This window comes from Thermobia domestica, chromosome 14 (genome assembly GCF_964235325.1).
Source record: "Thermobia domestica chromosome 14, izTheDome1.hap1.1, whole genome shotgun sequence".
Classification (NCBI taxonomy): Eukaryota; Metazoa; Arthropoda; class Insecta; order Zygentoma; family Lepismatidae; genus Thermobia; species Thermobia domestica.
In genome coordinates, this window is record NC_137467.1 from 137,489,837 (window position 1) to 137,611,732 (window position 121,896).

General features: G+C 36.6%; 1 protein-coding gene across 1 annotated transcript; it reads left to right on the forward strand.

The window, feature by feature from the left end:
- Positions 1-21,696: 21,696 nt before the first annotated feature.
- LOC145670345 (uncharacterized) lies at positions 21,697-121,303 on the forward strand. Its single transcript, XM_081738900.1, has 5 exons — positions 21,697-21,811; positions 80,145-80,255; positions 102,753-103,319; positions 108,328-108,453; positions 120,858-121,303. Exons 1-5 carry the CDS (start codon positions 21,787-21,789, stop codon positions 120,956-120,958), a joined length of 930 nt encoding a protein of 309 aa, XP_081595026.1. The 5' UTR covers positions 21,697-21,786; the 3' UTR covers positions 120,959-121,303.
- Positions 121,304-121,896: the final 593 nt, after the last annotated feature.

Below are 121,896 nucleotides of genomic sequence, written 5' to 3' on the forward strand. Positions count from 1 at the left end.
TAAACCGATATGTGCTACGTAAACACTAAAATAGTAATATAATATTGTTGAAGCAAGCTACAAAATTTCCAGTGCATAATATACGCAGAACCAATTTTATTGTTCAAGTGCTTCCTTGCGTTTGGCAAAACTTTAAAGAGTCTAGAACAGGCCGGTAACCAGCTCAAAAATGTAGGGGCAGGGGGCTGAAGTTAGGGGGGCCCGATCCATCCATATTATAGTTCATCGCCATATTATAGTTCATTTGCAAGCCTACCGTGAAAATTTTAGGGGGCCAGCAAAAATTTAGGAGGACCCGTCCCCCTAGATCCCCTGGATACGGGCCTGGTTTATTGCCCTTCCTGAAAAGTTGTGGTTTTAACACATAGCGGTTCTTCGAGGCGTAGCTACAAAATATTTAACAATAGATCTGTGCTTATTTACTTCTCTCGGGATGACTTAAGAATTGAGAACCATACCAGACATAATTGTAATCTAATATAAATAAAATAAAGAGTTTGTTTGTGTGTTTGTTTGTTTGTCTGTCTGTCTGTGTGCGGCGTGGGGACCAGACGAGTGGACTGGGAGTTACCAAATTTTGGTCAGGGGTTCCTTGGCTCAGGCTCCAGATCAAGACGAAGCCCTTTTTTCAAATTTCGAACCAGGGGGGTCTCAGGGGGGACGTTTACCGGAACCGGTTTGGGAACCAGACAAATTGACCGAGAGTTATGAAATTTTAGTCGGAATACCTTGGTCTAGGCTCCAGACCAGAGTTTTTGTCAAAATTCGAACCAGGGGGGTCTCAGGGGGGTTTACCGGAACATGTAAAAGTAGTAGAAAATGACCGATATTAGTGTCGAATTCATAGTTTTCGCGGTCGCTGAAATCATTGGTGAAACTCCGATCGCATTAACTTCCAAATTCACGCTATTCGGCTCCGGGCCGGGGGTCACCGGTGGGGGGTTAGACACCGGGACGTTTAAAAGTAATCCAAAATGACCGATATTAGTGTCAAATCCATAGTTTTCGCGGTCGCTGAAATCAATGGTGACACTTCCATTAACGATGACTTGTAAATTTAGTTACAATTATATGCGGGCCGGGAGTCAGTGGGGGGAATACCGAAACATGTAAAAAAAATAGCCCAAAATGAGAGATATTAGTATCAAATCCATAGTTTTCGCGGTCGCTGAGATGAATGGTGCTACTCCCACAGGCGTTGACTTCCAAATACAGCCCCCGTGCGTAGCATGGGTATATTCAACCAGTAAATAAATAAAAATAAATGAAATAAAAAAGTACAACTTATAAAGCTAGGTTTCTAACCATTACGTAATTAGTTTTATTGCTTTTGATATTTTTGTAACTCCAAAGTCTATAATTTCCACTTGTACAGCACAACTACACTCGAGAAAACGTGAATTTCGTTAAATTTGAAAAATCAAATTCCACAAAAGTATCATCATTAGTATCATCACAAACACACACACACACAAAATACTTTTAGTTATGGCATACTGCGATCAAAAAATGAAGTTCAGGGCCATATTTACAGAGATAGAAAAAATTAAGTAACTTTTGGTCCCGCTAAAAAGCATTTTTTTTTAAATGAATGTCTTGCTATTTTTCCTGAAACTTTCGACTGCGATAGTTGCAAACATGTATTTTTCTTTCTTTTTTCTTGCTTTACATATTTATTTATTTCTAACCAATGTATGATATATATTCATTACTCAAGGAACAGAAGATTGAATTACGGGACTTTAACCGTCTCGGTGAACAACAAAATTCCTCCTGGACAAGACATAAAATTGCTGGTTAACCGGACTGTTGGAAACCCTATTGCATGATGAATAGTAGAATAATACTCTAGAAACCATTCACAACTTGTATATTTTCATCAGGACGATTGAGAGTTTTTCCATAAGCCAACTGTGTCCCCACGCCATATTAAACAGGTAATTGCATGTTCATGTTCCCACTATTTTGATAACTATCTATGCATATGTGGTAAATAATGTCATTCTAGACCTTGCTTCATCTTGTATAATGAGTAAATCTTCAAAACACATTTTTCATGTTTTAAAACTATAGATGCAGAAAAACACGATAAAATAGGTATCTATACGTTTGAAAGACTAAAATTACATCTTTGTAGTCCGTGACATCAATTTGCATGTTGGCAACAATCTGTACGTAACTCATCAGAGCCTTTCTACTAAAAATAGATGATAATCACTTCACAAGTTTTGCAGACGAAAGACGTAACATGTATTAGCATATGAGAACGTTTCGTTCTTTATTAGCCTTACTTAGTATTACGGCATTGAGGAAGAGATTCTCCTGTTATCCTCTAATCTGTTCCCAAGGACAATTGACATCTGATGTTCCAAAGGATATAAAAACTTCACAAGGTTTTTAATGCCAGAACAGGGTGTGTTTCAAATCAAATAATTTCATCGTAACTGTATTGTTATCAGTAAGGAAGTAAGTCATTTGATGTCATTGCTGGAAGTGGACTCAAGTAGCGTAGTCGATAACTCTTGCTTTGATGCGAGTGGTCCCGGGTTCGACTTCCGCTGGGGGCACTCGGTTGGAAAGGTGTAACAGCTTTTTCATGCCAGCCGTCTTGAGTGAGGTTTTCCTGGGTTTTTCTCATTCCCACCAGGCAAATAACGGGGTGGTACCTAACATATAGGTTCCAGGCCGCGTCATTCCTGTCCTTTCCTCGGATAGTGTGATCACCGAGGGACATCATCCCTCATGTATAACGGGCTAACATGACCATAGATGCTGAAAGCTCAGAAATCTAATGCCTAATCCGTATCCTAAGTCATGGCCAGGAACACTTGTAATATTTGTTAAAGTGGAAGGGGAAGCAAAAGATCAACGCACAAAAACAGTAAGGAATACACATAAATACCTTCAAGTGAAGCAACAATTATTTAGGCACATTGCCTAACTTTATTATTTATATAGTAAACTAATTTTCCACCCAGAGCCTTCGGTTCGCTGTACACTATAGGTTTCACATTTAACAGTTGGGGGGGGGGGGGGATTTACCCGTCAATTACCCCGAACTCTATACTATTAGAAATATAAATAATTGTAACTTTTCCAAAGAGTTAAGAACTAAATCTTAAGCCCATATTAAATTTTGTAAATGGAACGGAGCCTATAAATTGCAACTGTACCTACACATACATAACTGAGAAACCTCCTCGTTCACGAGACTACGTTCCTTAACACTGAGTCAGGCTTAACGTCCTTACAAAACCAAACATAAACCCACACATTACTACTGAGATATTTATTGCCTTATACTTCCAACTTCCACAATAGAGTTTCCGCTACCAATAGTGCTCCAAACAACGGAGTATGTTTAGTACAAGGGGTCCAGAAGCACGTAAAAAAACACAAAATTTACAGGAGAAATGAATGATGCAAGTACTTAAACGTAACATAACGTAACCAAATCTAACCTAACCTAACATAAACTAACCTAAGCCAACCTGAACTAACCTAAACTAACCTAATATTAGTAGAAATAAGCGAAATTCTATCATATTTTGGAAAATTATCAGGGACTCCTATAACCTAAACTAAACTAAACCGAACTAACCTACCCTAAACTAACTGAATGTAAACAGGAATTACCAAAATTGTAACATTTTTTAGAGAACTCCTTCTGCTAAACATAGCCCCAAACAACTTCCCGCATAACATATGAACCTAATTTAAGATAAAGATTCCAATCCATATGAGATTCCTAAATTACTTATCCATGTTGAACTGACTGCAATCTAACATAATTTTGTTGGAATTTATGACAGAATCTATTCTAACAATAATTATTCAATATAAATGCATGTGCAAGTATTTCGTTAACATTTTGTGTTTGTAGCCTTGTAGTCTCATTCCCAACACATAACACATACTATATTTATACAGTTATTTAAAGACTTTGTTATGCCGTATAGGCAAGCGATAGCAAAAATCTTGAAATGAAATCAAATCTACCAGTTTAACGTTCCACGATTATGTCTGTTAGGCTAAGGAAGAAGAACAATTACGGCAAATGACTGATGATAGAAGAATTGGTGGATTCATAATTGAGGGGGGAAACTGGAGTAACCCGAGAAAACACACAGACACGAAGTTGTCCATCACAAACAAACGAACCAGGTACTCCACGCACCAGAGGTAAACCCTCTTATTACTGAATCACCGTGATAGCGCCGGTTACGAAATCTATAAATGTCAGGCAGGGAAGTGACTGCACACTTGGCGTCCTCCATCAGCGTGACTTTTTATTATTAAATTAGTGAATGCACATACTGCCGAATATATATATATATATAGTGTTTGTGTGTGTGTGTGTGTGAGAGAGAGAGAGAGAGAGTAAGCAAATCTGATACGTTCTGATACAAGGGCGCCCATGTTGTGGTTTCCAAGGGGGGAAAGTATAAGCGACGTTTCAAATCTTGCTGTAACTAATGTAAAAATTCTATTGGGTTTTCGATATTCCCAAGTACAATTTCCTCTTGGGGGAGCAAACGCCCCACCTTGTCCCTCCTGTTGGGCGCCCTTGTTCTGATATATATTTCGAAAAACCAGCACCTTAACTTAGATTTTTTTCTGGGGGAGGGGAGAAAGCATTAATACGCGTATTTGCGCCCTCTAGAAAAAGTTGTTTTTGTAATTCTTGGGCCCCTTTTTTTCCATCTTTCTCTTACTCTTTATGCCCCCCGGAGCTTCTAAGCCCTCCCACATGGTCGTTAGTTACGCCCCTGGGCGCGTTCCATACATAAGAAATTAATTAAGGGAACAATATTGACAAATCTCAAAGCTATAAGAATAAAATTATTTCTAGGGCCCCTAATAGTAGACACTTTTGCTGAAATGCGCCCATGACTCATTTTTGTTTTATTTGCCTTTTGTGTGCTGTTTTGTTATGCAATGTAGTGAACCTGTTTGATGCTTCATTTATAATTTCATGTTCGTATCGTATATGGAGTAAGAAAATTTTTGTCTTAAAGTGGGCCCTCCTCGAACGGCAGGGAGCTTCCCTGGGGGGCAGTTGCATCCTGCCCCCACAAGTTACGGCCCTGCGATAAACTATACCCTTCCCCTCCAAAATCAAATAGTTGGCCAATACACATCTTTTCTCAAGTCATCTTCTATGTACGGTTAAGAGTATATGATTTTTCAAAGAAAAGTGGGTGGCCAGAAGTTTTTAAACAAGACATTATATGTAAATTTGTTGATTAAGGTTTACAGCTGTAATAAAAGTGTTTAATTCTGTTTATGTTTGGACATCGTGACAGTGTCTCCCTTGAAAAAGAAAGAAAAATCTGAGGGATGCACTGTTAGGCACGGAAGCCTTACAAGGATTAACCGTTAATGTTGTTTCTACAAGCGCTGACTCAGTTATCTTACACAGAAGATGGAAGTAAGGAGCGGGTATTGTATAAGGAGAACCCTCCAATATCATAATTCTTTCTCGATACTAAAACATTTAGAAATTATAGTTTCTGATTGGTGGATTAGTTCTTTTCCAAAAGAGTTATTATGATTTGGTTCACATTCGATAAATATTTCATCAACTACCCTACAATATGGCTAAGCTTTTTCTCTTGGAAAAAAAAAAATCAGAAAAGGTAGTTTACCCATGAGAATAAATCGTTAAGATTTTTTACCCATTTCACCTCAATAATAGCCATACAACGTAACAGCATTTATTTCTCCCCAAAAAATGCAGAATGAATAATTTATTGTTGGGTATTTAAATGTTAATTTATAACTATATAATATATAATGCATAGGGGATATTTATTTATTTATTTATTTATTTGTTTATTTCAATGAGCTTTCTATCTACTCAGTGTATGATTATATGAGAACAATTGAATTCGTCTAGGCTATTAGAGCATTCCCCTGTTCTTTTTATTTTAGAAATTGAGTTCAAAGTTTTTTGCTCAATTTTTTACGAAAACATTAATTATAATATTACCTAAAACTACTGTTAAAATACAAACCATGTTGAGCAGCTTTAAGCATATTTTAAAACTTAAAGTAACTCATTTTGTGGAAAAAAGTTTCTTATTGGTAGTATGGCCTTAATAAGATTAAAAAAAAAATAACTGGTTTAGAAACGAATATGACTAATTTATTCATAAAAACATGTTACCCATTACAAAAGCTGAAAAGAAAGATATTATGAGGTGAAAAACTATACCAAAAATGTTCATTCATTACATGACCATTGGAAAAGTAAATCCAGTGAAAAAGGCAATCAAAAAGAAATTGAAAGTTTCACAAAAAATAAAATAAAATAAAATAAAATATTTTACGAGATTTGCTGTGTACTGTCGATTTGTAAAACGTACAAACATAAACATCCACCCCAGTTGCTTTGTACCCATATTTCGCAGATGAGTCAATGTATTCACAGTTCATCGCGGTTATCTCCCGAACACTATCTTGCAGAATAAATTGCTTCACTGCCGGTATTTGAGCTCCTTCGTGGCTAAGCGGTTAGCGTATGCGCCTTTCGCGTGGGAGAGCCGGGTTCGATTCCCAGCGGGAGCTCATGTGGTTCGGATTCCACGTTAATCAGTAGGTCCACGTCTCATATAGCCTCGCTGCTGAAAGGGACGCTAAACTAAAATCAACTCACTGCCGGTATTTTCACCCGTTTTTGATGTTTCTAAGAAATATTTCTCAAAATCGATATCTGATTTACGTGATTGCTTATCTTAATCTTCAAGAAGATTCCTCTTTACTATCTGCTTTCTTTTAATTTGAGTTTTCTTAGTACACAGAGAAAAATCCCTTCTCCGGACAGCGGTATATTGTACAAATATACGGTATCCTCTTGTTTACTATAGAAATCAGTACGGAGCATACGTTATCCGTCTGCTACATAGGCACTGCCCTTAGATGTTACATCATGCCGTTGCAGGATGTCTGACATCTAACAGTTTCCCGTATATCAGATGCATATACTTATGTTACCTTCATCAGCTATATGTTATATACGTCCATTTGTATGTGAGATCCTGACCGCCTACATTGTTTCATACGGAAAGTACGTATAGATGGAACACTTATACAGAAAGTATTATAAAACATGCGTTTTCAGTTATACGTCTGCTGTACGTTAAGTCCAAAAACTACAGGAATTACGCATGTAACCTATCTTTTTAAGTACGCCACCTACAATTTTTTTTCTTAGTGTAAGCTGTTAACACATTTTTTCTTTTTATCTTTCAGTTTTTTCCCTTTAGCTGAGCTCGATCTCTTTCTTTTTTCCTTCAACAGCCAAATATTTGGGGACTCATCGGCATCAATGTTAACACGGGTACTAGGGGTCCTTCTTGAGGAAGCTTTTGATGCATCGAAACAATAGATAATATGTCTACTACACGGAAACGATTTGCCTTTAAGGTGTTTCTTTGAGAATTTTAATGGTACTATCAGTGGACCAATCATAAAACCATTACACAAGAAGTTAAGCAGGGATAAAGTGGAAAACTACAGCCAATTTCTCTTACGTCAGTGTTCTCTAAGATATTTGAAAACGTTTTCCTTTCTAGGCTACACCAACATTTAAAATGTAATAATATAATTTGCTCATCCCAAAATGATTTCTTAAAAGAGAAGTAAACTCAAACTGCTACCACGATTTCGTTATGTACATTATACACGCCATGGATACAAAATGCTATCCTATCGGTGTCTTCTGTGACCTAATGAAAGCATTTGACTGCATGGACCCTAAGATTTTATTAAATAAGTTGTATAGATATGGTATCAGGGGTATTCCATTATCGTGTCATTCTATCTCACGAACAGAATACAAATTGAAGTATCCCACTTAAACCAAGACTCGAAATATATGAGTAAGCACAAATAAAAACCTGAATACATCAATATAGGTGTTCCATAAAGATCAATTTTAGGACCTATACTGTTTCTTCTCTAATAAATGATGTGCCAGACCACCTTAGAGAGACTAAACTTATTTTATATGCAGACGATATAAACATCATTATAAAATCAGAACCACCCAAAATCCATAACAGTATGCCACAGATAGTTTCCTGGTTTGCAAATAACAAACTACTGTATTTCTAAACTCGGACAAAACATCCTGCTTGTACTTTCATTCTAACCACGTTAAATTGACATCATATCCAGTACTTCAAACAGTCGACAAAAATAACGAAGTAAGCCGAAATAGTCAAGTTTCTTGGTCTTCTGATAGATAATAATTTGTCGAAGTCTCAACATATTGCAAAATTATTTCATGAACTATCGTCTATAACTTTCATAATAAGGTCACTTGTTCGCATTTTAAGCAGAAAAGCAGTACTAACAGCTTACCATGCACTGTTCCACAGCAAAATCAGATATGGAATGGCCTTTTGGGGTTCATCCATTGAATTTAAGAAATATTTTATACTCCAAAAATGATAAGAATAATCATTAATACTTTATATTATACTTTTTGCAGAACACTATTCAAAGACATAAATATTCTTCCACTTCCTTCATTGTACAGGTATATATACGAAACTACTTTTGATAAACAAGAAACAAGAACTGTGCAAAAAGAACTCAGATAAACGTGGACATAATACGAGAACAAAGTCACATCTCCAAGATTTTCTTTATAATACCACTTTGTTTTCGAAAACAATTGCATACAAAGGTGTTCAACTGTCTCTTACCAAACATGGAAATTTCAAAAAGTCAGTGCGTACTCTGCTGCTAAATCACTGCTTTTACAGTGTGAAGGAATACTTGCAAACTGAATCGTCGTAAATGTAATTTTTGCGCATATTATATTTGTTCTATTTTCTTTAAAAAAAAAAAAAAAAAAAACTATCTTCTGTATAAGGGAACCACAATATTTTATCATGTTTTTCTTTCATCTAGGAAATATCGTAAAAGTAGTTATGTTTTTAGTATAATATGAATATATACTTGTATTATCACATCAGCCAAGTAAATAGTCATTGAACGCAATAAAATTCAATTAAATTCTTTTTTTTTTCTGGGCCAATTCAAAATTTCTGTAAAGATCTAGTGCCATCTACCTCAAGTTAAACTAAATGAACTCAGCATGGAACAAGGGCGCTTTAGTTTCGTAATCTTTCGGTTACAGGCACTGGCGCAAATCCCGGGGGAATGAGGGGGAATATCTCCTCCAATCTTAGAACTGAGGGGGACTGTCCCCCCAATAATCTGATTTGAAATGTGTTTTTGGGGAAAATATGATGATTTTTGTCCGATTGCCAGAAAGAACCTGAGATGAAATTGATGTCCCCAGAATAAGCCTCAAACCTGCTCGCCTTCCAACGTTGAAGACAACTCTGCTCCTCTGATCTTCCACAATATTGATTTTCAACTTCATAAATATTTTGGACATCCCAACAAAAAAAAATATATATATATATGGGAACGGTCTTACCCCCCCCCCCCCCTTCAATGTTGAAGACATATTTGCACCGCTGGTTACAGGTCATGCTATGTCACTAAGTCTGTTGGATCACGGATCTGACTGAACAGAGAAAAATCCATTCTCCGGACAGCGGTATATTGTATATACAAATATACAGTATCCTCTTGCTTACTATAGAAATCAGTACGGAACATACGTTATCCGTATGCTACATAGGCACTGCCCTTAGATGTTACATCATGCTAAAGAAAAGAAAAAGCTTTCAGAATTATGAAACAAGCAGTGGCTGCTCATGAAGGTTCAAGATCAACAACACATTATTAGCTACCTCCCCCCCCCCCCACGAGCCTGCGCGACAGGAGGAGGGCAGTCTCGTTATTTAATTGCCACACCTCGTAGTTCATGACCCGTACCATCACTATCTCTCTGCGAGGATACACTAGGCTATCTGCTTCGAAGTCTGAGATCTAGAACTGAACACAGGTGCTTAATAATTGAAGTCTGGGGATTGGATGAGCTAGGGAAGGTAATGTATTTCTTCGCAATGTGCATGAAATTACCACACCTTCAGCAGTGTTGGAAAATTAAGAATTGAACAGTAAGAACATCTAGACCATAGGATCCACGTGGTCACGTAAAACGTGCCAATGATCACTAGTACTAATGCGTTCTGTCATTGTAATCACACTACTCACGGAATTCCAGGAAATTAGGGCCTGAAACATCATAGACCCTCGGCCATGTTTCACGATAGGGAGGAAACAGTTTGGAGAATAAGCTTTCTTTGGGCGTCCGCCATACAAAAAACAGCCTATTGTTGGAAATAAGGTAAAAGAGCAATCAACGAACTATGTTATGAATTTTAATCATCAGCGGTTCACTTTGCATGTTTTTGCCAAAATTTTCTTCGCTCTAAGAAAATGTTACTAGTGATTAGCAATTTGAAGATTGCAACTCCACTGAGATGTCAAGTAATAAAGTCAGACTGTAAAATATTCTTACATACTTTTTACATTGGATATGAAAAAGCTTTTGATTAGGTGAAATTTGTTAGATGCACAACGTCATTAAAATTTGTCGGCATTCGAAAGGAAAAACATATAGGGCCTAAGCGCTTAATCATGTGTTGCGTATAGCCTCCCGAAACAAAATTCTAAATACGCCACTGGGTGAAGACCTTCGCAGTTTTTTTATTTACTCTTAAATCAAGTGGAATCGAAAAAGCTTAATACAAACTGTATAGATTACTAGCAGAATGCCCGTTCTTCGTACGGGGAGAATATGTTTCAATTGGACATAAAGGGCACCGAAACTGTCACCAATCTACTTACGGACCTCAAAAGCTACGAATTTTAACATAAATATCGATCATTTTCAATTATTTTTACATGTCACTATCCTCCCTTAGAAGCACTAGTGGGGTTGAATTTGGATTTAAATGGAATCGGAAGTGTCCCTATTCATCTCAGTGACCCCGAATAATATGAATTCGACATCAATGTCTGTCATTTTTGATCATTTTATATATATGTCCCCCTCCCCTAAATTGCATCGTCAAAGTGAAGTGACAAAAACTATCCCAGGCCCAAATCTCATCAATGTTAAAAATTTGATCGAGATCGGTCATTTGATTCAAGAGTTATTAAGTTACAAAGATAGTAATTTTCATTTTTATGGATATAGATATATATAAATAACTCGGTCCAAATTCAACTTTTTGAATGCAGAAAGACTGCCAGAATAGTAAAGGGTTATATACTATTTCTCTCAAGCTCTTTACAAACGTATTTGAGTGTCTGTTCCGATCTCTGAACTGGAAAATTAGAGGGGTACATGTGAATAGGAAACAGCTAACGCATCTTCATTTTGCTGATGAAATCTTTCTCTTCGCAAAGAACATCACAAACCTGCAAAATGTGATGGAAGGGCTTAATTTAAAGAACAAGGAAGTCTGGTTCGCAATGAATATGAATAAGACAAATGTGATGTTTAAGAACATCTCAGGGAAGTCAACGATTGACGTAAAAAATATGGAATTAGAAGAAGTGATTACCATACATGATTGCCATTACCATACATATTTATTAGTCACAGAAGATATTTATGTATGACATTACAGAAGAAAATAATAAATTTAGTAATCCAAGCAGAAGTGTATTCGGAAAATATGTGAATTTATAAAAGTCTAGTCAATGTAAGGGTATGGTTATAGCGAAATTTTTCTATTTTATTTTTCCCTTTTCAATTTTCCTATCTCGAATCATCCTTCATATTGAAAAGTTAAATGTCAAAGTCTGGTATATACAATTTTCACTGAAAGTGTTCTGCCTTTTTTGACATTGGATCGGGGACCTTGAAACAAACAAAATCAGACATTCACCGACTACAAAATACACAAGGAAGCATGAAAAGATGTATACTAGAAATCACCAACAAAGATAGAAAAACGAGTTGAGTAGAGTTAATTTTGAGTTTAGCGTCCCTTTCAGCACCGAAGCTATATGAGACTTGGACTTTCTGATTAACGTGGAATCCGAAACACATGAGCTCCCAAAGAAATCGAACCCAGGTCTCCCACGTAAAAGACGAGTACTCTAACCGATTATCCACGAAGTAGCTCAAAGATAGAAAAAAATCATATAGATGAGGCAGGTGATAGGATTGACGGATATTGTCATGAAAATAAAGACTGAAGTTTCAATAGGGTCGATATTGCAAGAAAATATTATGGTCAGTGACAAAAACAATATTGAATGGATAGTTCAAAGAATGACATTACAAACGTAAAAGGAATCTGCAACCCTATTTTATTAAATGTCACTAAGCAAGCAGAACTAATAAGTGTGTGTGTGTGTGTGTGTGTAAGAGAGAGAGAGAGAGAGCAGCCAATCAGCGCGCTGTCTACTTGATCGTTCATGTCGTTCGGATTCCACGTTAATCAGTAGGTCCACGTCTCATATAGCCTTGCTGCTGAACGGGACGTTAAACTCAAAATCAACTCAACTCCACTTGATCGTCCATTGGAAAAGACAAATACGTTTGTTTCTTGAAAAAGAGAGGAAATATGAAGCTTGATTCAGTATGCGGTATAACTGGGTTCCACTTAAAACAATGTGCTTGTTTTGCATTTTCCGTCCTCTTGAAGGAAGAATGAAAAAGGAAAATTTCGCTATAACCGCACCCTAAGATGAGAAGCACACAAACAAACCAAGGTTATATTCTTAGAATATTGCTTATTTTATTCAAAAACTCTTGATGTTTTAGTTGCAATGTCATCTTGAAGGATCCTACGTTCTATATTCCATTATTACATAATTCTCTTGTGCTTGTTCACAAAGCATGTTACATCCAGTAAAGTAGAACACAACTAATTATGTCGTATCACCAAAGATAATATAACAGTATTTGAAAGAAGAAAGAACAACATAAGTTCACTTTAAAAAACAGCAAATGCATTCCTGCATTTTTACTGACCAACGTTTCATAATTATCTTGTACAGTACAAAGCGGAACTGACTTCATAATCGCTGATTTCGTGCAAATAAATTTGTCATTGACTTTGCTTTAGACGTTTAGGCTTATAGACCCTTCGTATTGAAACCTAAATTATTAAATACATTTAATTTACAATAATTATTAAACATAAATATTTATTGAATAAATTGCTGTTATGTGCACCGGGACCAATATTATTGGTTAATAGATTTTGATACTGAAATAACTTGACCACTCTTGCGAAATCTGCTCTGTATTCTCTGTTGCCCTTAGGTATTAGAACTGCTGAGTAGCAGATTGTTATGTGTTAGGAGTCGCATCCTCTGGAATCACAGTTGACCAAAATGCTTCTGAAACGGATGTATTTTCCTCAGTAATTTTTTTACGCGTGTTCACGTTGACATTCTCGAAGTTACAAAAACCATTGCCTTTCAGGGGCGGATCCAGGATAGACTTCTGAGGGGAGCGGTGGGTTGTAATGCGGCTACTTAGAGCTACTTTAAGAGCTCCAAACTCTGTGATGGGTTTTATTTATATATAAAATAAGAAACTTTCTTCTTCTGGGGGGGGATCGCCCCCTGGATCCGCCCCTGTTGCCTTTAGTGTTTAAATGCTGTGTTTTCTTGTATGTATAGTGGCGGACAAAATTGCTTTACCAGTTAATGGCGACTGCTTTGAAACCAAATGCAGAGTATGAGAATTAAATCTGTCATATCCGTAGTTTGGTGTGGAGAAGAAACAAAATTGTGAACCAAAGGTTTACAAACAACTCAAGTTATTAATATAAACTATGTCAAAGATTATTGACTTAAAGTACCATAAAAGAAATACGAAAGAAGTTTTCAAACAAAGACAAATACGTAGAAATTTGTAAGTGGAGGCAAAGAAACCTAACCCAAACGCACTAAAGAGGAATCATTTAGTGCGTAGTGATCGTGATTCAGTGGTCAAGGCGCTCGATCAGTAATCTAGAGGTCCACGGATCGAAGTCAATAATCTTTGGCATAGTTTATAGGGCCTATTATTAATTTAAGTTGTTCTTAAACCTTTGGTTTAAAATTTTGTTTCTTCTCCATACCAAACTACAGATACGACAGATTTAATTCTTATACTCTGCATTTGGTTTCAAAGCAGTCACCATTAACTGGTAAAGCAATTTTGTCTACCATGATACATATAGTGTTCATATGTGAGAGATTCTTTCAGTAGGGGCGTTAGTCCTGGGGTGCATTAGAGAATAAATTCAACATCTTTTTTGTATTTTAGCATATGGATCAAGGTTCATTTGAAAATGAGCGAACACTTTCACTCATCTGTGTCAACCTCTGCTTTCTTGGATTCTAAACGAAAACTTAGTCAGCAGATGCAAATCTACAGAAGTTGTTTACATCAAACAGTTTGATGTCACTGATCTCTAGGTCTGGGAGCTTTGATCCGAATAGGAAGATGCTTGCTTCAATGATTTCCAAAGATGCTGATTATTTTAACACCAACCATCTGAAGCCACTCATATCTTGAAATTGGTTCTCTTTCCTGCAGATGACGCAATTGTAATAGAAGCTAATCATAATACGAGGGTTGGAACTTAAATAGTGGCAATACTGCTGTAGAGACACTATGCAATGAAATGTACTAGTGGCGCTGATAGCGCACGTTGTTGACATACCTACCTAACCTCCGAGCAAATAGACTCGCCCGTCGCACGTCACTGGCAGGCGCACAAGCGAGGGAAGCACAGTCACTTGTGAGCGAGCGGTCTAACGTAAAGGAACCCATCGTGATGCAATTTTGCGCATGCCCAGGCGTTCCTTCAGGATGCGAAGCACAGACGTATGTGCTAATCCGGTTTCGTGGGCGAGCTCACGAATCGTCAGGCGTCTATCACTGTCCACTAACGCGGCAACAGCTTGCACTTCTTCAGAGACGCTAGGACGGGTCTAGGTCAAAACCCCCACAGCCAAAACCCCCACACTCAAGAAATGTCAAAACGCCCACACGATCGGTCATAACCCCCACACAAATGGACAAATCCCCCAAACGCTCGAACGGTCAAAACCCCCACAGCCAAAACCCCCCCACTCAAGAAATGTCAAAACGCCCACACGATCGGTCATAACCCCCACACAAATGGACAAATCCCCCAAACGCACGAACGGTCAAAACCCCCACAGCCAAAACCCCCACACTCAAGAAATGTCAAAACGCCCACACGATCGGTCAAAACCCCTACACAAATGGACAAAACTCCCACACATAACAACGGTCACAATCTCCACATAAATGGACAAAACCCCCACACAAGTGGACAAAACCCCCACACAATCGGACAAATCCCCCACACTCTGAAAATACGGTGATTACAAGTCTTTGTTGCGGCTCTTTACGACGCCCACCTTAGTATTTCTGTCATTACAAAACAGTGCAAGAAGAATAGTTGCAACATCGGTTTAAGTGGAATAAAAAATGTTATTAAAAAGTACAAGGGCAAGACATACAACCAAGATCATTTCAGAGTGTTGGAGATTTGACCGATTGTGTGGGAGTTTTGTCCATTTGTGTGGGGGTTTTGTCCATTTATGTGGGGATTGTGACCGTTGCTACGTGTGGCTGTTTTGTCCATTTGTGTGGGGGTTTTGACCGATCGTGTGGGCGTTTTGACATTTCTTGAGTGTGGGGGTTTTGACCGTTCGTGCGTTTGGGGGATTTGTCCATTTGTGTGGGGGTTTTGACCGATCGTGTGGGCGTTTTGACATTTCTTGAGTGTGGGGGTTTTGGCTGTGGGGGTTTTGACCGTTCGTGCTTTTGGGGGATTTGTCCATTTGTGTGGGGGTTATGACCGATCGTGTGGGCGTTTTGACATTTCTTGAGTGTGGGGGTTTTGGCTGTGGGGGTTTTGACCGTTCGTGCGTTTGGGGGATTTGTCCATTTGTGTGGGGGTTATGACCGATCGTGTGGGCGTTTTGACATTTCTTGAGTGTGGGGGTTTTGGCTGTGGGGGTTTTGACCGGTTCCCGCTAGGACGACCTCCCCGATGCATGTCTGCCACAGTTTGCCGACTTTCGTTGAAAGCTTTTACCCACCATGCCACTGTTCTATACGGCAATGCCGATTCCCCATACGCCTCGTGAAGCCCTTGATGACACTGTCGTGCTGTACGACCTCTGGCACATTCAATCTTGATCCAACTCCGTTGTTCTTGTTTCGAAAACATAGTGACATCTTTACGTTAGACCGCTCGCTCACAAGTGACTATGCTTCCCTCACTTGTGCGCCTGCCGGTGACGTGCGACGGGCGAGTCTATTTGCTCGGAGTTTAGGTAGGTATGTCAACATCGTGCGCTATCAGCGCCACTAGTACATTTCATTGCATAGTGTCTCCACAGCAGTGTTGCCACTATTTAAGTTCCAACCCTCGTATTTATGACATCTGTCTCTTTTTTTTTACTAGATTCTCATATTCTAGATGGGCGATCCATATATTCACCTCATTAGGAAATGTATTTTTGCTTCTGTTTATACATCTCTACGTGAGAGTATCAATCACAGATGACACTTCCAATGCTGAAATACTTTGTTCCTCAACTTTCAACACAGTAGCATGGAAAATGGAAAATCATGTGGGAAAAGAAGAGCTACAGTTTAGTGCATGGATTTGTGAAGAAAACTTGCATTACTCCAGGGTACTTCTGTTGTTAAAAAAGAGAAATAAGTGTTCAAATCAGGGCTCTTTCTATTAGTGTGATAAATAAAAGCCATTTTGTTTCCTTGTATCCTAGAATGCGTTGGTACTCTACCATTGCAAAGTGGTGAACTTCCACCAGTTATTCAACACGAATAATGTATAAGTAAAACTAAGAATATATTTTTACCATAACTGTTTTAACATCAATAGACATGCAGTTAACTCCAGTTGCATTGCGTTATGGACACCATGGGCAAATCAAGATATTCCATGAAGCTTTTTCCCCAACAGAATATTTTAATTTCGAGAATATTATACACTGTTTTCTCCGCCCGCTCGTCCTGTCTGTCGGCAGTATTGGCGGCGATTGGACGTTAAAAGTGGGGGGGGGGGGGGCAAGACATGATCTGAATATTTGTATATCAATGTTAGCTTTCCTGGTTGTTTCTAACACTTTGTTTGACGAAAGGTTGTATAATTAATAGGATACTATCTTTTTCAGTTAAAATAGCGTACATCGTATATTTCATATTTTATTAGTAAATTGACAAGAGCAATGCAAGTAGGTACTAGCCCTACGAAAATGTAAGAAGAGATTTGATTCCTTGCTCAAGATCTTAAAATTTTGCTCGGAAAATTGTATGATCAGATTAATTATTAACAAATTTGTAAAACAGATAAATAGAAAGGATAATATTAATCATAGTAATGCATAATGAGATTTGTTTTGCAAAAGTTATATTGAACCTGGAGATTAATGAACAACTTACAATTTTAATTCCACACATGCCATTAAATGTACGTTATTACTCTTAAAAGGACAGTAAATACTACAAGCATATGCTACGACATTTAAATAAATATTTACTTTTACAGCTTCCCGAAACATTTTCGTTGTCATTAGGTACAGTTTTCACTTTCTTGGAACACATCAAAACACCACAATACTTAGAATCACTCCACACTCCAGTTATACAAAATAGTCCTAAAACCTAGAATTATGTTGAATTCACTAAATTTAATTGTACATACACTCGTACACCCATAAATACAGCACTTACTCGTATATTACACTGCAAAACAATGGAAAAGGTAGAAGTTGTCTCTTATTATCCTCTTTTTAATCAATATTCCTTATTATTGGAAAGCAGAAAAGATATTTTAGCAACTGTCGACTTCTGTGCAATTAAAAAATAACTTGTGAAAGCTTTTTTTTCTTTCTTTCGAAATGTTCTCTCAATTAGTTTCAAAGCGGTTGACTAATATATCGAGCCCTTGTAAGAAGAAATGAAAGTACGCTGAAATTGTTGCACTCCAATCGGTTAATTTTTGAGCAATTTTGCATGGCAATTAAAACCCAATTCTTGTAGCTTTCTTAACTCCACAGGAAGACAACCAAAAGGTGCTCACGCAAGGCAAATATTATATAGCACCATTTTTTCTATGAACCAGTTATAAGATACAAAAACTTGACGTTTCCAAATGAAACTATATACATTAATTGGTCACTTCGAAAAAGTGGGGGCAACTGCCCCCCGAATCGCCGCCCATGGTCGGCAGATATCAAAACAAAAACGGTAATATATATAGAGAACCTGTTCTTTTTGAAAACGATTCAGCGTCCCGAAGACGGTTCCATCTCCTCTGTCAACCTTCTATTCATACCGGAAGTGGAGAAATCAACCATTTTCGGTTTCAACATTGATTCCCATGGAACAAAAACGGTAACAGATAATGACAAGCTGTTTATTGCAATCAATTCAGCATCTCAAGAAAATATATAATCACCATTCGCAACACACTACTAACACCGAAAGTAGTTGAAATTTACTAGTGCTTTCGATTTGAAATTGATTTCCATGGAGCAAAAAATGTAAAATGTATAGAGAAGCGTTTCTCTGTAATCGTTTAAGCGTCCCAAGAATGGGTTTCGTCTTCTCCACTAATTCCCTATTAAAACCTGAGATCGTAGAAATCTACCATTTCCGGTTTCAACGTTTATCGGCATAGAACAAAAATAACAATATATAACGACAAACAGTTCTTTGCAATCGGCTCGGCGTCTCAATACAATATAGGCCCTACCATCACCATATATAACACTAGATCAAACCCAGAAATGGTCAGTTTTAATATTACGTTCGGTTTCAATATAGACATCCATTGACTAGAAATAGTAATAGATATTGAAAAAATATTTCCTTACAATCGATTCCGTGTCCCAAGAACAGGTTCTATTTCCGCCGCTAAACTTTTATTCAAACCAGAAGTAGTAGAAATAAACTTTTTCTGGTTTCAACGTTGATCGCCATAGAAAAGAAACGGTAATACATAGTTAAGAGTGTTTTATACAATCATTTCAACGGCTCAAGAAAACATATTATCATCACCCGCAATGCTCTACCAATATCATAAGTGGTTGAAATTTACTGGTACTTTCGGCTTCAATTCTTATTTCCACACAGCAAAAAAGAGATATCGAAAAGCGGTTTTCTGATTCAGATTCAAAGTCACGAGAAGAGTTTTATCTTGGTATTTATTTATCTGTTCAAACAAAAAGTGGTGAAAATATACGATTATCAGTTACAATACTGATCACTAAATGAGTAAAACGAAAAAAGATATCGATCGACAAGCAGTTTCTTGATATGGATTCAGCACTGCAAGAATGTGTTTCACCTCTTATTTCATTCGTCTATTATAACCAGAAGTGATATACATGAATTAGAACTTCTGGTTTCAATATTAATCTCTATAGAACAAAACCGATAAGAGGTAGTGAAGTGAATAATAGCAATTCAAACTTAACGGTACTGTAAATTGCCGCAAATGTGTCTACTGGGCTCCTGAAAACCCTCACGCTCATGGGGACAGGGCAATGAATTTACCGGGGTTGCTGTGTGGTATGATCCATCAGTGCGTGGTGTGATTCGTCCCTTCTTCGAGAGTATCGTAACTGGTAAGGAGTACTTTAATATGTTTCATACAAGAATTTTGCCTGCCATCCAAAACCTGTATGGTGAACGTTTTCTTACATGCAATAGGACGAATCCCCACCTCACTATCATCGAGATGTCAGGTTGTAGCTCGATAAAACTCTACCCGGACAGTATATTGGTCAAAGAGATTTTGTTGAGTGCTCACCTCGGTCTCTAGGGGACCGTCAAGAATGACGTGTATCGACAAAAACCAGCAACAATTGACGAGCTACGTGGAAAAATGGTAGAATCATGTGCTGTCATTATACCACATACACTAACAGCCGTTGTTCGGTGACATGGATATTGTATAAAAACTGCTGATGATCATTTTGAACACATACCATAACTCTCTCACTCAGTACCAAAAATTGTCACGTCAAGTCGAATTTATCACAAGTAGCAAACAGTGAGTTATGGTTTTGTAGCTCCGGGTGTAGACGAAATTCCGGCTGAGTTAATTTTAGCTGGAGCTCTAAAAATTGTGGAACAAGATACGCAAACTCATTCTCCTTATCTACAACAAGGAAAAGTTGTCACAAGAATGGAAAGAATCAATCATTGTTCCAATTTACAAGAAAGGCGACAAAACTGACTAATAATTATCGAGGCATTTCTCTTCTGTCAACATCCTATAAAATCCTTTCAAATATTCTTTAGCAAGATTGACCCCATACGCAGATGAAATTATTAGAGATTATCAGTGCGGATTTAGACGAAATCGATCAACCATCGACCATATATATACCATTCACCAAATACTCGAAAAAAAAATTGGGAATACGAAACCCCGGTACATCAACTATTTATTGATTTTAGAAAGGTTTACGACTCGGTTAGGAAAGAAACATTATACAACGTTCTTACTGGAATACCGGAGTACCGGAACTTGGAATACCGAGAAATCTAATTAGATTAATTGAGATATGTTTAAATAAATCCCAAAGTAAAGTCCGGGTAGGAAATTTTTTGTCCACGAGCTTTCACGTCGAAAATGTCCTGAAACAAGAGATGCGTTGTCGCCATTATTATTTAATTTTGTGCTGGAATACACTATAAGGAAAATCAAAGACAGCAACCAGGGCCTAGAGTTGAACGAAGAACAATAGAAAGAAATGCAGAGATCTTATTAAACGCTTGCAGGGACATGGGTTTAGAAGTAAATGCAGAGAAAACTAAATACATGGAAGTGCGTTGGGACCGTAATACGGCAAATTATGGATGCGTTAAAATATTAAATAATACTTTTGATAAAGTGGATACTTTCAAATATTTAAGATTAATATTAACAGACGAAAATTACATTCACGAAGAAATTAAATGTCGACTAAAAGCAGGGAATTCGTGTTACTATTCGGTTCAAAATCTCTTGTCGTCGCGAATTCTGTCGAGGAATTTGAAGCTTAAAATATACAAAACGATAATCATGCCTGTTGTTCTGTATGGTTGCGAAACATGATCGCTTAGTCTGAGGGAAGAACATAGACTAAAAGTATTTGAGAACAAGATCCTGAGACGAATATTCGGACCCAAGAGGAACGGGAATGAGGAATGGCTGAAACTTCATAACGAGGAACTACATAATTTATACGGTTTACCCAACATTGTTAGGGTCGTCAAGTCTAGGAGGCTTAGGTTTGCAAGTCATGTAGCTAGAATGCAAGAAAGTAGAAATACTTTCAAAGTCTTGACTGGAAGACTAATCGGAAAACGACCATTAGGAAGACCTAGGCGCAGATGGGAGGACAACATTAAGATGGATCTCGCAGAGATAGGAATACAAAGTAGAAACTGGATCCAATTGGCTAAGGATAGAAGTCAGTGGAGAGCTTTTGTGAACGCGGCATTGAACCTCCGGCTTCCATAGGCCATAGAGTTAGTTGGTGAGTTAGCAAACAGTGAGTACATTTTTGGACCCCTCTGAATTTTGACAATAGTATTGAAATTGACAAGGAATGCCACAATGAGATCTACACAGGAACCTACCCCCCAAAGTTTTGTACTGTGGCTTTAGAAAATGGATTCCTATTCAATATAACCCATTATTGAACTATGTATAAAAAATATGTATATTGGACATCCATGACAACATTGTTGAAGGTTTACGTGTACATGTTTTCTTGGGAAGATTTTGTGAATTCTTTATTTAATTAAATATTGATTGTTAAAAGTGTATAACAAGAATGAGAAGAGCTAGTCGACTCCCAGGTTAGTACTTTTCTCCATTTATGGAAAATACAGTAAAACATTTTAGCTTTCTCATTTTCTGTACCTTAATTACTTTCATATACTGATAGCATATTTGCGGAATCATGTAGTCACAATATTTTTGTTTCTTATATCACTCCATTAAAGTTGACAACTTATATAAGATTGCACGTTTTCTGTGGTACTAAGAGTGGTTAACTAAGATAGACGTCTACGTGCAGGTTGTACAAAAAGTCACTGTACTTACACCAATTATCAGTTCAATAGGTAGGTATGTTGTAGCTCACACACAAAACAAGAAACCTTCAATTCCTTCTTGATATTCTGATGTTAGAATGCGGGGAGTCACTTCTACAGCATTAAACAGTTGTTCGTGTAGCACCACAGCGTTTTTTAATAATTGCCTACAAACAGTTGTCGAATGAGAAATACATTACTGCCTTATTATCATATTTGTCTTAGGTACCGGTACACTTCAATATAGCAGAGTTTAACACATGGGCTGAAAAGTCCCGGGCATAACAAAGAAAACACCGTTTTTTTGGTTCAAAATTAGCTTTATTCATCAACGTAATCTCCATGAAGAGCAACGCAATCAGTCCAGCGCCGCTCTAACATTTCAATACCACTTTTGTAGAACGATTTATCTTTTGCCTCAAAATAGGCCTCAGTTGCAGCGATAACCTCTTCATTCGTGCGAAATTTCTTACCGGCGAGCATTTTTTTCAGGTCTGCGAACAGCCAGTAGTCGCTGGGAGCCAAATCTGGCGAATACGGTGGATGTGGGAGCAATTCGAAGTTCATGTAGTTTTGCCATTGTTTTGATTGACTTGTGACACGGTGCGTTGTCTTGATGATACAAAAGTTTTTTCTTTGCCATATGCGGTCGTTTCTTTGCAATTTCGGGCTTCAAACGCTCCAATAACGCTATATAATAGTCACTGTTAATGGTATGTCCTTTCTCAAGATAGTCGATGAATATTACACCACGCACATCCCAAAATACCGAGGCCATAACCTTGCCAGCCGATTGTTGTGCTTTCGGGCGCTTTGGACGAGGTTCACCAGTTGCTGTCCACTCAGATGCCGATCGTTTTGATTCCGGAGTGAAGTGATGGATCCATGTTTCATCCATGGTCACATATCGACGCAAAAAGTCCGGTTTGTTACGTTTAAACATGGCCAAACACTGCTCAGAAGCATCAACACGTTCTTGTTTTTGGTCAACAGTGAGCAAACGCGGCACCCACTTTGAACAGAGCTTTCTCATAGTCAAATGCTCATGCAATATAAAGCCAACACGTTCTTTTGATATCTTTACGATGTCAGCTAACTCACGCACCTTCACTTTTCGATCATTCAAAACAAGTTTGTGGATTTTTTTAATGTTTTCTGATGTTACTGCCTCATTTGGACGTCCACTGCGTTCTGCATCATCGGTGTCTCTACGACCACGTTTGAAGTCAGCAAACCAACGTTTTATTGTTGTTTCTGATGGAGCGGAGTCCCCATAACACTTTTCAAGCCATTGCTTCGCTTGAACGGTATTTTTTCCCATCAAGAAGCAGTGTAAAATTAAAACACGAAATTGTTTTTGATTCATTGTTTTGAAATTAACACAAGTAGGGTCACTCTTAGCACAATAACTCAGAGACGAATGAATAGAATATCATGAAATTCTCACAGCTGTCTTGTGAAGGTTAGTATTCACTGAAAACAAGGTGACTGCAATACAACTAGCGCCATCTATGTGTTAGGCCCGGGACTTTTCAGCCCATGTGTTATTTTTATAAGTGTTTACAGCTGATATTATGATTTTTTACATCTTAATTTACTATCTGAACACCCAGACCGATAATACGTACCTTTTTAATTTCATTTCACATCGTACTAACAAAAATGCCATTTTGTCCTGTTTTTAATATCGGCCAATACAAATGTTATTCATAAATCATAATCTATATTCGAGTATCAATAACATAAGTTCAGTTAATTTGTATAACCTAGAGTCGCTTTGTTCGGTAGTACGTTTCGTAATCTGTAGTGATTTATTCAGAAAAAGCTAAAAATATAGGGACAAAAGATGTTTGAAACCATTGTTTTCTGTTGCACATGGGAGTAGAAGTGACACTGTTCAACATTTACGTTGACAAAAGTAAAAGACATCGCAATGGGCATCAATCCGTAACAAGCTTCGCAAAATTTTAAGATTGCAACATAACACAAATAATACAACTGCTATGCCGACTATTACAAAGTAAAACGCAAATTTTACGTGGTATTGAGGCAAACCGCTACAAAATGGGACCCGAAGTCCTATTTTTGTCTCAAGAAAATATGAGGTGTGTCATTTCGAACTAGTATTCCCAAATATTGCGGACCGTAAAGCTACACAAAAGCTGGGCCCAGCAAATGTAACTGCTATACCGATTATTGCAAACTAAAACACAGATTTTTCGTTGCGTTGACGTAAACCGGTACGGATCACAACCCATAGCATGCCTAGGTATGCCAAACAGGCTGTTATCGTCCCAATTTGCTTACCAGATCTTCTAGTACTTCTCTTTAATACTTCTCTTCAATAATGTTTCGTGTTCTAGAATTTAAAGCATTGGCAAGCCTGTTGAATAAACGAAACTTAACTCTCACCCTAGCAGCCCACTTGATAAGCCCTATGTAACCTAATGGTCGGCATGATTAAGAATTGATATTTATACAAATTGTTGGTTTAACATTGACTAACCAACAATTTCCCGTCATTTATCCAACAGTTACGACCTCGCAGTTTACTTTTGCAAGGAATAGCTGGCAATTAAATTGGTTGGCAGCTAGTTGGCAAAAAGACCAATTAAAACATTGACAGGTGGCTAGTCTACTGTTTCCCACTATTTGGGCTATTATTCAGTACTCCTGGAAGAAGTACGAAGACTCAAAGGGCTTATAGCCAGCCAGTCGGAGATATATTTTTTCTTTCAAGTTAAAGAATGTGTGATGAATAACACGACCTTCCACTATTACTGAATTTCTTGATCAAAATCAGTAATACTATCACTGAATTGCTTGATCAAAACCGCTACTTCTTTCATTCACGTACAAGACGTATTCGTAAAGTAAGGCTACCAATTCTGTAGGCGGACAAGTAATAATTTTGTGCGTGAGTTAAGTATGGTGCCTTCTCCTGTTAATCTTCCGCTGGTCCTCACTGCTATGTGGTGAAGTCTAGTTCAACTAACACGTGTTTACAATAGCTGCACCGATTCAGAATCCGCCAAATGTGAGATACGGTCGGTCATTAAATTTCTCCAAGAACAATTTAAGCGCCCAGCTGATATTCATAAAGTAGGCCTATTACTTTTTGTTTATGGAAACATCTTGCTGGACAACACTTCCACAACGATGAAGAAATCAAGATCGAAGTTGAACTGTGGTTCCGGCAGAAGTGCTTCAATTATCTGACTATAGCAGAAGAAAAAAGTACCTAGAACAAGGCAGTGATTGAAATTGTAAGGTCTGTCAGGAAAGTAAACGTAAACCTGTTTTTTGAGTCTGGCATTCTTGCGCTCCATCCATGGAAAATATGAGAGTTAAATCAATCAAATGTTTACTGAGGGACAAGAAGAAAAGTCTAATCTGAATAAGACATTGCAGAGGGACACAAGCTGCGAATCCGAATAGTGCATAGCAGTGGTCGAAGTGAGACGGTATGCGGTGGCATGCCATACCACCTCTGGTTTTCCTGTAATCAGGACATACCGTCTCTGGTTTTTCAGTGATTAAGACAATATCTAAATAGCCGGTATGTTGAGTCAAAATCATAATAAAACATAACGCCTCTGCTTTCTCCCACTTTGAACACTGGTGCATAGTGTAAATAAAGGACGCCGCCGAATAAGAAAGCCAGAAATACCTGGTAAACGGAGAAAAAAGAGTAAAAAATTGTCGAAGTGGGAACATAAAACACAAATTCCAGAAAATACGCCGACAACTAAATGTTTACCAAGCAATGATCTTGGTGTAGTGGTTAAGGTGCTGGCTTACAAATGCAAAGGACGTCAGTTCGAATTCCCCACCACGAGATTTTTTTTAAAAAAAAAATTGTAAATAATGCATACAGCTCATGAGAGATGGTAAAAGAGGTCGTATTTAGTCTTTCGTAGCAATTATTATTGGTAATGTTTAGTAATGATAATACTTTTTGTCTTTGCGTATTGCTTTTATTCTTGTCTTCATTTCCAAAGAGAAGAATATCCGAACAAATGCCACAAAAATTCCTCTTATTTTTAATGTAAACGTCATTTGTAATTAGTAATGAATAAAAGTTTTACGTTCCGACGTAGCTGCAAAAAGTAAAAAAATGGAAGTGGAGGGGTTCGAACCCACACTCATGTTATTAAAAATTCAATCATTACACGCCTTAAACCTCTCGACTACGATTTCTACGTTGAGTACTCTGAGGCTTGTGTTTAGGTTAGGTTGGTTAATACGTTTTTCAAAAAAGAGGCCCAGTTAAGCTCTGACCCAGCACGGGCGCGAGAAGGGAGAAGGGTGCGAGGCACTTTTGCCGATCATCATCCTCTGAGTCAAAAATCACTTTCAGTTCGAAAGTTTCTTTCTCTCTCTCTCTCTCTCTCTCTCTCTCTCTCTCTCTCTCTCTCTCTCTCAGTGTGTGTGCTGTGCAGGCCCGTGCTGGCCCACCGGAACGTGTCCCGGTGCGCCCTCCGAAACATCACAGTATAAATAAAGATACAAGTTTTTAGTAATAAATTCTTACACTTTTATTCGTAAAGAACCTGTGAAAGGTACAGTGCACAAGGGCGCCCATGTGGTTTCCAAGGGTAGGCAAGTATAAGCGACATTTCAAATATAGTTTCAAATGTTGCTGTAACTGTTCTAAAAACTTTATTGGGTTTTCTATATTCTGAAGTACAATTTCTTCTAGGGGCGAGCACCTCACCTTGCCCTCCTGATGGGCGCCCTTGACAGTGCACCCTTTACACTAGGCGCCCTTGCGAAACCACATCAAAAATAAACTATTTTATTCACTCTTCTGAACACCACAGGTTTGTACGATAAATATATTCAGTTGCTGTTGGTAAAGAACCCGTGAAAGGTACAGTGCGCCCTTTACATAAGGCGCCCTACGAAACATCACATTATAGATAAGTGGTTTTAGTTATCCAGTGTACCAGGTTTGTTTAATAAATTCAAGTAGTGGCTGTTAATAAAGAACCTGTGAAAGATATCAGGCGCCCTTTACATAAGATGCCCTGAGAAATATCACATTATATATATTTTTTTTATTTTATTCTTCTGTATTTCAGTTTTATATTATAAATTCATACAGTTGCTATTGGCAGAGAACAGGTAAAGAGTATAATCACTTACAAAAATATTATGAAGTTATGTAGCTATGAAACGAAACAATGTGATACATCAAGATAGTTCGGATGCATTCATGAAATACCACATTGACACTAGTATCGATTTTCACGGCTTTCACAGTCTTAATATGCATATATATATCCAGCATATTGATTGTTGCTATGTGTTTTAAAGCAGTGTTCGGATAATCAGTACCTATTGTATATCTAAAATATAGCTATATTAATTTCTGGGAAATGTGGTCTTCCTGTAACCACGGCATGGCGCGCCCTCAGGTTGTGGATCGAGAAGAAGACCTCTAGATATAGAGTTTAGCTGCGAACATACTTGAATAAGCAGTCGCGGACAGACAACAAGGTGTGATCCTCCAGCTTGGGGATTTGGTGTGAGGGTAACAACCTCATCCTGTAAAAACAGGCTTGTTCAGATATATTCGCAGAATCCTCGAATCAGAACTGATAACTTGGCACGAACTCAAGGCACGAACACTAATTAACTCGAAGACAATAGTAAAAACCAAAACATTCGGGACATGTATAAATGCATCAACGAACTTGAGAAAGGCTATCATCGTCGTGCTTATACATTAAAGAAAGCCAACGGAACAGTTCTCACTGATCAGAATAGCATCTTAAATAGATGGAAAGATTTATTTGATGATTACTCTTACCGCATGCCGTGTCATATATGGCACATGCCTTTTTTTCCACTTTAGCTTTTTTGTAATTTATCAAAGACATCAAATGACTGTTTTGTCTGCTGTGTGAGATATTGACGTGTGGTGACGTTATAATAGATTTTGGTGTCATCTGGTATGTTCTTTGTGAGTTGTAAGTGTGTCATATATGGCACTTACTTATTTCTCGTAGGAATTAAGTGAAAATATAAAATTCAAGTTTTAATTCATTTTTCAAGTTCCCATATAAGGATTTCCAATACTGATTATTTTTTTGCTAAAAGAAACAAATCATACAGAAAGGGGTTAACACATAACCAAAAACTAATGTTCGTGGAGAAAGTGAAATGCATACTGCATAACCGAATATTCCAGAACCTAACCAGACAGAAACAGAAATCGCTATTTAAAAATTAAGGAAACACACACCTCCGGGTGTACACGAAATTCTGGCTGAGTTAATTTTAGCTAGAGGGGAAAAATTATAGAACAGGATACACAAACTCATTCTTCTTATCTGGAACAAGGAGGAATTACCACAAGAGTGAAAGGAATCAATCACGTCCCATTTCAGAAGAAAAGCAACAAAACTGATTATATAATTATTGAGACATTTCTCTTCTGTCAACATGCAATAAATCCTCTTAAACATTCTATTAGCAAGATTGACTCCATACACAGATGAATTATTGGAGATTATCTGAGCGGATTTAGATCAAATCGATCAACTATCGACCAGATATTTACCATTCGACTAATACTTGAAAAGAAATGGGAATACAATATCTTGGCATAGACTATGGTAGGAGGGAAACATTGTACATGCTTACAGAATTTGGAATACCGATAAAGGTAGATTATTTAAGATATGTTTAAATGAATCCCAAAGTAAAGTCCGGGTAGGAAAATTTATGTCTATGAGCTTTCACGTCAAGAATGGCCTGAAACAAGGAGATGCGTTGTCGCCATTATTATTTAACTTTGTTCTGGAGAACACTATAAGGAAAAGCAAAAACAGCAATCAGATCCTAGAGCTGAATTCAGAGGAGTCATTTCAGACTTCGCTTGAGGGGGGCAAGAGCACCACCGACATAGACTTTCACGTTTTGTATTAGTGTATTTGTAGACAATCTATTAAAATATATGTAATGCGCAAACTCTTGGGGGAGGGCAGTAGCCCCCTCCTGCCATCCCTAAATGACACCCCTAGCTGAATTGTATTTACCAGGGCGTACGCTGATGATGTAAATTTAATAGGAGATGATAGAACAATAGAAAGGAATGCAGAAATCTTAATTAACGCTTGCAGGGATATGGGGTTAGAAGTAAATGCAGAGAAAACTAAACACGTGGAAGTTTGACGGGATCGTAATACTGTATTTTATGCATGCGTTAAAATACCAAATAATATTTACTTTCGTCAAAGTGGATACCTTTACATATCTAGGATCATTATTAACAGACCAAAACTATAATCACTAAAAAATGATGTCAACTGAAAGCAGGGATTTCGTGTTATTATTCAGTTAAAAATCTTTTGTTGTCGCGAATTCTGTTGAGGAATTTGTAGCTTAAAATATAAAACGATAATCATGCCTGTTGTGCTGTATGGTTGCGAAAAATGATCTGCAGAAATGCAGACTGAATATATTTGAAAACAAGATTCTTAGACCAATATTCGGACTCCAAGAGGAACGGGAATGGGGGATGGCACAAACTTCATAACGAGGAACTGCATAATTTATACGTTTACCAAACATTTTAATGATCATCAAGTCTAGGAGGTTCAAATGGGCAGGTCATGTAGCCAGGGGAATGGCGAAAACTTCATAACTAGGAAGTGCATAATTTATACGTTTACCAAACATTGTTAGGGTCATCAAGTCTAGGAGGTTCAAATGGGCAGTCATTTAGCCAAAATGGAAGAAATTAGAAACGCTTTCTAAGTTCTAACTGGAAATCTAAATAGAAAAACGACAATTAGGAAGACCGAGGCGCAGATGGGGTGACAATATTAAAATGGTTCTCGCAGAGATTGGAATATAAAGTAGAAACTGGGTACAATTCGCTAAGGACATAAATCAATGGAGAGCTTTTGTAAACGCGGCACTGAATCTCCTGTGTCCATAGGCCATAGAGTTATATTAAGTTGTTGGTATATATAGCTTCTTTTTATTTGAAAGAAATGTTATTACAGGAACTAAAACGTTTTTCTCTAGTAAACAGGATTTTGATTCCAGGTTTCCACAAATTAGCTATTTACGTTAACACTAAAACAAATTCGGTGATGATTTTGATATAAAATGGCACCTATACTTTCTTTCATTCTCTCTCTCTCTCTCTCTCTCTCTCTCTCTCTCTCTCTATATATATATATATATATATATATATATATATATATATATATATATATATATATATATATTTGCGTTTGTATGGGCGCCCTTTCAGTAGGCTTGTCCACCGCCCTCGTTAGTATCCCAGCACGGGCCCGGTGCTGTGTGTATATCTATCGCATAAAGCGCATCTGTATATTTCTAAAACTCTTTTTGTGGATGCCATAATCACCGTGATTTTCAGCGGATTGAGACCAAATTTGGCAGAAACTAATTGTTGAAATATCTTGAATGAGTTCGTTAGCCAGAATAATCAGCTGAAAATGTTCAAATGGCAGCTCTTCAAACTTTTAAGAAGTTCCAAGGGAACCAATTTCGTCCATAAATGGGTATTCACAATGTTTGAGTGAGTTTTTCTCTTTTACTCAAATATTTGTGTGTAGGAACTTATCCTCTTTTATTGAAATATTGGACCCGATTAATCACCTAAAGAAAGTTCATGTCCTTTCGTTACTGTCAAGTTTTATTTTCTTTCAAGACAGATATTTTCCTATCGGAACAAGACAATTGTTACACATTGAAAATAAAGTAACTTGTGAAACGTGTTATTTGAAAAAATAATATAATAAATGTGCTTTCCCCTAACACAGAGAACTGTAAATCATGTATTTCGAGTTCGGGAGCGTGAATGGCGAGGAGTGTTATTTGATTTGCTTTTCAGTAACACATTGCATTGCAAATAGTTGTTGGTAACATTAGTGGTAAGTAAAATAATAATAATAATAATAATAATAATAATAATAATTATTATTATTATTATTATTATTATTATTATTATATATTACAAAAAGGTGTTGTTTGTGACAACGCTATATCTTCCTCGATTCTCCATCAAAAGTAATGATTGAAACGCCATATATCCCTTACTAGCAAAATAGCAATTTATATCGAGAGAACGGGGAATGATAGAGTGATGGGAGCAATGTTCGACAGTATGCACTCATAGTGCGCATAAAATAAAGCGATTTCAATGCAAAAAGAACGAAGCGGAATTTTTACTTTGCGGACTCCTGAAAGTAAAAACGGATAAATTCCAGACTTCGGAAAAAATCCGGTTTTGAAAAAATCTGGAATTCGGAAAAAATGCGGAATTTAGAAATTTCTAATTTTGTAAATACTCCGGAATTCGAAAAAATCCGGAATTTTTCCGAATTCCGGGGTTTCTATGAATTCTGGAATTTTCTAAATTCCGGTTTGTTTCCGAGTTCTGGAATTTTTCTGAATTCCGGGATTTTACCGAATTCCCTAATTTTCCGAAATCCTTAAAGTGAAATTTCCGCTTCCGGAAAATGAACTTCTCTCGGTTAATATGTATCGTGGCGGACATAAGTCTTTGACGAGGTAATGGCGATTGCTTTGAAACAAATGCAGAGTACGAGAATTAAATCTGTCATATCTGTAGTTTCGTGTGGAGAAAAAACAAACTTGTGAACCAAAGATTTAAGAACAAGTCAAGTTATTAATATAAACTTTACCGAAGATTATTCACTTATATCATCATAAAAGAAATACGTAAGACGTTTTGAATCGAAGAAATATAACATACAACTTTGCAAGCAGAGGCAAAGAAACCTGACGAATCGTTTACCACGTAGTGATGACGGTTCAGTGATCAAGGCACTTGTTGGAATCCACGTCGGGCAACTTTTTTTACTTTAGGATTTTTGATGGCGATTGATCGGCGATGACATACGTTTTATTATATTCAGATATTTGAATACTCGGATGTTTCAATACTTGAACTATCAAGTCTTCAGGAATAATAATAATAATAACAAACTAGTAATAATTATTATTATTTCGTACAAGATTAAAAGCTAGAAGCTAATTACTAGGGTGGAGCGTTTTGCACTTTTGTTGGAAATTCGATGACGGCTAGTGCGGAAAAGGTTCCATTAGCGGCACCGACCTTACTGATTTTTTTAAAAAAAATTTTGGACAATCCCTTACTCTGACTCAACGGACCTAAAGTTTTTTAAGTGTTTAGTTAAGCAACATGCACAACACCAATGACAGAAAAGCTATCTGTGGTCGTTTTTAGAGTTACCTGATGGGTATAATGCAATTATTTTATTAAAAGAAACTTGTAGCAATGCCAGTAAATAATTTTAAAATATTTATGAGTCAAAGTACAGCCATATTAGCTCAGTTGTTGGAATTAATGTCCAGATTCTGTTTGGAATGCCACGTTAACGATGATTGTAGGCATAGCTCTTGATATAACACGATTTCTTTTTGGCAACTCTTCGCTTGTTATGTACACCGACAGCAAATGCCATCTAGCGGCACACTGAGAAAAATCCGTTATCCGGACAGCGGTATGTTGTACAAATATATGGAATCCTTACGTTTAGTACGGAAATCTGTATGGAGCATACGTTATCCATATACTACATAATTACTGCCTTTTTCTCACTTAGATATTACATCATGTTGCTGCAGGATGTCTGACATCGAACAAACTTCCGTATATTACATATGTATACGTATATTATATACGTCAGCTATATATTTCATACATCCATCTGTATGTGAGATTCTGACCGCCCATGGACAGTTCTTTCTTTCATCATGAGTGACGTCATTGAACAAAGAACAACTGTCGTTTTCTTGCGGGTCGGTTTATGCATATCATGTCACGGCGTGGGAGGTCGTAACACCCTTCATTCTATATCTTCTACTTTATACTTTTAATACTTTACTACGTAACACGATCTTATTAATTTATTATACGCTTCATATATTTACTAACTATCCAACGATATTTGTTGCCTCGGGCATTAAATTGGTGAAGAAGAAGAAGAAGAAGAAGAGTCATTTACTGAACTAGGTTTGTTTACAGCTAAAAAGAACAAAGGAAGGAAACAAAAGCCTGAGTAAGTACAATAGTTAACTATAACATTAATTAAATATTCCTTTAATTACCGATTACTTTAGTATAACTCTCTTTAAGCTTAATAAATCACTAACATGTTAACGTGACTTCTGGTTGCAACTCTTCCTATTTTAACCCGTTAGTTAAGAAGAAAGAATGGGCGAATCTGAATTTTGAGAATTCTTTGAACATTGGCGCTTATAAACTTTTTCTACATTTCAAGGTGCACAAAGTAAATGTTGTGTTTATTTATTTCTTTTTAGACGGTCCCTTCCTCGGAGGAGAATTACTATAACATAGAGTAAATCTCATAACTTCATAACATGTTTGCTTAGAAACCGTTTTCAGCGCGAATATCGTCTTCGTGTAGTCTAAAAGACTGTTAGCCATTTTTGCTAGAATATTTTCACATAAAGCTTTTTGTTTAACGTCCTGCGATTATCCACCAAGGTGATGATGAGATAGGTGATAATGGTTGCAAAAAGAAAGTGGGGTGGAACGGAAGAATCTTAAGAGTAATCACGCACACAGTGTTTGCCCACCAAAAGCTCACTTGACAGTAGCTGGAATCGACCCATGGACCCAAGGCGTCAGAGGTGAGAACTCTACCGGGTCCAAGATTTGTTTCGTGAAACACTCTGAAGGGAGGGAATCAATTTGTAAAAATAGTCGAGTAGCACAGAGAGTTAAGGCACCAAATGTGATGGGGCGGAAATTATTATCAGTCAACTTTACTTAGTTTTACTATGCATGCAAATTTACTAGCTTATCTGACCTACTTGTAAGCGCGTAACATTCCAGTTTTTGACGTTTCAAATCTGAAAATATTATGTTGATAGGTTTTCGTGATAAATACTTTCAATATAGAAAAGTAATTCACGTGAAATATATTTACGACGTTAGACGGTCTGTTACTTACAACTCATGGTTTATAAAAGGTATAAATAATACAATGTATATATGTACTGTATGCTGTACACTTATAACATGAAAAAAAGTTTGCAATTTTATTAATAGAGGCCATGATGGGTTAGTGGTAAGGCCTTTACCTCTGGCACATGGGGTCCTTGGTTCGATCCCAACTCGCGCCAAGTGAGCTTTGTGGTGGACAAATGTCGTGTGCATGTTTTTTCTCGGGGTTCTCCCGTTTCCACCCACTTTCTTCATTCCACCATTTCACTCATCTCTCATCATCACTGTCTCCTTTAGCCTAGCCAGCATAAACGTGGGATGTAAAACTTAGAGATTTCATTTCATTTCATTTTTGAAGTAGTGACTTCGACTTTATTCAGCGGGGGTGGTGGCTCAGTGATAGAGTGTTCACCTCCGGTGCTTGACGACCCTGGTTCGATCTCAGCTCGCGTCGAGTGGACTTTGTGGTGGACAAACACCGTGCTCTTGGTTTCTCTCGGGGGTTCTCCCGTTTCCTCCCACTTTCTTCATTCCACCATTTCACTCATTTCTCATTATTGCCGTCTCCTTTAGCCTAACCGGCATATCCCTGGGGCGTTAAACTTAAAGATTTCATTTCATTTCATTTTATTCAGCGGAAAGTCAAAGTTTGGTTTGGAAAAAATCATCGAAATTTATTTTATTTCTTCGGAAAATTCGATTACGTCATTTACGTGTTTTAGTTCTTCTAATGTCCTTTTAACACGCAACCACCGAGTTATGTCACTGCTTGTGAAGTATTGCTTAAATTGGAGCTTTTGTACGGGGCAACTGTAGTTGCTTCCTCTAAAACAGTCGCCGCCACCGTTAGCTTTAGAACAACTGTCTCGAGCAACTCTTCGTACCCGGCAGTCGTGAAGAAGCATTGTGTTAAATGGAAGGATTCGTACGGGGACACGGCAGTTGACGCCACCGTACAAGCTTCCAATGTACCTTTTTTTTTTAAAAAAAAAAAAAATCTTAGTTGGAGTACTGATCACAGGCGAAAAAAGCGGAGTTGTTTATCACTTTATTTTACGTCACATACTGGAGTTCTCCGATGTCTTAAAACAACTATAGACTATTCCTATATTCTATATATATTACAATGCAGTATCATCCCTGTGATGAACGCATAAGATACCAGGATTACATTGTTGCCTTCTTTATATTTATACCATCTTCCAAATTACGTTTATAATACTGATCTTTCTGTAATACAACGTGCCCATGGAAGCTAACTAGTCGTCTATTACGTTTTGTTTTATGTATATGAAGCATACATATTAATCATCCGATTTGCAGCCACCTCTAAAGCATTTCTGGATGTATGTTATTATTATTATTGAGTTGAGTTGATTTTGAGTTTAACGTCCCTTTAAGCAGCGAGGCTATATGAGACGGGACCTACTGATTAACGTGGAATTCGAACCACATGAACTCCTGCCAAGAATCGAATCCGGGTCTCTCATGCCAAAGGCGCGTACGCTAACCGCTTAACCACGAAGAAACTCATTATTATTATTATTATTATTATTATTATTATTATTATTATTATTATTATTATTATTATTATTATTATTATTATTATTCAACCACTAAAGAAAGAAGCAAAGGAGGAAAATATGTTGTTGACCAAACCAAACATACATCGATGGGATTCAGGAGCGTCATTTCAGATTTTGCTTGGGGGGGGGGGGGCAAGACCTCTTGATATAAGTAAAATTTTGCGTTTTCTTACTGATTTAATACTATTCTATTGATAAAATCTATATAAATCTCAATCTCAGGGGCGCAATTGCCCCTCCCTGCCCTCTCTAAATGACACCCCTGATGGGATTCCTCATGGCCAAGTAGTTAGAACTTCGCTGCCTATGCAGAACAGGTTTGATTCTCGATGGTAGGTACTGTGGTTTGAGAAATGAAATGAATTGAAATGAAATCTTTCAGTTTAACGTCCCATACTTATGTCCGCTAGGGTAAGGGAGTCGATGATCAAAGTAAGTGAATGATGATGGAAGAATTGATGGAATGAGAATGTTGGAGGGAAAGGAGTACCCCGAGAAAATCCACGCACACGATGTTGCCCACCCCAAACTTACTTGGTCGAGGATCGAACAAGGGACCTCACGCCACAGAGACAAGGATCTACCACTGAGCCACCGTGCTCTCTAATGTGGTTTGAATGAAAGCTACGGATCTACGTCTAATATAGCCTAGTAGCCTCGGTGCTGTATCTTTGAAAATGAAATGAAATCTTTAAGTTTAACGTCCCACGGTTATGCCGGTTAGGCTAAAGGAGACGGTGATAATGAGAAATGAGTGAAATGGTGGAATGAAGAAAGTGGGAGGAAACGGGAGAACCCCGAGAAAACCCACGAGCACGGTGTTTGTCCACCACAAAGTCCACACGGCGCGAGCTGGGATCGAACCAGGGACCCCAAGCACCGGAGGTGAACGCTCTACCAATGAGACACCGCGCCGCCTGCTGTATCTTTCCATGTATATCTTGTGTACTAACAACCCAGTCCCACTACAGAAAAAATACGTGGGTATTGAAAGGTTTAAAAAACAACAGAGAAAACAAGTAATATATCAGTGTCTGCTATCAGTTGCTTGACGTAAAAAGCATTTTTTTTTTTATTTCCATTGCCCAATAGTAAAATTGCCCGTAGGGGTTACTAACTGGTGGATCCTTTTCATTGGTAGCATTAGCGGGCGGGTTGTCATTATTTTTGTAATACCCAGAATTCAGTAGCATAGAAGCGACTTAGCTTCGTCTTGGCTTGACATTTGATGTGCAAAATTAGTATAAGAAGGAGAGTGGAAGCATTTTTGATCGTGGTCACTCACCTAGGATTTCAAGTAAGTTGGTTTTCCTGCACTAGAAGATCTACTATTTTACATTTCAATTAGTTTTGTTTTACTTTCACCTCAGTGCTGCGAGATTCCGTAAGCTCGTTTGTTTTTTATTTACGTAAATGTATGAAGGTATGTTTATAGAAGTAGCAGTTTGTGTAGACTACGTTAATCTTTCTTTTCTTTTCTTTTTTTTTTTTAAGTTTAATGTCCCACGATTATGCACTGGGGCTGAGGGAGACTGATTATGAAATGAATGATTATGTTGGAATAACGAAAGTGGGAGGAAACGAGAGAACTCTGTGGAAAAAAGGGCCATGGTGTTTGTTCATCACAAAGCACTTGGGAACAGTGTAGACCTATTTATTCCGTTAAGCCCCAATAGCTCTTCAACTTTGACAGTAATTACGGGGAAGGTTCTAGAATGCTGGTGCGCATATATAAGTAAAGAGAGTTGGTACCCAGGATGGTTACTTTCTTCATCAAAGCTCAATATTCAATTCACATAGTAATGCCAAGTGAGCGATAGCGAGTCAAGATTACTTAGTAGTCAGGGTGATTATTTTATTACGATTGAGTGGTTCTATTAAAAAGGAAAAAAAAAAACTGGCATAATTACGTATAAATATATTTTGGTTAGGTTTGCTTAATTTTCGTTCACTGGTAAGAGTGCACTTTGAGCAGAACAAGTGATTTTGGGTATCTTTTAGTTTCTCCCCCAATCCTGCAAATATAAGATCTCCAGTGTTACTTACTAAGGGAAATATAACTGAGCGAGTGACAGCAAGCGAACGGGGTTAGACACCCCGCAGGGCTCGGTTTAGTATTGGTTCCTATGAATGTTCTGTTTAAAGTGCATTTTTACCGGTTCACTTACATAGTAGGTCTGGACCGACGGAGTTTATGGTACTTAACCTTGGAACAAGGATTGAACAGGGAGTAATTCCTCACGTCAGAAGTGACCACACTACCACTGAGCCGCCGTGGTCCGAGCTCTCATTTCATAACTTAAATATCATACAATATTGACTGTTGGATTAAGTCATTTGAAATCTTGGAGCATTTTGAAATTACTCAAAGGTGTATATAGGTTGCATAAAATATTTTTTCTTTACGTAAGTAATCGAAAAAAATGTCCTATGTTGGTTGAGGAACGTATCTTCACATAGAGTAGTATAACACGGTCATGTCCGTAGCTAGGATGTAAGCCAGGAGAGAGGGCTTGAGAACCCTTTTTGACCATCTTCAGGCCTTCTTGAAACTTTCAGCTTATTGGTATGTATATATGAAAGTAAAATGAGCTCAAATTAGCTTCCACAAAAAATTAACTCATTCCCTTGCCTTAGTAGTTTGAAATATTAGAAATTAGTAATATAATTTTGAATAGTTAGTGATATGCGATGGTTCTAGCTTATGACGAACTGGTTCCTTGAAATCTCTGGTTAGTTCATATTTGGTCTAGAAAACATAATTTTCAAAATTAAAACATGTTTTCATTGTTTTGGATACATAAATTTGGAATTTAGGTATACATTCCTCCCCTCCCATCTGCGTTAACTTGATATGGAGAGTTGGCGTGTTTGCTATTTGTATTTGTCTTGGCACTTGATTTGGTTACTAAACCATAGTTGAAAGCCATGGGTATGCACGCAAGCCGCCACGAGAGTCTGCAACGGACGTTAAAGCAAATGCCTGACATGGGTTCGAATGCCAGGCAGTTTAATTTCACCTTTCACAGTGAGACTATTGTAGGATTGGACTGGGTTCATATTCTGTGCTTGGTAAAAACGTAAAACAACTGAATTTTAACTTGGACAGATGCTATAGATGTTATGAGACAGAGCATGTTATATATTGATAAGTAATAGTAAAGATATAATGTGGTTACTAACAGCAACGTGAAGACCACATAGTAGTTGGTAACTGTATTTTCATTGTTTTACGAGTGGTGGTTCACGGTATGATAACCAGATTTGATCAATCAAGTACTTGTATTACATTTTATTACGTTACAAGCAGTGGCGGATCTAGCCCGGGGCCGGGGGCGCTAGGCCCCCCAGTTTTTTGAGTGACAGATATAATTTAAGGTATTATTAATATTTCTTTCAAAGTTTATAGTAAACTCATGATATACCTACCATAGTCTGGGTTCTGCCCCCCCCCCCAGTTTTTACCTTCTAGATCAGACTCTGGTTACAAGCGGGACGTAAAACTGAAAGATGTTTTACTTTGTTTCCATGCGTTTTCTTTATAGCTGTGCCCAACCTGGGCTAATGCGCCTGCCTGCATTCCCTAATGTCACGAAGATAATTGGGTCTACTTCTTTAGTTGGTATAGTTTAAGGGCACCGTCATAAAAATCGTTCCGTGATATTGGTGTGTACCAGTGGCGTATTTACGATTTTGTTCGGGAGGGGCTTTGTTAACTTTCGGGGGGGGGGGGCTTTGCCTGGAAATGTGAAAATTCTGCAGGATATTTCATTTACTTTACTAAGTAAGATTTTGGGGAGGGCTTAAGCCCGGAAGCCACCCCCCTAAATACGCCACTGGTGTGCACAGTTCACGATTTCAGATAAACTGCGTTAAATAGCATACTATATACCCTGTTGGCATTTAGAATAAGATTCCTTCTCAATTCTTTACACTAATTTGATTTCTACTATAAATTAAATATATTGTTACTTTGTATTTTAGTAGTCTTCCCCACTGGTCTAGTGATTTCCGTGTGGCCTTGCTAAACGTGCCCCCTCGTCCGATTCTCGGTGGGAGAGTGGAAACAAATTACTTCCATAAACGCGTTCACTTCTATTAATTGTCAGTCTCTTTTGGCCTAAGGTCGTAGCTGTGCGACATGAAAAAAGAAAAATAATTTTTAATTCCCTAGTTTTGGTTTTGTGTAGGTCTACTTGCTGGAGTTGAGACCTTCAACGGAACAGTAAGTTATAGAATTTATAACTAGTTTAATCAGTCGGAAATTATTCCGGTTCCTTGAGATTCATTCGGTTATTAGTTTTTCTTCATAGTATTGTTTCACTATTTCTAGAAGGAATTAGGTATTAACAAAGCAACTAATACGCAAAAACTCGCTATGCTAGGCTTTGATTCACTTGAATTATTTATCCTATTCCGTTTGTGTTTTGATCCCCAGTTGCGCACATTCTAGTGTTTTGTTTTGAGGCCAGGCCCGTAAGTAGAGGGGGAGGCTAGTGGGCAACTGCCCCCTAAACTTTTCATGGCCCCTCCAGACCTCAATACAGAAAACACAATTTAGATATTTGTAAGAGAAGTTTTGATGACTTGCCCCCCTAATATATTCATGGTCCCTCTAAACATATGTGGCTGGTTTCGGGCCTGCTTGAGACTACGTTTACCCTGTTGTATCCAGGTGGGAAGTGCAGTAACTCGAAGGGTTCAAATGAAGCTTCTTACGAGAGGGTGACTTTTCTAGATATACAATCAAAGCTATTTATATCTCAGTGATGCAATACGAGGGTTGCACTGAAAGTTTCGGGAAAATGATAGAACGCAAGAACATGAAAGTGCATTTTTTTATTGCTTTTGAAAGTACTCCCCATGAATAGCAGTGCATTTTCATGCGATAGAACCAAATCTTGAAACAGGTATGCCACTCCGAGGTTGGTATCTGTGAAACCTGCAGTTTGTATGTCTCGATGGCTTCTTCTGGAGGTGCAAAAGCGCTTCCCACGCAACATGTTCTTTATTGTTGGGAACAAAAAGAAATCACTGGGAACTAAATCAGGGAAATAAGCCGGATGTCATGACTTCGCTTTCCTGGTCCAGAAAATCATTTGTGGCAGCTGCTGTGTGCGAGCTCGTATAGTCGTGTGCAGAATGATACGACGGTTGAACTGTTTGCTCACATTCAGTACTTCTGATAGACATATGGTTGTGTACCATTCTGCATTGACTGTTCTGCAATTCTCCAATGGTACAGTTGCAATATGACCTGATTTACCAAAAACTTATGCAATCGTTTGTTTGGAGGCACAGTGTGCATGAACAACTTTGATTGGTTTAGGTTCTCGCGGAACACCCACACAGCAGATTGTCGTTTAGTTTCCGGTTCGTACGTATATATCCAAGTTTCATTACCTGCTCCAATGTTAAACACCGAATTAGATGATCCAGACTTGAACAGTTTCGTTATAACTTTGCACCACTTTACACGGGCGTCTTTTGTGCGCGACTTAAATTGTGTGGGATCCAACGAGTGCAAAGTTTTTTTACACGTAAATAATAGTGCAATATTATTTGTATTTGGCTCATTACAATGCCTAAGATTTCCTGAATTTCGCGATAAGTCACATGCCAATCAGTGTTCATAATTTCACGAACAGCAGCAACGTTTTTGGGCACAATGACTGTCGATGGACTACCTGCACAATCTCCATCAGTCAGGCTGAGCTGACCACACGTGAATTCCTGAAACCACCTGTAAATTGTCTGAGATGGGGCTTCATCAGGAAAAGTAAGTTATCTGATGAACACATTGTTGTTGTGTTAACCCTTGCCGAATATCGTAATAAATCATAATACGAAAATGCTCTCTCATCAGGTCAATTTTTGTTCACGATCACCTCACTTCAAACTAGTGCCCTGCAACGACAAAGATTGAGAGTTATAGAGTTATATACGGTTTATCTTTAGAGTGAACACTATTAAATTACTTGGAGAGGGGAAATCTTCCTCATCCTCCCGTTCATTCGAATCTTCTGGAAGCTCATGTGGTGCGTATTCCACGTTAAAGATCTAGAACCAAGTCTCAGATAGCCTCGGACCTGAATTGGATGCTAAACTTCGAACCAACCACGCTTGTGTAATGACTTGTGGTTTATTAATTGCGAAAGATTGGTAATGTAATGTAATTATAATGTACAATATATGTATTTTCTCTGTTAAATCATGGGTCGCGCTGGCTCAGTGGTAGAGCGCTCACCTCTGGTGCTTGGGGTCCCGGGTTCGATCCCAGCCCCCGCCAAGTGAACTTTGTGGTGGACAAACACCGTGTGCGTGGGTTTTCTCGGGGTTGTCCCGTTTCCTCACACTCTCTTCATTCCACCATTTCATACATTACTCATCATCACCGTCTCCTTTAGCCTAACCGGCATAACCGTGGGACGTAAAACTCAAAGATTTCATTTTCATTTTTGGATTTGGGAAGGAAGAAAACGGCCTGGGACCTATATGTTAGGTACCACTCCGGCATTTGCCTGCTGTGAATGAGGAAAAGCCAAGGAAACCTCATTCAGGATGGCTGGACTTAAAATCTTTTGATACTTTTTCGACCGAGTTCCCCCACCGGGATCGAACCCGGGACCGTTCGCACCGAAGGCGAGAGCGTTAGCGACTACGCTACGCGGGGCCACTAGTGTAGTTTAGAAAACTCATTTTTACTAGGATATTTGCAAGATTTTTTTTTCTTTTAGTTTAACGCCCCATGATTGTACATCAATGTAAGAGAGAAGGTGACGATGAGATACATGATAATGGTGGAATCAAGAAAATGTAAGGAAACTGGAAAGTCTTAAGAATAACCACACCTACAGTGTTCACCAAAAGCCTATTTGTCGGGAGCAGGAATCGAACCAGGGACCTACCGCGTCAGAGGTAAGCGCTCTCAGAGCTTTCTTTTGTTTAAAGAACTTGTTTACAATGAAATATATATATATTACGAAGATATTGACATATTTTACAGCCTCACTGAAATTAAAAAAAAAAAAGTAGTCAGGGAGAGCTTACTTGTCAGGTTTTTATTTTTTAATTTAATTTATTTATTTTTGCTTTGTTATGTTCCCTAGTTAATTAATGTTTGGGTTACTGAAAATTAAAAAAAACTTTTTAGTATTATTGTTATGTCATCACTTTGGAACCAAAACGTTAGATTTTTTTTCTTGTGTTTTCATATAGGAAGTTGGTAAGTTTGTGCCTTAGCATTGGTTTGGTTTCTAGAACGTAATTGAAGGTCATGTTGAGTTGAGTCTTGGTGGGTTTGAGTTCGTGAAGTGTCAGGCACTGTTTGTGCCCCTGTCTTCTGTTTGTGATGTTTCCTGGCTTTGGGCTGTGACGTATTTATGTTGAGGAGTACCAACGCAGGCCGCGTGATATACAGGTAGCTACAACACAGCTTCAACAGTTACGAGTGCCAGGTCTTTGAATTTTAGCTTTCGTTACGGCGTGACTAATGCAGTATAGTACTAGGTTGAAATTCTATGGGTGGTAAAAACGGTATGGTAAGAAATACAACGTAATTGTTATTAGTTTAATTAGTGTTTCTTCATAGTATTGTTTCACTATTTCTAGAAGGAATTAAGTATTAACGAAGTAATGAATAAGCAAAAGCACACATTGATTGACGTTTACTATTTCTCATACTCCATTGAGAATGTTTTGATCCTCAGTTGCGCAAACATCCAGTGTGCGTTTATTTTCTTTCTTTTTTGGGGGGTTTACACTGCCTCACAGATGAGCTCACTCGTGGCTAAGTGGTTAGTGAACACGCCTTTGGCGTGGGACACCCGGGTTCGATTCCCGGCCGGGGGCCGCGGTGGCTCAGTGGTAGAGCGTTCACCTCTGGTGCTTGGGGTCCCGGATTCGATCCTAGCCCCGCCAAGTGAACCTTGTGGTGGACAAACACCGTGTGCGTGGGTTTTCTCGGGGTTCTCCCATTTCCTCCCACTTACTTCATTCCACAATTTAATTCATTGCTCATCATCAGCGCCTCCCTTAGCCTAACCGGCATAACTGTGGGACGTAAAACTCAAAGGTTTCATTTCATTTTTTCTTAATCTCTTGCACCGACCGACCGATCTCGATCAAATTTCCAACGTAGATGCGGTTCTGGCCTGGGAGTGTTTTTAGCTATTTACTTTAACAGTAGAACTTCGGGGAGGGGGAGGAGGGGGACAGAAAAAATAAATGACTTAATTTACTTTGAAGTGTAAAAGTGCGAGCGTTTTCTTCTCTCTCTCTCTCTCTCTCTCTCTCTCTCTCTCTGTCTCTCTCTCTCTCTCTCTTCACTCCTCCAGTCTCCTCTCACTTTTAGGGCCGCGGTGGCTCAGTGGTAGAGCGTTCACCTCTGGTGCTTGGGGTCCCGGATTCGATCCTAGCCCCGCCAAGTGAACCTTGTGGTGGACAAACACCGTGTGCGTGGGTTTTCTCGGGGTTCTCCCATTTCCTCCCACTTACTTCATTCCACCATTTCATTCATTTCTCATAATCACCGTCTCCTTTAGCCTAACCGGCATAACCGTGGGACGTAAAACTCAAAGATTTCATTTCATTTTTTCCTCTCACTTTGATTTCATGATTTCGCACTCTGATGAAAAGTATTAAATACCGCCAGGAAAAGTACTAATATATAACCTCTCTTTTAGGCGCCCCTCCAACCACGCGCCCGGGACACGTGCTTTGCTTGCTCGCCCATAGCTGCGGCTCTGTGAGCTACATAAGTAACATACAATGCTTACGTAATACTTTGGGTAATAAGTACTATTAAGAAAGGAAGAATTGCATTTTTTTAACTTTGGGAAAGAAGCTACTATGGGATTAAAGATAAGGTAGGAAAGGCAACACATTCCAGTCTATGCTTTCACCCAGCAGACATATTGTTTGGAACCAAAAAAAATGTGACTTTTGGAATCTTGTACTTAGGTTCACAGCGGAAGCGACGAAATAACTTGAATCATCCATTGTAGCTCTCCCCGCAACCAGTTTCTAAAATGTTGGCAATAAGTTTGCGAAACGAGAGGTGACGACTCCAATTTTGGGTGAAAAGTCGCTATAAGAAATAATCGAGAAATTCATTGTCTATAAGCATTGTAAAAGTTGTAGATGTAAACTAAACCATATGTTCTACTCACTGGCGCAAATCCCGGGGGGGGGGGGGATGACGGATACATGTCCCCTCCAATCTTGGAACTGAGGGGGACTTCTCCCAAATAATCCGATTTGAAATGTGTTTTTTGGGAGAAATTTGATGATTTTTGTCCGATTGCTACAAAGGAACGTGAGATAAAATAGATGTCCCCCAGAATAAGCCTCAAATCTGCAGCCTCCTAACGCTAAAGACAACTCTGATCCTCCACAACATTGTTTTTCAACTTCATAAGTATTTTGGACATCGCCAAAAAAAGTATGGTAACGGTCTTACCCTCTCCCCCCCCCCCCCAATGTTGAAGACAGATTTGCGCCGCTGGTTCTATTCACATCTTTGTAAACAGAGCGCAACCAATCCTTTAATTCAGGGATCATTTCAGGTTGTTTCGGGTACTTTTGTTCATGTTGTGGTCAAAATAGTTCCGAAATAATTAACACTACAGTACTTACGTTAAGCAATTTTTTGTAAAAGAAAACGTGCAGAATAATTAAAAGACCCCAGAGGACAAATATAACAAACACCTTCTTCGCCTTTATTCACGCATCTATAGCTAATCTTGTTGCTATCGGTAATGATGTATTACGTGTGTCTCTCAACGGAAACTCGGCGAACTAAAGGACATCAAGTTTGTAGTTATTCTTCGTTAGAGGGCAAGGGTAACATAACAATGCAGGATTGTGGAGTAGTGAGTACGCTGTACAGGGCCGGCGCTAGCAGTTTTGCCGCCCTGGGCGGTACTTTCAAATGCCGCCCCTTTAATCCACAAACCTTATTTTGACAGAAGACATTCAGATATTAAGAAAAAGTAAGATACCATATTTAAAAACATGTATGAAAAGGAAAAGTAAACAAAAAATTGAACTGCCTCTCTCGAATGCTTTAATATTTAAACGACGCCATACATGACACAATATTCAGTATGCTCGATTTTGCTGTACGTGATATACAGCAGGGCATACAGTTTTTTTTTAATGTATGCTTTAGTTCGACTAAGAATTTTAATTTTTAAGCTTATTTTATATCAAAAGGTGTTTCCAATAGAGTATGGAGCAAAAAGATAATATAGTGAGTCAAATATTACGGCAAAAGTAAGTAATTAGCTTAAGACTTATAATGTACTAAAACACAATAGAAATACACAATTTAACATAGTTTAATTGAATAAACTTTTCTTGTTTTGGTATGAGCAAATTCCTTTATCACATTCGCGTAGTCCAATGTTTCAGCCAATTGATGTTCCATTGATATCATCACTAGAGCACTTAAATGTGTTTGAGATATGGAAGAATGTAGATAGTTTTTAATAAGCTTAGAGTAAGTTTCGAAAAATTTCTTTCTCAACTTGCCACGGTTACTGGTAAGATAAACCAAATCATAACTGCAACACTGACATAGGGAGCAAAGTCATATTTCTTGATTAATTTTAGTCTCTTTTGATGAACTTTTAGGCTTAATTATAGCGGTTAATAGTTTCAGTTCGTCTTTCAAATCACGGGTTAATATCTTTCGATTCTTCGCGTATTAAAATGCAGGCACTTTTCAGACAAAAGTTCAGGTGGCATATCGTTCAGATTATTTATATCGTAAAGAAAATCGAAATACTCGCTGTGATGTTTAAATTGCCCAAACCTTTCTCTTAAATCTAACACAATCACGTCTAGAAGTTTGTAATAAAAATCGATCTTGTATCTTGTTTGTGGATCTTCAATAGCTTCATCTTCTGCCTTCTATTGAAACTGTCTCTTCTTTCGACTTCGAGCGTGCACTGTATTGCCTATCCATGGATCATCCATATCTAATGCTGATGCCAACTCCATCGCATCAATTAAGCAAGGTTGAAACTTTGCATCATTTCTGCTCCTCTGAAAGTTCTCAGATTTGTTTTAAAGAAACCCTACTGGATCAAACACACTTTTGTTTACTATGTTTATGTGGAGTGAAAAGTCATACCACATAACGAGTGAGTAAAGAAAGTAAAGCCACGCAGGTGGTTTGCTATACACAGAACATCATGGGCGATCATTCTATTATATTGTCGTTACATATTTGAAGTAAGGTATCATAAGCCTCTATTTGATATCTAAGTGAAGTCAGAGCATCAACTCGACTCTCCCATCTTGTGGTGCTGAATGGTTTTAAAGTGAGGCTGCTAATAGGTTCCTTTAGTATGGCCCAACGTTGAACTGACGCAGAAAAGAAGTCAGAAACTTTTTTTTAACTATACAAAAAAAAAAAAAAAATGAAACGGTGGACTTGAGATGTTGTGGCTACATCGTTAACGATAAAGTTTAGTAAAGAAACATGTAAATCTTGAGAATTTATTTTTTCTTTTCATATTGGAACTATTGTCATATCTTTGGCCCTTCATATCTTCGATAGAAGTTCATTTCTTTTAGCCGTTTAATTATTACTTCTGTCAGTTCTAGCTAGACCAGTGATGTCTTTTACTGGTACGAAACCAAGAAAGTGTTCGCAAATTTTTGTAAGCCATTCTCCATTATTGTATGTGATTTGTACAAAACGAACGATCCTTTGTACCAGAAATATCTGGTGTACAGTCTAGCACTATAGTATAATATGTTGCAGCTCTCAACAAAAACAGTATTTTACTTTCAATTTACTCACTAAGAATAGGAATTTAAAAAATTTTGGACATCTTTTCCTCAGTAATGGTCGCATTTATTTTGCCCTCCCATGGTTTTTTTAATGTGTTCGGCCATGATTTGTATTGCTTAAATATAAAAACAATTATATATATATATTTATATATATTGTTGATAAGACATGATAATGAACAATTTGTAAATTGGTTAAAAATTCGCTGCTAAAACCTAAATGTCTCTAGGTGCTGTAGGCTAGAACCGCCTGTCTCAAGTGGGAGTGTACCTTTTGCGTACTTGGAGTGGAGCGTTAGAATATTGCTGAATAGAAAAAAAATATAAAAGACACTTGACAATCTTATCCGCTCTAGCTGAAAATCTTATCTACGCTGCTGCAAGGGAAATCTTGAACGAGATACCTGTGGCTAGTAGTTTGATAATTGAAAATGAGGGGGAATGCTTTGAATTTCCTGAATCTGAGTGAAGTAAGTTTAAATTACATTCTCAGGGAACACAATTTTATTTTTCCATGTGGGCCTATTACGAAGCATTATATTTTAATAATATTCTTTTCTTTTTCAAATTTTGCCGCCCACTAGACGTGCCGCCCTGGGCGGTGGCACGGCTCGATCCCCACTCGCGCCGGCCCTGACGCTGTATTTTCAAACTCTTCATCACTTGCGCTGATTAAAACAAACAAACAGAAAAAACTGTTTTGAACTAATAATGCTTCTCTACAGATGAACATTTTGTTTGCAGCAAAAAGTCACTAAATGTGTAAGTAGGTAAATCGTCATTTAAAAATCACCCAAAAAAGTCTCCAATCGGAATTTTTTTTGTCGCTATCGTAGGGCGACCATACGTTCCGTTTTGACCGAGACAGTCCCGTTTTAGGGGCGTGTCGCGGCCGTTCCGTCAGTAGATGGAAAAAAGTAGTATTCGTCCCGTTTTATGTAAATGAAAGAAGTAAATAACAAACCCAATACCTTTACTCCTTTTAAAAGTATAAATAATAACAAAGCGGCAAAAATTGAACAGAAATTCCCTATATTAAACATACTCTATAGTTCGCAGTACTGCTCGAAAGGCAGCAGAGGTTTTAGCAGTTGGTTGTGTGTCGAACAAATTTCAACGTGTCTTTCCTTTTTGATAAGTACCCGCTCTGTAACAAAGAGAGAGGAGGAAATCTGATATCAAGGCACTGATAAGAACAAAGGTAGATCTAAAAGTCTAGGGTTGCAAGAACCTGTCCCGTTTTTAACTGAAAATTTTATGGTCAACCTACGCTATCGTTGAGGTCGAATTCCCCTTATTTAGCGACTTTACCCAAAATTTGCAACATTGACCCCCACCGAACAACACCCCGTTATCTTTAGCCTAGCCAGTATAATAGTGGGACGTAAAACTTAAAGATTTCATTTCGAACAACACTCCCAGAAAGATTTCATTTCGAACAACACTCCCAGAAACCTATTGTTATACCATTCCCAAAACACCCTTTTGTACAGTTCTCCCTATTCGAAAAAAAATTGTAAATAGCAGTGTTCATAGATAAATATGGAACTCAATTTTCCTGAATTTTCCAGGTTTTCCAGGTATTAATTTTGCAATTTCCAGGTCTAGTGGAAGAAACTAATAGTACGAGAACACATAAATTTTAAGAATACTATATTTATATATTTGAGAATGGCCACCCTTCTCCCCAATGAACGATTGCAATTAAATATTGAGTCACAAGAAAATAAATAATTAAAATAAAATTTAAGTTGAAAAATATTAAGTTGAGAAGCCTACTAAGGGAATTATATAATACTTTTGTTCCATACTTGAATACATTCAAAATATACAAAAAATATTGGCTTGGGGAAGAAAAAAGGGCCCGCGAGATTTTAACTGATTCTTGTAGTACTCGACGACAGAAATAGATTACTGAAAGAATTTTCAAAATCGGCACAGGCAAACATGAAGAAAATCGCATTTTCAGGTACCGGTTCAAAATGAGAAGAAAAAAGGACCGCGAGATTTTAACTGATTCTTGTAGTACTCGACGAGAGAAATCGATTAGTGAAGGAATGTTCAAAATCGGCGCAGGCAAGCATGAAGAAAATCGCATTTTCAGGTACCGGTTCAAAATGGGAAGAAAAAAGGGCCCGCGAGATTTTAACTGATTCTTGTAGTACTCGACGAGAGAAATCGATTAGTGAAGGGATGTTCAAAATCGGCGCAGGCAAGCATGAAGAAAATCGCATTTTCATGTACCGGTTCAAAATGGGGAAGAAAAAAGGGCCCGCGAGATTTTAACTGATTCTTGTAGTACTCGACGGGAGAAATCGATTAGTGAAGGAATTTTCAAAATCGGCGCAGGCAAACATGGAGTAAATGGCATTTTCATGTACCGGTTCAAAATGGGGAAGGAACAAGGTCCCGCGAGTTTGAACCGCTACGATGTATGTTCACGAATGTGCCCGTCTTCTCAAATTTAGTTAATTACTGTGACACTGAAACATGTGACAGAGTCATATTGTGGATGACTCTGCAATCGGCAACCACTGCACATATACTCCTCCTGCCCCACAGTTTGATTATTTCGATCCATTCCTCACGTGCTAACGGCATGGTTCAACATCTGCAAGAAAGAGGTAAATGTAACGTTCAATTGGCAATAGCTTTTCACCAAATTAAGCATGGAATCTGATTGCATGAAATCTGATTGCATATTTGACATACTGAGAAAATTCTAGCCCGTGGCCATATGTATCACATATCCCACCAGTTCATAAAAATTTTGAACACAAAATTACGGTCGTCCGTGTGACGTACTCCCAAAAGGCCTAATGTGTATCACCCACCTCACATTCAATGAAACCACATCCGTGTAGAATTTAGAAAGGAACTTCTTATGATGTATACAGGATGTCTCAAACGTTCCCTGACATAGGTTCCCTGACGACAAAATGTAAGAGGAAAAACATCTCGAAATATGACGTTTTCAATCTAAAGTGAACACTTTTTTAAAAAATCGGACAAGATGAATGTGCTGTATACTCTTTATGCACCCAATTTTAAATGAAAATGCAACGTTGTCATTTACCTGGACCCACGACATAAGTGAATGAAGTTACTGTTTGAAACGGGGGCTGGCCATCGACATGTTAGCGTAAAAGACAGTAACTTCACTCACTTCTGTTGTGGATCCAGGTAAATGGCAACGTTGCATTTTCATTTCACATTGGGCGCATAGAGAGTGTACAGCGCAAACGGGCCATCCGATTTTAAAAATTCCTTCACTTTAGATTGAAAACATCATAATTGGATATGCTTTTCCCTTCTACATTCTGTTGTAACTCTGATAATAACAGTTACTCTGTCAGGGGACTTTTGAGACACCCTGTATACCTTATTTAATGTATGTTTGATGTCACTATAACTGTAGTATAATTTAGTTTGTTTAAATTTACAATTTAATACAAGTAGATTCGGATTTACATGCGTAGGATTTTGTATGCATCTAACTAATGAATTCTTTTATATTTATGCTTAACTTAGTGACTTGGCTTTGGACTGCAACTGATTATTGTAACCCATTATTGCTTGAGAAGAAACAAGATATCCGAATCTTCATTTGGAGAAATCAAAGTCTATTGGAAAGCTGGGGATTACAATCATTAATTTCTACATTTCAAGGTGCGTAGTAAATTATATATTGTGTTTATTGTTAAATTACTATTATTGGGTTTAGAATCAATGAAGCACTTCATGATATTTTATGGGGATCAAGATGGGTGCCGGATAGATAAGTATTTGAGCGTCAGGCTCTTATTTCTTTTCAATTTAATATTTAATCAATGATTATTTTTCTCCCTCATTATTCCACCAAATCGTATTCCAAGATCATATATCCATTTTTGTTCGATATATCCATATTTTTTAACATTATCTCTTTCATATTTCTATATTTTCGATTTTTGATATTGTTTATATTTCGATATTGCTGTATTTTTCGATATTTCTTTGGTGGACTTTGTGGTGGACAAACACCTTGCTCGTGGGTTTTCTCGGGGTTCTCCCGTTTATTCCCACTTTCTTCATTCCACCATTTCATTCATTTCTCATTATCACCGTCTCCTTATCCTAACCGGCATAACCGTGGGACGTTAAACTTAGATTTCATTTTTTATTAATCTCAGCATTTTATAGTGTATTCTTAAGCTTAAGGTGATGTATAATTAAATTTTGAATTCAGTTAACTTATTTTGTTTCTCAGATTGTTTTTAAAATGTATGTACAAACGTTGATGTTCATTCTCGAGAGTTTAAAGTGACGTACAGTTATTAAACATAGTATTTAATATTGTACTCAACGTGGAAGTGATATACAGTTAACTTTTGAATTTAGTTAACATTTTTCTTTCTGAAATTGCTTTAAAAAGTATGTAAAAACGTTTTTATTTTCTTTCTTGAGTGCTAAAAGTGATGCAAAGTTATTAAGCTTACTACGTTATATTGTATTCTCAACCCTAAACTGATACACAGTGCGTTTTTGAATAAATTGTCAAGTTATTTGAGTGATGAACACTGGTAGAAAATCCTGACTACTACTGGAACATTGTGATTTTAAGGTGACGACTACTGGTGCAAGGATTTTAAAATATTGTTTTTCCTTCAAGGGCTACTCCTTTTTGAATTCTGACTACATGGTCACTATAGGAAGGATCAGTGAGTCTTTCCAACTATGGTACAGCTCCGACAGATTCACGATGCTCAGAGAAGAGACAAAATAGTATGTTTTCAAACTTAAAGTGAGAACCACTGGCGTTTTTACCTTGCTATGCAAAAGTGAGTAAGTACTCCAATGGGGTTCCAATGCGGTACCTAATTTCTGCATTTTAGATATATGGAAATACATGTCTCTAAAATGTAAAGAACTGATTTTTTTGGGGGGGAATAAACTATAGGTATGTGGGGCTTGCATACTTGACGCTACAATTCGGAAATTGAATTAAAATATGACTAACGGCTATCAAGATGTTGTCAAATAAAGAGAGGACCAATACAGGTATGGGATTTTCGTGTTAGATGCTAAAATTTCCGAAATCGGTCATGGAAAGTTAATAAACACCAGTAGCAATTTCATCTTAAAGTAATTAGATATCTTCATGGGGTGTTAGAACATCATGGAGTCTACCAAAATTAAATTTTAAAAGCTTTTGAAAATATAATCTGACATTTGTAAACAGTATTTGAAATATGTATTTACCCAAAATTTCCAGCTAGTACATCTAACATCTGGAGAAACACTGTGAAATAAAAGCTTGAAATTTCGGAAACAATTATTGGTCGCAACAAAATTAAATAAGATGGTACTTCTATGGGTTAAATCAGTACCTCAGTACAATTTCGATCGAAAGATTAGTTCAGTCCTAGGTTTTCTTCAGGCAATTCCAAGGGTTCATCGAGCTGTGCAAAAGAATGAAAATTCGCTGTCAATATCTAAGATAGTAACTAAGATATAAGGAATTATATATTTTATGACGTAAAAATAGATATCTTTATGGATTTGTACTTTTGGGTCTTTCCTATAAGAAAAAAATTCAGAAAACTACTGTATATACCTTAATAGACAATTCAGTGGGCGGGGACACAGTAGCTTAGTGGTAGGGTATTTAACTAATCTTTTTTTTTTTTTTTTTTTTTGCAGAAACTATTGGAGTATTCACTTAACCCATAGAAATACGATCATACTTAACTCCCTATTTAATTTTAAAATTAAATAAAAGGAAATATTTCAGTGTAGCGACCCACGATTATGCATTTTAGTCTCAGGGAGATTATGATTAAAGCAAGTGAACGTTGTTGACAGAATTGATGGAATGCAAAGGTGGGAGGAAAGAGAGTACCCCGAGAAAACCCACGAATACGATGTCCACTACAAACTGACTTGGCCGTGGATCGAACCAAGAACCCAATACACCAGAGGTAAGCACTCTACCACTAAGCCACTGTGCCCCGCCCATTTAATTGTCTATTAAGGTATATACGGTTGTTTTCTGAAATTTCTTCTTCTTACAGCAAATACTCAAAAGTACAAATCCATGTGGGTCTCTATTTTTACGACGTCATAAAATACATAATTCCTTATATCTCGCTTGCTATATTAGATATTGACAAAAAATGTTCACTTTATTTCAGAGCCCGATGAACGCTTGGAATTGTCCAAAGAAAATTTAGAGCTGAATTAATCTTTCGATCGAAATTGTACTGACGAGTCTGAGGTACTCACTTAACCCATATAAGTACCATCTTATTTAACTTTTGTTAGGATTAATAATTGTTTTCTGAAATTTCAAGATGGTGTATGGTGTCTCTCTAGCTGCTAGATGTACTAGCTGGAAGTTTTAGGTAAATACATATTTCTAATACGGTACTCTTTACAAATGTCAAAATATATTTTCCAAAACTTTTAAAATTTAATCTTGGTAGACCCCATGATGTTCTTAAACTCCATGGAAATACCTAATTATTTTAAGATGAAATTGATACTGATGCTTATTAACTTTCCATGACCGGTTTCGGAAATTTTACCACCTAACACGAAAACCCCATAACTGTATGGATCCTCTCTTTATTTGACAATATCTTGATAGTCATATTTTAATTAATTTTCTAAATTGTACTGTCTAATATGCAAGCTCCACGTACCTATGGTGTCGCTTTTTATTTCATCATATTTCGGTAACTGTTAGGCGTACCGACTTGCGGTTTCGGTAAACACACACCTCTAACGTTATTTAAAACGTTATTAAGACATATTTTAGAATATTTAGAAATGAGTTCTGCGAATATCATGACACCCGAAAACCCCCATCAGGGCGTGTGTGTAGTGTATTTAATTGAAACTACTTTTGAGGTTGTTGTAAGCCCTCGTAATTACGTTTCCAAAACTGCACCACCTAGTACGCAAACCCCACACTTCTATGGTGTCGCTCTTTATTTTCCCATATCTCAATATCCCTAAGGCTTACCGAGTTGAGGTTTTCGGTAAACAAATGTCAGTTCCCTACATTTTAGAGACATACATTTCCACATATCTAAAAAATACAGACATTAGATACCCCATGGTACCTCGAACACCATTGGGGTACCCACTTACTTTTGAATAGTAATACATTTTGAGTTGTTGTTCAGCATCAATAAACACTTCATAATTTTTCTACGTGCAACCCAAAAATCCATACCTGACGGAACAGATTTTGTCCATTTAATCTCAAAAATGTTAAGATACTTTGTATTGTTAAGTACAACCAAGTTAAGCACACTGAATTTAATATTTTAAATATTTTCTGATTTTTGTTTCAGGTATTTCGTGCATCAAAACAAAACCAGGATTCTGCTTGGAAGACGGTGAAAAGAAGCAGTGTAGGTTGTGGCTAAAAGTACGTTCTTTCTGAAGACAGACCCAATTGTATTTACATTCTTTTGTACGAATATATAACCCTAATAAAAATACTGTACTACAAATTATTATTTCTTTCTTCCATAAATTAGAATAAAATATTATCTCTGTTTAAAGAAAATGTTAGTGTTAAGTCATTTCAACTCTTTTTCTCTGTAATAAGAATATTATCCCTCGCAATATTTTTTATCTTTGTGCTATTACGATTGGATGAAGTAAAATTCTATACGAAGCACTATTATTTCAGACATGCATTAAGAACTAATGTATTGTTCTGTATGTAAGGCAATGTGTATACTGAACATGTCTAGCGAAGTTGTTTTAATATAGAATCTATAACTCAGCTTTTCAGTAGTCAACTTTATTGGGAATCCGAAGAAAGAAGTATATATATATATATATTAAAAAAAACGTTGGACTTACCAACGTATGTGTTCGAATTCTGGACTAATCCAAATTATCCAGAGAAATCATTATATATTTCTTTGTTGATATTTCAGATGTGTCCTTTATCCAAGTCATATGAAACGGAGACTTCATACATCGCTATACTTTGTATGAACTATGTTCCGTATTTACTTAATCACTTTGTAACTTTCTCTAGGGTTGACAAGGCCGCAGGTGTCAACCGAACAGTTTAGTGTTTCACTCATGTCACCTTGTGACTAAGGTACGTCCTGTCGGTATATATATGGTACTGGGTTCAATTAGCGATAAAATACATTTTTAGCATTAAACAAATGTAAAAATCTACACGAAATGAGATACCATGATCTCTGACTTACGGATAACACCAAGCAACTAATGGTACTGAGTGTGATTGAGTTTACTATCTGGCTAAAATCAGTGTTCCTTTAGCTATACTTCTTTTCGTGCTCTGAATTGCAAAGATTGAAATAACCGTTTTAAATTATTGCATATATATCTTCTGAGTAATTCTGAGAATCATTGCTCTTTCTTTAAGCAATGTATGAGACTGTTAAACTGCTCGTTGCTTAAAATGTTGCACTAAGAAGGATGCATCCCGGAAAGTCCAAATTTGCAGAATGTCTAGAGCAGGGAAGGATAAATATGTTTAGTCGATGGCTGCACAACGCCTCCGCTGTCACCACGTTGTCACAGCGAATACAGCGGACGGTTAAGAATATTCTGCACTTACTATTAGGTATCTGCCTGGGAACTTTGGTGCAGCTACCCAGTCTCCTTCTTGGTGTTTCATTTTTAATGGCGAGTACTGAGTAGGAATAATATTGTAAGCGAATGCGTTTCCGGCTGACACCACACTTTTAATTATTGCGACATTTAAAAAAAAAAAAACTGTTAATTAAAATGTACAGAGAAGTTATTTCTGGAAAATTCTATTCAGGCCTCTTGTGGTAACAACTGCACTTTAGAAGAAGATACTATTAAGGAAAAGAATGAGGTAAAATAATCTTTATATCGTACAAGCAATGGATGATAACAGCTTAATAAATGATTGTACGTAAATCTTGTTTGAGTTTGAATATAGGATTGTATATGGCTGTGCATTTTGCATTATTATTGAAGTGCTGCAACTAACTAACTGCAAACCATATGATAAATTCTTACAGTAATATATCACATATTGATTTACTCTGTATGAAAACGAAAATAGTTTAACATATGGTTAACCTTCTTTGTGCCCATAATTTTAAAATTAACGCTTGTGTCACTTTTCAACACTTGGCTTTGCAGTAGCTTTCCAACGAATTAGCAGGAAGCTCAAACTTACAGGACACCCTGCAGGTAAATACATTTCTTTTGACAGTTTCACTGCTCCAAACTAAGATTTGAAAAGTGTAGTATTGTTAATTTTATTATTATTGGCACAAAGGAGATCAACCATATTTTAAACTATTTTTGTTTCCATACAGAGAAAAACAATATGCGACAACATTACAGTAAGAATGTATCATGCATTTTGCAGTATGTTGTAGCACTTCAATAATGGTGCACTATACGTACAATCTAGATCCTGAATATGTCCAATCCATATATTACAACAAGGCAATACGTATGCGATACAGGTAAAATCCGTATATTTCATATGGACAATCTATAAGCTACATACATCCAATCCATACATTACATATGGCCAACCTGTACGGGACATACGTATAATCTATATGCTGCATGCAGACAGTCTATAAGCTACATATGTGCACTCTGTATGGTGCATACGGATATTCTGTATGCTGTATCGGGACAAGCTGTGTGCGACATAAGGAAAATCTGTATAATACATACGTACATTACGTATACTGTATCTAGTCGTACGTACGGGGCACAAGTACAATATAGATGCTGTCTTGGGGTTGAACGCAAGAAACATACGTATAATCTATATACTGCATACGTCCAATCCGTATATTACAAAAAGGCAATACGTATGCGACATACGTAAAATCCGTATACTTCAGACAAACAACCTATAAGCTACATACACCCAATCCATACATTACATATGGCCAACCTGTACGCGACGTACGTATCATCTATATGCTGCATGCAGACAGTCTGTAAGCTACATATGTGCACTCTGTATGGTGCATACGGATATTCTGTATGCTGTATCTGGACAAGCTGTGTGCGACATAAGGAAAATCTGTATAATACATACGTACAATACTTACACTGTATCTAGTCGTACGTACGGTGCATAAGTACAATATAGATGCTGTCTCGGGGTTGAACGCAAGAAACATACGTACATAGCGTATAATACATATTACTTGAAATTATGCTCTGTCCTGAGAGTCAGCGTGTGTCATCATTATTAACTAATATGCTGTATATGGTCCTGACGTCACAAAGCTAGATATCACCTCCGTATATACTTGTTACTGCAGATGACGTCACACGAATGACGTCATTGCACTTATGCAGACAGTGCGTATAATACATGCTTTCTCAGCTATACGTTTGCTGCAGGATGTTATTTACGGTTGTACGTTAAGTCCAGAAACTACAGGAATTACGAATGTAACCTACGTTTTTAAGTATGCCACCTACATTTTTTTTCTCCGTGCAGGCTACACAACTTCGTGTTTGCTTACTTTAGCCACGCTCTTCGAGCGTCGTTGTAACGTCCGGCTCCGTCCAGAAGATTCGCGCACCTCCCGCTTGCCTCGTTCGCTCCGATACCTACGCCGACGTGTCTAGAATATTCTCGCTCGAAGTTCGGCAGTGGTATAAATATTGCATACTTCGGCCATCCAATCCAACAGACCAATTTATTGCAGTTTAAGCGTTAACGGTTTTAGTTCGTTACTGTTTCTGTTAAAACAGAGAGTTTGTGCATTGTACCTAAAGTTGCAGTCTTCTTACTGCGATACGATTCAGAGACATTTTGGTTTCCAAGTTCGGAAGCAATGGAAAGCAAGATGAAGAAAAAGCCTCATAGCAGACCAACGCGGGAAAATGTGAAACAGGGCTTATTTTGTACTCCAAGTGAAATGAGTGAAGTGCAGTTACCCACGTACGCTGACATTATGCGACATTATCATTGGTTTCGAAGTGGTTTAAGTGGTGACGAAAGTGTAACTAAATTACCAGTGGCTGACATTTGTAAACTAGTTGGACAAAGAGTTGTACATATTCGGCGTAAAGCAAGCATTCCTGCGGTTTCAGAAAAGATAATTTTTGACGTGCTGAAAACATTTTATAATAAGTGTCACACCAAGGAAAACAATTTCAGTCGACAAGGACAAGAAACAACACTTCGTGCACGTTTTATTGCACACGCGGAAAAGTCTCTTTTTGATATTGCGTCTTGCAATGTAAAACCACCGAAGATTGCAACTGTGAGAGGACACGCAAGATTCCAATACAAGAATTTAAGTTTCTTTTGGACCAGATAACATCACGGAAAATGAGCATTGGTAACATTGACGTCCGAACAAGCAAATCTCCGTCAAAGATGTTTTCCCGTAAAGTGAGCAGATTTAAGGGGTAGACAACCAAGAAAGACGCTGGAAGTGTTGAAGCATGTCCATCAACTAGTGGGATTAGGCATAGGCACAGGTCAAAGATACTGGCGTCATCGGGGGAATCCAGCGAAGCTGTTGAATTGGGAAGCACGTCGGGGTCTGAGTTTGAGGCGCGACCAAGAAGGAAACATAGTCTAAAGCGCATCTGTCTTCAAAATACAGCGGAGGCAGCGTTTAGAACTGGAGCTTCAGACAGACATGTTGCTTTGAGCGCTTCTGCCGTACTTCAGGACGCGAGACTCATAACGCTAGAGGACAAAAATCTTGTTGTTGACAGATCTAAGCTACGAAGAGGAGAGAAGATCCAGAAAGAAAAGGCTCACCTAGGCCGGGCGATTACAAGTATCTACTTCGGCGTTAAAAATGATGCAACTCTTGTACAAGAAAAAAATAACGCCAAACTACGAAGACGAGAGGTTACAGAAAAGCATATCACAGTTCTGTCGGGGCCCGGTTCAGAATACTTGGATCATGCCACACCTAAGTCAGGCACTGGCAACGATATTGGCGACTCTATATTGGAGCTTTTAGAGAAGAACCAGTACGACGTGTCAAGTCTCGAGGCAGTTGGCAGCGATGGTGAAGCCACGAATACAGGATGGGATAACGGCGTGATAAGTCAGATACAAAGATCCCTAAGAAAGGAACCGCAGCATCTCATTTGCCTTCTTTATACCAACGAGTTGCCATTTCGACACCTGGTTACCGAATTGGATGGTGGGACGACCGGACGCAACGCTTTTTCTGACCCCATCAGAAAGAAATTAAAGGATTGTGATCGTTCACCGATCGTCTCCTTTACACCCATTCCCGTTGAATGGGTGTCTGAAATGAAAAAAAAAGATGGTTTAAGCAGCGACCAGAATTATCTCTTTGAATTTTCTAAGGCTGTTGCTACAGGAATGTGTACTACCGATCTAGCAAACAGAAAGCCAGGACCATTATCACATTCACGATGGCTTACATTGGCCCGTAGGATGCTGATCAGTACTGATAAACCTAGTTCAAGTTTGTGCCTACTTTGCCAGTACATTGTTAAAGTATACGCTCCCGTCTGGTTTTCAATACGGCGAAATCCTTCATGCGAAATGGGTGCCATGCATCTGTTGAGCATAGTTAAGCTATCACGTTTTCTGCCAGAAAATCCACAACACATAGTTCATTCTGTTCTACAAACGAACGGATACTACGCTCATCATGAGAACTGCTGATGCCGATGACAGCAGATGAAAATCCGCATATTCGAACGTTAGGCTGGAGAAGGATAGAAAAGTGCCACAGCCAGAAGACTCCGAGATCAAGCCACCCACGTGACTTCATTGTTCCGAAATTAAACTTTACAACTGAAAATTACTACATGATTAATTGACCTAAATGTCTAACAGAGCCGCTAATCACACGAAACATAACGGATCAGCAGCTTGAAGAAAACATCCGAACTTCAGCTACTCTAACAACAACATTCCCTTGCCATAGTCAAGCTGTGGAATGCACAGAGAAGCTGGTGTCCGAGGCAGCGTCGAACAAGTGTGGCCAGAACGCAAGAGATATCTACGTTAGAGCCAAACTGAAGTCTAGAACAAGAATGCTCCGCTTCGAGACCAAGAAGAACTACATGACCTAAGGTCAAATGTCAACGTCTACCTACTGGGTGGGTGGGTGGTCGGAACTCGTTATGCAACCACCTCCCCGTGGTGAGTTCTGGGTTATTTTGCGTACAGAGCAAAATAAGAGAATAGTTGCACAAAGAAAATCGTCCTATATCAAGGGCTATGCCTATAATCATCGCTAACGTGGCATTCCAAACAAAATCTGGACATTAATTCGAACAACTGAGCGAATATGACTGTACTTTGACTCATAAACATTTTAAAATTATTTACTGGCATTGCTACAAGTATCTTTTAATAAAATAATTGTATTATAGCCATCAACTCTAAAAACGAATACAAGTATCTTTTCTGCCACTGGTGTTGTGCGTGTTGCCTAACCAAACAATTAAAAAACTTTTAAGTCCTTTGGGGCAGAGTAAGCGGTTCTCCCAAAAAAATCACTAAGGTCGGTGCCACTAATGGCACCTTTTCCGCACTAGCCGTCATCAAATTTCCAACAAATGTGCAAAACGCTCCACCCTACTAATTATCGCTCAGTTCATACCATTACAACAGAAACGTGACATTTGGAAAGAATATTTCGGTTTTGTTTGATGTTGCCCACGAGAAGAAGAATTTCTCATCTCGTTTCTAAAACAAACAAAATCACATGAGAATCAACATTTTACATTCGAGAGGGACAAGGCTAACTCAAATTATGGTCACACTTTGGAGATGAGAATCGAGACGTGACGAAAAGTATCGTAAATATTTCTCGTCTTGTCTCGATTCTCGAAATAGTGTATGTCCATTCTTTAAGTAACAATTGCTCTGTAGCAGTCTTGGGAAGTAACGTAACGCAAGTAACGTTTCCTAGTAACACGTTACATTTTTTCCAAAGTAACTGTAACGGTAACGCGTTACAAATTTTTAAGTAAAGTACCTAGTTAGCGTTACTTTTTTCGCGTTACATTTCGGATGAGTAACTAGAATATATGTATTTTTTTTCGGAAACAAATGTTTCTTTTCTGTAAGTGAATTTCTCAGAATGAAACAATCGAGCATGAACTACGTATGTCAGTGACCGACAGTCACAGACACACAGAGAAACAGATGAGTTCGTAGTGCCACTTGCTGTTTTTGGAAGATGAGGACAGCCTTAACAGCCTTAGGGAAATGACGTGTACTGATTGCAAGCACCTGGAAGATTTTGTCATAGATTTTGACAGCTCCAAATCAATACATTCAGTGAGTGAACTAGGAGTGCAATGATACCGATAGTCTATTTTACTTTGATTGGTGTTGTTTCTATAAAGATGGAGAGCAAGAATATTTTACCGTTCGAACATTTGAAAGAATACTTTTTTCTTAAGAGCTGAGGATGATGGTGGACAGAATTTAAAAGTAAACCGCATTATGCAGAGTCGTTTTGAAGTATGATTAGCGTCATACAAAGGCCTGACTACTACAGGAACCTTATGTTAGTCGAACTCTTTAGTATGGCACTAATCACGCGTCAAAATGACTCTCCATACGGCCCAAAGTGCCTGAAGTGAACCGGCGGAAAATATTTATCAACAACTAGGGTGCCATAATTAACGATTTACAGTAAGGGGTTAATATGAATAAACTGTGTTCTGATGAGCAGGCCTACTTTATTACTAGAAAATAGTTTGCTGATGGTATGTAATGTTGGAGTTCTTTCAGATCAGTTTGCTTATCCTAGAGTCCCATTGATTATAGAGTTTGAAACTAGCTTCAAAAAGCATGTATCGATTTTAAGAGTTACTGGCAAGTTTTGATTCATTTCCAGTTCATGTGTTCTCATTTTACTAGTTGTAGTGTAATGTTTCTCTATATTCTGTATTATAAATTTTACATAACAACATTGCTATTATTATATAATTAGTTTAGCAGAATAATAATAAGCAACCATTTTTTCTAAGGCATAGGGATGAGCACGAGTCAAGCTAAAACTCTACTCGACTCGAATTCAAGTCGAGTTTCGAGTCAAGTCGAAGGTAATATCCTCGAGTCGAGTTCCGAACCGATTCAGTTTTTTGCGTCGAGTTTGAGAAATGGCTCGCTCGTTTTAACTCGTTTTGAAATCATGGCCTGATTACACTGGAAAACGAAAGCCATGAGAAATGTAAGCTAAACGGTAATATGGAATACTTTTAGTGTTGCTCACGAGAGGGGACACTGCTCGCATCTCGTCTCGTCTCGATAGCGTACCACAAGATTTTTTTTATAACAAGCTCAGCTCGGCTCGGCTCAACTGAGAAGATGGCTCGAGCCAGCTCACTTGGGGTAAACCATCGACTCGAGCTTGCTTGGTAGGGATGAGCCATCTGCTCGGTTCGGGTCAACTGAGCCGAGGGATCTAGCCGAGTTGGTTGGGTGAGCTATTGGCTCGGCTCACTTCTCGGTTCGGGTCGATAGTGAATGAGCTGTGAGCCGAGCTGCTCGAGTCGTTGACAATTTTAAACCCGAGCCGAGCAGTTTTGAATATATTTGGCCAGTGCCCTATAATTTTTAACAGTGTTTGGCTCGAGCCCGAATACTCAACCTAGACCTTCAACCCAAATTCAGAAGCTCGTGAACAATGTCCTTGACTCCTAGACTTCACTATTACCGAGGTTGGCAAACAACTAGTTTCTTAGTATTCAAATACAAACCGCCTATCTTTCATTTTTATATACAGTGTTCTTATAAATAATAATAATAATAATAATAATAATAATAATAATAATAATAATAATAATAATAATAATAATAGCGGTAGTAATAGTAGTACGGAAAATTGAAGTATTTTTTTTTTAGTTTTCAAGTTTCGGACCTAAAAGTAACGCGTTAATTTCCAAGTAAAGTAACAGTTACTTTTTTGGGGCAAGTAACGCGTTACTAACGCGTTACATTTTAAGAGAAAGTAAAGTAACTTGTAACGCGTTACATTTTTACAAGTAACTTACCCAACACTGCTCTGTAGACTGAATCTCATAGGCAATTTCGTTACTTTGTATTTGAGAGCTCATTGAATTATGGCTTGTGCAGATATTTTTGTAGCAAAGCTTTTATTCTAAAAGTTCGTTTATTATGTGTCTTACTGTTGCGTGATATTCAGTTATTTTTATTACAGTTATTTTCCTTAAAACATACAATAGAATACTTTCTACATAAGACTTTAGTGGAACGTTTTACTTTAAAATTTGGGTAGTTGCAGAGGTGTCTTGAAAGTATGGACCCCTTCCCCGAAATCCCTACTTTTAAGTAAGTTTTGCCTAATTTTAGGGCAACTTTAAAACTTTTAATACCATTATTATTATTATTATTATTATTATTATTATTATTATTATTATTATTATTATTATTATTATTATTATTATTATTATTATTATTGAACATTTGAGATCTCAATATTACGTCCTTTTAAAATGCAAATAAGCATACTGAAGATAAGAAAAATGAAAATATTTTTTTGGTCTCTCTATAAAGATGAATTGCCTTATAAGAGATAAATTTGAAAGGAAAAGAAGGGGGGAAAGATGTCAGCTCCTGGAGAACACGACAATCGAACCTTCGGATGCCTTAACAGAAAACTGAGTATAATTTGTCTTCATCACGATACATAGTAACGCCCTTTCTTTGGGTAAAAGACTTTGGATTATGTATTCGTTATATTGATATTTTAACAAAATATGCATAGAAATATAAAAAAGAATAGTTGAACAGAAAGTTACAAATTTTGGTTGAACAGATATATGAAACGTGTTGTTGGACCCAGGTTGGTCTATACTTTTTGTGTAATATTGGTGTCAGGAGTCACCCCCCTTAAACGTTGTCTTTGTTGTTTTGAAACACCCTATATATGGGCAAAAAGTGCATAGTTTCAGATCTAGGGCTGTTCAAAATCGCGAGAAAGCTAAATTTCAACAGGCTCTATTTCGAATTCCAGAAACTGTTGATTGTGGTCCTTATCAGCGTAAAGGAAGTTACGCATACAGCGTAACGCATACACAATTCAAAAATGCATATTACATCAATTTTCAATGGGTGTGCAGAGTATTCCGTGCAGGGTATAATTCTCAAATATCCTTTCAATAGAGTTTTCAGATATACCTTGATTTCAAGGAGAGTCCAACTGAGACAAGAGGTAAGTCTTGAAAACAACTGATATCCAGTGCATCGGAAGGAAGTCGGAAGTGTTAGGAACCCGCAGCTCCATGGTTTTTGTCTTCGGAATAACGTGTGATGCGATGTATTTCGTCACGGTATATTTCACGTTTTCTTCACTTATAAGCGTGAAAGGAAAAAAAATTCGCAGCTCTTTTTTCCGAGTACGCGAGACCGTGCTATTGACGTTTCTTAACACTTCCAACTTCGCACCAAAGGATTCCGTGTTACGGCTGCCAAGACATATCGTTTGCCTACTTTGAATCAATCATAAAGTCAAAGCATATCTCAAAATTGGTTGATGACATGTCTGGGAATTTCAACCTGCAGGAAATATTCATCACCCATTGAACATTAATGAAATATGCAATTTATGATTGTGTATGCATGACTTTTTACGCTGATAAGAACCGCCACTCACGATTTCTCGAATTCGAAATAGGGCCTCTTAAAATTTGTTTTTTCGCAATTTTGGACAGACATAGCTCTGAAACTATGCAATTTGTCCCACAAGTCAATAGGAACTTTTTGACTTATTTTGATGTGAGGAATCACCTCTTACAGTTTGTCGGTCTAGTTCATTAACACCCTACATATATATGGCCTATGGCCTAAAAGAGCGGATTATAGGATCCAAATTTGAACTACATAATGGCAGTTGATTTCACGAGACAATGGTAACATCAACTACAATCTAGGTACTAGACGTGTTCCACCATTGTTGGAGTGGGTCAGTGGGTCAAGTGAGTCGAGATTTCTGAGTGGGTCAGTGGGCCGTAGTTAACAGTATGTGACCCACTGTGACCCACCACCCACCGTAATCCACATTGGCCCACCACTCGTTATACCCACTGTGACCCACCACCCACCATGACCCATTGCGACCCACTACCCACCTTGACCCACCACCCATCATGATTTACTCTGACCCACCGACCAACTCTGCTCACTGCAATTGTAGACAGCATCTTCTGAACAGCATATTTTTCTTCACCCTCGACCCTAGCCATACATACTAAAACACTTTTCTGATTGGTTGCAGTTTGCGATTGTCCAAACCTTCTGGTGTCTTATAGTAGCAATAGGAGAAAATTGTCACTTTGTTGGAATTGAGGAACATTCAAGAAGCACTAGAGGTTAAATTTATATCATGGCAGTCAAGGTGGAACAAATCGAGCCCCGCGGGTCTTCTAACCCATTCCTACTAATACTACTACTCCTACTACTACTACTAATTATACAGTGGAATCATATAGCAAAACTGCACACGTAAGGTAAGTAAATCACTTTTTGGAGCATTATTTTTTTTTTATAAAAATAAAAAAGTCTTCAGTCCGGGTTTGAACCCACACCAAAAGCAATTATAATTATTAGCTCATTGCGCTACTACGCTCGCACACGAAGGTCACCATTAACAGCCATTTGATTTCTGCTATATTTATGGTACGTGGCGAGATACTGATAACCCCAACTAACCAAAACCGCGTATTTAGCTCCTATGAGTAGGGTCGATCGTGATTTAAAGATATGCTTCTGAACACTGGTGAATGTGTCTACTTTTTACTTTCAAGACCTCCATTTTCCTTTTTCATTTGTTTCCGTTTACTTACCTGAGATGAGTATCTCTAAGTGAAAAAATAAAACTTGAGCCATTTTTGGATATTGATATTTGTAATTGTAATAAGAGCAATAGGACTTATACTACTACTTGGCTTTCGAGACAGCCTGTGAGTTTTTAGAGGAGCTAACTACTAGAAAAAAATACATTTTTGAATCACTGTAATATATAAATTATATAAAAAATTGAATGTAACTATGTGTGCCTAATCATCACGGCCAAATGGCAGTCAAACGAAATGAACTTAATCCAAACTGGGATGTTACCATATTGCTTTCATTATAATAATTTCCTTAGGGATAGTGAGGATACGAATTTTTGCGAAAAAATTGAGTATCTCACAAGCCGTTCAACTTACGGAGCTGAAATTCTGTATATTAACTCTTTATTGAAAATTAACAGAACGGCTTCTAGCATTTTTTGAACTTCTCCTTTATGGGGAGGGGCAGCACTTTTTATATATGGTAAATTTATAGTGGGTTAGTTTGTAAAAATAATCGAAAATGATCGATATTACTCGTAGATGAGAAACAAACAATACAGTGTTTCGTATCATATATCCATATATGCTTACATGTGCTTTCTAGTATAATAATTGCTGAAGCTTGTTTATTATATGGAGCGCTTAGAGCACAGGGCAATCAACCCATAAAGTTTTGAGAAAAATAGACATAAAATTTGTAATGTAAGCTTCTGCACATTGATCTACTTCCCTTGATTTGGGGCTTTAATAATTTCATCCTTTTTTCCACTGAAAAGTATCGATAATTCAACAAGGAAATAATTAGACCATGATAATTGAAATTCATCGAATTTTACCGATAATAAACACTTTACCATTTTATATCGTAAAGGTCAGATCCATCGTTATTGTAACAGAGCAGTGCTTGAGCGATTGACCGTGGAAATTCAAACTCCGATTAGTTAGAATTTCCCAACCTGGTTTTATTATAGGTGTAAACTCTTTGTCGATAGAGAACAGGCCGTGGATCATGTGTCATGGTTGATGACGATGTGTTTTGGTGGGTCAGTGGTTCATGGTGGGTGGTTGTTCATGGTGGGTCGTGAGTCAGAGTGGATCACGGTGGGTGGTGGGTTAGTGGGTCAAGTTTTCATTGACTCACGACTCTGTTAACTGGTTTGGGTTTCGATTTAAGCTTGAAACAGAATTTGTCCGTTTATTTCAGAAAACGTAATTTGGTTGTTTTGTTTGAAAACAGACACTATATTGCCACTTTTCAGAATATTCGCGTATATTTTGGAAAAGTTCCAAATGATATGTAATGGTTTCGTTCTAGGTTAAGATATTATGAGTATGCTGTTTCACTTTTGAATAGAATTACAATTTCCCATGCTTTTTCTCTATATATTTTTTGTGAAAACATGTTAATGAGCAAAAGAAAATATAACTGTTTTCGGTTCGGATTGGTTTGGGTTAACAGGTTGAAAATGTAACCTTTACGTTTAATATCCGACGATTATATCTGTTAGGTTGAGGAAGACTATGATTAAACCAAGTGAATTATGATGTACGAATTGGTGGAATGATAAAGTGGAAGTGTCCGAGAAAACCCACGAGCATGATGTTGTCCGTCTCAAGCTTACTTGCCTTGGGAACAAACCAGGCACCCCACCTATCAGATAGTTCAGTTGGCGGGGTCTCAGTTTCGATTTCCGATGGGAGAACCTTTGAAATATTAAATGTCCTCTATGTATCTGTGTTCGTGTCCCTGTCGTTCAAGGTTACTGAAGATAACTGTAAAACGAGAATAACCGAATATAATAGAGATAAGTTACAGAGATACTTTCGGTGAATCAGAAAAAAGAGTGGTCTGAAGCTGCAGGTTGATTCGAATTACTCTTAAGACCACATTCTCCTTCATGTTCTTACGTGTTTATAAGTCTTTTTTTAAATTTAAATTTGAATTCTCTGGACTATAGTATTTTATCATGACTGAAATCAGTGTTTCATCGTTAATAAAATATTGGAATCCTAAACAGGTGCAATTTGCTACATAGGCGAGTGTTTCTTGACTCTTACTTAACATAGCAGTCTTAGGGTAGTCCCTTGAGCACTCGTTTCTTAATTTAGGGGACCACGGATTGTTTCCCTGTGAGGAAATTTAGAAAAAATTATCCTTTACAATGTTGATATTTCTGACGTATATTAACAAGAAAAATAGTCAATTTCTCTCGTTCTTACAAGTTAGAGTTGAAACGACTTCCTTCACAGGGAAAATACTGACAACATGACGTCACAGTCTACAATCTCGATTTGTACTCTCTGAATACTTGGCGTGTTTAGGAAACACTTCATGAATATATAAAGCATGAGTCATAAATGTGTCTGAAAAGTTATTTTTTCATTGTGGAATTGTTTCATTGTGGAAGTTCTTCCACTGTTACAAGAAATAATAATAATAATAATTTCGTTTTCCATTTCCAACACGTTCCGTATATCTGTTCAACCGAAATTTGTAAATAGGAACTATTCTTTTTATATGTGTATGCAAATTTTGTTAAAATATAAATATAACGAATACATAATCCAAAGTCTTTTACCCAAAGAAAGGGCGTTACTAGGTATCGTGATGAAGACAATTCTACTTAGTTTCTGTTAAGGCATCCGAAGGTTCGATTGTCGTATTGTCCAGGAGCTGACACCTTTCCCCCTTCTTTTCCTTTGAAAGTATCTCTTATAAGGCAATTCATCCTTATAAAGGGTCCAAAAAAATATTTTCATTTTTCTTAACTTCAGTATGCTTATTTGCATTTTAATAGGACTTAATATTGAGGTCTCAAATATTCAGTAATAATAATAATAATAATAATAATAATAATAATAATAATAATAATAATAATAATAATAATAATAATAATAATAATAATAATAATAATAATAATAATAATATAGAAGATAAATTCCGTACGAGGACAAACTGTATTAAAATCTATAAAATCGCCCCTAGCGTAGGCAAAAGTTACAAAATTGTCGGGATTGGATAGAAGTGTCAAGATCATCAGGACATACCCTCTGCATACGTCCCTATAACTAGCTAAATGTTAAACGGAATGTTTCCAGGCAAATTTCATGTAGAAAGTAGGGCTACTGAACTCTCAAGAGCTCTAAGAAAAGTTGTTTTTAAGTAATGGTTATGCCGGCTAAGCTACAGAAGACGTCGATGATGGGAATGAAAGAAATTTTGGAATAAAGAAAGTGGGAGGAAGCGGAACCCGGAGCAAACCTACACACACGTTGTTTGTCCAGCACAATGCCTACTCGGAAGAAGCTGGGTAGAACAGGGTGAACCATTCAATTCACAACATTTAATAATAATAATAATAATAATAATAATAATAATAATAATAATAATAATAATAATAATAATAATAATGGTATTAAAAGTTTTAAAGTTGCCCTAAAATTTGGCAAAACTTACTTAAAAATAGAGGTTTCGGGGAAGGGGTCCGTAACTTCAAGACACACCTCTGCAACTACGAAAATTTTAAACTAAAACGTTCCACTAGGGTTTCATGTAGAAAGTATTCTACTGTATGTTTTAAGGAAAATAACTGTAATAAAAATAACTGAATATCACGCAACAGTAAGACATATAATAAACGAATTTTTAGAATATGCAGACGTAATTATAAAAGCTTTGCTACAAAAATATCTGCACAGACCATAATTCAATGAGCTCTCAAATACAAAGTAACAAAATAGCCTATAAGATTCAGTCTACAGAGCAATTGCTACTTAAAGAATGGACATACACTATTTCGAGAATCGAGACAAGACGAGAAATGTTTACGATACTTTTCGTCTCGTCTCGATTCTCATCTCCAAAGCAAGACCATAATTTGAGTTAGCTTTGTCCCTCTCGAATGTAAAATGTTGATTCTCATGTGATTTTGTTTGTTTTAGAAACGAGATGAGAAATTCCTCTTCTCGTGGGCAACATCAAACAAAAACCGAAATATTCTTTCCAAATGTCACGTTTCTGCTTGTAATGGTATAAACTGACCGATAATTAGCTCCTAGCTTTTAATCTTCTACGAGATAATAATAATTATTACTAGTTTATTATTATTACTATTATTATTCCTGAAGATTTGATAGTTCAAGTATTGAAACGGTATCCGAGTATTCAAATATCTGAATACAATAAAATATATGTCAACACCGATCAATCGCCATCAAAATTCCTAAATTAAAAAAAAATGCCCGACGTGGATTCGAACAAATGCCTTGACCACTGAATCGCCATCACTACGTGATAAACGATTCATCAGGTTTCTTTGCCTCTGCTTGCAAAGTTGTATGTTATATTTCTTCGTTTCAGAACGTCTTTCGTATTTCTTTTATGATGATATAAGTGAATAATCTTCGGCAAAGTTTATATTAATAACTTGACTTGTTCTTAAACCTTTGGTTCACAAGTTTTTTTCTCCACATGAAACTACAGATATGACAGATTTAATTCTCATACTCTGCATTTGTTTCAAAGCAATCGCCATTACCTGGTCAAAGACTTATGTTCGCCACGATACATATTAACCGAGAGAAATTCATTTTCCGGAAGCGGAAATTTCACTTTAAGGATTTCGGAAACTTAGGGAATTCGGTAAAATTCTCGAATTCAGAAAAATTCTAGAACTCGGAAAGAATCCGGAATTTATAAAATTCCAGAATTCATAGAAACCCCGGAATTCGGAAAAATTCCGTTTTTTCCGAATTCCGGAGTATTTACGAAATCAGAAATTTCTAAATTCCGGAATTTTTCCAAAACCGGATTTTTACGAATCCGGAATTTTGCGAATTTCAGAATTTGTCCGTTTTTACTTTCAGGAGTCCGGAAAGTAAAAATTCCTGAATTGACCATCTCTAGTTTACACACAACCTTTCATAACACTAAACTAATAGCTCTCTACAAGCAAACAAGTAATGCAAAGCATTTTGTATCGTGCAATACGTCATGTATTGAAATCCGACAGCAGTTTCATTATCTAACCAGAAATTGCATGTTAGACAAACCACTGAATGTCTAAACTGCTTTCGTTAAATGCAAGTTGTAGTACTCACAGTTACATCCATTTGTGTCTATATGATCGGGTTAGTAAAGCTTTCTATATGATAGGGTTAGTAAGTCTTTCTCTCATCTCCCGTAAAGTTGTGATACGATCTACTACAGGATACAGAACTAATTATCAATTTAACTAAAGTTGTTGTATTACTACACATCTGCTTCCGCCTCTGTCAAGTCTGGTGATCTCGTTGACGCAACATGTTTGCTTTCTATACCCCTTTCTTCGTTTACTGAACTAAACAGTAACTATTCTGAGTTATATTACTGCGCATGCGTCATAGATAAATATTTCTACTGATGTCAATAGTTTCCGTTTTGTTCAAGCAATGTTCTTTTTCTTATTCCCAGCATGACCCTTTTATTACATTATATCTTGAGCATGTAGGTCTAAATACCTCATGTATTACATAGCATGAAGGTTTAAATACTACATGTAAGAACATTGTCGACTTCCAGCAAAGAAGGAACACGTGATCATAGTATACAACCCACGGAAATGATAGCTGTTAATGCAGTGGTTGTAATCCCTAACGACACAGTGAGTGAGTGGACAAAGCACTGGCTTTTCGAGCCGGCCACCCGACTTCGAAACTATCTTGGCTTGATTTTTATCCATTTGAAAAAAAGTATTTGTTTCTTTTCGCCACAGGTAGTCACTCCTTTCGTATTTTTCGTCGTCCTTCACAGTTAAAATAACTGTCTATTCTTATTCTTTCTAAGTATGATGGATCTTCTCTTTGGTTTCATGTCAAACATGCACACGTAATGAAAAGACCCTGTTGTTGATAATAATAATAATATTAAATATTACTAGCTAACTCGTGCGTATATTTCGCATATTTCGATAATTTTATGTTATTATGTGAAAATAAGTAAGGCTGGCTGGCGACCCCTCATATTTTTTTCCGATGCGCCTTATGGGTCCACGGTGTCCAACTTTGATCCCATCCCACTATCACCTCCTGTTCTCTCGATATAAGTTATCGACATTTTGCCTAAAGACGGCTCTGCCGTGGACCCATGACTCCCCATGACAATGACTCTTTTTCTTTTCGCATTGAAATCGCTTATTTTTATGAGTACTATGAGTGCATACTGCCTAACATTGCTCCCATCCCACTATCACCTCCTGTTCTTTCGATATAAGTTATCGACATTTTGCCTAAAGTGGACTCTGCCGTGGCCCCATGACTCCTCATGACTATGCCGCTTCGTTCTTTCTGCATTGAAATAGCTTATTTTTATGAGTACTATGAGTGCATACTGTCCAACATTGCTCCCATCACTCTACCTTTCCCCGTTCTCTCGATATAAATTGCTAATATTTTGCTTATAAGGGATATATGGCGTTTCAATCATTATAGTGGAGTAGGGTAACGTCACGAGATAGGGGAATCTTGCAAATCATGATACAAACATGCCACTTAGTAATGTAGTAGATATATACCTAAGAATGAAATTTAGATGTAGACCCCAAAAAATCAAACCCGTTATTTGCCCCTGTGACGTCATCGTACAACATGGCTGACATGGGCATTACAGAAACACAGTAAAGACACATAAACAGTTGATTACAAACGATACATTCTATATTTTGATGGATGAACTGAATTATGTATTGATTAAAGTCTTCCCCATTGCTATAATAGAAAAAAAAGTATCACTATATAACGAGTATTAAGCAGAGGCGGCTCGCGAGGAAAGTCACACAGGTAAGATTTGGATTTTTCTATTAAAACTAAAAGATGGAAACTTTCCTAATTTACTGATTGTTATATATAACAATTATTATATTAATTAACTTTTTTACTTAATTTGAAGAGAAAAAATAATGTTTACCGGTGCAACTTCCCTCACAAGCCGCCTCTGGTATCAAGATTATCAAAAGTGTGCAGATTACACGATATTTCTTTCCTCTAACATTAACATACGTCTGTCACTCACAGATCACTAATTTCCATTGAAAGTATTTGTTTGACACTGACCATCGCACACACACAATGGTGTGCAGGGAAGAGATAATTTAGCACATTTACATGCACGCGAATACAGTAATTTACACCTACAGTGAACAAGCTCTTGGCAGTGTTCAGACATTTGTTTCAGTAAAGACCATAAAGGTGAGTATGAAGCACCAGTATGAGTTTGCTTGCCAAGCTTCCCAGGCTGTTTTCTTCCCACGTCCTGCAAAGGCTGATACCGTATCGCAGCCAGCGAATGCGTGCCAGGATGGAATTGAATTGCAAATCTTGGTTTCAAGTGCTTTTGCATACTCATGGACAGGAAGATATTTTCGATTCCTTCCAACTCCGTAATCAATCCATAGATGAGACAGGGTTAGGTTGGGAAAGGCATGTAAAGCTAGCACCACCACATCAGAATCAACTGTTCTGATGATAATCGATTTGTGACCAGAATCACTGACCTGTTTGGCATGCAGAAGTAGTCGCGTATCGGCTTCTTCATGTGTACATGGTGCGAGTTTGGAAACATCAACATTGGGCGTGCTCCATATGCCAGTGTCTTTAGTGCAGACCCCAGTCTTGCCTTCTGGTGTGTCAATATTTGACAAGAAGTCTGCAATGAGTTGGAATAACCCTTGTTTGTTGTCTTCATTATGCAGAAACATGGTCCAATTTTTAGGAATCCGAGTAGAGTCGCCAACTCGTACTCATGGCGAAATCCCTCGTTTTCGACGCTCTTCACTTTTCAGGCTGCCTGATAGATAGCGGTCAAAAACAAAGTCCACTCTAGTTTTGTCTGTGAGGATTGATAATATATATGGTTTCACTTTCGTATCAAAGTAATCTCGAAAGGTTTCTGTAGGAGATGGTTTCAACATATGTATGACAGCAGAACCATCAAGTATCACACATGAGGCCTGGGGAGCATTATGCTGGGAATCTCCGAACTTTTCCAGACACGTAACAACATCTGACTTAGTTCCCTTGCGAATGAAACCATCATCAGAAAGTGATGGAGGATACTCCAAATTTTCATGAGCGAAGAAGTCAGAAAGATCGCCTTGTCGGCTCTGACAAGCAATAAACATTCGGCTGAAAAGAGAACAATCATTTTTCATGATATTAACCTTGCGGTGTGCGGCAGTGGTCTTTGTGATTTGTTTGGGGTGGAGGGCAAGATTATTTCGATGAATTGGTTCAAAAATTGATTTACTGCACTGCATTATGCGTTCTTTTTTCAAGCTGTCGTACTGGTCTCTGCCGAGGTTTTCAGCATTGTACACTGATGCAACTGCATCTTCGCCCATAACGACGTCAGACACTATGCTTACAAGGTCAGTGCCGTCTTGCGTGAAAGGATTTCTGTCGTCTTCTGAAAATGTACACACTAGTCTTGAGACGTCTTTTACAAATTGTTTATTGGCAGCCACAGTGTCTTCGTGATGTGTCTGACAATCACCTTCATCAAGTAACAACCTGTATTCTTCTTCAAAATTGGAAATGAGATTGGCAATAACTGGACCAGACACTATCCACTTCAAGAGCGCTTTAGGATTGTCAATTATTCCAACTGCTCCACTTTCAGACTTGATGACTTTGTTCATTGTTCATGTATTTGATCATGACCCATACAAGAATGGGGACGACTTGTCTTAGTACCAACGAAACCTCCTCGCACAAACTCTTCATAAATGATAGGATGTCTGCAACTGAGCTCCTGTAATGACTTAACAAATATTGGCATCCAACGTGCGTAGTGCGTGTGGTCCAAGGCGAACATCCAGGGGGACAACTCTGATAGGGAACTGATGTAGAGTTCAAAATCTGCAGAACGCAAGCTGTGCAAGAGTCTAAAGAGAAGCATTTCAAGTTCCAATACTGTGTACCAGTATTTAAACTGAACGGATTCATTCTGTCTAATTTTAACCCACTCCAATTCTTTGGGGACATTCAGGCGATGCACACTCTGAGTATGTTTTCTTCAGCATTATGTATAGGGCTGCAGATGTCACTTCGTGAACATATCTCGCTCGCTTCACGTGGAATCCATGTAAGCAATTATCTGCTTTTCCATCAGTGGTTACGCCTGCTTCCACTAGAAGATTAGTCCACCCACTCTCAGTCAACCAGTTACCCAACATTTCTACGGTTGCCATTTCAATATGAAGTGGACCTATCATAACTACCATCTTGTTTTCCCCATACTGAAGAGGCTGGGACCACTGAACTTGCTTCGCTACAGCAAAAACGGGTTGATCACAGGTAACCACGGGGACTTCGGAAGGATTAAGTGATGACACAGTCTGAATGATTATGTCAAAGCAATGACGAATCATGGCAGGCGAGTTTATGGAGTCTGGCAACAAGGGTAGTAGAACACATCGACTTGTAGGTTGAATCTTACCACGAAGTTGCTGGAAATGGAAAGCTGCCCAGGTAATATGTTCTTCGGAAATACTGCCGTTCTCTGTCAATAATCTCGATTGCTTTCAACCACATATTTGATAAAATATCTTCCTGTAGCGGTAATTCAACACTATTAACGGTAGAAAGAGGCACATATGATTTCAGCATTGACATCTGAGGAACATTTGTGAACCATGCAGGCAAGTCACCTTCGCATTTGCGGGACCACTTGTTAATTATAACCCCAGTATCGCTGCGAGGATAAGATGGCTGAATTATAGATATCCCTATGCCGTGAAATGCTTGCGTAGATGTTGCTGACGACGGGTTGTGATCGATATTATCTATGTCAGCACAAGTAAAAATGCCTGCTTGAAGGTTATCTTGATGTACTCTCTTCTTAGTTTCAAATTGTTCACACAGTGCATTGGTCATGGTGGCCGATACCTCCCGAACTCGATCATATGATACACTCACAGCTACTTTATTCAGTCTATCTATAATCCCTCTGTTCCGCGTTTTTGAATGGATCATTAATCCAATGTACAGGGGCAGGGGAGTCTCGCTAGATAGTGGATGGCGTACATTTCCCTGTCCTTGCTTTCTTTCTCGTCTCACTGTGTTAAATCGGAGTAACTGAGACACTGACAGCGCAGCACGGCTTACATCAACAGTTTCTTCATTTGGAATATTAGGACCTTCAACTATCATCCGTACAAGTGTTACTAGTGATTTTGGAATTGATTGCTCCTGGCAAGCTATGGTAAAATGCCCATTGACTTGTGGGAAAGCTTTAAACATGTGCTTCCGCACGATGGATGCAGCCCTAGCCAAACACATTCCATCATCTTCTGTATTCTGTAAGCAAGCACCGTAAATCAATTCTGCAATGTCTCCCTCATTCAGATATATACCTGGACTTTTGACTATTATAGTTCCATTACTTGAGGTCCAGGTAGTCCGCCCATTTCCAACAATTTTTCTCTTTACCTTTCTTTATTTCTGCAATAATAACGGAGTTGGCCGATTTCAACAGACTTTTGTTTCACCCTGTATAATACTAATTACAGCATTCAGTGACAAAAAATGTACCTTTTATTAGCAAATATGAGTAATAGGAATTCAAAATTTGATGTGAATCGTTTGTAATCACAGTTTTATAAGATTTTACTGTGAGAAACGGAGTTTCTGTAATGTCCGGGTGGCCATGTTGTATGATGACGTCACAGGGGCAAATAAAGGGTTTGATGTTTGGGGTCTACATCTAAATTTTATCCTTAGGTACTGTTCTACCACGTCACCAAATGGCATGTTTGTATCAAGATTTGCAAGATTCTTCGGTTACCCTACCCCACTATTACTTTTGATGAAGAATTGAAGAAGATACGCGTATTGCGTTGTCACAAACAACACATTTTCGTAATATATAATAATAATATACATACTACTACTACTACTACTACTACTACTACTACTACTAATAATAATAATAATAATAATAATAATAATAATAATTATTATTATTATTATTATTATTATTATTATTATTATTATTATTATTATTATTATTTTACTTACCACTAATGTTACCAACAACTATTTGCAATGCAATGTGTTACTGAAAAGCAAATCAAATAACACTCCTCGCCATTCACGCTCCCGAACTCGAAATACATGATTCACAGTTCTCTGTGTTAGGGGAAAGCACATTTATTATATTATTCTTTGAAAAAACACGTTTCATAAGTTACTTCATTTTCAATGTGTAACTTCATATCATCACAAACAATCGTCTTGTTCCGATAGGAAAATATCCCCCTGCAAAAAAATCGACAGTAGCGAAAGGGTGTGAACCTCCTTTAGGTGATTAATCGTGTTCAATATTTCAATAAAAAAGGATAAGTCCCTGCACACAAATATTTCAGTAAAGGAAGAAAAGTCACTCAAACATTGTGAATACCCATTTATGGGCGAAATTTGGTTCCCTTGGAATTTTTAAAAGTTTGAAAGGCCGCCATTTGAATATTTTCATCTGATTCTTCTGGCTAACGAACTCATTCAAGATATTTCAACAATTAATGTTTCTGTCAAATTTGGTCTCAATCCGCTGAAAATTACGGTGATTATGGCATTCACAAAAAGCGTTATATATATATATATATATATATATATATATATATATATATATATATATATATATATATATATATATATATGTATGCGCTTTATGCGATAGATAGACACACACAAACGCACACACACACACACAGAGAGAGAGAGAGAGAGAGAGGAACTCTTTCGAACTGAAAGTGATTTTTGACTCAGAGGGTGATGATCGGCAAAGGTGCCTCGCACCCTTCTCCCTTCTCGCACCCGTGCTGGGTCAGAGCTAAACCGGGCCTGTTTGCAAAACATATTGACCAACCTAACGTAAACACAAGCCTCAAAGTACTCAACGTAGAAATCGTAGTCGAGAGATTTAAGGCATGTAGTGATTGAATTTTTAATGACCATGAGTATGGGTTCGAACCTCTCCACTTCCATTTTTTTTACTTTTTGCAGCTACGTCGGAACGTAAAATTTTTATTCTTTACCAGTGGTGCCCCCCCCCTGATGTCCATGACGCACCCCCCCCCCCAATTGTCTATCCGTAGGTGTTCTTCCATGAAAAAAAAATCTTTTCGATTAATTTTACACACCCTCAAACATATTTATATAGATTTTTAACCCACCCCAAATATTTCAGCGACGCAGTTTGCGTCATAGCCCCCCTTGTGGGCATCCCTGTCTTTACTAATTACAAATGGCGTTTACTTTGAAAATAAGAGGAATTTTTGTGGCATTTGTTCGGATATTCTTCTCTTTGGAAATGAAGACAAGAATAAAACAATACGCAAAGACAAAAAGTATTATCATTACTAAACATTACCAATAATAATTGCTAAGAAAGACTAAATACGACCTCTTTTACCATCTCTCATGAGCTGTATGCATTATTTACATTTTTTAAAAAAAATCTCATGGCGGAGGGTTCGAACTGACGTCCCTTGCATTTGTAAGCCAGCACCTTAACCACTACACCAAAATCATTGCTTGGTAAACGTTTAGTTGTCGGCGTATTTGCTGGAATTTGTGTTTTATGCTCCCACTTCGAAAAGTTTTACTCTTTTTTTCTCCGTTTAGCAGCTGTTTCTGGCTTTCTCTTTCGGTGTCGTTCTTTATTTATACTGTTCACTATTCGTATTTACAGCTTGTGCCCCTCTGCAATGTCTTATTCAGATTAGACTTTTCTTCTTGTCCCTCAGTAAACATTTGCTTGATTTAATTCTCATATTTTCCATGGATGGAGCGCAGGAATGCCAGACTCAAAAAAAAAAAAAAAAAAAAAAAACAGGTGTACATTTACTTCCTGACAGACCGTACATGGAAATGAAAAATCTAGCTCAGAAAGGGATGAGTGGAAAGCTACGGCAAAACAATTCATTGATTAGGAACATGAGAAGACATCTTTTGCTACTTGGTCCGTATATTTGAATCGTGGTCTTCTTGGGGAAGTTACCTCTCTGCTATTCCCTCCATAGCTATTAGCATAATTCTTCCATATCTCATAATGTGGTCAATCATTCTATCTCTTCTTTTTCAAAGTGACTTCAGTTACATTCGATACCTTACGTACCGTTCTAATTTTCAACATTTTTCTGTAATGCTATGTTTCCAAGGCTTCTATTCTCCGCTTTTCTTCTTGTTCTAGAGTCTATGTCTCACATCTATACAACGTCAAACTTCACATATGCTTTCATCAGTATCTTCCTAAGCTGTGTGTCAATATATTTAGTCAGAAGGCTTTGTTCTTCCTCAAACGCCTAGATAAATCTTCGAAATTATTGATGAAACCTAACCTCAAAATATGATATACTATAGTAATCTGATCATCAAACGCCGGTATATACTAGAAATAGTTAGTGAAATACATACAACATATGAAGTAATCTAATCTAGCCTAAGAACAGAAGCGGACGAAGGCAAAATTTTCACCCGGGCAAAGTAACATTTTGGCTCCCCCTAGTCCTAGCCTATATATTACATTTTATTACAGTGATTTTAATATGTTAAACCCAGTGGCGGATCTAGCCCGGGGGGCATAGGCCCCCCAGTGTTTTAAGTGACAAAAATAATTTAAGCTATTACTTATGTATTTTTGAAAGTTTATAGTAAACTCATGATGTATCTATCATAGTCTGGGTTTTGACTGTCCTTGGTCCGCCCCTGCCTAAGAAATAAAGTCTGATTAAAATTTTGTAGTTTTAAATTGTTTCATTATGGTTTCCTGCAATGAAGTAAATCTATATGTAACACTAAAAGTATTCCAATTCTTTACATTTCTTCTTCTTCTTTTTTTTTTTTTATTCTGTTACAGATAAACTAACTTACCTTAGTAGTAGGGAAATCAAACGACTCTTGACTCTAAACAGTCAAGCAGAGAAAGCGCTGGCTGATGTTGTTCATATATTTCATCAGTACGTTCACAGTAAGTAATAAATAATCTACAGTGCTAATTCTTTATCTAAGAGCCAAGCAATCCCTTACTTTTCTATCGTGTTTTCTTTTCAATGTGTCAGAAAATAACTTTAGTTTCGTAGTTACATGTACTTAATTTTTCACACTTAAAAATGCATGTATAAAGAGGTGGTTTGGTGTTTTAATGTCCCTTTTATCACTGAGACTTTATGAATCGTGCACCTATAATTCAATCTGGGATCCGGACGTGAGGTACCACCGGGAATCTAAAAGAGCGTACACTAACCATATACCCATGACAGCGTTCATGTATAAAGAGTGATTTGAAAAAATAGAAACTTTTTATAATAGATTCATATACAGATGGTTATCGAACCTGAAGAAAATGAAACTTGCCTGATTGATAACGGTATGGGACCACCGTTAGCCTGGCGAATATCCTTGATTCGTCGTGGGATGGAGAAATGGTTTTCAGAATAAAATGGTACTTTTCCCTATGCACCGCAGCATTAAATGCCATCAGTGAGGAAGTCCGGAGTCTGAACCTCAGAATGAGTCACAGCTGTTTAATAATGTTGAGGTCTGGAAGTTGGGCGGACCAGGAGAGATTCTAGTTCACCTCGATGCTCATGAACTCGCGCCTCAACAGCACCAGCAGTGTAAATTAGTGCATTGTCATTTTGGACAATTGTGTCATTTGCCCGAAACAATACCTAAATCATAGGATGCATGGTTATTAAATAAAATATTCACGTTATTGCTGGCAGTAATGCGTCCTGTGAACATAATCACAAGATCCTCGAAATATCAGGAAATTGTCGTCGAAAGCATCACAAAGCTGCATCCATGGTTCACAGTGGGGGATAACATTTCGAACCATAAGCTTCTTTGAAAATCTGCTATACCTAAATGCGATCTGTTGTTGGAAATAAGGTAGAAGAGGCATTATTATTGCAGAAAACTGTTCTAGGTCCTGATTGAGTTCCACATTTACTTTTGCAGCACTTGCTCTATGGTCCTTGGTGAAAATCATCTTCAATCCTCAGTGATCCCTAATACTGAGGGTTTTCTTTCGTCCGCTATTATTCCTTGTAGATTTGTTCTGATATGAGTTCTATAGGCCGTCTTTATTTTGGATATTGTTCCGCTTGCCACATTTAACCTTAGATGCACTTGCGTCAACTAACCACGCACTCATAATTTGGCCTCTTTGAAATTCAAATAGGTCTCCCATTTTGCAACGTCACCTTTTGTCCAGTTCCATATCTAACTTCTTGTATCTTACGAATACTTTTCTCCTGAATATTGTTTCAACTGAATACCAACTTAGATGTGCATCAGATTGGATCTGAGAGGATGTCTTTTTCAGCGAGAAGCTTCGAGTTCTTTAAATTATTTCGAAATCTTTCCTTAATTATGGTATAACTTATATAAAGTTTTCAAAATATATTAAAAGGATGGTCATCATATTTTCCAACCAAGTATACCAAGCAACGCTGATAAGGTAATTACAACTTTGTGGGGCAATTGTGAAAGGTTAGGTGAAACATGAAATCTAAGACCTGGTCAAAGTTACAGCCCACACTAAAGTTCCAAGCTATAGTCTCTTATACTAAAGTTCAATTAAAACAGGGATTCGGTAACGAGTTTCTGCTCCTTTAACCTTAAGAGCCTGCCTTAGTAAAAATAATACGAAATTTACCATTTTCTTTTGCTTGATTATTCATCAGTGAAAGGAGATAATGAAATGCAAGTTACCACAATCATAGATAATGCTATTCTACAACAGAAAATATGAACCTGAAGAATGTTCAGTGTTGCAATCCATAGAAATTACAGTGTTGCCAGAAAAACAATTTCCCTAAAATCTAAGTTAAGACAGCAAATAGAGGAATGAACTCAACTGCATCTGATTACGTATCATGTTGTTTTGGTTTCTGTTGAACTACTTTTTAATTGACATTATTATTTAGTTTTAACAGCTATATGTTAAAATTATTTTGTTTATTACAAACTAAATACAACTATTATTTAAAAACTAGTTCACACGAAACCAAAACAATATGATACGTAACCAAATGCAGTTGAGTTTGTTCCTCTACTCGCTGCCTTAACTTAGATTTTAGGGAAATTGTTCTTCTAGAAACACTGTAATTTCTATGGATTGCAACACTGAACATTCTTCAGGTTCATATTTTCTGTTGTAGAATAGCATTATCAATGATTGTGGTGACTTGCATTTTATTATCTCCTTTCACTGATGAATAAATAAGCAAAAGAAAAATGGTAAATTTTGTATTATTTTTAGTAAGGCAGGCTCTAACCTTAAGAAAGGCTGTCACATGACGAGGCTTGGCTTCAACTAATATACGAAACTGTTTGCCAAATATCTTCCAGAATTATCCATAAACCAGGTGGCGAATGACATGCTTGAATTTTTTTTTTTTTTAAAGAATGTCCCAGATATGTCTAATGAAATTTAATTCCGGGGTTCTAGGAGGCAATTTCAGCGAGGAGAAATCAATGAGATTCTTTTCGAACCAAGTAGTAATCAACCGGGATCTGTGAGAGGACAATTGTCCTGTTGTTATACCTCATTTCCATCTTCATGGCAGAATTGTCCTGTTGTTATACCTCATTTCCATCTTCATGGCAGAAAAGCGTGAAGAGATCTACGTGCTTTGATACAGTAAGGGTGTATAATACAAATTCGAAAGTTCCAAATATAGCCAAGAGAAAACTCCAGAGCTCAGATTATCTCGAAACAGCCATGACGTTGTGCAGTTTCAACCTGTCACGCTGAATCCATGCGTTCGTTGGGCTTGCACCACTTTCGTAGCCTATCATTAGCATGTAGTTGGAATTGAGACTCATCGCTCCATGCTGCTTACTTTCAATTGTCGATGGTCCAGACACAAACTTCTTTGGCCCTTCAAAACGTTGGGCGAGGTGGCGTGCAATGAAAAGTGGCGCTGGCTCTATTGAATCATTATCTTTTGACGCTCATACGGTGAAGTGAGCGCTGCACAGTCCAGCCATTGACTGTCCAACTGGGGGTCCATACTATTGGGTGGTCATCTGGGCTGGTGACGCTGTCTACGTACATGAAGGTCACGATCATTCAAAGGTCCTTGTCTCTTAACTTTACACATCACTCTTTATTCTACTGCTTTCCTCATACTCCCACCATACACTTGATATTACAGAACGAGTAAACTCTATTTCCCGCATAAGTTTTGAAATAGAATTCCACATGCGTTGAACACTTGTCATCGATCGAAGGCATTTAAATCGTATGTTCTACACATTATGTCACTTTTACCAGTTGCTTCGCAAAGGTTACACTTCCAGGTATGTGTATTCTATGGCAGCGCTCGTACATGAGACAGCACCACGAAGTATCCATAACTCTATCTATCCCTAATTCCATGACACTTCAGTGTATTACCTCCGGTTTGTCCATGGAAGTAAACTATCAGTATGTTGAATACCCATCAATGCTGCGCCTTCGAAATCAGTTCTTGAAATATTTCAACAGTCTGCAGCTTCCTTCATCAAAGTCGAGAACCGGAAGTAGGAATATTGAATAATTCAGCGAACAACTTTAAGCATATTTACTTTATTTAGTACCAGTTCCTCGATTAATTTGGTAATAATTGCTGGCAATAAATATCATTAAAGACTGCACATGCTGGTGCAGGCTGAGGTAGTTAGGATATCGTATGTGAACTGCAGAATGAATAAAATAGATTGAATATAGAGTTCAGCGGTGAACGTGGTGGTGTTAACAACCCCTAGTGTGGTATGCAGAAGAGGAAGAGGATTTAGTGAAAATTCTACACTTTACACTGTATACACACTGTCACACTTAACTACAAATTCACATACATACATACATACATACATACATAAGTATCATACATACTCTCAATTCTTTTAAATTTTTACTTTTCCCAATTTTTCACCCCGACCATCTGGGTAGCTAACCCTCTTCATCCCGCTTGAACTTCTTCCCCAATTTGATAACTATCTTACCTTATTGTGACTTTTCATCACTTATCATGTTGTCTTGGTTTCTTGTTAGTTACTTTTTAAAATAATATTTGTATTTATTTTGTAATAAACAGTACAAAATAAATAATTTTGTAATAAACAGTACGTAATGAAACGTATTTCATTATCTCTTTTCACTTACGAAAAACGAGGAAAAGAAAAATTGTTAGCTTTTGTATAATTTTTAGTAGTCTGTCTCCTTAAGACTAAGATTGATAAATATTGTAGACGAAATTATCATATAAGATTATTAAGGTAAATGCACATCAAATAGAGGTAATATTAATAAATAATATCAATGCCTGAGTAAGTATTATATGATTTATACAAAAATTATACAAAAGCTAACAATTTTTCTTTTGCTCGTTTTTCGTAAGTGAAAAGAGATAATGAAATATAACCTACGTTTCATTACGTTACGAATACTTGAAGAGGATTGTTCGTTAAAGTTATTAAGATGTAACCATAACAACTTCTCTCAAATCCTTGCAAAATTTTATTTAATCTATAACTAACAATAGTGCAGTCTTTTCCTTCGACATTTACGCTTCAAGTTTTATTAGAGTAGCTATACCAATTATTGGATGCTAATATCAGACAGAGCTACAGAAAAGAGATCAAATTGCTCAACAGCAAGAAGAAATTATTGCTTTAAGACATAGTAATGAGCATACCAATTCAAATTGTAAGAATGAAACTCAATTTTCTTCTCGCAGGCAATACAACTTGGGTTTCCAGAACAAGTCAAAGCTGTGTAAAAGATGTTGGCGGGAATCACAAAGGTATAGTTTAACCCAGGGGTAAAAGTGGATCTGAAAAGGTAGGACGGCACGCCGTCCCCCATACCTATCTTTTCCCATTGTAATTTTTTTAGAATGTGGGGGATCGCCACATATATTTTCTGGAAGTGGGGGGATGGCGTCTCAACGCACTTTTACCCCCTGCTTTAATCCCTAAAAACCAAGAGATGTTTTCGATGTCTATTTAGGGTCGATCTGCCATGGATCCGGTTTCTTGGAATTTCTTCAGCAAATTAAACACATTTGCTGATGGAACTATTTATTAGTTACACATATCCACGAATTGACAATACACTAGGTTTACCAACTCAATCTTTAGCCTGTTTCGTTTATCAAAACTCCTTTATATATCTACCCTGTCTGACCGTCCGAAAGAAAAAGACACTTAATGTATCATCATTAGTTTTGATGTGCTGGTACCAGTAGAGAGTCGAAGGTTAAGAAATAAGTTCGTTGATGCAGATATTTAAAGCGGAAGTGGTAGAAATTAAGCATTTCCGGTTTTGAACTTTGATCATTATAGAGCAAAAAGAAAGTAATAAATAACGAAAAGCGGTTTGCTGCAATCTATTAAGCGTCCCATTTCTACTACAACTGGAAGTAGCAAAAATCTACTATCACTTCCGGTTTCAATGTTAATTGCTACTTGTTTCAAAATAACCAAATAAAACCACCACTTCCGGTTTCAATGTTAATTGCTACTTGTTTCAAAATAACCAAATAAAACCACCACTTCCGGTTTCAATGTTAATTGCTACTTGTTTCAAAATAACCAAATAAAACCATCACTTCCGGTTTCAATGTTAATTGCTACTTGTTTCAAAATAACCAAATAAAACCACCACTTCCTGTTTCAATGTTAATTGCTACTTGTTTCAAAATAACCAAATAAAACCAATGAATAGCACGTATGTATATGTATATAGGGAAGTCGAGTCAAGGCGATTATTGGCTTTGAGGTATGACGATGTTAACTACAATTTGAAGAATGGGGACTTGGCTCAGTCTCGTCGAGTTCTCATCTCTGAAGTGAGGAGTCCTTGGTTCGATCGCAGGCCACGTGAGTTTGTAGTGGACAACTTCGTATCCGTAGGTTATCTGTTTACCTTCGATATTCTCATTCCATCACCTTTCATAATTATTAATTCATTTTCATTAACCATCTGTCTCCTTTATTCTAGAGGGCATAGTCATGAGACGTAAAATGGGAAGATTTCATTTACAACTAAAGACATTTTACTATAACTTTTATATATTTAAAAGAATTTTCCGTATTATGTAACTAATGTATTACAACGTTCTGTTCGGTACAGTCTTAAATAATTGTACACGGGATATAAACGTTTTATAAAAGTTTTTACAAAGTTCTTGTAAGTCTAAATGTTTTCAGAGTTCAATAAAGATCCTCGCCTCACGAAAGTGGCCTCGGAATAAAGGTTTAATTGTCCTTAGCTTGTAATGGCTTTAGACAGGTATCGAAGGTAACTCCTTCGCTTATAGCAGTCTCAGCAGTAGATGGTTAAAAGATATCTCCTTCGCTCATAGCAGCCTCGGGAGATAGTTAAGGAATTCTCCGTAGCTCATAGCAGTCCCGGGAGTAGATATTAAAGGGTATCTCCTTCGCTCATAACAGTCTCAGGAGTAGATGGTTAAAAGATATCTCCTTCGCTCATAGCAGCCTCGGGAGATAGTTAAGGAATTCTCCGTAGCTCATAGCAGTCCCGGGAGTAGATATTAAAGGGTATCTCCTTTGCTCATAGCAGTCTCGGGAGATAGTTAAAGGAATTCTCCGTAGCTCATAGCAGCCTCAGGAGATGGTTTTAAAGGAGTTCTCCATAGCATATGGCGGTCCGAGGAGAAAGTGTTGATGGGTGCGTGATTAGCGATAAACTGATAGTTTTCTCTTTCTGAGTTCTTCTTTTATAGACGTGTTCTTGGAGGGAGGACCCATGAGGGGAGATCGGTCTTCTTCGTGGTTTTTCCGAATTTTCTTCTTGCCTTCCTGGTGGTCTCCTTCCATCGTCTATTATTATTTGTGATATAAACGTAAAGACATATTCGTAGTAAAAACATGTAGTTGCTGTGCGTGAGGGTATTGAACCTTACAATATTTTTGTTTTTCAATTTTAAAATTTATTATTTAAAATTTTTGTGATCAACAAATCCAATTTAGTAAATAGACCTAACGCGGTTTTGGATAGCACGAAACCTACTAACTGCGTTACGCAACCTACAACATATACTTGTACTCTCAAGAAAGCAGTTTCTATTACTAGTTTTATTTCGTGATGGGCAAAACCGGTTTCTAGGAAAGCGAAAAATCGTCATTTTGGTTTTCCAAAACTAATCTAACTAGTTCTGTTTTTCATCGAAAGCGGTTTCCTCTAAAACCGGTCTGGGTTTTCGCTAAAACCGTTTTCACTTTTCTATATATATATATATATATATATATATATATATATATATATTCCTCTCAAAGCATGTGACTTGCGCCGAAGCTTGAATTCTTTCTTGTTCTTAGAGAACTCACTTCCAAACATGTTAACGAATTGGTTTTAAAACAGACAGAAAATCGAAACTGGTTTTGGAAAATCTGTTTTTTTCTTTTCTTCCTAAAACGGAAAACCGTTTTTTTCCTCCCCACTACTAATCATAAATAATCGAAATAGTTGATTGCATCTGGTAGGGTTGCCAACTTTTGAAAGTGGAAATACCGAACGCCCTCCTGGAATACATATACTCTTAAGATTGTGACATCATCGCTCGTCAAAAATGTGGACAACCTGAAAGTGGTTAATTCACATAAAATTGAGCGATTCGAATTTAATAACTTCAGTTACTTTTGAAACATTTATTAAATTTTCTTAATCCAGTATTGGTTGAGTCGGCACATGTAATTTTTGTAGTCTGCCATCAATAATACATCGTATTTTAAACAGGAAAGCAAATATAATTGGCAATATAATTATGGCATGCACAAAATATACTTGAAATAAATCTTACCAACTTCGCTGGTGCTGGTAATGTCTCATAATGCCTACATCTTTTGCTGGATCTGGATATATTATTTAATTGGAAGAAGTAGCTAGGATGAAGCAGTGCTAGCTGCGCTGTTGAAAATGTAATCTTATTGACCTTTAGCAGCTTTGATAAGTTCAGTAAATTTTCCTGCCTTCAACTCTACCTCCGCGCACGACAGGTACTCAGGGTGCGAAATCGCGGGGGTGGGGGGAATTTCCCCCCACCAAAGATTTTATGCATGCATTTTCCCCCCACCAAAATCTGTAGGTGGGGAAGGACAGATGGAGAGCAAATTCATGGTCACACCTTCTAAATAGTGCTAAAATAAATCAGTAGCATGACTATAACTTCCTTATAGGCTATAAGGGGCTTTTATAAGGGAAAAATATTTAGTGCACTGCAGACAAGCGTCTGATACAGGGAGTAATGATAGGGAGTTTGATCAAATAAAAGGGCAGATAATCCAGGATTTAGTAGATGAAGTAGAAAGAAGGTTTCGTTCAAATGATGTGCTAAAATGCTATTCAGTGTTTGAAAATAAAGATCATAATAGCATGAGTAGTTTATACGGTAACATAGACGTAGGGTCTATATAATGCAGTTCAATTATTGGGATTGAATCCTGATACTGCAGTGTCAGAATGGAGAGAGTACAAGTCAAGTTCTAATTCGGTAAATGATTTTCCAGTTCTTAAAGCCCTAACGAGGAAAGTTAGCCCTGTGCCATTATCAACTAACTGCTCGTGTGAACGTGGATTCAGTGTTGCTCATAATATTAAAAGTTCCGAAAGAAACCGTATGTTGATGAGTACTTTGCAATCTTTATTGACAATTCAATTCAATGGACTTAGGGGCGGATCCAGGACGGACTTCTGGGGGGGATTGTAATACTGCTACTTAGAGCTACTTTTAAGAGCACCAAATTCTGGGATGGGTTTTATTTATATGTAAAATAAGAAAGTTTTCTCTTCTGGGGGGCGATCGCCCCCTGGATCCGCCCCTGAATGGGTATCTCCTAAAATTATGGGATGCTGTTAAAATTATGGGACAAGTGGGTTTCGTCTGACCATCACATGTCCAATTCTCGTTACACACGGAAAGAGAGTGAAGAGGTGAAGTCTAATCTTAAAATGTTTCTCTAAGGTAATACGTTATTGCAAAGAAACCGTAACCTAATTGATATATTAGGTTTATAAATCATTCACAATCATTCAATACTCGTATTATTGTGGCTCTCCCCACTGGTCCAGTAGAGCTAGCTCTAGTCACCTAACCTTCACATTAACTCTCGCCCTCCCTCTTTGAATAAGCTTCATAATCTATGGCTGAATCAATCACACCCAACACATATTTGCCCATCTCGTTCCTTCTGGGACCCCGGCCCCTCTCATACCATTCATAGTATGTATTGAAATAATTAGCAACATCATTCGGCCTGGAACTTTAGCTGTTCGATTAATAGCAAACATAATCGCAGGGCATCTCCTCTTAACCTTACTAGGTAATACAGGCCCTTCTTTATCTCTCTCCATACTCTCTCTACTAATAATTGGACAAATTGCCCTCCTAATATTAGAATCTGCCGTACGCGCGTACCATCTTTGGTGTACGGGGTCCCGGGTTCGATTCCTGATGGGAGCGCCTCACAAAAATTTGAACGATTACGGTAGTTCGGATTCTACCTTAGACTGTAAGTCCACATCTCATAGCCTCGCTGCTGAAAAGGAATGCTAAACTTAAATCAATCGTATTATTGTGCTTGTGCTTTCATTTTTTAAAGTTTAGCGTCCTACGAATATCCACCAAGGCTAAGGAAGGCGGTCATGATGAGATAGATGATAATGGTGGATTAAGAAAGCGGAACGAAACGGTAGGACTCTGAGAAAAAAACCATACACAGTGTTTATATACCACAAGCAGAATTTTCCGCGAGATACGATCCCATGCACCTGAGGCGAACGCTTTACCACTGAGATAACGCGGCTTTTCGTTGTGCCTTCAAGTATTTGTGTTGAAATAATATCTGTTATTTATAATAATACATTCTTTCTAATAATACGATATAGATACATAGGTGACCGAATTATTTAGAATTACATAGGTGACCGAATATCTGAGCGACCAAACTGAAACACTAAATACAGTGAAGAAACGTGAATTTCACAAATAATAATAAAAACTATACTCTGGCTCTACAGTTCATGGAACTCTATGGCTGGTCAAGTGGAGGCTTCAACTTCGTATGTCTAATGCTTGGTTAGCACATCGGTTCTCACGCGCTATTATTTCTGACTTCTAGATCTCACACCACTATTTTCGTGAATGTAGTCCCCCTTATGATGGTGAGACTGTGCTCCCAGGAAGTCTAACCCTAGACCATACGCACCGAAATGTATATTAAATGCAGTAGATAAGTGAACTAATTTAGGTTAAATGAATAAATACCATTATTAGAGTATTTTAAATAACGACGACGCCGATAATAATAATAATAATAATAATAATAATAATAATAATAATAATAATAATAATAATAATAATAATAATAATAATAATACATAAATATTTCAACTTTTTGGAGCTCCCACTTGATGTGTTAAGTACAGTGAGGCATTAGTATGGACCGCTGAACTTCTTCCCCCCCACCATTTTCAAATGATTTCGCACCCTGCAGGTACTGTCCCCTTCAGAGGAGAATACAAGTGCGGCGTGAGGAAGCGGAGAGCAGAGGGTATAGTTGTTGCCCTCTGAAAAGTTTTACGATAGTTTATTATTCTCCAAAAGCAAACTTTTTTTCAGAGTTGCCAGGTATATGGTGAAATGTTTGTGTAGAAATCCAAAGAAATGTTCCCTTCTGATCATTTGGAGGGAGGAGATGCTGTAAATCAAGCTTCAGTGACACCTGACACATGGCTAGCCAGCAGTTAAAGAGCAGAGAAATTCCGTCTACCTGTTAGTCTTTAAGAATACAGGGAGAGTCTGGAGAGATTGTTTGAAAAAATAAATACAAATTATTTGACACTTTTTTCAGTCTCGATACTTCCATAGTCAGAAAATAAAATTATAAATCAATTTACCTCGCATCACCATTGAATTTATACTTCTTGCAGCTAGCATTCATTATCGACTCGAACAACTTTATTATTATTATTATTATTATTATTATTATTATTATTATTATTATTATTATTATTATTATTATTATTATTATTATTATTATTATTATTATCTCATATTTTGGTTTAAAGTAGTTTTAAACTTAAAAATTTGACAGAATCTGTGATTACTGTCCTTCTTGGTGATTACCCGTTTGTTAATTTCGTAGCTTTCTTCCTGAAGAAGAATGTCATCATGGTTTATTACCTAAAGGAATTAGCTGTTATTCTTACAGTTCCCAAAATTTTCTTACAGCACTTACAAACATTAATGATGGAAATGCAAATCGGGATAATTTATACAAAACTGAAGGGTAGTTACTGGGATACATATAGTATGTAGTTGAAACATGAATGCAAATGTTTGCTTTTGATTGGTCAAAACAGGAAATTGTCAACAAATGTTTATCTTGTCGGTGTAACAGGTGCCTACAGTTTTTAAAGGAAGTTTTTCCAAACATTTTTTTTTTTTAAAAATAGTTTTAGTTTTGTTAACAAAATTTCAATAACTAATTGTCAATGGTTACTCAAAATATAACTTCCTTTCTTTTTTAGTATCGTATCGAGATACTTGTAATTACGGTTATGAAACAACTATCCAACAACTTACCAACGTGAGCGATTTGATCCAAAAGTATCCATTTCAGTTGCAGTTATGCTTGGCTAATAAGGGCAAATTTAGGGGCACTTGATCAGATTTGACTCGGAATCTGAACAAATTTCACACTGATTAAGGATAGTCTAAAGCCACAAAAAGTTTGTTTCTGTGATAAGAGATGGCGTTGCTATCGCCCTATCTTTTCAATGTTAATTAATATTCACAAAAATGACTAATAACTTTTACAAATACTGAACTATGTTCTTCACTGTCAGTCTGTTTGAAGATAATGACTATATGCAACAATTGTTCCGTGCAGATTTTCGAATTGTTGACTCGTTCATTGTTGAGTTCAACTAATTGTTGCAGAGGAATTCAATGCCTCTCCCCTTACCATTTGTTCTAGGACTCTGGAATTTTGTTATTTAGTACAGCATGATGTAGTCTATAGCTTCCAAGGTGACAATTTTTCGAAATTTTGTTCTTTCCATTGTTGCAAGCTTGTAATTGTTGCAGAGAAATCCTATACTTCTCCCGTTATCATTTGTTCTAGGACACTGAAATTCTGGCATTTAGTATAGCCTGATCTAGTGTATGAATCACAAGTTGAAATTTTTTCGTAATTTTGTTCTTTCCATTGTTGTAAGCTTTTAATTGTTGGAGAGTAATCCAATGCTTCTCGCGTTACTGCTTGTTCTAAGACTTTGAAATTCTAGCATTTAGCAAAGAATGTAGTAATGTATGAATATGAAGGCGAAAATTGTATTATTTATTTTCGTTCCCATTGTTGTAACCTTTTAATTGTTGTGGAGAAATCTTATCCCTTTCCCGTTATCGTTCGCACAAGGACGATGAAATTCTGTCACTGAGTACAAAATGAAGTAATATATGAAACTCAAGGCGAAAATTTTACAGCATTTTGTTCTTTCCATTGTTGTAAGCTTTTGATTGTTGAAGGAATCCAATGCTTTTCCCGTTATCATTTATTCTAAGATTCTGAAATTTCGGCATTTGGTATACCATAATGTAGTGTATGATTCATAACGTAATAATTTTTCGATATTTTGTTCTTTCCATTGTTGTAAGCTTTTAATTGTTGTAAAGGAATTAGATACCTCTCGCGTCATCGCTTGTTCTAGGTCTCTGAAATTCTGTCATTTAGTACAGGACCAAGTGATCTATGAATTTTTATATGAAAAATTTTACTACAATTTATTCTTTCCATTGTTGTAAGTTTGTAAACCAACCATTGTTGTGAACCAACTTAATTTATGCAAAATGTTTTGGTTATTCTGGGTATTATAATAATGGACATGTTCAGTTTAACCGAACCCACAGTTTTCCCCCGCGTTCTTTCACATATGTTTTCTTTCCAAGTGTCCAATTTCGTTTCTCCCTCCAATTCGTTTCACTGTCCTTGAGGGGAGGGACAACATCCTTCTGAAGACACTGGACACGACCGGCTTGTGAGTTTCTCTCTAAACACCAAACACACACAATATAACTATACATTCACACGCACCTTTCTGTTACACATTATATGTGGAAACAAATACCAATCACTCAAAGGTTTCTCAGGAACATTTATGAACAATTTAGAATAATTATGTAACTGAAACTGCGATTAGAAAATTTTGGTTTCAAATTTGATAAATACAATCAATACGGTTTTCAAGCGAGCAAATGCAGCTATATGCTATGACAACTCACCGCGTGTTGTTGAGGGGAAACAATATTGTTTCAATGTCTTATTACTGCATCCATAAAACTCATGTAAATGAACTGGATTAGATTGGATAAACCGCTCACCTCTGATAGCAAAAAACATTCGAGTTATTTTGTCTTTACACCGCTATACTGATCTTATGAAATTATGTAAAAATATTTAACTAAATAAATAAATAAAACTAAACCAAGGATTGTTTACACTTGCTTGTTATCTTTAATTAAAAAAAGTTATTAATTATATTTCTGAAATTTCCTCAAGCACGATTATTTGTATTCAAAAGCATCATCAGTTAATTTATTAATCTTCCCAAGATTACTCGCAATTGACAATGAATGAAATGCATTTATTTCTCGAAGTGTACTTAGCCTCATCAACTTTTTTTTTAATCGTCTCTTTTTATCGTAGTCCCTTTGTGCGCTGTATGTGCTCCTTTGAGGACACATGTCAAATTTGTGCAATTATTATCAAAAGACAAACTAAAATAAATGTTTTACTCTTCTCCACTTTTGAATTTCCAAGCCCTTTTTTTGTTCGAGTATTGTTCGTATAAGAATCTGTTCACTTTCCCAACTATATAGACGCTTAGAGACTGAGATCATAAAATTTTAATAAGATAAGTAATCACTTCCAATTTCAATCAATCTTTGTCGCTTGGAGGACGATACGATGGGTCACTGGTAGAGCGCTCACCTCTAGTTTCAGGCATCCCTGGTTTGATCCCGCCAACGCAAATTTGTGGGGGGAAACACTGTAGCCGCAGTTTTCTCGGGGCTTTTTCATTTCCAAAAACATTCTCATTCCGCCAATTCTATCATGATCATTCACTTCCATTACAGTCACCATGTTTTCTTCTCTTATCGTTACTGGAAAGTAAAAATTATCCAGAAAGCAACCAAAAGTGTTGTTGAATTAAAGCAGTACTGAGAAATCGGACTATTCGATTATGCATATAACAGTGATGGAATCGGACATGGGCCACTTGGGTCTCGACTTTTGTCCGAGTCATTCGGGTCCGGGTTCGCTTCTCAGACTCGGTCTGATTCGGTGACTGAACGAACCCGGACACCAAATCATATCCGGAAACTCAGATACACCTGGTGACTGAGAAGCAACCGAAATAGCTCTGTAGAATTACTGCAAAAATTTTATTTATACTTCATTAATGATGTTCACTGCTTGAGCTAGGCACCCGATACTTGATGTGACATTTCTTAATCAATATTCCATGTTTTGAATATTTCAAATATAATTTCATGTTTATTCGTATTCAAGCATGTGGTTTTTGATTATAGCCTATACAAAAAAGAATTAACAAAAACTGATTAACCTCAGCGGTATTTTTTATGTTCTAAACAAGAAGCTTTACAGATCGATTAAACATTAACGATCTCTCATAAGACAAACATGTGATTTATCTTTTCTTTGTGATTTTGAATGTTGGTACTCTTATAAGCGTTGTAGTTATCTTTCAGTGTAACACTTGACACAAGGAAGCAAGCAAGCGTAAAATAAAATTATATTTAGTGGAAAGGCGATGAAAGAGGAGAGAATCAGGTTTGTTAGAACTGCATTAGCAGCCTCACACACACTTCTCATGTATATGACTTTCCATCTCTGGGTTCTATCGAATCATCGGGTCACTCTGGATGATTGGTCGTGGTTTCTCAGTCATGGGTTTTTCTGGGTCTGATTGCAGTGTCTCTTCCGAGTCATGTTACACGAAATTCGTGACCTATTCCATCAGTGGTAGACTATCTATATGGCAACATCAAACATGTTATAAGAAAAACGAAAAACAGAAATAAGGAAAGATATTGAAGTATCAAAAAAAAAAAAAAGAAAGAAAAGAAAAAGAAAACATTGAATATTGAAAATATGAAATACCGAAAACATCGATTCGTAAATATTTCGGTATTGATGTTTAGATATTCGAAAATATCTTATGGATGGATCAATATAGCGAAATATCGCACAGCACTAGTTAGGATGCAGATAAGCATGTAGCCACGCGTCTCATATAGACTCGTTCTCGCATTCTCCAAACAAACGATGTTTAAATACACTGTCTAGTATCAAACTCGTTATTTGGCTTGGTCTTCAAAGTAGAATTTCTACCACAGAATTATTGTGGTTTCTGAACCCGCGATAATCAAATTTGTGTGCTGTCAATAATTACCTTTGTTATTAAATATAGAAAACAAGTGACGTTCTCTACCTGATCTTTGCTTTTTTCATCATATACAACTCAAGCTCGCATTATGATATTACGGCTCGTATTGGCCGTAATATAAGCCGAACATTTTGTTACCATTTCAATTCTGAAAAATTAGAGTGCATTATATGTTCCCGACCTTACTAAAATTATGACACTTCTTCATATCATATGCTGCTTCAAGTAAGTTGATTCATCATTTTGGAATAACGATTATACAACAGCATTGTAGAAACTAGCCATATTATACAGCAGCGTTTCCCAACCGGTGTGCCGCGGCACACTAGTGTGCCGCGAATGGGCCGCTGGTGTGCCGCGAGGAAATGAAAACAAAATTATTAATTATATAGGAACCTAATTGCAAGACAGGAAATATGTGTATTTAAATTTCACATTACTATGAACCTCTACAATGAAAAAATACTGTAATTGTACTATATTATTATAGATACATTATTACTACATAGATTGTATTTCGAAAACAGAATTTTATTAATATTTAAAATTCTGACGTATATTAACCATGTTAATAAATTATAAGTTTCACACTCTGTTACTTATCTGTTCATTTTTAATGTTGAAAAAAGTATTAATTATCACTGTTATGACCATTATTGTTTCTTTATTGTTTCAGATTATTTCGTAACTTGAAATTTTAAAATCCCATTATATCCTTTCGACAAAGCAAACACTCATACAAATTACCGCAATTCTGTTTTAAAAGTACAAGAGATTTGTTTGTTCGTTCGTAATTTAGTGATCATCCTTGTGACAGGTTGGATACATTCTTCGAAAAAGAAAGCGTATTTTTTAAAAGACTGAGTTCTATATTTCATTGGAATTGTTTTCTATTTTTTAATTTGAATGAAAAGTAAGTATAATGATTTACGATGGAGGAAAACCAGTGATTGAGCTTTATTCTTTGTGAGAAGGAGGTCAGTAATCAAAGAAAACAAATACGACGGTATTTTCTATTTACAAATAATAATAATAATAATAATAATAATAATAATAATAATAATAATAATAATAATAATAATAATAATAATAATAATAATAATAATACCTATGAGTGTGCCGTGAGAATTCAAGTTAGACCCGTAGTGTGCCGCAAGTTGAAAAAGGTTGGGAAACGCTGTTATACAGCATTGTCGAAACTAACTTTCGGTAGTTAACAGAAGTAGTTTGGCAACGGTTGATGACTGGCAAAAATCAATAGGCAGTGCAAATTTTAGGGATGCGCACGAGACGAGTCGAGACAGGATTTTCCTGACAAAATTCGAGTCGAGACACGGCTCTTCCAATTGACAAATATACATTTTTCGAGTCGAGACATCACTTTTACAGCACATTTTCGAGACGAAACAGCCAGAAATCTTGTCTCGTGCGCATCCCTAGCAAATTTTATAACACATTAAAATATGTTAGAGCACTCAAAACAATTAGAAATACGTCAGATGCACATGTGTGAAATTGTCCCCTAATAAATTTCGATTCAAAGCCAAAATCAATCATTTGGAAATATTTAAAAAATAAAGCTCATACTTCACCCTATCCTCAATTTTCAAAATTTGATTCAAAACTAGGAACGCGCACAAGACAAGTCGAAATTTAAGTCTGTCTCTACTCATATGAAGAAAATGCCGTCTCGACTCGGCGAATTCAAAATCTAAAGCCATCGTTTGTTTGAAAAATATAAAAATAAATTTTTACATAATACATATGTATATAGATACTTTATACAGACACACACACATTATATATATATATATATATATATATATATATATATATATATATATGCTTGGGCCTTGAATCGAAATTTTGAAAATAAGTGAATATCGTTTCACAGTGTGGAACTAAGACTTCCAAACTATGTGAATTGGGTACTGAAACATGAAGTAGTGCATCTGTGAGTACTTGTTGCAATAGAGTAATAAGATCAAAGATAGAACCTGTTACTCGGACGCTGAATTCATATCAAAAAGCCATTAGTCGCTGTTACTTATCGTTTTTATTCTATGTCGATAAAGGTTGAAACTAAAAATTGTTTATTTCAACCACTTTCGGATTGAATAGAGGCCTAAGGAAGAAAATCAAACCTATTTTTGGGACACTGAATCAATTGCTAAAAACCACATCTTGATAGCATTTACAGTTTTCGCTTTACGGAAATCAGTACTGAAACCGGAAGTAATAGTATATTTTAGTCAATTTCGGTTTCGGTAGAGATTGTGGATAGTCATAACATGTCATCTTGAGACGCTCAATCGTTTACAAAAAAAAAAAAAAAAAAAAAAAAAGGCTTTTGGCTATCTATTACCGACATAAGTTAATGGTCATAAACAATGAAACCGGAAATAATAGTAAATTTGAACCACTTCTTGTTTTGGTAGTGTTGTGGATAGTCATATTATGTTGTCTTGAGATGCTGAATTGTTTGTAAAAACTGTTTCTTCCTATCTGTTACCATTTTCGTTCTATGGTGAAAAAGTTGAAACTTAAACCGGAAATAGCTAATTTGAATCACTCCCAGTACTAAAAGAGAATTAACGAAGCAAGTGGAACTTACTCTTAAAACGATAAATAGTTTGCAAAATACCGCTTTTCTATATACCGGTATGTTACCGCTTTCGTTCTATGGCGATAAACGTTGAAAAGGGAAGTGTCTCATTTTAACCACTTCCGGTTTGAATAGAGAGTTAACGGAGGAGATGGCAACTATCCTTAGTATTCTGAATGGATTGCAAAAATTCGCATCACGATATCTCTTGCTGTTTTTGCTCTGATACTTGTCAAGAGACCGACAGCGTCCCTTATGCACAGCATAGTTGGGAAGTCTAAAAGAGGGATCAGTGTGAAGTTGGCCAAATTAATTTTGTAAATATATATTGAATTGTTTCGAAACGAACTATTTTTTTCAAAGCTGTCAATAACAAAGGATTGATTTTGGTTTTGAATCGAAATTTAAAAAGGGAGAGGGTCCATACACATATGAAAATACCGATATAACATTATTGTTTTTGATGCATTTATTTTTACACAGTCGTGCAACAGTATTATCATTCTGTGCATACATATATTCAAAATTGCGAATAAAATGAAAAATTACTCCCTTTTACGCAACTAGGTGAATCGTATGATGTATACCGATGCTTGAGTCAAAAGTTACTCGCAGTGGTTGATGTAGGTACATATTTTGGAAGAGGTTTCTCATAGTTTTTTTTAAGGGGGCGTTCATCTAGGGCTTAAGTGGAATCCAAACCATATGAGCTCCCACCGGGAATCAAATTCGAGTCTCCTGCGCCGAAGACGCTTAAGCATATAAGCAATAGCTTATAGACTATTTTGTGTTTACATAGCGTAGACATATAGTATCTAAATTACTACTTTGAAAAAAAATGGATACAGTGTAACAGCTCCTTTCTCCATAAAAACAACACTGACGTCCACCGCTGTTGCTTCATGCATGTATTTACGTTACATGCTTTCTTAATAAACAAACAAAAAAATCGAATTTACACCTTTCATCTTTTTCTGCATCTCATAATGCATAGGAAGGGAGTTCATATATAAAAATATACTCTCTAACATGTAAGAGTATAGTTTTTATATATAACAATAAACTTAGCAAGAAATCTCACTATACTTGTTTTCTTCATCCGAAAAAAAAAGTAAAAAGTACGGGTCTCGTTTCCCTTATATTTCCTGGACGTGAGATTATGTTGGGTAATGGAATACACTGTGAGGATCGATCTTTCATGTTGATCTATGCACTAGCCCAGAATCTTAAACTTTCCGATAACGCGGACCCCCTGTTCATTCGGGAAGTGATCTGCGGACCCCCTTGTAATGCTAATTTGAAATTTCACATGCTATTAAAAATATACTAATTAGAATTATTACTGACAAGAAAAAGATTCAGAAAATTTATGCAATAAGTAATTTATTCCAAAGATACATGATTGTTTCCTAGTGAAGGAAATTTCAATTGAAAATACAGTAAGTTTCAATACTAAAAATCGTTTTTTTAAAAAGGGAATTCACTTGATAAACAACGTTCTCAAATCTGTGGGATCACTAATGTGAGAAATGAAATTATTTGTGTTTTTTTCCATAATTGCATTGAAATGTGGAATCAGTGATGAAAAATTTCCGGAAAATTTATATTGTTTTCATCGCTAAATAGCGTTATGACTCCACACCGATAGTACATGAAGGTTTAAAGGAGTAACGCATTTCAAAATTCCTATGCTGGATAAAGAATTCAAATTTTTGTACTTTACCCGTTAATACATTGTACAGATCAATGGTATACGATATGAACTTGTGTGCCTGAACTCCTCTTTATAACGTTGTGTATACGCCACTGGGGGTTCTTGTGTTCAATTTGAGTTGTCATTTCTGAAATCTTTTATTAAATCTGTGCTGAGCAAATGTATTTCATTGCAAGTCCAGTATCACGTGAAAAAAGACAAGCAATATACTGCAAATACCGAAAAAAAAAGTGTTCTCAGCAATCGGCATTTTCGCTATTCAGCGTTCTTTACCAGAAATGGAACGATTAGCTTCAAACTCCTCTTCCGTACAAGCTGCAGATTACTAGACAGTGGTCAGTGGTGTCAGGTTACTTAGAGGGATGGAAGTATCGAAAAAGAAAATTCCTACGAAGGTCGCAGACAAACGACATCCCACACCCTCTGCCCCATCCTGCGCGAGGAAAAAAAAATAAAGAAGGGGAGGTAAACTTCTAACTCAATCTTCCAAATTGGGTTCGACAACACTGCCATCTATTTTTGTAAATTTCGTAAAAACTGAAAGCTATGCCCCCTGCGAACGTAAAATTGTACTTCTTTCTGACGACACTATTTCATCCCTTTAGACTAACCTTAAAATTATATACATATTAATAGAAATGCTTATCAGGCATACAAACAAGCAGTAGAATTTAGTATTAAACGGAATGAGACATTCTAAAGATTAGTGAAGAACGGAAATTAAAAAACTCGAGCAGAAACAGAAAGGTAACAATCAAATGATATTTCTGTTCATACTCTAAATATATGCCCTTTAACGTACAAACTATATATTTACTAACATTCGGATATAAGAAATAAATTACAAATTAAGAGTACTCTTTAAAAATGCTCACTTTTTAAAGGATGAACAAAGAAGGATTAAGAATGGAATACAATGCAAGCAATTACATACATTATAACCACCCCACACGCAGCAATAAAAAAAAATCTTTCTTTAATTTCAGCCATCATATCTTAAATATATGCCTCTTTATCTTAAATATAATCTACACTACTTTTTTCGATTATGGAGTGGTGCTTTGTTGATGATTAACGAAAAGTAATTAGAAAACTTTTTCGAGTTCATCTTTTTAGGTTATGTTGTTTCAGTTTGCGGCTCACATAAAACCAAAGAGTTCTTCAACTCTAGACTAAATCATAACTAAAGGGAAAGGCCAGGTCGGTAGCCAGACAAAAAATGTAGGGGGGGCGGTAGAAATTACGGAGGCCCGATCCAACCATACTATAGTTCATCTATATATTATAGTTCATTTGCAAACCTACCGTGAACATTTTAGGGGTCCGGCCCTCCTAGACCCCCTTGGATAAGTGTAAAATAACTAAGAGGAACTTACGATAGAGCAAAACCCGTGCAACGATCTGATGGACAGCTATGTCTAATAAGTGCAATAAATAGAGTTTTCTAAAGAACTTTCTTACCACACGACCGGGATCAATACCTACTTTTTTGGGGGGCGGGTGTCTTAGAAAATGTTTTGCATTTATCTATTTCAATTGCGTCATAATGCTTTTATGGATAATAGATTTAGCTGAGGACATTATTATTAATTTTTATGTATAAGTTCATATGTAGAAAGGTGAGAAAACTTGCGATTGTTGGACATCAAAATGTCACTAGACTAAACTTCACATTGTTTTCTTTGTTGGCATCTTGCACGTATACTTTTATCTCAAGTCTAAATACCTGCTTACATTTTATGACATAAAATAAGGAAGAAAGTGGTTCAAGCTTTTCTAAGTGTCGGTCCCAATATTTGTCTGCTATGAAAAAGGAAAACAGGAAGAGTTTGGGCATTTGGTATCCAACATAGAGGCGGGATCTCGGTCAAATGAAACGAAAAAGTTGCAGTTAGTATTCTTAGTTTTTTCTATATTGTAGGATACTTTCTATGGATGAATTGTCAATAAGTGAGAAGATAATCCTTTATCTTGAAGCACGAATGGATACACACTTTAAAAAGTTCACTGGGAGGACTTAAAACGAGTTCTAAATTATCGTGAAATGAGAGTATTCTTTACAAATGTGAACCAGTAGCCATGGGATAAATGTGAAACAGATTGTGTCAAGTGCCATGTTGAGAATGGACAATGCACACACCTAACACTATCTGCCCTTCCTTTGCTTCGTTTTCTCCAAGACCCTTCCATTTCAAGAAATAGAGTTAGTCGTGTGTTTGTATATATAAGACTGGCCACCCTGAAAAAAATCTTCACAGCCGGGAGTGGGTGGAGAAACTCAGCTGGAAGGGTCGCGAAGATCGAATTCCGTAGACTTGCAATCTCCTGAGATGCGGATAGTAGATACCAAAGCGAATTACAAGCTATGCTTTAACCATATTCATCGACAAACGATCCCTTTCGTCACTCCAAAATAATCTGAATCGTAGAATAGGACTAGTAAAAGGAAAAATCATCGGACATTTAACGTCCGGTTTTGAGGTCGTACCGGACACCGGGCAAGGTCAAAAACCGAACTGTCCGGTAAAATATCGGATTGTTGGCAACCCTAGCATCTGCAAACTCATAGGTAATTGTTATGTGATTATATTAATTAACTATATTTACGCCATGATTTTCTGTGACTTAATAGGTGTGCTTTTTTATTATTATTATTTTACAGAAGTTAGTTCTTCAGCTGTCCAATCCAGTGAACTGGAAGACTCTCTTGTGTTCCTATTCCAGTGCAGTGATCAGGGTGCTGAGTCATATGAACTGTCTGATGGAAATCCTGACGACGAAAATTATCCAAGTACATCAACTGCAGGCAATACTACGACAACGACGACAGATGAAAAGGAACTACGAATGACTAGAGGCAAGAAGCAGTTTGAATCTAAGGTGGTCAAAAACTTATCTTTTATGAAGAGCATTTACAATCGTTTCTCGAAACAATCTATCTCAAGTGCAAAAGATGTTTCAAGTAAAATGGTTGAACAAGTGTCTACAAGTGTCTCGTACCTAAAAAGCCATGATGAAAGTCTTTTCAACATGAAACAGGCAAAGGATCTTCCCAGTAAAAAGCAGGAGAAATCTTTACATCCCGTATCTTCTAAGTTTGGGGCGGACACTTATCCAGAACCCAAGAAGGCACATCGAGAGTGTGACTCGTGGGATACGTTTAGTGGGCAAAATATGATTGATGCTGTATGGCCAGCTATCAAGTTCAATAATACCTTGGAAGGAACACGTAAGGTGTAGTTTCTACAAACACACTTTTTTTCTTTTAATCTAGTATTTCATTTTTCATATCTATCTATATGAACGATTGCATTACTTTTGAATAAATCAAATCATAGGCAGCTTCCCTTCGTCTCTTTTTAATGTCAATAAAGTGAGTTCTAGCAATCACATGTTTGGTTCCAAAACAATATGACTGCTAGGTAAGAACATGGACATCTTCTCTGGCAGGGAGACAGGAGGGATGTGCTCCCCCAAATATCTTGGGTAGAAAATTAAGTGAATCAAGCTAAAAAAAAAAAAAAAAAATCTTATATAAAAACAAAGAATGAAGAAATCTTATATCTGTTGTTAGGTAACAAATGTTGCTATATACAATTTGATGTTCTAAAATAGTAAGGATAAAAGAATGGTGTCGTCTCCCTCACTTAACAACGTTATTCCATTTTCTGTCTTCTTTCTATCACATTATATCAGTGTTTTATCGTTACTATCTTTAAAAGATATTGGCTTGCACGTGACTGTGTGACATATTAGGCCTGCCATATACTATAGGATAGATCCTAGGAAAGCCCTTACGATTTTTCCGAGAGTCAAAATCTCAACGTGTATGGCATCAGATCGCATGTCATTTCCTATGTTCTGAATGATCCTATGAGATTTCTCTCGTTTAGAGCATCCTCTATTTTGAAAAGAAAATTCGTAAGATTTCGATTTAAGCGACATCAGGTGAAAGAAAGTGAAAACAAATTTGTTTTCTCTCTGCCAGCAAAGATGCTATTTGCGCACTTAGCGCATACGAGGAGCATACATTTTTATATAATACAAAGTCAACGCTTTGTCAAAACAGACATGCAAGGCAGAAGACACTGGAAAACATTGCTGGTCGAGTATGCGTTGTGAGACTTGGCACCTCTTCTAAGGATGTGAAACAGGAAAAATCAAAGTCACAAAAGAGATTCCTACGAGATATGTCGTAATGTTTTTCGTAAGATAAATCCTAAGATAGGATTTATCTCATAGTGTATAGCAGGTCTTACTAAACAAGGAATATAATATTCATTTATTCCACCTATCTATTTAATTATCCTATATAAGCACTTTCAACTTTGATCTATTTAATCTCCTACACGTTGAAACTAAGAATTTTCTTATTTCTAGTGGGCGCAAATTGAAACAAAATAGGCAGAGAGAAAAAGAATGCTTAGTGGGTGATATCAACGCTGTATCATGAGGAACATGCTAGAGGGTGTAATGGCAGGAAAGACAGGCAGGGGGTGAAGGAGGCTATAGCTAATGGACAGTATCAAAACAGAAAAATCGTACGTGAAGACAAAAAGGTTAGCTGAAGCTTATGGTGCACGAAAGCTTCTCACAAGTAAATGTTACGTTTGGGTGAATCCAGTTGCTGCCCGAGACACATGTAACAGAGTAGTACTAAATGTGCTCAATATGTCAGGGAAGTTTTAGGTGCAAAGCTCAAAGGGTTTAGGAGATACAACCACTAGAAGATCACATGCAGCTACATCTTTTAGTCGTAATACATAGTTCAAAACATAAGAGAGATGTCTTATTATTTCTTCTAAACTAGATTATGTTCGTGTTTCCAGCATATTTAAGTGATGAAACACAAGAGAAAGTTGTTTGTTTTGCAAATCCGAAGTGATTTTGTTACTGTATAGAAGAGTTACCAATTACTACAATCAATATGCAGTTCACAAGAGTGCATACTTCGCACAAATACTTTGCTCACTGCTCACAGTGAGCACAACTGACAAACGCAATCAAGTCGCACTTGAAACATTGGTCGTTCACAATTCTGTCGAAGCAGTATTTACAAGGAGCGATCCAACTTCTAGGCTCCTCATTCAAATATCTAGCATTACGGAAAGCGAATGGAATCATGTTGCGAAAACCAGGATCACTGAATTGGTGAATTGAGAACGACTGAGTTGTATGAATCTGTCACGATGCCAAATATTCATGTCACCACCTGTTATTGTTGTATCAGTGATGAAACAAACAAAGGCTTTGTATGGACGGAACAAATGAACATCCAGAGCCTGAATTATGCCAGTACATTCATCAGGTATCAGCCATTTGATCAATTCAAAGCCTTGTGATACACATATTGACGAAAGACTGTTGTCTTTGTTCGCAGACCACAAATCAAGTACCAGGAGGACTTTCTTATCATTTGAAATGCTTTCCCACATGACGTCCGCATAGAAACATTTACTGTCGTCACACCTTCTAGAGGCTGTATCTCCTAAAAGTTTTGCACCTAAAATTTCCCTTACATATTGAGCGCACTACTCTATCACATGTGTCTCAGACAGCAACTCGATTCACCCAAACGTAACGTTCACTTGGCAGATGTGGCAAGTGAAGATAGGAAACACGTACTTCAATCAACACAAGAAAAACTCTAGATCTGAATCTCCATTTTATGAACAAACATACCAAGTGTTCTTATAATGATACACGATACTTTTTGAAAAACTTTAAAGGATGCAAAGATTCTTTCTCAAACCCACATCTTCTAAGATCAGAATCTTAGAGCGTTGAAAAATGTAGCTGGCAAGAAACTAGAAGGTAAAACGTTAGTTACTGTTAGGTTTAAAGATAAGAAAACGAAATAAGATGTATTTGCAACTGTCGAGAAGAGATATTCAATTATGAGAGACGGACAATGGAATTAGCTGGTGATAAGAGCATTTCAAACTGTGAAATTGGGTAATGATGTGATATCGTTAAGAGAATAGAGACAGCAAGCTTGAATTATAGAAGAAATGTTAATAAAAGTAAGAGAAAGAAAATATAGAAATAAAGATGCAACGAAGAAGAGTAGAAGACTGTAGTGAACATTGAAGCACGGACCAAGAGAAACCGGCACAACAGAGAAATAGATAGCATACATGATAACAAAGATTATGTAGAAAGGGTAAAATAATTTTAATAATGTATAGGGAATTAAATTTAACGGAAATAGAAATGAAGTAAGGGAAATCAACCATGACAACATAAAAACTAAAAATGCGAAAGCTTTTTGGGAACAAAATAAAGTTCTAGGAAGATGGAAAGGAAGCATTGAGAACGTGTCAAAGTAAGAATTAATTGAGTGCACGAAAGAAAGAAAGAAAGAAAATGTAAACGAGAATAACAACAGGTTATCCACATTCTGGAAAGTCAGTGAAGTAGAAAATGTATCAGGGAAAGTCAGGGAACTGGCGAATTGGTTAGGGAAAAATTGATTTAGGTCTATTGTTCAGTTATTGAATTTGTGAAATAGTAAGTGTAATATCGACCTAATGCATGTGTTTGTAAATTTACATTCTTTTGGATTAAAGAAAAATGTAAAAAGAAAGACACAGAAGTGGAGAGAGCACAAGGCCAGCTATAGAAAAGGTGGAGACTGGGGTTTCTTTCTATTTTTCTTATTTTTAAATTATTCAATGGTCAGGGAAATCTGGAACTTTGGTCATGGAAAGTTTTTTTTTTTTTTTTTTTTGCCAAATCGTGTGGATACCCTGAACAAGGATTTGCGATACTCCAACGACAAATTTTGAGAAAGTTCTTAGCAAAAATGAAAAAGAAAAACGAATAGAGATAACTTCATACTTCTCTAATTACTTACCAAGCATATGGAGCACATTGCAGCACTACCTCAAACCACTCATATAGTAATGTTCCTCATTAACGTCTCCTCAAATATAGTGGTCATCATGAATATTGCGTAATTTTATTGATACTTATTGTCGTCTACCTTTTCCAATTGCTATAGATTGCTTTTATTATTTTACCAAAAAATTTCGTATAATATATATATAAGTCGGGTAATGTGGAATACCCGACTAAGTGTTTCAGCACTTAGATGTCAATAATATTTTTTCTTAGACACTTTTTTTTAAAACTACGTATGAATATTTACTCTTACACATGTCATTTTATTCAACCTCAGTAAGATCTACCCAAGTATTAATTGATATGTGTATCATCTCTGGACATTTTATCATTGCACACTAATAGTATTCAAGAATATGTATGGAGGAAGGCAGTAAATTCACCACACGCGTGTAATGGAATGATACTAAATCCATACGAAGATGGTAAAACATGATATGTACAGTCAGCGACAAAAGTCTTTCCATTTTGTAAAATTTATTTTAAGGAATAACTGTGCAACGTACACTGTTTCACCAAGTTTCAAGGCTGAAACGTACAGAAAATTAAATTCTTTTTAATTTACTGAAAACTGTACTCATATTGTCCTTCCATTCTGAAGTAATTTACGAAACTAATTTGATCAAACGGAAGGAACTTCTGTCGCTGACTGTACATGTACACAGGCAAGCAAATTTCAGCCTTACGAATTAAATACTTTTGAGTTCACTGATGAAAACGAAATGTATACATAATAACTGCTAAATAGGAAATTTCTAATTACGCCAATATAAACTTTTTTTCCGCCATATAGAGCTAAGTATAACCAACTAGAGGAGCGAAAACCAGAAAATAAAAAAATAAAAAAGTGACGTATCACGTTTTGTCATCCTCGTACTAACTTGATTCATAAGGTTGAAATTCGCTTGCCGGCATGAATGTACGTATCATGTTTTGCTATTCTCGTATGCAGTCTAGAAACGGAAAAAAAAAAAAAAAGTTTCAATGTAAACTTTCCTTAAATTTACGACACCTAATTTTGTATAACATACTTCAATCTACTTTTTAATACACCGCCTCTGGAAATTCGTAGCTACAGCCCCAGGCTTCTCTGGTCCGGAGAAATAACAAATTTTCTTTCCAAAATGTCTCGCTTTTTCGTCCTTGAGATGACATGGAAAATGTAATGCAAAAATCACCTTCATTCATAGGATACTGCTCGTTCACCGTCTTCTAGGAATCCACCCTACATCCAGCTCCCATTATTGTAGATATTTAGAACATTTGACTGCCTTTTCAGGTTCTAAGAATACTTTTCGTTTTAATTTATTTTACAATCATACTATTATTTATAGGTCTAAAACTGGAAAAGCTGCTTCTGCAGTATTTCAGGAATCAGGGTGAGGACGTAACAATGGAGAATATTTGGTATGCAAACGAAGATTGTAGAGAATCGGTAGCAACTACTTCAACTATGTCAGGTAACAATTTTTTTTTTTAAAACAAACTTTTACTTTTCTTGTAATTCTTTCCAAGGAAAGTTATAAAATATGTAATAATAATAATAATAATAATAATAATAATAATAATAATAATAATAATAATAATAATAATAATAATAATAATAATAATAATAATAATTATTATTATTATTATTATTATTATTATTATTATTATTATTATTATTATTATTTTATTGCATACGGGTCAATCCATTTGAAGTGATCCAGAGGTGGTTGCTCGACCATTTTTGAAAATTATGAAACCTGCACTGTTTGCTTCATGTTTTAAGACTTTAAAACGGTGTTTACAATATGTCTATCTGAAGCGGTTTGCCAGTGGCGGCCATATTTGTTTCATAGCGCGCGTCTACTTTCGCGATTATAAGGATTAACAAAAACGTTCATTACGAAAACAGTACTTGGTCTAGAAGGATAAAACAAAAATCATTTGATTGGCAATGGATTGAAGTAAAATTAGTCCTATAGGTATTTACCTATGTTTCTCCTTTCTATGAGGAACTTATTAGTAAAAGTAAACATCAATATTGGTGAAATTTTACTTTTTCTAATGTTTTGTAAGTAGGAAGGAGCGGTATACATAGTTTGATTTTGTTTGTGATATGAAGAAATATGTCAATAGTTTTACCCCCCCCCCCCCCCAAAAAAAAATATTGATTGTCGTATACTTACCCTTATGTTTTTATGGTTGTGTTAAAATCACGGTTTTGTCGAAAAACCCGAAGTTTGGGTTCAAATAACTCTGATGGGGCTAGTGATAAAAATCTCAAATTACCACAGGATGTAGTGCTGTTGTATATGTTTATGACAAATAAAAAGCACTCTTGTGTATTTTACTACTACGAAAGTTATAGCCTCTTATAAAATAAGCAAATATAAAGATCTGGCAGGCGAAATGAAGAAGCTATGGAAATGTCAGATAGTTACAGTAAGACCAAACATTATCTCAGCTTCTGCAATTGTTCCTAAACGTACTGTGACATAACTTGAGCAGATAAACGCACATCTCCTAACAAATCTACAAACATCAGTAATACTAGACACCTGTCATATGATCAGGAAGTTCTTTGGAGGGGAAGAATTCAAATAATCTACATCTGCCAGAGACAGCCGTCAGATTATTAAGCTGAAACCGGTTTAAACCGAGATACAGCAATAGTAATAATAGTTATGTAAACTATTGTAGATTCACAGATAATTTTACATTTTTTAAAATACCTACTTTGGCACAAAGTATCAAGAGATGGCACAATTATGTTATAAAGCGAATATCCAAATCCAATGGTGGTTCTTCAGGACAATCACATCGGTAAATTACGATTTTTTTTTTTTTTTTGGATGAAAACAGGAGGGATTCAATGGCAAAGAGTAAGTTCACAAGATACTGCAGTTTCACGTATACCTAGGTAGTTTCCAGCAAGAATATACCTTGCTCATATATCTACAATACATGAGCGCCTGCAGTTTTATCTTTTCAGGGAGAGGCAAAGGACCAAATCAAAATAAATTTAAAAATTAAATAAACAAAGACATTTCCGAGTTTAAAACGCTCATGATAATAATTTAATGATTTATATTATAGCTTAGTTGTAGTGTTGTTGCGTTGGCTTAATAATAATATATGACATGAAGTGGCAATGTGAAATAAAAACAAGGATAGAAATTTTCAGATAATTTCATATAATTTTCAATCTACATTATCTCCCATTATTTCATTATTATTATTATTATATTTTATTCAAAATTTCTTACTATCTTTCAGTATCTTCTTTTCACTTTTTGTTAATTTCTTCATTAATTTATATTTTATTCTTCATTTAATATTTATTTACTCTCTAGCACTGTTACCGATTCGACTGTCCTATTAGTTTTATCTCTCTACCTTAATCGTAGCTACACTACCAAAACGATGCTCATTCCAAGATGACATTACCCACTTTGAATTTTTTCTTCAAATTCCTTATTTGATGAAGTAGTAGCGAAAGCACTTATAATGTATTATATATATATCATATATAGTATGTATGATCATGTTTTCTCTGTTTTCTTGTAATTCACTCTCCATTCTCGCTCTGAGATCTCCTTCTTCCAGCTATACATGTATTCCATATAATGTTACCGCTATATTCTTTCTTCGTTGGTAGGGTTGGTTGGTTCAACGGCCCTTTTAGCACTGAGTTCACATGAGACGTGGATCTAAAGCTTAACGTGGAATCGGAACCATATGGAGCTCCCCCTCCCTACCGCTAGTCTAGTTGCTAGCGTGTGTGTCTTAGGTGCGTGTGGTCTCGGGTTCGATTCTGATGGAGCATTAACATTTGAACGCATAACGGTAGTTCAGATTCCATCTTAAACTGTATGATCATGTCTCATACAGCCTCCTGGGTGCTGAAAAGGGCAGTGGCGGATCTAGAAGGTAAAATGGGGGCGGGTAGCCAGTACCCAGATTATGATACGTATATCATGAGTTTACTGTAAAATTTCAAAAAAATATAAATAACTTACATTATTTTTGTGACTTAAGAAATGGGAGGAAGGTGTCGGTTCCCCGGCCCCGGGCATGATTCAGCACTGGAAAAGGAACGTTAAGGTTTAGCGTGCTTCCGTAATTGCCTCCTGTAAACATAGTTCTTTAAACGTTTAAGTACGAAGAATTGATCAATTGATATGAAAACCAGAAAATCAAGGGCATTTAAGTTGTGTGCCATGAACTCATAATTAAAGACCGACACTTATAGCAAAATAAAAGACCAGAAATGACAGGAAAATATGTCAAAATTAACTTTACCATAAACATGGCATTTTACATACCAAAAGTTAATATATTCATTGTAATACGTTAAAGTTTTCATTTTGTACACAAGTATGTATAGTAAAGTAAGTAAATAAATTACATGTACACTCATGTCCAAAATTGTTGTCGCATCTATAACTGTCTTCTTGTAAGAATATAATTTAATAACGATTTTGCAGGGTACTTTTAATATTGATACTATGTGTATAATCGGGAAATGTATATTTGTGGTAAATTTCATAGGAAAAGAATTATAAATACGAAAATTAGAATGAGTAAAACAAAATGTTGTTCAATGGATAAAAATTTTTTTTTGTTTTATTGTTCTTATTTACTGCTCTTTTGACATGAAATTTGCCACATACATGTCTTTGCCGATTATACACACACTAACATCATAAATACCGGGCGAATTCGTTGTCAAATTAATTTCTTACAACATATTTATAGACATGCGACAATAATTTTGGACATGAGTGTGCGTATTATTTGCATCTTTAACCCTATTATTTCAATACTTCTTGTAGTATTGATATCTTCTACAGGGAAGAAGTCACTTTTGAATAAGAATCTAGTTGATACTTGTTTGTTATTTCACCCATATATTCCACTAAAGCAACACTCAGAGTTACTGCAAAGAAGTCTTTAGAACTTTAACATTTCACTTCGAAAACAGTATTTGTAAGCTAACCAATAAAAATAACTGTTTTTTGCTCCAACGTATACGCTCATCAAACTTCCATAGGAAATCAGAGTAAACAATTCCTATGCTCCATACATTATTGCACTTAAGAAAAAATTCTAAAAACAATGCTGTAGGCTAATATAAAACAATTTTTGTACTCGATCTATTTTTTCTAATAAGTCAGAGTTGCTAATCTGTATGATTAATACATTTCTTTCTCTTATGGAAATTTTTATGAAAAATCCTGAAGAATAATGTGAAAATGTTTTTGCACTTACCAGTTTTAATTATCAATTGATTTTGGTGTAATATAGTTTGATAATATAATGGATGATGTTTATCTGATATTATGGATCTCAACGGTATATTAACTTTACGCAATTTTGGTAAACTGTATAAAATAGGTAGGCTAGGTGCATCTACACAGAACTAACAAGTCAAGAATTAGCTATGATTCTTCAGTTAGGTTATTAGTATTCCAAATCATCTCGGGTCAAGGATTTGTATCTATTTTTACACAATAATCGAACATACAAAACAACCAAATGGTTGGTTAGATTAGTTACATTACCAATAATGCGACAAAATTTAAACTTACCACAAATATCAGTTAAGAATTTAAAACAGACATTTGTTAGTAAATACAAATAATTTATAATTAGCATCAATTGAGATAGTGAATATGTTTGGTTCGATACCATTAAGTCTAGGTATCATTTGTACCCAAAATTGATTGCATGGAAACAAATCTAATAATTTGGAAATCTCTATGAAATTACAAAAATACTAGAACTTTGTTTACAAATGAACTATTTCTAATTTGAAGATAAATATTTTAAACAAATCGATGGTTTGGCGACGGACAGTCTTTCTCCTTTATTTGCCAGTATAGTCATAAATTACTACGAAACACGACTGGTGTGCCCTGGGAAGGTGAAAGGTGTGGCGCGACGTTTACCTATTATAAGAAATTGATTTTTGAGTTATTATTATTATTTTATCCCAGTTACTGTGTGTTATATGCCTCTACAGATTTTATTCTCTGCCGTCTTTTATGCTCTATGCAGTAATTTCGTCGGTAGTTCGAACAATATGAGTAAACAAAGAATATTCATGACTGCTGCAGTACGTGTTTCGGAAGATGATAGAAGGATAGTCGAACTTATCATATAGACCAGTGGTTCTCAAAGGAGGGTCCGCGGGATCTAGCCAGGGGGTCCGCGACGCCTAAAAATTGAAATGTCTTGTAATAAAATGAAACTCACAGCTGTTATGTAAGAACTATTTTTTAAGATTAAGTAACTGCACCTGTGAGTAGTGCGAGTACAAAACAATAACTATTCATCATTTCCAGTGCTCAAGGATTTTATTGACTCTTCAGGTGAAAAGCTCTCTGCTGAAATGCACAAAACACTTGTAGGACACTTCAAAGCATTAGCTGCAAGTTTTCGAGAATATTTCCCTGTCCCACAACCTGGTAATGGTTGAATTGAAAATCATTTACTAATGTAGAAATCCGTGACATACAAGGTATGAATCTCCCTACTATCCTGCGATACTTCATGGAAAAAGGTTTTCAAAGAAAATGAACTTCGTAGCTTTTGGTTGCGTTTGCGTTGACAGTATGAAGAGTTATCTAAAAAGATATTGCAACATTTGATACCTTTCCCTACCTTACTTATGTGAGCAGACCTTTTCTGGTCTTTGCAGTATTAAAATCTTGAAGTGAAATCGTTTCAATGTGGAATCGGACCTAAGATTGATGATGAAAAAACTTATTCCAGATTTCAATGCAATTATGTAAAAACACAAAGAATTTCATTCCTCACATTAGTGACCCTTGAAAGTTACTGCATTTTTAATTTTTCATTTAAAGTTACTGCATTGAAATTTCGTTCATTAGGAAACAATTATCTTTAGAATAAATTACTTATTGCATTATTTTTCTTGATCTTTTTCTTGTCAGTGGAATTCTAATTAGTATATTTAAAAAAAAAAAAAAATACCATGTGAATTTTAGATAGAATTGCAAGGGGGTCCGCAGATCACTTTCCGAATGAACAGGGGGGTCCGCAGATCACTTGTCAATGAGCAGGGAGTCCACAGATCACTTGCCGAATGAACAGGGGGTCCGCGTTATCGGAAAGTTTGAGAACCACTGGTATAGACCAGGGAATCACACATAATAGCTGAAAGATTGTTAATGCCTGCTTGTAAAGAGACGATGAAAATAGTTATGGGTTCAGAAGCTACAGGTGAAATTTCAAGATTTTTTTCTCTCTGTTAGTCGCCGAGTTAGTTCATTTCCAATTATACATTTGTGCGAACTGAGCTATTGGTTGCTGGCTGAATATCAAGCCCCTTGATGAGATTTTCATTCTAACATATCCTATACGGATCAGCCACCTCTGTGCAGTTAAACAGGCAAAACTATCGCATTCAAAATATAGGGTGGCCCAAAAGTAGGTATACAGTACCGTATTGCATTTTACATAATTTCTTATTGTTAGCCATAAGGTAGACTTAGTTTCTTTATTATTTGTTCTTAACGTGTTTTTATTTACATCTTAAGCTCCGAAGAGGCGAAGCAAATAAACCCATAAACTTGATGAATGCAGGGGTGTATACCTATTTTTGGGCCACCCTGTATGTGTACAATTATTTACTTTAATAGTAACAGAACAACATATTTTTTTACAGACTAAGTTCATATATATGAATTTTCAATCCATTGCACTTATTTGCCAGTATAAATTTTAATTTATGTTCGTAAATTATTAATAAATTTCTCTTTAATAACAATATTATAATAGAATAACAATGAAAATAATGGGTTGGCTACAATACGTATTTACAATAATAGTGTCGTTATAATACATTTTTGGGCAGAATAACGATTTGGTGTGCCGTGTTGAATCGTGGATAATCTATACTGTGCAGCAAGTAGAAAAGAGTTACGGAACACTGTATTAGAGGAAATTGGGAATATACACAAGATAAAATTCACCACGGAATTCGAAAAGAATAATAAAATTAAGTTTCTGGAGATCACTATTTTTAAGAAAAACAATAAATTTCAAACATGTATTTTTAGGAAACCAAGCGCTTAAAATTTCTATATTCACAAAAAGTCAGCTCATTCATTTAACATAAAAACGAATTTGTAACAAACTTTTTTCCTAAAGCACAGAGATTACCGGTAGTTTCTTTAGAAAAAAACCTGGAACAACAATTAAAATCAGTTTGCAACTTAGACTTACCTTACGGTTATTCCGAAGCTACATGAGAAAAGTGAATACCACAGTCGTTACGGAACCATAAACAACGCAACGAAAATATAATCAAAGATCGCGACAATACTCTGCAGTGAATTTCCTTCCCTTTATGGCCTAAACTTTCACATAGTTAGGTTGCGGAAAACGGCAAACGGATATTGTTTTAATGTATAAAACACAAAAGTTATTACGGACAAATCTTAGTTCCTCTGGTATGTATTTAGTGACGTGCCATTGTGAAAAATCTTACATCGGGATGACAAAAAGGAATGTACCCACAAGTTAAAGAACATATTAGACTCCAAGGACCAGGATCTTCATTGTCAACCTCTAAGCACATAATTAAAAGATACAGTTGCTCCATAAAACTTCTTTGTAAATTGAAAACTCCACGTACGAATCTTACTTCATCGGGACTAGGGAACCGGAATTAAATCTGGATCAAGGCTTACCAGATAAAAACTAGAATTACAGTACATTGTCAAGGTAAGTAACACCAAAATCAATTTATAATTACAACTGATTAAGTACCAAAAAAAATCACACTATTCTTCAGGATTTTTCACAAAAATTTCCATAACAGAAAGAAATGTATTAAATCATAAGTAACTATGGGATTGGCTACGCTGATTTATTACAACACCAAAAATAATTTTTCATCGCTGTAGGTCGAGTATAAAATTTTTTTCATACTGGTCTACAGTATTGTTTTCAGAAATATTTCATAAATGCAAGTAATGTATGAAGCATAGGGATTGGCTACTCTTGTTTCCTATGGAGAGATTTCCGATGAGTATATGCGTTAGAGCAAGAAACAATTCTCCATACTAATTAGCCTACAAATTCTTTTCTCGAAGTGAAGTGTTAAAAATTCTAAAGATTTCACTCCAGTGACTTTGTAAACGTGGTTTCAGTGGAATATATGAATGGTGTTAGGAGACAGCAAACACGTTAATATCAATTCATACTCAAACGTTAAGTCTTCCCTGAAGAAGGTGCCAATACTACAAGAAGTACTGAAATTATAGGATTAAAAATACAATTAATACGCACGGGTACATAGAATTTACTTACTTTATAATGTTCACTGTATTTTTAAGTCATTGATTTATCTGAAGTTCAAAGAATTGTAAATATCACTAGTTAATAACTATAACTTTGAAAGTGCTAATAACCAGAACACATCAATTCGTAGAAAGAGGAAGGAAATTACAAATCATAGAAATATTAGTATCATACACATGAAACTGTAGAGAAAATACACTAATATGAACACCATGACCAAAAACTATAATCGAAAAGAAAGAAATCATTTCATATTACATGGTTCCACCTTAAACTGTTTGTCCATGTCTCATACAGTCTCCTGGTGCTGAAAACGAACCCAAAACTTTTAACGAGCTTCCGTAATTAGTTCCTGTTATCGTAGTTCTCCAAACGTTTTTAAATAAGAAGAATTGACCAATTGAAATAAAAACCACAAATCAAGGGAACTTAAACTGTGTGTCATAATTAAAGACTGGAAATAAAAGACCAAAAATAGTACGCAATATACTTGGACCTCGCCAGATTGAAAATAAAGACATAATCAACTTGATCACATTTTAGTAAATAGAAGACGACAGTCTAAGATAAGTGATGTTCGGTTGTTAAGGGAGATGATTATAACACTGATCACTACTAGATAGCGCTATAATAGAAAGATTATCGTTGAATAAAGGAAATATTCAATGTCTGAAAACGAGAGGTTTAATTTAAAGAAACTACAGGAGACCCAGGCGAGGGGAAAATACCAGATTGAAGTGTCGGAACAGAGTCTCGGTCTTAGAAAGTTTGGAATGCACTGATGTTACTTGGGTTGAAATTAGCGATAGCATTAAAATTTCAGCAAAATCAAAATTGGGACATGCGGAAATACAGAGGAAATGCACTAAACTAGCAAAGAAGAGAAAGCATGTGAAACATATTAGATCACAAAGAAGAAATTCCTTCAATATATCATGAAACGGCAAAGGCAGGGGGAAGTGGAGGCAAAAATAAATAAATAAATAAAAATAAAAAGGAAAAAAGAAAAGAAAGTGTATCATACTACAAACATTACTTAGTCATATATAAAGGGGGGAGGGGCTATAGCCCCTAAAGTTCCCCTTTGGACCCCTGCCTTTTAAAACGCTCTTTTAACATCTATTACTGCTGAATGTTTATTACTATTATTCCGTCGTACGTACACGCATTGCGAAACAGATAACATGTGTTTCGAGAAGGAGTTCGTCAAGTTGGTGGGGTCATGACGTAATCCGGCCTTCAACAATAAACCAAAAGGCTTATTTTGTTCTCTTGAAAATGCTGTTTAAAAATATTTTATGGGATCCAAGAACACGTATATATATCGTTGACAATACCATCAGACAGACTACACGCGTTATGACATCTTTTGTTTTTCTCTCCCCTCCCCCTCTACAATTTCCTTATCATTGTTTACTTTGAGTTAAAATGCACTGGTCTTCAGTTTAAAATTAACTTTCTATGTAAACACAAACTTATAGAAAGGAAGAAGGTTCAACTGATAGTGTTTAGAAAGAAAGTCTTTTCTGTTGGCGATAAAATGTAAACGATGAAGAATAAGCTTTATTCTGAAGAGAATAAGGTAGGAACCAAAATTCTACGATAAATAGTAATGTGTTAGGAAATGTTTACATTACGTTGTATTTTTTGGAGATTTCTAGATTATTTTTCGATATTCATTGCACATTGGTAAATATGTTTCTCCTTCTTAGTTTTCAAGATATCAGATTGATATTTCGTACACGCATTGCGTACACCACTTAGTACTTTTCAAGTGATTTTGAGATCTGTACGTTAACACAGAATCGGTGCAAAGGGACCCAAACTTTTGGAAAGGGGATTTTTAAGAAAAAAAAATCCCTCTTTTTCTCGAATTCCCCTTTTCAGGTATATGATACAAACCTGCGGATGGTACTGTTTAGAAGGTTACTTTATTTTGAAGAGAATGAGGTATGAAAAAAATCCTAGGATAAATATTGATGATGCAGTAGCTGCTTGACTGGAAGTCCAAAATTTACCTTAAAAATCCCAGAAGGGTTAAAAAACTTAAAAAAATATATATAATAAAAAAAATAGTCCGTTTAACTAAGAGAAGTATCAAAAGGATCAACTCTAGTGCTCAGTTGATAGTCCGATGTACCAGGCTATTTTTTTTCCTTTAGATCTTAGAGAACAGAAGCGTTTAGATATTCTTGAACTGTTTCCTCTTCAGCTTAATGGAAGTCAATCTCATTAATTAACTTTCAGGTAATTATGTAGTTTCAAGTAATCGAGCGTAAAAATGTGATTAAGAATGTCTGAAATACTATAATTATACTACCTAGTCAACTTTTCCGGTTATTTACTGCGTTTTAATTACTTTTTGCTAATTATTTCTTAGTTATCGTATTTATATATATAACTAAATTAACAGGAATTGTGTTTATTTACACAAAATTTTTGAAAGGAAGTAGCAATGTCACATGTACACCACATGAAGGAATTTGGTTTGTACACTCATGTCCAAAATTATTGTCGCATGTCTATAAATATGTTGTTCTAGGAATATAATTTGATAACGAATTCGTCCAGTATTTCTTATAATGTTAGTATGTGTATAATCGCCAAAGACATGTATGTGGCAAATTTCATGTCAAAAGAGCAGTAAATAAGAATAACAAAACTTTCTTGTTCATTTAGCTACATTTTGTTTTATTCACTCTAATTTTCGTATTTATAATTATTTTCCTATGAAATTTACCACAAATATACATTGCCTGATTATACACATGGTATCAGTATTAAAAGTACCCTGCAAAATTATTATCACATTATATCCTTACAAGAAGACAGTTATAGATATGCGACAATCATTTTGGATATGAGTGTACGTAGGTATGGTGCGGTATTTTATCAATTAACATTGGAACCGAAAGTGATAGTGAGACGGAATATATTCTTGGGGCACTTTTATTCCCAAAAGCAGCTTCTCAGTATCTATTACCGTGCTTTCACTCAGTATTAATCGACGTTGAAACCAAAAGTGATTGATCTCTGCCACTTACAATGTGAATAGAGAGTTAAGAATGATAATGATGCCCATTCTTGGAAGCTATTATCGATTTAAAACGATCACTTCACGCTATGTATTATCGCTTTTACTCTTTAGCGATTAACGTTAAAACTAAAAGTGGGAAGTCCGTCACTTCTGATTTGAATAGAAGGTTAAGAGAGAAAATGGTTCCTATTTTTAGAATGTTAGATACATTCCAAAAGTCAGTTTCTCTCTCCCTCTCTTATCGTTTTCGTTCTACATAGATCAATATTAAAACCGAAAGTTGTGGTGGATTTCTATAACTTCCGGTTTCAGTAGAAACGTAAGAATAGAGATGAAATATATTCTTGGGACGCTCAATCGATTGCAGGAAACCGCTTTTCGTTACCTATTATCATTTTTGCTCTGTAGTGAACAACATTAAAACCGGACATGGTTGATTTAATACCATAATCAAGGGCACTTTCACCATTGGCATGAGCAAAAATTTAAATAATCCTATTTTGAGGTAACTTTTCTCGTGATGCCAAGAACGAATCAATTCTTTTGGATTTCACATTCTCAAATTAGAATACAAAGGACATTTAAAATTGTATCCAATCATAGGCACTTTTACCATTGGCATGAACGAAAATTCAAATAATCCAACTTTGAGGTAACTTTTCTCGTGACCCCATGAACTAACCAATTTCAATGGATTTCACATCTTCAAATCAGTATACATAGGACTATTAGAAGTGCATCCAATCACGGGCACATTTACCATTGGCATGACCGAAAATTCAAATAATCTTATTTTGAGGTAACTTTTCTCGTGATGCCAAGAACGAATCAATTCTATTGGATTTCACATTCTCAAATTAGAATACAAAGAACATTTAAAATTGTATCCAGTCATAGGCACTTTTACCATTGGCATGACCGAAAATTCAAATAATCTTATTTTGAGGTAACTTTTCTCGTGACCCCATGAACGAACCAATTCCATTGAATTTCACATCTTAAATCAGTATACATAGGACTATTAGAAGTGTATCCAATCACGGGCACATTTACCATTGGCATGACCGAAAATTCAAATAATTCTATTTTGAGGTAACTTTCCTCGTGATCCCAAGAACGAATCAATTCTATTGGATTTCACATTCTCAAATTAGAATACAAAGGGCATTTAACATTGTTACCAATCATAGGCACTTTTACCATTAGCATGAACGAAAATTCAAATAATCCAACTTTGAGGTAACTTTTCTCGTGACTCCATGAACGAATCAATTCCATTGGAATTCGCGTCTTCAAATTAGTATAAAAAGCGCAATTAGAAATGTGTTGAAGTGTGGATACTTTTTTCATTTGTATGAGCGGTTTTTTTTTTCTGGTTAAGTTACAAAATTCTTTTCTTACACAACGCCACTGGCAAAGTTCCGTATTGACCGTAAAACATTGATTTCGTATTACATGTACAACATGATTATTTTATTTTAATTCCTAAATTCCTAATTTATATTTTAGGAGAATCTGAACGGCCCAGAAAACATGGCTTTATGGGTTTCTTGTCATCTTTAATACCATCTAGAAGACGACCAAAAACAAAAAAGAAGAAGGAAGTATAATATAGTAGATCATCCATCGTATATGAGTATGAATTGACGCCAGAAAAGCAGCTAGCATCACACAGTTCAAAGAGTACGACTGTTGAATACAAGTTCTCAGCAATCATCCACGGATCGGTTCACGTATGCCTTTCTGAGCAAGTTACAGCAACATATATTGAAAGTATTTCCTGAAAGGAGTTGTTGGCTCTTCTCAAATCAAGACGCGTAACTAACTGTTTGTAACAATGGAATTCCCAATGTCGATCCAGTATCTTAAATACTAGGAGATTTTATATTATTGTATTTATTTATTGAAGTATTACTTATTTTATACTGTATATATAATATAATAATTTAATTATATTAAGGATTTTCTTCTTATAAATATGTCTTACAGAATGGGAATACTGCACTATTGGTCTCTGACACATATTACCGGTATGTGGCCTGGAAATTCTATCAGATTGTTATAAGAAGGTTGTTGACTTTATATCCCACCATTTTTGACGGGTACTCGCCTTAAGAGATACTGCGCCGCCACCACCGATTATGTTCTATTGGAAACCTCACCATTGTGGCCTATCACACGGCATCGCAGTTTCCATTGCAGCAAGCTTCGGCGCAAGACAGGCTCTCCCATTTTTCCCTGCCAGCTTTTCATATACCATCCAGGATACAGGCGATGCTGAAGACGTCGTTTCAACAGCCCAAATGCGCAAAAATCAATTGGACTGGCATCTGGGCTTTTCACAGGGATGACACGAATTTCTAATTCCTCTGCCATTTCCTGATTTAAAAAAAAAAAAAAAAGAACACACACACACAAAAAAAAAAAAAAAACGTAGTGATGTTCTGGCGGTATGACTCGAAGCCTTTCCATACAATTGTGGGATGTCTCTCCGATAGATAGGTGTCTGAATGGATTCTTGGAAGTATCTTGCCTTCATCTTCATATT

What these genes read in the sequence shown, in the direction of transcription:
- LOC145670345 (XM_081738900.1), top strand. Translation starts at nt 21,787, where the DNA reads ATGAGAAGAGCTAGTCGACTCCCAG. An exon ending in ATTTCATCAGTACGTTCACA is followed by an intron (nt 80,256 to 102,752) that starts GTAAGTAATAAA and finishes ATTATTTTACAG; the next exon opens with AAGTTAGTTCTTCAGCTGTC. An exon ending in TAATACCTTGGAAGGAACAC is followed by an intron (nt 103,320 to 108,327) that starts GTAAGGTGTAGT and finishes TATTATTTATAG; the next exon opens with GTCTAAAACTGGAAAAGCTG.